A 121,896-nucleotide genomic window follows, 5' to 3' on the forward strand; every position below is an offset into this window, starting at 1 on the left:
AATAATTAGGCCAATACAATGTGTAAAAGTACTGTTGCAGGAGGTTTTTGTAATTTTTCACATGAATTACTCTCATCCACATACCCATAGCTCTCCCCTCAAAAGACTGGAGGTCAAAAGAGAGACCTATCACCTTGGTATGAAATCAAAATATGTTCTCCTAAGAAATTATAACATGACTAAGTTTTCATGAAAGAAAAAAAATCAATAAAGAACCGAACTCAGCACCCAGCACAAAATACTAAAGGTCACAGATTTTGTAGGTGAATTACCAGGCAAACATACCATTCTAATCTTGTGGTGACTTCCTAGTACTTTCTTCTTGCCCTCCTAGTAAAATGACAGTCTAAAAATTCATTTAAATGTTAGAATAATATCAATGAAATACTTAGCATGATGTCTGGGGTATCATTTTACCAAATGAACAAAATTGCACTTCTCCATATTTTTCCTCTGTGTCTGTTGGACAAAGAGAGTAGGTTGCCATAAATGCATGGGTTTGGTTTGAGCATTATGGATATGTGGGGAGAAAAAAATACTGGAAAGAGAATATCAAAATTGAGAGACATAGGATTAAAAACACATGCAACAGCAATACTTACAAAACTATATGGTGTAAACCAACTGTACAACTCATGGGGGGAGAGGGAAACAGAGAGGGGGGAAGTGGGGGAAAATGAGGGAGGAAGTAACAAGTTGGATAAGAAATGTATTCACTGCCTTACATATTAAACTGTAACCCCTCTGTACTTCACTTTGACAATAAAGAAAAAACTGGAAAAAATGTAGAGGCCTGAAACTCAAGATAAAGAGTTACTGTATGGATTAAAAGAAGCCAAAAAAAATTGAATAAGGAAGTGACCAAGTAGAAGTAGTATTTTAAGAATAGAAATTGACCCTCGTGTCACATTGAGTTATTGGAAGATAGGAACATACCAACAGAAAATTGGGTCATGATATTAGTAAAATTAAAGAATTGGAAAAAGGACTGAAAACTGAGTGCTAAGTATGAGAAAAACAACTTAAAAATAATATGCAATATTATATAATATCATATTATATATAGAAAGCTCTAATGAAAATTTGTGAATTGTTTCTAAGCTTATATTTCTTTCAAGTTTTGCATTTTAGATTAATACTAATCACGTCCTAAGACCTTACTATTTAAAAAATATCTAAAGTATTTTACCAATAGTAGTCACTCCAGATATTTGGAACTTTTTTTCCCCTTAAGTGATGGGTTAATATTTTTGGCATATTTCTTACAAGTAGAATGCATGTCATGTTTTCAGGACTTATTTTTTCCACTGCTTTTTACTAATGAGACTGTAGATTGTGGATTTTGATTGTTGATTTGATTGTGGTGTGTGGAGTTTGAATATAGTTAAATAGTACTTTCAGTTTTCTCATTACAGCCACACTTTCATGTAGTTTATGCAACTGCTTTTTTCAATCTATAAGAGAGCATTATGTTAATCTATCTTAAATATTTTACCTAATTGAAGGAGCTTCAATTTTCAAGTCAAATTTTGCTTCATGTTCCCACATTAATACTATTGAAAAGTAGCTACTTGATTTCTGGCATTTAAAAAAAATAAGTAATTAAATTGAATTAAAATAATGAATTTTTTGGTCTTCTTTTCTTGTTCCTGTTCTGAGGTTTTCTTTCTTATAGTTTTAAACTACAGTATAAATGTTGACATTATTTTTGAACTATGAGTAGAAAACAGTGAGCAAAAAGGCTGTGATCAATATTCTGAAGCTATTAATTTTGGTTAGTTTCACTATTTTTCACATCTTTTTCTATAGACATTCTATAGAAATTAGTAATCAAGAGCAGATCTGAAAATATTCAGGAAAGAAACTTTCTTCACATGTCTTTGAAATAGATTTTCTTTTCTTTTCTTTATTGTCAAAGTGTGATACAGAGGGGTTACAGATTTATATGAAAGTCAGTGAGCGCATTTCTTGGTCTACTTGTTACCTCCTTCCTCATTTCCCCCTTTCCCCCTCCTCCTTCCTCTTTCACTTCAAGAGTTGTGCAGTTGGTTTACACCAACTGGTTTCTAGGTGTTTGTTTGTCTTTTTGTTCTTTGTCTCTCGATTTTGGTACTCCCCCTCCCTTCTCCAGTTCTGTTACCCATATAAACAGTATCCAGGGTACGTAATACAGTGGTAGCGAGGGTACAGCCACAGGAAGGGAAACAAAACTAGACAAATCACTCAGTCAAACAAACAGACAAGGGAAAAGAGGAAAAAAAGTAGTACGAGTTCACATGGCATGTTGAGAATAATTACAACAGTGGTATAACTCTTGTTTCCATAACGTGGAGTTCATTTCACTTGGCATGGTCTTATGTGATCATATGGATGTAGCTATAGCGGTATTTTGGTCTTCTACCATGACTAGCTTATCCATGTACTAGCTATTCCCAATGAGGGACACCATAGGGTTTAGGTTTCATTGGGTCTGGGTCACTTCACTTACTATGTTTTTTTTTTTTTTTCCAAATTTTTATTATCAAACTGATGTACAGAGAGGTTACAGTTTCATATGTTAGGCATTGGATACATTTCTTGTACTGTTTGTTACCTTGTCCCTTGTACCCCCCTCCCTCCCCTCCTTTCCCTCCCTCCCCCCAGATGTTCAGTTCACTTACACCAAACAGTTTTGCAAGTATTGCTTTTGTAGTTGTTTCTCTTTTTTTACCCTGTGTCTCTCAAATTTGGTATTCCCTTTGAATTTCCTACTTCCAATACCAGTAAACACGGTTTCCAATATACTCAGATAAGATTACAGAGATAGTGTAGGTACAACCACAGGAAGGTGATACAAGAACATCATCAATAATAGAAGCTACAGATACACATAGGATGTTGAAAGTAGTTACAACTGTGATATAACAATTGTTTCCATAACATGGAGTTCATTCCACTTAGCATCATCTTATGTGTTCATAAGGGTATAGCTATTGGGCCTTGTGATGCTCTGCTATGACTTGCCTAAACCTGTACGAATTATTCCCAATAAGGGAGGCCATAGAGTCCATGTTTCTTTGGGTCTGGCTCACTTCACTTAGTATAACTTTTTCCAAGTCCTTCCATTTCCTTACAAATGGAACAATGTCATTCTTTCTGATTGAGGCATAAAATTCCATTGTGTATATGTACCACATTTTCCTGATCCATTCGTCTACGGAGGGGCATCTGGGTTGGTTCCAGATTCTCGCTATGACAAATTGTGCTGCGATGAACATTGTTGTGCTGGTGGCATTACTGTGATTTTGTTTGTGGTCTTTTGGAGAGATACCCAAAAGTGGGGCTGCTGGGTCATAGGGGAGTTCTATATTGAGCCTTCTGAGGAATCTCCATACTGCTTGCCAGAGTGGCTGAACCAGTTTACATTCACACCAACAATGAAGTAGGGTTCCCTTTTGGCCATATCCCCTCCAACAATTGTTATTATTAGTTTTCTTGACATATGACATTCTTGCTGGGGTGAGATGGAATCTCAATGTTGTTTTGATTTGCATTTCCTTTATGGCCAGTGATGTAGAGCATTTTTTCATATGTCTCTTGGCCATTCTCATTTCCTCATCAGAGAAGTTTCTTTGTAAGTCTTTAGCCCACTTGATGAGGGGGCTATTGGTTCTTTGCGGTTTTGTTTTGGAAGAAGGTTCTGCATATATTTTAGAGATGAGGCTTTTGTCTGTTGAATGTCCGGTAAAGATCTTCTCCCAGTCTGTGGGCTTTCTGTTTATCTTGTGAGCTATGTCCTTTGCCGTGCAGAAGCTCTGCAGTTTGATGCAGTCCCATTTGTCCAACATTTCTTTAATTTGTAGCCTTTCTGGGTCTTTGTTAAGGAAGTTCCGTCCTGCGACAAGGAGCCCAAGTGTTTCTCCTACTCCTTCCTTTAGTGTTTTCAGGGTGCCTGTTTTGATTTCAAGGTCTTTAATCCATTTGGAATTGATTTTGGTGCAGGGTGATATATAAGGATCTAGTTTTAGTTTGTTGCATGTGTTGAGCCAGTTTTGCCAGCACCACTGGTTAAAGAGGCTATCTTTCTTCCATACTATTGTTTTAGCTCCTTTATCAAAGATTAAGTAGGCGTAGTTCTGTGGGTTCAATTCTGGGTCTTCAATTCTGTTCCATTGGTCTTCAGGCCTGTTCCGGTGCCAATACCAAGCTGTTTTTATTATTATAGCTTTATAATACAGCTTGAAGTTGGGTATTGTAATTCCTCCAGCACTGTGCTTTCTGCTTAGGAGTGTTTTTGCTATTCTAGGTCTTTTATTGTTCCATATGAATTTCTGGATTGCTTCCTCTATTTCATTAAAGAATGGTGTTGGGATATTAATGGGTATTGCATTGAATTTGTAGATAGCCTTTGGCAATATTGCCATTTTGATTATATTAATCCTCCCAATCCAGGAGCATGGGAGGTTTTTCCATTTTCTTAGTTCTGACTTAATTTCATTTTTCAAGCTTTTAAAGTTCTCCTCAAAGAGGTCTTTCACTTCTTTGGTTAAGGTTATTCCTAGGTATTTTATGTTTTTGGGGGCTATTGCAAAAGGAGTTGCTTTCCTGATTTCAGCCTCGGTCTTCGGGTTGTTAGCATAGAGAAAGGCCATTGATTTTTGAAGGTTTATTTTATATCCTGCAACTTTGCCAAAGTTTTGGATCCGCTCTAGTAGCTTGGGGGTAGAGTCTATGGGATTCTTTAGGTATAGGATCATGTCATCTGCGAAGAGAGAAAGTTTAACTTCATCTTTTCCTATTTGGATCCCCTTTATATTTTCTTCTTGCCTAATTGCTCTGGCTAGGAATTCTAGTACTATGTTGAAGAGCAGGGGAGAGAGTGGTCATCCCTGCCTTGTTCCTGATTTTAAAGGGAATGGCTTTAGTTTTTCACCATTTAGAGTTATGCTTGCTGTTGGTTTGTCATAAACTGCCTTGATTATATTCAGGAATGTTCCCTGGAATAAAGCTGCATTCTTACAGTCAGCTGATATTCGACAAAGGAGCTAAAGACATACAATGGAAAAAAGGAAAACATAGCCTCTTCAACTACTGGTGCTGGGAAAACTGGGCAGCCATATGTAGAAAACTCAAAGTAGACCCTAGTCTATTACCATGCACCAAGATCAACTCAAAATGGATCAAGGACCTCAACATCATACCTGAATCCTTGAAACTACTGAAGGACAGAGTAGGAAAGACACTTGAACTTATAGGCACAGGAAGGAACTTCCTGAATAGAGTCCAGGGGCACAGCAGATAGGGGAGACTCGACAAATGGGACTACTACAAAATAAAGTTTCTGCACAGCTAAAGATAGAGCCACCAAACTGGAAAGACAGCCAACCATATGGGAAAGGATCTTTACCAGCACAGCAACAGACAAAGGCCTAATATCGGTCATCTACAGAGAACGCAAAGGAGCTAAAGAGAGACTTCACAAGAGAAGAGATAAAAATGGTGAAGAAACATATGAGGAAATGTTCAACATCCCTGGTAGTAAAGGAAATGTAAATAGAAACAACCCTGAGATACCACCTCACTCCAGTTAGATTGGCCTATACTGTGAACACAGGCAACAACAAATGCTGGAGGGGGTGCAGGGAAAGAGGAACCCTTCTCCAATGTTGGTGGGAGTGCAAATTAGTACAACCACTTTGGAGAACAGTATGGAGGTTCCTCAAAAAGCTCAACATAGACCTGCCCTATACCCAGCCATACCACTCCTAGGCATCTATCCTGAACAACAAGCCCCAAGATATCAAAAAGACATCTGCACTTCCATGTTTATCACTGTACAATTCACAATTGCCAAAATATGGAAACAACCCAGATGCCCCTCCACAGATGAATGAATCCAAAACATGTGGTACCTATACACAATGGAATACTACATAGCGATAAGAAGTAGTGAAATATTGGTATTTGCAGGGAAATGGTCAGAACTCGAACAAATAATGTTGAGCGAGACAAGCCTAGAACATAGAAAACAAAGGGGCATGATCTCCTTGATATATATGACTGTTAGGGTGGCGGGAGGGGAGACAGTAGAGACCAGGTCTGCAAAACCATAAACTTCTTGTCAAATGGTATTTCCCACAGGTTTGGGTCAGTGACCCTACATTATGTAACTAAAACCAAACAACTACTCAACATATAAAGGTCAATAATAGAACTATCAGTGGATCACAATAGCTCAAAAGCTATGTATGTATGTTCGTATAAGACCAAAATAAGCAAACTCTATTGTTGACATTACATTTAAAGTCCTAGGTGAATTTCCTTTGGCCATATACATGGCTACTGTATATGTTTTTGGTACACTGAGTAATGTATATATGTCTACCTGATCTAGGGAAGGGAAAGAAAAACAGGGTGTAAGATATCACAAGAAATGTACACACTGCCCTTTTATGTACCTGTACCCCTTTTGCACAGCACCTTGTCAAATTTTTTTTGAATTAATAAAAAAAAAAGTGGTCTTTCTCTCACCTAAAAGAGTGACCATTTGGGCTCATGAGGAGTGTGTATCATTGTTTCTTTGTTTTCTTCTTTTTAAAGCAATAGACTAAATAATGAAACTGAAACAGGTACAAAACAAAATAATTTTATCATATTCATATTTCAAAGCCCCACTAAATAAAGGAATGCAACAAAAACATAAGGAAAAGATGAAGCCCTCAGGGGCTGGAAATATGGCCTAGTGGCAAGAGCACTTGCCTCTTATACATGAAGCCCTGGGTTCAATTCCCCAGCACCACATATATAGAAAATGGCCAGAAGTGGCACTGTGGCTCAAGTGGCAGAGTGCTAGCCTTGAGCAAAAGGAAGCCAGGGACAGTGCTCAGGCCTTGAGCCCAAGCCCCAGGAAAGGCCAAAAACAAAAAAAAAAGATGAAGAGCTCATAACATGTGAATTCAGATGGAAAGGGAGATATACAATTAAGTAATACTTGAAATAATTTTTAAAATAATACTGTACATGTCATATGAGGTTCTAAAACACACATTATAAATTTTAAAATAAATGTTAGCACCAACTCCAGAAATTGACAAGTTACTATAAGAAAGACAAGGATGCTCTGGAAGTCCAGGAAAAATACATATGGTGGGAAAGAAAGGAAGGAAGGAAGGAAGGAAGGAAGGAAGGAAGGAAGGAAGGAAGGAAGGAAGGAAGGAAGGAAGGAAGGAAGGAAGGAAAGAAGAGAGAAAGAACGGAAAATAGATTTTCCTGCCCAGGCTGGCTTTGAACCATGATCCTCAATTCTCAGTCTCCTGAGTAACTAGGATTACAGGTGTGAGCCACCTACACCCAGCTAAAGGGATGCATCTAGTTTTACTGAAAACATTGATGCATTAAGACACAGTATTTGAAGAGCTGGTGATGAAACTCTCAGGTTAAATATTTAAATCCAAAGTATTAGAGCTATGTAAAATTTGAAGTTACTTTCTTTAAATGTTTTGTTTGTGGATAGTTAGAAACTATATATATATATATATATGCTAATAAATGAGTATTTTAAACATTTATAAATAGAAATCGTGTAGAGCACTAGTCTTGAGCAAAAGAGCTCAGAGACAGCACCCAAGCCAAGTTCAAGCCCCACAACTGACAGAACAAACAAACAAAAAAGAAATAATGAAATTTCAATTTAAAAAACACTGCTATATCTTCAATTATTAGCAATTCTAATATTATGAAAATGATGATGTTATTATATATGTCAGAAAAATAATTTATCACTTATGAAACGTTTTTAGTTGGAATCAAAACTTATTCTATTTGATTAGCTTAGATGGTTTAATGTAAGAATCATTCTTGGAGCTAATTATTATGAACATCCATTTATTTATCAATTCCTAATAGCTGAAATTCTGCTGTAAGAAATCAAGCCTAAATTCTTCATATGGCACCTTTGTATCAAGGTATGATTTCTATGTTTGATGATTTTTCCCTCCTCTCAATCCCAGTGAGATGTTACGCTTTTTTAAAAGAAGTTATTTGTAGTACTGGAATTACAGATGGTAGATTGATTTTTTCTGCTGTAGTTAGTAGATAGTTTAGAAAATCTATTCTAGAACTGATAAGAAGTGAAGGATGTTTATATTGAAGAATATGAAATTTTTGCCGACGGTCTGATATATGTATCTTTCTCCATGTCTATCTCTTTTATTGCCTCCAAGTAAAGTTCATCAGACATACTTTTCAAAAACATCACAACTGTTGTTGCTTGTTATTATCTACTTACTATTCAAAAGGTAAATCTTACTCTATGGGTTGTTTTGTTTTCTTGTTTCTTTAATACAACTAGTTTACTAGCACTAGTTGTTTATACACAGTTAATTCCTATCAGCTCTTCAACATTCTCCTGGAATTTGTGCTTAGTATCAAAGGGAGTTGGCTTTTGGAATCATCCCAGAACCTTTGGCCTATGATTGATAGCATTTACTTAATGGCAACCAAGATAACAAACAAGAGAACATTTTTGAGTAGCCCCCAGAGACTTTCCCCATTGCTGTCTAATTTTAGCTTGTTTCAGTTCCCTACCATTGGAAGTCTCAGAAGCAACAGCTCCCACAGCACTGTCACATTTACAGACAGCACTGCAAACATATGGGAGCAAAGTTCTTTCTTTCTTCCTTTTTTCTTTATTCAGCATTTTAACCTTTCCCCTAAAAAATTTAATCAGCATAAGAGGAAACAAACTGTTTTTGTCTCTATTGTACAATGGGAGTGATATCCTCCTCCACTTCCCCAGTGATATTCAGGTTCCAGATGGCTGCCTTTTACTACATAAGCTGAATCAGGACAACTCCCAAGGACAAGTTGATGAGGCTTTTTTGCTTTTGTTTTTCCAACTCAGTATAACTAATTCTTTCTAAGATGTTTTCTAATATGTTGGTGATGACAAAATGTTAAGACGATTCATGAGACCCATAAGTCAATTTTAGAGTAAAATATTCAAGAGTTATTTGATTATTTTTTACCTTCAAGATGACCCAAGAGAGACAGAATATGGAGAAAAAGCCTAGGAATTAAGTAACAATGTAGCTATTAAAACCTGGGATTCAACTTTTATGTCTTATTTTTTTTTTGCCAGTTGTGATCCTTGGACTCAGGGCCTGAGCACTGTCCCTGGCTTCTTTTTGCTCAAGGCTAGCACTCTGTCACTTGAGCCACAGCGCCACTTCTGGCCATTTTCTATATATGTGGTGCTCGGGAATCAAACCCAGGGCTTCATTTATACGAGGCAAGCACTCTTGCCACTAGGCCATATTCCCAGCCCGGGATTCAACTTTTAGATTGTTTTCTGCCCAACAAAGAAGATGTAAATTAGAAAAGAAAGTAACCACAAAGATTTTTTAAAAGCCTTGCTTTTTCTAAGGTTTTTCATGATTCATACATAAAAAAATTCTCAAAAGCATGCGCTGTGAAAAGATTTGAAAAAAAGTTTTTGTTTACTAAATGGAAAAAAATATCAAATATCAAATTTCTATCCTAATTACATATGAAATTGTATTGTCTGAATATTTTCTCTGTGTTCACACCTACTAATTCTGTATTTTATGAACAAAAGAAACAAAAATAGAAGATATACATCTTTAACTTTAGATGGAAAATTTATATTTCAATGACTCTAATCAGGTAAGTAATTGAGTATCTCTTTCTGGTCAAGCAAGATGACAAATTTATATAATATCTTTGTTCAATAAGAGTCCTCGGCAGATATTCCTACCAGCAGAATAGTACTATTCCCTTTTGACCACATCCCCGCCAGCATCGGTTATTATTTGTTTTCTTTGTAATGGTCATTCTAATTGGGTGGGAGGAACCTCAGTGTACTTTTGATTTGCATTTCTTTTATGGACAAAGATGTTGAAAATCTCTTCATGTGTCTGTTGGCTATTCTTTTTCCTTTCCAGAGAAGTCTCTTTTTAATTCTTTCATCCACATATTAATGAGGTTGTTGTTTCTTTGAGATTTTGCTATTGGGTGAGTTTAATTTTTTAAGCTGTAGGTTTACTTTTGATATGAGCCCCCTGTCTATTGTATGGCTAGTGAAGATCATCTTCCAATCTGTTGACTTTCTACTTATCTTACTAGCTATGCCCTTTGCCCTGCAAAAGCTCTGCAGTTTACACTAAAGCTACCAGCATAACTATGTTCTCTTCAGTACTGTTTATCATAGCTAAGATATGGAAACAACCTAGATGTATCTCAGTGAATGAATGGATCAAGAAAATGTAGTACACACAATGGAATCCTATGTTTCCATCAGAAAGAATGACATCACCCTATGTATAAGGAAATGAAAAGGTTTGGAGAAAAAAATCATACTAAATGAAGTAAGCCAGACTGAAAGAAACACAGGCTCCATGGTTCCCTCATTTGTAATAATTAGTATATGTGTAGTATAGACTTAGCAGAGGATCACAATAGCTCTATTGCTATATACACATGTCTACATAAAATGATGCTAATTGAAATGAACGCCAAGATATGGAAACAAGAAATATTTTTGTTTGCTTTGCGAACCATATGAAATTATTTCTTTTCTTCCAATCCCCCCCCCCCCCTTTGGTTTATCCTCTGTTGTGACTTTTTTTTTTTTTTTGGTATTCTGTGTCTTGTATATATGATTTGGCGAAAGGAAGAGAAGTACAAAATGGGGAGACAAAGGACAAAGGGTGAACCATTACAACAGAGAAACTTACAAGACACTATATTCCAAATGAACTTTACAACTTGGGTCAGGGAAGTTGAGAATAGGGAAAGTGGTAGAAAATGAGGGAGGGGTAGTTCTGTTGGACAAGAAATTTACTTTGCTTATATAATTTACCTTGCTTATATAACAGTAACCCCTCTGTACATCATCTTTACAACAAAATTAAATACAAAAGGCTTTAGGCAGATATAATCATTCTGTTCTTTATTTGTGGAAATGTTTTCATTTAATATAAATGTTTGTTATTGAGTAAAGGTTCCGCTAGATAGTTTTAGCAATTAGGCCATTATATAGATTAAGGAACAAGTTTGCTCATGATATAAATGTTAATTAGTAAATGGGATTTGTTATTTATCTCCACTTATGCATGGCTGCAGTGGGGTAGGATCTTCCCATGTTCTATTCTTCAACTTTAAAGTTTATTCCTGTATAAAGGGGGTAAATCTGATGGTTACCTCTCTGTTTTGTTGTGTGAAGGGAAGAGTTGGTGAGTGTAAGCACTCTAAACAGTACTGACCACAGTTGTCTTTACATGCATCAACTAATTGATATCACCTATTAAACTGCATAATAAAATTGCCCTTTTAATATTTAAAAGCAGAGTACTTTCAAGGAGTCTATAAATGGCTTTCTCAATTTCCAAAGTAATTAGAGGAGATAAAATCAGAATTGTTGTCAAATGAATTCCAAGTCCTCTTTAGTAACCTGCTCTCCTGGTAGCTCTGTTCTCCCTATGTAACCTATCATCTCTGGGTATATGGATATGAATACAAGAAGCATATACCTTGACATGTGCTCTGCTATGTACATGCTGCTTCTGGGAGAATCACCTGCTGGCACCTGGGTCTGCACATTCCATTTGCTGTGTACTAGATGCTCCATCTCTTTTCGGATATTGTTACTGTTTTAGCTTTCTTGCTTTCTGTTTTTCTTACCTTCTCCACCATTCTATCCTACCTTTAATCTCCAAACTCAGTATAGGAACTCACTCTAATTTGAAGTAGAGCCACATTATTTATTTTGGTGAACATGCCACAGATTTTCTCCCACTAATTCTCAGTAGTGAATAGGTCAGGTTCAGGGCTTACTTCTGGCTCATACACTTTTTCATTTTAGTTTGCATTAAGGACAGTTAGGATCATCTAAAATATTCTTAATTGATTAAGAATGGCTTCCTTAAGCCACCAGGTGAATTTACAAAAAAAAAAATTGAAGCAGTCATACGTTTTAGTGAACTTAATATTTGGCCCCTGATGGGGCCAAGTTGCTGTGGAGGGAAGGCTCTTCTTCTCTTTACTGAAAAGATAACCAGATAGATAGTTCATTTCTTTCCTTTATGCACTGCATGAGCTTGGGAACTTCGAACCCAGGCATGAAGAAGCAAGTTGTAGGAAAGAATTCACAAATTTTGAGAAAACTCCCTTTTGGAATTGATTGTTATATTACCATGGACACTCCTACTTACCTAGACCAAGAGATTTTCTGTCTCTTCAGTTAACAACTTGTAAACAAGTAATAACTGGGATACAAATCAAGAGGGAAAGTCACTCTGCTACTTCCTGCTTTTCAATTAGGAATATAGGCAGACCTTCCGGTCCTCTTCCTGTTCTTTCAGCATTTGCCTCTCTCCCACTGGCCCAGAGATAACCTTACCTGATAATGTTTCCCAAGCAAGAACAAATCAATAGTAATTCCTTCAGCAGAGTCCCAGTAGTTATGAAAATAGGAGCTACTTATGTTTTTTTTTTCCACAACTTACTGCTGTAAAATAACTGTTATGAATAGTTTGATAATTAAATGTGCTAAAAATGTACAGGGATATAGAATTTATATTTATAATATAAAACAACAATTATTAGTTCCATGATACAGAATAGTATTGCTTTTTCTTGCTTTTATGAGTACAAGTACACACTCATCATTGAGCTAACTTGGACTAATAGAGAGACAAATTACTTGTTTTTAATGACTGAATTCTTACCCTGAAGAATTTTATGTAGCTAGCTTAGACAGTCATGCACACTAAAATTCCATGAAGTGGGAGTCTAATTCAACTTTCAGTGTTTGTTGCTTAGTGATATTTTTGTTTATGGGACCAACCCTCAGCTTGCCTGAAAATGTTTTATTTTGCCTATATTTACCAGATTTTACAACTTTCAATTCATCTTATTTCTCACCTTTTTTATGATGTGCATATGATTAACATGTAATCTACTTGACAATAGTGTTTGGAGATAAACAGATGGTGACTTCACTTGGCTGGAAACTCAGATTCAAGTCTCAGTAGATACTTTTGGAGTGTTAAAAATGGAAAAGGAATTATTTGAGCCATCAAAATGTCTTTGATTCCCTAGCAAATTGTTAATAATTCATTGAAATTTTTCATTTTATTTTCCAATTTTTTTTACTACTTTCTAATCATGGAAAATACTTCCTTCTATTAGTTTGTTTTTGCCTTGCTGCTTTTATTAATGCTTTTCTTCATCTCCATTCATTCTTTATGATGCAAACTCTACACACAAAACAACATATGATGCTTATGTGGTTTTGATTAAATTAAATGTGTAAAGATATAGGGTACCTTAACCAAGGACCTTTTTTTCATGCCTGTTTTAACACATGAGTGAAGAATTCACTTATCCCAATGGTTCTCCACAATCTAATAAGAACCAATCAGGACACACACATTAGCTCCTACTTCTGTTTTGCAGCCTCAATGCATGCCATGTTTTTTAAAAACCATTTCCATGTGGAAAATTTAAAACGAAAACCACAGAGAGCAAAGTGGATTATTTCAGAGTGAAAAGACATTTTACCCGTCAGTAGTAAATTCAATTTTAAGAGTACTTCAAACTTTTTTTAATAAAAATTCCAAAGATTTAATAAATCAGTACTTGCAGTGAATCAATTATACCTTTCCCCTTCTCCTTAATTACTATTGCATTTTCAAATATTTCTTTCACAAACATGGCTTTGGTATAGAAAAATCTCTGGAATGTATATTCCAGTTAAAATTCATTATCTAAGGAAAGGCACCAGGATAAGGCCATTCAAGGATGTAAAGAATGAACACATTTGGAAGTATAGGGAATGAAAGAGAAAGCAAGGATGTGTTACTGATGGTGTCTGGAGCAAATGGACACAGGATTCAAGAATGTATATGCTTAAAAGGCTGAGAGACCTAACATATTAATTAGGTAAGAACTGTATTTTTCTGTAGGCAATATTATCAGATTTTTTTCTTTGAAAAGAATTTCTTGCATGTTGATTGTAATGACCTTACAGGAAGTAAGAGTCTAACAAACGTAGAAATCTATTGGAGCTCTTATAATGGCTACAGGAGTTTTAATGAAATAAATTTATGAACAGCATAATGAAAAAAGCAAGAGGCTCTTTATGATAATCTTCAAGAGACAACAAATGATTGCTGTGGCTCACAGTGCCAAAGGAATTGGCAAAATCAGAAAGATAATAATAATAAGCCAATATTTACTGGATACATACTGAGTGCTTAATGTAATACTAAATACTTAAATTATTTCATGTAATGTTCACAAACCTCAGCCTAAAATTATTGTCTGTCTTATTTCAAAACAAGAAACACTGAGTAAGATGTTAGATAATAATTAAGAAATCTAAAATGGAAGTAGGTACTATACTCATGCAAATTCAGTCTTATTTGATTTCATATTGATTTCTCATCTTCAATATTATTTTCTCAAATTCACTTGAAAGTAGACAACTGTGAATGTTATTGAATAAAAAGAAGATGCTGCTTTTATTAGTGATCATGGAAAAACTAGTAATGAAGGATTTCCAATTACCAACAAAAGCTTGTCTGGAGGCCTGGATCAAGTGGTAGAATGCTAGCCATGAACAGAGTTCAGATTGAATTTTGTCATTGAAACACTGCCCCTTAGTACCCATGCACCCCTTCTTCCATAGCAAGTTTCCTTCCATTTTAACTGTTATCTAGTTATCGAGAATAAAGAGAGAATTTGTCATTTTCTCTTACAGGCTAATGTAGATATATGACTACATTTTATCTAGTAGAATGTAGGTGAAATGTTAAATATATCCTGCCTAAGGAATGCCATTAAGGAGGAAACTTGTGACCTCTGTTTCCCAACAGACAGAAGGAAGGCAAAGGCCATGGCTGATGCTTTAGCTGGAATGCTGAGTTCTCAGAATAAAAGCCACAATTCAAGAGCAATACCAGAAAAGCATCCTTGATCTCTTGCTATGTATGTGAGAAAAGAATAAAATTATTTAAATGATTACACAGTAATGCCTGACATGTGAAACATAATAGCATCCTATCAGATACAAACACACTAGATTTTTTCAATGTTTCTGCTTTAACCATTTGATGTTTTTTGCCTCTTGTACAAAATAAAGGGACTAGTGGTGAGCTTCCACCATGACTCCTTACAGTCATGGCAATGTAGGAGTAGGAAGCAAGAGGTTCGTGGTGTGAGGCTGCTCGGAGAAAATCAAGACCATACCTAGAACACTGGAAGATAAATTAATGCAAAAACGGACAGTTTGTGGGGGTTATGGCTCAGAGGTAAATCACTTTATACTTAAAACAAAGGGGCATAGAGCCATTTTTGAAGGCAAGGGTAGAAAAACATGGTATACAGCTACAAGGTCTGACAGTAGAGTGAAAGTGTCAATCACAATTTTGTTTCAGGAAATTTCCCCAAATCATATATTTTATGTGAAATTTTTATGCGGCAATCTTTAACTTCTTTTGGCTTTTGGATATTGCTGAAAAAAACATGGTTAGGATAGATTCTTTCCTGAAGAACTACAGAATAGTTCAGATGGAAATAATATATCCTAAACAGGGGATACCCAATTAGGTCAATTGTTATTTTATATTTTAATTAATTAATTTATTGTCAAAGTGATATACAGAGGGGTTACGATTTCATACATAAAGCAGTGAATACATTTCTTGTCAAACTTACTTCCTCCCTCATTTTTCTCCCACTTTCCCCCCCTTCCCAACTTCCTCCCCCCAGTACAGTTGGTTTATAACATATAGTTTTGTAAGTATTGCTGTTGATTTGGTTCACTTTTTATCCTTTGTCTCTCCATTTTGATGTTCCCCTTCCCTTTCCTAGTTCCAATCAACATATATGCAATACCCAGGGTATCAAAATTAGTTACAGTGACATCAGAGGTAAAACCTTGGGGAAGAAAGACAAAAGAAAATGGCATAATTACACTTGGTACATTGAAAATAACAACAACAATGATAAACCAATTATTTCCACAACTTGGAGTTCATCATCTTATGAATTCAGGTATACATAGGTATTGAGCTATTATTTTTCTTCTACTAGGACCATCCTAGACATGTAGTAATTATTACCAATTTGGGAAGCCATAGAGTTTATGTTTCTTTGGGTCTGGCTGACTTCATGTAGTATGATTTTTTTCCATGTCTTTCTATTTCCTTATGAACGGGACAATGTTATTCTTTCTGATAGAGGCATATAATTCTATTGTGTATATGTATATTGTGTTTATGTACCACATTTTCTTTTTTTTTGGGGGGGGGGGGCAGTCCTGGGCCTTGGACTCAGGGCCGGAGCACCATCCCTGGCTTCTTCCCGCTCAAGGCTAGCACTCTGCCACTTGAGCCACAGCGCAGCTTCTGGCCGTTTTCTGTATATGTGGTGCTGGGGAATCGAACCTAGGGCCTCGTGTATCCGAGGCAGGCACTCTTGCCACTAGGCTATATCCCCAGCCCTATGTACCATATTTTCTTGATCCATTCATCTGCTAATGAGCATGTGTGTTGGTTCTATATTTTAGTGATGGTAAACAATGATGTGAGAACAGTTTTGCTGGTGACTTTAGTGTGGTCTTGTTTGTAATCCTTTGGGTAGATGCCACAAAGTGGGGCTGCTGGGTCATAGGGGAGCTTTTTTTTTAGCCTTTTAAGGAACCTCCACACAGCTTTCCAAAGTGGTTGAACAAGTTTACACTCCCACCAAAGGTGTAATAGGGTTCCCTTTTGCCCAGTGTTTATTTTAAATGTTTCCTTTTAAAACGCTTTAATGTTTTGTTTCCTATAGATGACTTTTTATTGTATCTGAGCAAAAACTTCTGTAGTCAGTGATTGTTCTTTTTAAGTCATCACTTTCAACTTTCTTATTATATTTTCCTGACTAATTAACACTTATAAAATTTCCATTGAATGGCCTGAAGTCTAAGAAAATAATGTAAATAAAATTAATTATTCTTTATATATTTTAATACTTTTCTAGGACTTTGTGATCTTAATAAAATAATAATTCCTGTGGTTTGAATTGCATTGATGCTTTGTGATTTTTAAATCTCTTCTTTTGGCTGAACTTTCCATCCTTTGCAGAATTAAATAATACAGATGGTTATCATAGAAATATGTGAAGTTTCAAAATATGAAGTCTTGTGATATGTAGCGAGTCCTTATAATTCTTCAAAATATTTTTGAGAAATTTACACAGTATCATAATTCTAGGAAAGGAGCTTTAAAAAGGAGGTAAAATGAGGGACAAGGTAACAAACAGTACAAGAAATGTATCCAATGCCTAACATATGAAACTGTAACCCCTCTGTACATCACTTTTATAATAAAAACTTAATAAAAAGGAGGTAAAATTCTCAATGTTAAATCAATACTAATTTCTTCACATTATTTACTATCATAAAATACTTTTAGAATCCTGTTTTGTTTCTTTTGCATTTGATTTCCTTAAGTAATTTTAAGTAAAATTTGTAAATATTTAAAAGGCAAGAATCCTAAACTAAATCCTAAACTAAATGAAGTTAATAAAAACCATGATACTTTAGAATCTCCAAATAGGATATAGTCTGTATCTCATTTGTCCCTACCTCAGTTCTATTTTGCTAATAAAATATTGAGTAATTGGTTTTAGTTTGTTTTTCTTTTCCCCTGTATAATTATACACACAGCTAGCTTTACGTGGTAACTAAGACATGGTATCTGGAACTAAGCTATTAGGTTCAAATTATGATTTCACATTTACCACTGTGGCTGCCTCTGTGATCTCTATTTTCTGTCCTATTAGACAAAGATAAAGATATAATGGTCAGCAATTATAACATACATGCTATTTTAGAACATTCTAAATATTTTCAAATAATATTTTAAATATAAGTACTTGCAAGTAATTTTAGTATTTGCTGTTCCTATAACTACATTCTATAATTACATCACTAGAAGTATATATTTTGATTTAGCATTATACTGTAACAATATTTTTAGAGTCATCAATTTAGAACTTTTTCTATTTATGAAGTTTATATATAACTCATAGTCATATTTGGCTGCTGAAAATGTTTCTTTTCACCCTTATTTTCATTTTTTACTTCATACTTCTTTAATGCCCTTGCCCTTAGGGTTTTCCAGAAATGCAATGGAATTTCCCATAAATTAGTTGCTTTCTTTTTTCTCCATGCATTTTGCTAGGTTTATTCTGAAGCTTATTGAAGCAACAATTTCTCTTCTCCAAGGCAAGTCATGGAAAAGTTAACCTTAATGTGATCTACCCTATATCCTCTGATGGTAGATAGTAACCATGCTCCTGTTTCAGAAACTGTCCTGATTCACACCCTTAAGAAAGGAATGCTGAAAATCTGACTGGACAGGACTTACTGTATTTTCCCACCTGGTCTAAAAGCATTAGATTATATCCTTTTAGTCAGTTTACTTTTTTACACAGTAGCCCATGATCTGGCATGCCTGAATGTGAAGTATGCATAAAAACCCAAAAGACAGAATTTGGAGAACTTTCAGCTATCTGAGCCCAGAAGTACAAGGTGAAAACCTGGCCAAGGTATGGAAGTTCTATACTTCTTTTCCTATTCCAATGTGTTCTTTCTTTTGTCTTATATATTTTTTTATCCTTTGTGATAAACAAGTAAATATAAATAAGTGTACAAAATAATCCCCACCATCTATGATCTCCTAGAGAAAAATAGGTGAATCAAAAAGTGGATGATGGCAGCTGTGATTTAGAGCTAGTTGGTGAAAATTACAAATACAACAAACTGGGCCTATAGTCAGAACTAAAATATGTTGGAGCAAGCTTAGGAAATGTCCCCTCATCCTGAGGGCTCTGTCTCCAACCTCAGGCACATAGAGTTAGTATTAAATTAACTGACATGCAGCTATTTTTTGGGGCAGCATTTCCTGTTTGTTGCTGTTTGAGATGTGAAAAATCCACATTTATCTAGTATTAAGAGTTGTTTGTCTGTGTATAGTATAAACAACCAATTCCACGTGGTTTTTTTTTGTTATTGTTGTTCTTCTTCTTCCTCTTCTTCTGTAGTATACTAACATGTTTCATATTATGTACTTTGTTGTTGGACATCAAGGGTTTGTTAAGCATTAAGGTTGATGATTGTTTTACTTTCAAAGTACACATTCAAATTATAAAAACCCATGCTAAATACATACCCTTATATTTGCCTTTAAATAAAATATAAATATCAGGTTGAGCTGATAGTAGACAGGAGACATTATGTATTATAATTATCGTTCTTTGTAGGTAGTAGACAAGATATGTGTAATCCTCAGAAGTTTCAACTTTAGGCTCTTAAGATAATAGAAGGGACAGAACATTGTAATAGAGGAAATAGAGGGCCAGAAAGGGACACAAAATAAAAGTCAGATCTTGAAAATATGAAGTTAAGACATTTTGCATCAATTATTTGTAATGGCTTTTATCAGCACCAGTGACACCATTTGAGAAGGACATTTTTACATCCTTAGAGGAAAGGGCGTGAGGTTGAAAGGATAAGGAAACAGAAAAGGGCTCTTCTTTTCTGAGTAATTATTGTACATATCATTGTTTTCTGACTCCTTCTTACCTAAGCACCTTAAGAGCTGACAGAAATAGAACTCAAGGTAAGAGCCTGCAACACTGTGGGATATGCTTGCTGTAGATATGTCTTGATAGCCACAAAATAAATTTAACTCACTTTTATGAAAATTTTATGTAAACCTGAATATGATTCTTAGACCCCATCTCTCTTATCATGGAGATTTTTCTTCTTCCAATCAAGGCCACAGAGAAGCTCTGTACTAACACCCCCAGAAGGTGCTATTGTGTCCTGTGTTCACGGATTATTGCTAAATTGTTCTATGACCACCTATTCATGAATAATTGAGTTGAAAACACCACTAGCAGGCTGGGAATGTGGCTTAGCTGTAGAGTACTTGCCTTGCATGAAGCCCTGGGCTCGATTCCTCAGTAACACATAACCAGAAAAGGCTGGAATTGGCATTGTGACTCAAATGGTAGAGTGCTAGCCTTGAGCAAAATAAGCCAAGGTCAGAGTTTGGGCCCTGAGTCCAAGCCCCAGGACTGTCCAAATAGAAAAGAAAAGAGAACGAAAACACCATTGGTATTATACATTCACAAGTCCTGCCTAAAACCATCTAGGTCCTAGGGTTTCCCCCAAGGTATGTAATAAAATGCAAAATTTTTCTTCGGGGCATTTGGAATATTTTACCTCTCCTATCCACCAGCCATGTCTTCCGCTTCCTTTTATGATTCTAGCGGTGAGATGGTTTTTTCATAAAAAATATTTTTGAATCACTTGCTTGTAGCTCATACTTGTAATTCTAGTGAGAAGATCAGTTTAAGGTCAGTGCAGACAGAAAAGTGGTCAAAAACTCCTTCTACACTCATAGCTGAGCTAAAGTGGCATGCAACTGTTGTCCTAAGGAACACGGATGGTTGAGATTTGTAGAATTGTGGTTGCCCCTTCAACCCCTGCAAAAAATCCCAGGAGACTACATCTCATTGGGAATTAACTGGATATGGCATATGTGCCTTTCAAGCTAGCAGTAATGGAATGCCTCAGATATTCAGGTCTTGATCCAGACGTATACCTGGGCAGCAAGCAGACCTTCTTTTTTTTTTTTTTGGCCAGTCCTGGGACCTGGACTCAGGGCCTGAGCACTTTCCCTGGCTTATTCTTGCTCAAGGCTAGCACTCTGCCACTTGAGCCACAGCGCCACTTCTGGCCATTTTCTGTATATGTGGTACTGGGGAATTGAACCCAAGGCCTCATGTATACGAGGCAAGCACTCTTGCCACTAGGCCATATCCCCAGCCAGCAAGCAGACCTTCTGTCATGGATAACTCACACACAAAAATACTAACTCAGCGGCAGAGCACCTACACAGTAAGCACAAGGCCTTGCATTCAAACCTGAGTACCAAACACAACAAAACTCAATGTAATACATACTAATGGGCTGGGAATGTGGCCTAGTGGTAGAGAGCTTGCCTAGCATGCATGAAGCCCTCGGTTTGATTCCTCAGCACTGCACATACAGTAAAAGCCAGAAGGGTCATGTGGCTCAAGTGGTAGAGTGCTAGCCTTGAGCAAAAAGAAATCAGGGACAGTGCTCAAGCCCTCAGTTCAAGCCCCAGGACTAGCAAAAGAAACAAAACACTTACTAATTACACATGTCTACGGGTGCATAACATATACATATGTTATATTAGATAGTGTAATTAGTGTACATATAAACAAAATGATTTATCATTCCTTTCTCTGTTGGGATTATTCAAAATTCTTTTTATTAGCTATTTTGAAATATGTGATTAATATGATTAATCATTGGTAGCTACAATTATATTACTGTATTTCAAATACAAGAAGTTGTTTCTTCTATCCAACTGTACCTTTATAACTGGTAACAATGTTCCCTTTTTCTCCTTCCAGGAGGGAGCCAGTGTAATTTCCCTCCTTGTTGTAATCATTGGTGTCTGGGTTCTTTTTATAATCCCCAGAACAACTCTCACAAGGACATCATGTAACAAATTCCATTATAGATGCATACCAAAAAATCACTTCATTAGACATACTGGGTAATTGAGCATATTCAGACTTAATTCTCTTGTGAAATCCTAGTTCAGAAAGGTTATAAGGGACCTGGTGTCATTATTCAAATCACACTGTCTGCATGCACATCTGGGACACCACACTAATAGCAGACCGAAGGCAGTGACTTTAGAGTTAAAATGATGTTCTGCAGTTTGGGCAGCATGCTCTGAAATCTTCCTTGTGCTCACTCATAAAATTACTCTTGATGGAAGAGAATGAGCAGGAGGAGTATAAGGGGAAAGAAGACTGTAGTAGGTGGTAAGAAGGTAGAAGTATATACACACATACTACACAGAAAGAGAAAGACAGAGAGAGGAGAGAGAGACAGAGAGAAATAGAGAGACAGAGACAGAGAGACAGAGATAAACAGAGAGAGAAAGAAACCCATTTATCAAACATAGTTTGAAGAGAGGGAAAGAGAGAAGAGTCAAGGTAATACAATAGAAGTGGTGAATTTGTTTGAAGTTCTCTGTAATCATCTGTGAAAATACAATGAATCTGCTTTGTACTATTAATGTACCAATCAAAAATGGACAGTCCATCTTAGAATCCATTTTTAGAATCATTAGTATTGATTCTAAAAGTAGCTGTGGCTTTTAATAAAAACAGTGAGAACAATTGTATTCAAGCCAAATTTGTTGTAATCATTCATATATTTATAACAAAGGAAACAAAATGTTTTAATATATATTTGGAAGAAGTATTAAAAGAGACATAAATACAAATAGATATTTATTTCTCAATATGTTCTTTTGCCACAAATATTGAAATTGTGTGTGGGCAAGAGAGGAGAGACTGCCTTCTGCTCTGACCTAGTGGGCAGCCAGATCAGAAATAGATGTAGTTTCTTCAGTGGATGGGGACAGCACAGAAAGTTCTAAGTGTTTTTGCTATCATCATGCTTGCTGTCAGAGGCAAATGTCAGCAAATAAGCCAAGGTGATTTACAAGGACAAGTCAGTATAGTGTGTCTGAGCCTAAGGTTAAGTCTAGTTCTCTAAAGAGGAGAATTTTAAGGAACTGAGCCAAGCGTATTATGGAATATGAATGGTATGAAATAGCTGTGTGGCTCAAGAGAATCTGGAGATATGGGGTAATGGTCAAATAAAGATTTATAGGCCCTTCCTGAATGCTTCATTGATACTGGTAAAGAGAACAATTGATTTTACCTTTTTGATTACAGAAAATGAAAACTGTTTATGGAACAGAATTTTTGGAACATCAATGCCTTGCTTTCATGGGATATAAAAGAACAAGTGAAATCCATTTAATTTTTTTAAATTTAATTTTATTGTCAAGGTGATAAACAGAGGGGTTACAGTTACATATGTAAGGTAATGAGTACATTTCTTGTTGAAAATTGTTGTCCCCTCCCCTGTTTTTCTCTCACTTTCCCTCCCCTCCTCTACCCCAACTCCAAGTTGTAAATTTATTTCCAATATACTGTCTTGTGAATATTAACTGTTGCATTGGTTTGCTCTTTCTTTGTTACACGGGTTTATCTTATGGTTGTCCTTTAAATACAAGAAAAGTCTGCCACTTTCATAAGCTTTTGGGTTATTTCAGATCCCATACTCCAGCATAGTGTGTAGGAACAGGAACTTGGAAATAAAATAGTAGATATTGTATAATTAGCTTTCTGTCCCTATAACCAAATGCCTGAGCTTGTAACAGGAAAGGTTTATTTTTCCTAATGATTTCATGCCATCCTCATTTGGTTCCACATTTTTGCCTTTAGGGAGCCAGAGTATCTTGGTAAAAGTTCATATGGGAGAGACCTGTTCACGTCATAGCAGCTAGAAAGCAAAAATGACAGAAAAATCATCTAAATTCTCATCAATCTTACAGAGCATACTTCTGGTAACCTATCATTTTGTACTAGGTCGCACTTCTCGCTATTGTTTCACAGAAGAGAATAAAGCCCTAACACATGGCCTTACTGTGACATTCAAGATCCTATACCATATCATGTATCTATCGCATAAGCATTCAACAGATACCAGACACTTCATAGTCCAGAGGGCTGAGCTAGTCCATTCCAGTGTCTTTGCAGAGGTTGAGCCTCTGAGGAGATAAATGTCAAATGCTAAGGAAACATATTGTCTGGCAAAAAATCTAGTCACAAATAGCTATTTTAAGATGTACAGTGACTTTGTAAAACTTAACCATATTGCTATACTCATTTAAATTTAAGTTTGCCTTATACCAAAAAGTATCTGGAGTACATAAGGAAAATTATCTACTTCAAATTAGAAACACTTGGTCACAAAGGGAAACACACTCAAACATACACTGTGTCAGCAAAAAGGTTTTCTGTGTGATTTAAATGGAAACTTGATAGCTTTCCACTTGGAAAGCAGAATTATTCATTTGCAGAGTTCACATTCAAAGAATTAGCAAGTAAAGCTTATATTTTTCTTTTTGTGGGAATTAGGATTTTGAGTTTCAAAATAGCTGCTCACTGGGCTGGGAATATGGCCTAGTGGCAAGAGTGCTTGCCTCCTATACATGAGGCCCTAGGTTCGATTCCCCAGCACCACATATACAGAAAATGGCCAGAAGGGGCGCTGTGGCTCAAGTGGCAGAGTGCTAACCTTGAGCAAAAAGAAGCCAGGGGCAGTGCTCAGGCCCTGAGTCCAAGGCCCAGGACTGGCAAAAAAAAAAAAAAAAAAAAAAAAAAAAGCTGCTCACTGTAATCCTGTGGAATCTATTTTATCTGTTACAATCTATTTGTTACTTTGTTCAAAAATATGTTATTGTAGGTAAATGTTATGACTATACAACTGATTTTAGATTATCGATTGTTGAGACATTTTGAAAGAGTAGGCTTTGCTTTTATTTTTCTTTCTAATTTAAGGAGTTAATAGACAAAACATACAATTTATTCTTAAGAATATTTTGCAACAGAATGTAAGTTATGTGAAAAGTTTGAATAATGAGACAATTGAATCAATAGATAAGAGATGATAAGCATTTGAAATCTGTTGGGGGAAAAAACCTAATTCTAAAGCCACTCTTCTGCCTGCCATTGTATAAACAGCTCCGTTTTAAGCAGATCTAGTGAGAGTCCCATGGTAATCTCTGACCTAAACATGTTGGCTGAGATACCAGGAAAGGATGATACATGCAAATCTACAACATACATGTCTCACACTGTGGCATGGGATAAAAGGAACAGGGGTATCCAAAGGAAGGAGATAGAGTGAAGCAGGATGCAGAGAGCCACAGAACAATGGCCACATTTAAACTAGCACCAGAACTGACTTCTAGGTTCTTTGACAACCACACTGTTATAGTTGAATGATAGGGGTTTAAATCAAATTTAGTCATTATGTGAAATATTGTGATGTCATTTGATCCATGTTGAAAGCAAGAAAAGGACATGCATTTGTGGCACAGCATATGCACTCTGAATGTAGGTTGTCTATAGAGCAGCAGGGTTACCTGAAGATGCAGCCAAGGGTAAGATTCAGTCATGAGTACTGTCTGTGTTCTACATTTCTCTAGTGTTCATTGCAGATTTTGCCTTAAACGATTGTAAGGGATTGGGAAAAAAATCATAGAATGGTCTTTCACTGAATCTCAGAAATTTTCAAATTTTCAGAAATTTCAAATTTTCAAAGGAAAGGGCTTTCCACTCTGTATTAGATTTTTTCCACCTTGGTTGACATTATGTTAACATTATGTTCACATTCATATCATTTCATTTTTGTATATTTCTTTAAAATGGGTAATTAGTACCCTCTCATTTTATATTTGGTGATGGTTAGAAAGTGATTATGGTAAGGATACTTAAATACCAATGTCTCTACCTGACCCTTATAAATGTGCCTCATGATTATGATAGTTAATAAAAATTATGTTGCTCAAGTTCTCTTGTCAGAAATCCTAATCCCATCAGTTATATGTTTCCAGGATTTAAGATTTTGTATGTAGTGTCAGTATTACAAATGAAATTCTTAGAGAGGTATATATCAAAGATAGATGGATGCTGGAAACAGAGGATATGACATCATTCTGTTTATTTAAGCTTGATTTCTCTAGAGAGGAAATATATTCCCTTCTCATTTACACAATCTCCCAGGTGTAAGACAATTGTTCTCAAGCCATTCTGTTTGCTCTTTCAATCAAATTCTTAACAAGCTTTCCTTCAAGGTTCTATAAGTCTTGGAGTTGGGAGGGTAGAAGTAAATAAAAAGGACAAAGTCTACGAAAGCAATAATATAAAATGTCATTTCAGTTGAATAATCAACTTACCTGAAGGAAAACTAATTTCAAACTGAATTATTTTTTATAAAGTAGTTATAAAAATAGAAAGGATGTTCGTTGTGTCAAAAATGTTCATTTCGGGGCTGGGGATATAGCCTAGTGGCAAGAGTGCCTGCCTCGGATACACGAGGCCCTAGGTTCGATTCCCTAGCACCACATATACAGAAAACGGCCAGAAGCGGCGCTGTGGCTCAAGTGGCAGAGTGCTAGCCTTGAACTGGAAGAAGCCAGGGACAGTGCTCAGGCCCTGAGTTCAAGGCCCAGGACTGGCCAAAAAAAAAAAAATGTTCATTTCATCTACCCAAGGCCTAACATATGAAACTGTAATCTCTCTGTACATCACTTTGACAATAAAAAAGAAAAAAATCATAGCAAAAAAATGTTCATTTTATTTCTCTTACCAATGTAAGTTAATAAACTTGTATTCCTACAGTTTATATAAACTAAGAACTGTAGTAATATATATAAATTATTCCTTGGAGAAATATTTAAAGTGTAACTTTCCAGGGACGAGGTAACAAACTGCACAAGAAATGTATCCAATGCCTAACATATGAAACTGTAACCTCTCTGTACATCAATTTGATAATTAAAATTTGAAAATAAAATAAAATAAAGTGTAACTTTCATTTTTCATAATAAAATTGCAATTTTCAAAATTAATATTTTGGATTTTTCTCTATGAGAGATGTGCATACTCACTAAACATAATTTACAGAAATATAAATATAAATATAAAAAATAAAATTTAGTTCCTAAAGTTGATGACTGAAAGTTTGTATGTACTTCCTTCTAATGTGAAGATTATTTCTAGTAGCTAGATAATGGTACAACCTGAAAATCTACTATTGCATGATACTGTTTTAAGAAGTTATAAATATGATCAGAGAAGAAATGTGGCTACTCATTAAATTAATCTTGACAAACTAATCCTCCTCTCTCATGCAGACCTTCTATTACAATCATACTCCTTGATTTTGGGTGAGGAATTCCTTTTCTTATGGTTTAAACACCTATTACTTTATTATATTTGGTCCACTATCCCTACATATGACATCAAAATGTTTAGTGTAAGCAAATTTTTATTGTGATTTTAGGACATTTATGAATCTCAATTGTAAATTAGTGTAATGATGAATTTCAAAGTCAAGTTTAGACTATTTAACTAAAGGCCTGTGAGTGTAGCTGTGTTCTTCCAGATAAGAAAACAGGGTGCTAGGTATCATCACAATGGTGACTTGGAAAGAGCTGAGTATTGGAGAGCCATCTGAGTGACACTCATAACTGGTTTCCATTCATAACTAAAGGTATAAAAACATAACTGCTATCTAATTTAAGGATTAAAAACAAGTAAATTTACCACTTGCATAAGGAGGGATAATAATTCAACCGAAGTTGATGTTTGGTGTTATTTGGTATAAGCAGTAAGAACAAAAAATAATGAGTCTTTGATAAATAATGTATCTTCGGTATCCAGTTGACAATTTTTCCTAAAATGATATCATGCTAGAGATTTATTGAGGCCTAAATGAAGTGAAATGATTAACTTCATAGAGCTCTTTTGCAAGAACAGTATAAGAAACTGTATCAATTGCACCTTGTGGGAACAGGCTACATCATAACAGAACACCCAGGAGAGGCAATCACTGTTCATAAGTAAATGTCTTAAATAGTCCTAGATTTTTCTTAGGTTTTCCTAACCTTTGTGCACTTTCTTTTCAAAAAGAATCACTTGGAATTTATCTAGAATTCTTTATTCAATTTTTTACATGAAATGATTTCTATTCAACATTACCATTATTTTATTTCCACTAATTATCTCCTCACATTTCCCATTTTATAGCATATTTGAGAGCAGCAACAGATATATAAATGAGTCTACATGGGTACATGGATGTATGTAATAATTTTCACTAATTCAGTTAAGTCATCCAAAGGAAAATTTCATAAAATGTAGGGGTGTGAACACCTTTTCTTGCTCTTATCAACAGTTTAGATGCTTTAGGTTCTAGACAATGCTTTAAGTGTTTGCTAGTGACTTAGGACAAATGAAATCATTGTTGAGACTACCTTCATGCCTTGCACAGCTCATTTTTCCCTATGTAAGTTACTTATTTAATTTTCTAGAGTTTATTCCTGCAGAGGTGGGAGTGCTATTTTCAACATAACCGTATTATGAAATCGTATTTAATTGCTCACTCCGTTCAGTTGTTCAAGCTATTCCGTTTTAAATTTGTAATATTAGGAAGTAAAATTAAGGTGAAAAGGAGGATGAAGAATCACTCACATGCATTTTTGGTGCTCTTTGGTATGTGGGAAGATTTGATATGTCTTAAATTAGCTGAACCCATTGTACCACAGTCCCAGAGCTCACAGGACTAAAAAATATCCATTGGGTTACTCCAACTTCTGAGTGGTCCTAACATTGGTAATACACTTATCTAGTTATTGTCTGTTTGAGTACCCAGAAACATGTTTCATCAAGTTGCTCATTGCAATAACTCATTTGATCAAATCTCAGGAACATCTTCAATGTTATAGTTTATATCATGAATGAAGATTTATCAAACTCAAACTGAGTAACGACCAACAAATTACTAGGCCAAAACTCTAAGTTAATTTATGTTTACTATAACAAAGCCCCGTACTTGGACATTTAGATAATGCTGTGGTGTTCTCATTTATGCTATTATCAAGAAAATAGTGGTGGCCTGTTTTTGACTCCATGGGTTTTATTATTTGATTTTTTGTTTGTTTGTCTCTTTTGGATCCATGGTTATCTTCAGCCTACTGGTATAGGATAGCTACTATACTACTATATGATAGCTAAATAAATCCAATCAATTGCATCTGGGTTATGGGCTGGGATACATGCTAAACAAACAGAAAATGTAGTGTCTCTTCTCCCAACTCTGTTCTTTGTAATTCTAACCTTAGCTCTGATTGAGCTTCCAACTTGCAGTATTCACATATCAGTTCATTATTTTATGTGAATTCGATGTTTCATTTGGGGTCTTTTGTACTGAGTATATGAAAATGTTTTGCTGTCTAAACAGAAAAATTGTTGATATACACCGAAACCATCAGACTTGTTATATGAGATAACTGTATGTTTACCTCACCTTAAAATAATGTCCTGAATACAAGGTCAAAAAAAATAAAATATAAAAGCAAAGAAAACTATATGGTGTAAACCAACTGTACAACTCATGGAAGGGGAGGGAAATGGGGAGGGGGGAAGGCAGAGGAAAAGTGAGGGAAGAGGTAACATGTTAGATAAGAAATGTACACACTTCCTTATGTATGAAACTGTAACTAACCCCTTTGTACTTCACTTTGACAATAAAAAAGACAGCAAAAAAGAAAATACTGTGCATTCCTAAACAAAAAGTACAATATTAATTTTTAAGTTCACAAGGTGGTATTTAGAGACATTTATAGAAAGACTGAAAGTCTAACTGTGACTTTTCTAGTAATATACACTTTTGTTTTGTTTCATGGATTTCAGAATCTAATCAGTATTTTGCATTTCAAGGTTTCCTAGAAAGAATACTGCCTGGTAAACTTGATTAAGAGTTAGACCTTGAAATTTCAATTCACTCATTTCTATCTTATAGTCACTATTTCCCTAAGTTTCAAATACCACAGATTTTTTTTTTTAGCACATCGCTCATGCTAAGGACCAGGTGTTTCCTTTAGAACTAGTTTAGGGTTTCAATTTGCTTCCTTTTTTCTCTTATATGATGTGTTTGCTAATATCTTCCTTGAGGGCTATTATAGTGAAGAAACCTTGGTTTTTTTTTTGTCTTTGGGAAAGGAAGGAAGCGCTAAGTAAGTACAGAAAAAAAACAACGCAGGGCCCCAGTGTATGGCTATATCAGATGAAGCTTAGGAAAAAACAGCATTCTTGAATATAAGTTGATTCCTAGGGTAAAAGAAAAAAGAGAGTGTCTTGTGGGAAAATAATCCAGTAAAGTCTGTAAATGTAAAATACTTCAGTATTTAAATAATTTTTAATTATGGCCCTTTAGAATGGTTGATGTTTCCCATGAGTTAAATACTTGTGTAATTACGGGTGTTGATTGTACATCATTCAAGAGAATTTTTTTTTTTAAAACTGCTCATGCTTTCCACTGTGCTTCTTCTAATGTAAACTTTGCTCAGTGTAATTAAACAGAGATTATATACAAACTAAACTAAAAATCAAGTCCTACTGTGTCATGTTCATGATCACTGTTGATAATCTGTAGTTAATAATAGGTACATCATTTGACATGGAGGTCCCTTATCTTCCTGTAATCACAATTGTTCCAAGCAATGCAAAGTATTAATTAAAATGAAAGCACTCAGACACTGACGTCATCATATTCCTTCCCTAATTATACCATATTTTAGTCAGTTTGTTTGTATGTAAATGCATTGTTATTATGCTCTTTGCATTCCAGTAGCCTGTAATCCTAGCTACTCAGAAGGCTGAGATCTGAGGATAGTGGTTCAGAGCCAGCCTAAGCAGGAAAATCATTGAGACTCTGAATTCCAATCAAACACCAAATACCTAGAAGTGGAGCTGTGGCTCAAGTGGTACAGTGCTGGCATGAGCAGAAAGAAAAAATTCCAGGGACAGACATAGGCCTGAGTTCAAGCCCAGAATGGGGATAAAAACTTAAAATAAAGTAAAAGTACTCCATAGAATGCTTACCTAGATGATAAAATGATGTGTCAAAAATATTCTCTTATTTGGGCTATAATTTCCAAGGTAATGTGCACAAATCTGGTATGGTGGTATCAACCTGTGAATCAGAAAATGGAAGATAATAGAGGGTGAGGGACTGAAAAGTTTAAAAGCTAATAATAATAAATGATATCAGGTATAAAGGCAACAGAGTTGCCTTGAGTAGGGTTCTAACATTCTTCAATAAAACCACAAACATATTTTTTGAAACTAACGAAAGAAAAGGAAATTGAAAAGACACCAAATTGTACCAGTCTTGCTAAACATGGAATGACGGGGATGCAATAAAAAAATTCAATGCATATCCTATATAATTAAGAAGAGTGAGTGAAGGGGTGAATTTGGAGGACTGGGGGGAGAAACATGTAAAGGATGACATTGATCATGATGCAGATGACAGGATGCATGGTTCAAAAAGAATTGTACCCATCATCTGACTAATGTAGCTATAACCCTCTGTATTTCAACTCTACAAGAACAATATATGTTTAAAGACACAGATGACATGGATTAAGATGCATTGTATTCATAAAGTGCTTCTTGAATGACAACTCCTTTGTACAACTACTTAAAGAAAAAAAATCAAACCTATTGTCTTGTAAGTATCACTGTTGTATTGATTCACCCTTTATACTTTGTCTAACCATTTTGATGTTGCCTTTCCCTTCCCTAATTTAGATAAACATATATACAATACCCAGGGTATCAAAATTGAATATAGTGACAACAGGGGATAAAGCATAGGAAAGAAAAATGAAAGAAAAACTAAATCATTTAACATAGTACATTTGAAAGAGTGAACCAATGCAACAGCAGTGCTCACAGACAATATGTTGGAGGTTAACTGTACAACTTGGGTGGGAGAGGGGCTGGAGGGGAGGGAAGGTGGGAGAAAAATGAGGGGGAGGGGTTAACAAGTGTGACAAGAAATGTAGTCACTACCTTATGCATGTAACTGTAACCCCCCTCCCTATACATCACCTTGGCAATAAGATTAAATTTTAAAAAATGAAAATAAAAGCATATTTAAAAAATGATTGTCCTAAGGGCCTTCCCAGTCCCTCATTAATGACTAACTTGGCTAAGCATTCCACTGACATGATGTTTCCTTTGTTCCCTTGCCCACCTTTTCAAATTATTTCCAATTTCTTGATTCAGCAGAACTTTGATAAATTGATCTCTTTCCTATTTCTGTACATGGTTATATATTTATGGGCCTCTAATGTGTCTCTAATCTTCTTAGAAGACTTTCTTGTGTAAAAGCTCAGTTTTGCCCCTTCAAATCCTAGTGATTATTTACAGCTTTATTTCATATTCTGATAATATTATATTTCCTAGTCTGTCTCAATTATTGCAAAGCAAATTATTTCTATATATCTTATAGTTTTTAATTAGCTGAGCTCTATGGTAATGTGATTTTTTTTTTGTAAAACCACTTGTAAGCATTGAAGTATTTATGTACAACTATAAACATGGGCCACAAACAAGAAAAATGCTTGGCAATGTTGAAAAATAAAACAACTAAAATTGACATAATAGTGCTTTATACTTGTTTAGAAACTTCATGCTTAGGTAAATAAACAGATGATAAGACATATGGGATGGAAAGAGAACTGGATAATCAAATTTACAGGAGGAGTCGACTGTAAAGACAGACAGATCTCGAGGAGGAATTCCAATCCATCAGTCAGGAAGGAACCAGGAGTTTTACAAGTGCAAGGTACTCCACTCCACTAAACCAATGGTTCTGCAAACTTAAAAGAGGAGCCCAAGCACTCCGTGACAAACTAGCTCAGCCAAAACTGTGATCTCATCCTGATTACATACTGAGAGGAGACTCTAGGCAATCAGTTCTTGGACTTACACACATAGAATCATCAAGTAATGGGCATGTGTAGTTTTAAACTAAAAAGTCAGTGGCAATTCGTTATGTAGGAACAGAAAACTAACACATTAGGAATGTTATTTTCCTTTTGTAATTCCTGTCACTTCCTGTATCAAAGAACTGGCACAAAAGCTATGTCTTGAAGTATAGGTTTTTTTTTTTTATTATCTATAGCTATTCATTCATGGAATTAAGGTTCAATATTAACTTCTAAATATTTTTTGTTGAAGGCAATATAATTAGAGAAATACAAATAACACTGCTTTTTAAACTAGATAGAACATATATTTGATATATGTCTCAATTTCTTTTTTTATTTCTTTATTGTCAAAGTGATGTACAGAAGGGTTACAGTTTCATACAAAGGCAGTAAGTACATTTCTTATCCAACTTGTTGCCTCCTCTCATTTTTCCTACTTCCCCCCTCCCCATTCCCCTCTCCCTCCATGAGTTGTACAGTTGGTTTATACCATATAGTTTTATAAACATTGCTGGTGCATTGGTTTGTCTTTTTATCCTTTGTCTCTCAATTTTGATATTCCCTTTCCCTTTCTTAGTTCCAATACACACAAATACAATATCCATGGTACTAAAATTAGTTTAGCAGTACAGGGGACTTAATCTGAGGCCTCTACTATATGAGCCATGTTCCTCATTCTTTTTCCTTTTTCTTTTTCAAATAGAGTATCACATGTTTTTCCTGGAATGGTCTTGGATCATGACCTTCTTATGTCCCTCCCCCCCCCTCTCTCTCTCTCATCAAAATGATGTAGGGGTTACAGTTTCATACCAAAGGCAGCCAGTACATTTCTTATCCAACTTGTTACCTCCTCCCTCATTTTCCCCTGACTTCCTTGTCCCCATTTCCCTCTCCCCTCCCCCCCCCCGCCCGCCACACCCTAAGTTGTACATTTGGTTTACACCTTATAGTTTTGTAAGTATTGCTTTTGTGTTGGTTTGTCTTTTTATCCTTTGTCTCTCAATTTTGGTATTCCCTTACCCTTCCCTAGTTCCAATACATGGATATGTCCATCTCCTGAATAGCTGGAGTTACAAAAGTGTTTCACCATTCTTGGTTATACTTAGTACTCTCTAAGCAGTGGAGTCACTGTAATCAAAGGGACAATGAAATTCTTCTGGTCTCAAGGAGCTTACATTTCCATATGAAGATAAATACCAAAGTTTTCTAAAATTCAAAACAAATGCTATGTGAAACACAGGTGGAATAATAAATGTAATGAGTAGAATTAGAAGAGATCATGTGAAGGAATATCATTATAGTGAATAGCACCTCCTTGAAAAGCTTTGAGCAGAGATACTGAATGAAGAGTAGGAGCAGAACTAGCACAGGAGTCACTTGCAGGAAGCAAAAGGAAGAAGTTTGTGGGTAGAAAGGACAACCATGGAGAGGCCCAGGCAGGAGAGGTTGATAGTTTAGCATATTCCAGGAAGCCAGTGTAGTTTGGCTGAGTGCATGAAATGAATGGAGTAAAAGGTGAGGATGAAGAAATGATCAAGGAACAACCATGTGAGTTCTTGTAGATTGTAAAACTTTGAAGGTAATCTCTACTACTCAGCTGTTTCTCCTTATGCTTCGACAATGCTGATTATCATTTAAATGTGTGCTGTTTGCTAAAGATGTAGTCCATACAGTTAGAATTTCATGCATGCAGAAATGTGATGTCACTAGATAGCCTGCCAAATTTCTTTTATCTAATGTGAGGCTGGAAGCATAGTTCTATGATCTGTGTTCCTGGAGACACTGAGCTTGAGGTTCTGTTAAAAAACCTTTAGGTAAGAAATTGAAACAAATCTATCTCCTTTCCTTGTTAACTATTTTTCTTTGACATATGTAACATATCTTCATTATTTTTCTGTTGTTTACTATTTTTTAAAGTACTTTTTAGAGACTGGGAATGTGGTTAGTGGCAATGTTTGCCTAGCATGCATGAGGCTTTGGTTTGATTCCCCAGTACCACATAAACAACCAACAACAACAAAATACCTTTTTATTATAGAGATAACACATAAACAAAAACAAATCTCCAGTTCTCATTTTAAGGCTATAGTTTGTATTAAATGTATTCATTAAGAAATATGACAATACTCAATTTTACAGTGAGGTTAAATGTGTATGCTAAATATAAATATAAAATATAAAATAAGATTTAAATGGACAGAGGGGAGGAAAAGGAGGGAAGGGAAGATAAGGATTATATCACTGAGAAAGGGAAAATGTAGAAAGAAAAAGGAAAATATAAGTCTAGACAGTGATAGCTATATTTATAATGCAGATTGAGCAGATGGAATCACAGAAATTAAACAGAGCAAGAACAGCAAAAAAGTAGGTACCTTATTGTTACATGAAAAAGTTATGTAAAATACAGAAACAATATGTGGAGTTCGATATAATAGCTAGATATCTCAATTTCTGGAGTTGTGATCAACCTTAAAATTGTTCTGCATAATTTTCCCACGTTTCTCTAGAAGAAAAAAAGGCTGGAGCTACAGTTTCAGTAGGTTGCTTTGTACAATTGCTGAGCACCAAAGTACAAAACGATTGTTTGATTATCAGTTAAAATTACTAGATAGCATCAACTTGTTTTATAAGCAGAGTTGTGCAGTGTGGCAGTAGTAATTATAACAAAACCCAGGCTCTACGTTTGATTTAGAAACCAGTGAGACATCTGCTTGGCTGCTACCATAATTGGCTGCCAGCCTGTTGTTTTGTTATGCTGGAAAAGGGACTGTATGTCCTGTGGATATTATTTGCTCTTGGTCCAGAGGGACCTAAGTTTCCATTAGATTACATATGAGCTCTACACACATAGCCAGATGTGTATAAAACTCCTGTGTAAGTTCTCTAAATTATGCTTTTTGTTTGTGTGTGTTGCCTGTTGGTCTTTGCTCTGTGTGAATTAAGCAACTAATTATTCTTAGTCTATGAGGTGCATTTTACTATTCTGTGGCTCTCCATACCACAGCCTCATAAAACTTTCCTATTCTAACACTAAGCAGGAGACACACAATCCTCACTAGCCTCAGGAGATTTGTTCCTGACCCTGAGGAGGCCAAAATATGTACTTATTCAAAAGCCTTCATGAAAGTCCTAGTATTTAGTATATAACTTATACATATCCTCATATATATTTCAAATAATACCTAGAATATCTAATGCAATATAAATATTATATAAATGATTATTTATAGCACAACAACAGGGAAAAGAGTCCTGATCAATACTGTTGAATAGTTTCTAAAAAATTTTCCATCCATCATTAGAGTACATAGAACTTGAGTCTGAAGGTATTGTTACAATATCATCATTCATTTATGTTCTTATTAAATTTAATTGCACTCACTTCTTTGTTTAATCCCTCACTAAGAAAGGGTGTTTTCAGCATCTGCTATTGGACACTCACCATAGCTAGCTGTGGACCCATGTTCTCAGTTGTTTTTTTTTTAAACAAAGAGTGTGTATATTGAGGTACACCATGGTTTGTTCAATAACTTCAGTTTAAAAAGTTCTTCAATCACATTTTTCCCTCACTCAGCACCACTACTCCCAAAACCTATTCATTTTAACAGTAAAATGTTTCATATACCCATGTTTATCTCCACTGTTCCTGCATTTATTTGAGGCCACATTGGCCTTATGTATTTAGCAATAGTTTCCTTCCACGCTTCCATATCCTTATTCTTACCACTTTGCAATCTATTAACATGCCCACCAGGCACTTCAGTTTGTGTAATGCAATTTAGACGTAGCCATGTATCTCTCTAGATTAAAGTATTTCAAAAGCTTCTCAATAATATATCTATATGACATCTGAACTATTTCAAAACCTTATCACTCCTCCCTATCATATACCCAACCATATTGGCTTTCTGCCTTTTGCTTTTGGGCACTCAAAGCTACTATTCTTCTGTCTATGCTTGGCTCATCTCACATACTTACTCCTTATCTGGGAACACTTTACTAAACTTTTGACAGATAAAGCCTACTTAATCTTAAAAAATGAACTCATCTAGTTCCTGTGCACACAAACACAGTGTCTCTATATCAATACATACACTTATAGATACAATATATCCATTCATACACTCACCTAGTCAGTATATATGATAGATATCTTCACTTTCTTCATGACACAGTAAAATAACAGGGAATACAAACTTTCACATTCATCATTTTTACCAAAGTAGTTCGTAATGTGTAATATGAACACAATCTTAACTTACTTTATTCTCAGTGAGTAAATAACAAAACTATTACCCATCAGAAGAAGGAAAAAAAGTTGCTTTAGAACTAGACTATTTTAATTCCACTCATATCCTCAAATCCATGATGTCTTGCACACTAAAGGATGAGGTCAGTGTAGACATTATTGATGAATACACTGGAGGAACTTGGATGAATTGAGGAAGGGACATTTGAAGGAGGAAAGACATCTAGAGGCAGAAGAGAAACTGGATTTGGAATTGATGACTGCTGCCACAGATCTTTTATTGATGTGACTTTGCATATATGCAGATGGATTGTTTCAAGAGATCATTTTTCACACGGAAATGGGAAATTCCACAATCGTGTTTTGTGAAGAATGCTCTGGACACAGCAGGCAACAGCTGCTATTAGTAACATGAGTTATAGTTCAAGTTTACTGGCTGAAGTTGTGTCACTCACTATACAGCAAAGGCCTACCCCAAGGTCTTGATAGTGCTTGGTTTATATGAAGTTTGGGTTAATATGTCCTAGCAAGGCAATCAGTGGGGGTGGGAGTCAGGTGTAGGCTTAATTCATATTCTGTAATAAATGCCCTTTTTTTTTTGGCCAATCCTGGGGCTTGAACTCAGGGCCTGAGCACTGTCCTGGCTTCTTTTTTTTGCTCAAGGATAGCACTCTGCCACTTGAGCCACAGCGCCACTTCTGGTCATTTTTTGTTTATGTGGTGCTGGGGAACTGAACCCAGGGCATCATGTACATGAGGCCAGCAATCTTGCCACTAGGCCATATCCCCAGCCCAATGACCAATTTTTTTAGTCAAAATCAATGCAGTTTATTTCATCATATTAGTTTTTAATTTTTTTTAATATTTACTTATTTCTTGTCAAAGTGATGTATACATAAGGCAGTGAGTAAATTTCTTTCTTTTTTTATTATTAATTGAACATAAATTTTTTTACAAGGTGTTGTGCAAAGAGGGTGCAGTTACATAGTAGGGCAGTGTGTACATTTCTTGTGATATCTTACAACCTGTTTTTCCATCCCTTGTCTAGGTCAGGTAGACACATATGCAATATACAATGTATCAAGCACATATACAGTGTTCACAGACTTGGTCTCTACTGTCTCTCCATCTCCCTTTGTTAACAGTCATATATCAGGGAGATCATGCCCCTTTGTTTTCTGTGTTCTAGGCTTGTCTCACTCAACATTATTTGTTCGAGTTCTGACCATTTCCCTGCGAATACAATATTTCACCATTCCTAATCGCTATGTAGTATTCCATTGTGTATAAGTACCATATTTTTTGGATCCATTCGTCTGTGTAGGGGCATCTGGGTCGTTTCCATATTTGGGCTATTGTGAATTGTGCCAAGATAAACATGGAAGTACAAATGTCTTTTTTTTTTGGCCAGTCCTGGGCCTTGGACTCAGGGCCTAAGCACTGTCCCTGGCTTCTTCCCGCTCAAGGCTAGCACTCTGCCACTTGAGCCACAGCGCCGCTTCTGGCCGTTTTCTGTATATGTGGTGCTGGGGAATCGAACCTAGGGCCTCGGGTATCCGAGGCAGGCACTCTTGCCACTAGGCTATATCCCCAGCCCCTACACAGGTCTTTTTGATATCTTGGGTTTTGCTGTTTAGGATAGATGCCTAGGAGTGGTATGGCTGGGTCATAGGGTAGGTCTATATGGAGCTTTTTGAGAAACCTCCATACTGTTCTCCAAAGTGGTTGTACTAATTTGCACTCCCACCAACAATGGAGAAGGGTTCCTCTTTCCCCACAGCCCCTCCAGCATTTGTTGTTGCCTGAGTTCAGAGTATAGGCCATTCTAACTGGGGTGAGCTGGTATCTCAGGGTTGTTTTTATTTGCATTTCCTTTACTAGCAGGGATGTTGAACATTTCCTCATGTGTTTCTTTGCCATTTTTATCTCTTCTCTTCTGAAGTCTCTCTTTAGCTCTTTTGCCCATTTCCTAATAGGTTTATTGGGCTTGGAGGGGCTTAGTTTTTTGAGTTCTCTGTAGATGACAGATATCAGGCCTTTGTCTGTTGCTGTGCTGGTAAATATCCTTTCCCATATCGTTGGCTGTCTTTCTATTTTGGTGGCTATGACCTTAGCTGTGCAGAAACTTTTTAATTTGTAGTAGTCCCATTTGTTGAGTCTTTCCCCTATTTGTTGTGCCCCTGGGACTCTATTCAGGAAGTTCCTTCCTGTGCCTATAAGTTCTAGTGTCTTTCCTACTCTGTCCTTCAGTAGTTTCAAGGATTCAGGTCTGATGTTGAGGTCCTTGATCCATTTTGAGTTGATCTTGGTGCATGGTGATAGGCTTGGGTCTACTTTGAGTTTTCTGCATATGGCTGCCCAGTTCTCCCAGCACCAGTAGTTGAAGAGGCTATGTTTATTCCATTGTATGTCTTTAGCTCCTTTGTCGAATATCAGTTGGCTGTAAGAGTGCGGTTTTATTTCTGGGTCTTCAATTCTAATCCACTGGTCTTCCGATCTGTTTTTATACCAATACCATGCTGTTTTTGTTATGATGGCCTTGTAGTAGAGCTTGAAGTCTGGTATTGTGATACCTCCTGCACTATTTTTTTTGCCTAGAATTGCTTTGGCTATTCTAGGTTTTTTGCTGTTCCATATGAATTTATGGATTGGTTACTCTCTTTCAGTGAAGAATGTGGCTGGGATTTTGATAGGTATTGCATTGCATTTGTATAACAATTTGGGCAATATGGCCATTTTCACTATATTGGTTCTGCCTACCCATGAGCATGGGAGGTCTTTCCATCTCCTTGTGTCTTCTTTGATTTCCCTTATTAGATTTTTGTAGTTTTCATTGAATAGGTCCGTCACGTCCTTGGTTAAGTTGATCCCTGGGTACTTTATTCTTTTTTTGGCTACTGTAAATGGAATTGTTTCCATAATTTCCTTTTCTTTTTGTCTATTGCTGGTATACAGAAAAGCTGCTGACTTTTGTGGGTTGATTTTGTATCCTGCTACTTTGCCAAATTGGTTTATTAGGTGTAGGAGTTTGGGTACTGAGTTTTTTGGGTCCATCAGATATAAGATCATGTCGTCTGTGAATAGGGATAACTTGATTTCTTCCTTGCCGATGTGGATCCCTTTGATGTCCTCCTCTTGCCTTATTGCTATGGCTAGGGATTCCAGCACTATGTTGAACAGAAGTGGGGAGAGTGGGCATCCTTGTCTTGTTCCTGAGTTTAGGGGGAATGATTTAAGTTTCTTTCCATTTAATATGATATTAGCAGTTGGTCTGTTGTATATGGCTTTTATTGTTTTGAGGAATGTTCCATCTATTCCTGTTCTCTCCAAAGCTTTTAATAGGTATGGATGTTGTATTTTGTCAAAGGCTTTTTGGGCATCAACTGAGATAACAATGTAATTCTTAATTTTATATCTGTTTATGTGGTGAATTATGTTGATTGATTTACGGATGTTGAACCATCCTTGTGACTGTGGGATGAAGCCTACTTGGGCATGATGTATGATTTTCTTGATCAGTTTCTGGATCCTGTTAGCTAATATTTTATTGAGGAGCTTTGCGTCTGTGTTCATTAGTGATATTGGTCTGTAGTTCTCTTTATTTTTGGGTCTTTGCCTGGTTTGGGAATGAGTATGATATTAGCTTCGTAGAATGAGTTTGGGATTTCTCCCTCTGTTTCTATTTCACGGAAGAGTTTGAGGAGTATTGGTATTAGCTCCTCACTAAAGGTTTTGTAGAATTCGTTGGTGAATCCATCTGGGCCTGGGCATTTCTTAGTAGGGAGGTTCTTGATTACCTCCTGCATCTCACCGTAAGTTATTGGTTTATTTAGTTGATTTATTTCTTCTTGGTTCAGTTTGGGCAGTTTGTACTTCTCTAAGAATTGATCCATTTCTGTAAAATTATTGTTTTTTGCTGAGTAGAGGTTTTGGAAATAGCTCCTTATGATTCTTTGAATATCGTGTGTACTTGTAATTTTTCCAGTGGAGTCCCTGATTTTACGTATATGAGTCTCTTCTTTTTTTTGTAAGTCTTGCAATGGGTATGTCAATTTTGTTTATTTTCTCAAAGAACCAGCTTTTAGTCTTATTTATTTGTTGAATTGTCTTTCTATTTTCAATCAGATTTATCTCTTCTTTAATCTTTGTGATCTCTCCCCTCCTAGTCGTTTTAGATTCTGTCATTTCTTGTTTCTCCAGTTGTTTTAGTTTCATCGTGAGGGTATTCACCTGCGCTGCTTCCATTCTTTTAATGTGGGTGCTGAGTGCAATGATCTTGCCCCTCAGTACTGCCTTAGCTGTGTCCCATAGGTTTCTTTGTGATGTGTTTTCTTTGTCATTGTGGCTTATGAATTCGTTGATTTCATCTTTAATTTGGTCTGTGGCCCAAGTGTTGGATAGCAGCGTGGGGTTTAGCCTCCAAGAGTGTGTATAGTGTCTGTGGTTTCCTTTGTTGTTGAGGGTTACCTTTAATCCACTGTGATCAGATATAATACATGGGATGACGTCAATACTTTTGTATTTGCTGAGGTTCTTTGTGTGGGCTATGACGTGGTCTATTTTGGAATATGATCCATGGGCTGCTGAAAAGAAGGTGTATTGGGTCTCTGTAGGGTGAAAGGTTCTATATAGGTCTGTTAGATCCATTTGGGAAATGGTGTTATTTAGGTCCTCAGCTCCCTTACTAATCCTCTGGGTGTTGGATCTGTCTCTTGGAGAGAGAGGAGTATTAAAGTCACCCACTATGATTGTGTTTGCGTCTATCTTGCTCTGTAATTCTGTGAGAATTTGCTTGACATATGTAGGTCCTCTTTTGTTCGGTGAGTATACATTTATCACCGTGATGTCTTGATTCTGGATTTTTCCTTGTATTAATATGTAGTGTCCTTCTTTGTCTTTTTGAGTGGACTTTAAAGAGAAGTCCAGCTTGTCTGAGATCAGAATGGCTACACCTGCCGTTTTGGTGGGTGCATTTGCTTGGTAGATCTTGCTCCATCCTTTCATTCGAAGCCTGTTTTTGTCCCTTGCTGTAAGGTGGGTCTCTTGTAGATAGCAGATGTCAACTTTTTGTTTGCGAATCCATTCTGCCAGTCTGCTCCTCTTAATCGGGGAGTTTAAGCCATTTATATTTAAAGAGATCAAGGATAAGGGTGTTTTTTCTCCTTCCATTTTCTTGTTGGGCTGTTTTTTCCTCTTTTTTTTTCTTCTTCTTGTCTTTAGTGAGCTGGTCTTTCTGCTGGACTTTGGCTATTGAAGTTTCTTTCTGATTCTGTCTGTGTGTCTTTTACGATCTCTGTTGGGTGGGGTTCCTCTCTTAATATTCGCTGTAGGGCTGTTTTTTTTATTCACATACTCCTTTAGCTCCTCTTTGGTGTGGAAAGATCTGGTTCTCCCTTCGAATGAGAACTCCAATTTCGCTGGATATTTGATCCGAGGTTGTAAATTGTTATTCTGAAGTACTTGGATGGTGTTCTTCCACTCACTTTGAGCTTGGTAAGTTTGTGTGGATAAGTCGGATGTTATTCGAATCCTCTTCCCATTGAAAAAAGTTTCCTTCTTCGCTTTGGCTGAATTCAGAATTTGCTCTTTAATCTTGAGGTCTGTAGTCTTGAATATTATGTGCCTTGGGGTGGTTTTCCTGGGGTCTGGCCTGCCAGGTGTCCTATAGGCTTCGGTTACCTGGATGGGGTCCCCTGTGAGATTGGGGAAGTTTTCTGCAATAACTTTATTGAGAACATGATTAAGCCCTCTGTTCTGATATTTGGCTCCTTCTTCTATTCCAATTATGCGCAGATTATATCTCTTGTCTTTGTCCATTAGTTCCTGGATTAATCTTCCCTGAAGCTTCACCTTTTCTTGGAGTGTGGTCATTTTCTGGTTGTTGTCAGCTGCTTCATCGTCCAGGCGAGAGATTCTGGATTCTATATGGTCCACTCTTTGTGTTATGGTTTCAATTGCGGAGTTTATGGATGTCAGAGAGCTATTCATGGTTGTCATATCAGCTCTGATCGTGGAAATTTCTTCCTTTAAAGTGTTGTATTTTAAATCTATTTTTTCATGCATTTCAATTCTCAGGATGTGGAGATTTTCTTTACAGGAGGCTTGCATTGTATCCATTTTTGCTTCCATTTCTTTAAACGAGGCTTGCATTGTATCCATTTTTGCTTCCATTTCTTTCTTGGCTTCCTGGGTGTCCTTCCAGATTTCCGCTCTAAATTCCTGGAATTGTTTTCTGATTTCATTTCTGACTCTTTCGATCATTCCTGTTAACATGGCCTCATTTGCTTTTTTAGTCTCCATCTCCTCTTCAGTCGTGCTGCTTTTTGGAGCTGGCGAGTTGGCTTGTCCTTTCATGAACTGCGTTATGTTTCTTTGTGATTTGCGCATCTGGAAATCTGGGTGGCTTCTCAGGTTTGGTTTGTAGCTCTTTCCTCCCTCCTGTGTAGGCATATCTACGGCAGCAGGTGCTGCCGCTGTGGCCCCGCCCACCAGTTCAGGGTACGCCTACCAGAGTGGGCGCTGTCGCCGGGGGCCCCGCCCTCCTGTGCGCTGTTGTCCACTACAACATGCACTTTAGCGGGATATGCCTCCCAGAGCGAGTCCTGGGTTGTTGGGTTGTGCTTGCGCCCTCCTGCGAGTCTGTTGGGGGAGCTGGTATATGTGGGGCCCAGTGGGATTGACTGTCTGGGTGTGGCTTGGCACCCTCATACCTCGCCTTCGCTGCGAGTGGGGGGGACGTGATCAGGCTCAGGTGACCCTGCTGGGCTGGTATTGCCCACTAGCGCCTGTGATTTTACTTGTAAGAGTCTGCGAGGTCCAGGCACCTCGGGTGGAGCTTGCCCTGCCGGCCGTCCCCCGGCCCCTGTTGGGAAGGGGGCGGGGCAGGTTCTGCCAGTTCAGGAACCTGTGGGGGCTTGGGGCTGTTCCGCCCTTCCCCTGCTAAACTGGCTTCCCAGCGCCTGATGGGAGCTTCCCGCCTGATTTGGGGGTTCTTTGTTCCCTCGGGAATGGGGAGGGGGAGGGAGGGAGATCTAGCTTCTTTGTCGGGCTTAGGTCTCTGATAGCTGGTCTCCTGTTGGGGGGAGGGTATAATGGGGGACTCACTTTTGCTGCTTTGTGTGTGTGTCCCGCGCAGCCGTTGGCCCTTCAGGGGTTGGTGAAGTGTCGTGGTGGCTTCCCCCGTTCCCTCTTTCTGCCGCGCTGGGTTCCCTTGTCCGAACCCGGTGTGGACCCGAACTTCTCGTCGCTGCCGGTGTGTCTTGGTCCGCACCCTGCCTTGTGTCCGTGGGGTCTCCCGCTATATGAATTCTGAGCTCCTGGCAGCCTGTCTGCCGATCGCCGGGTTTCCCTTTCCCAGCCTGACCCTGTTTGGGCCAGGGTCGGCTGGTGGGGGGAGGGTGCCCCGGAGAATCTCCAGCTCCGTGTAGGTTTTTGGTTCTTCTTTTTTGCTCCTTTTTGTTTTCCTGTGTTTCTCCACTGCTTCTGGATGCTGGTTTTGCTGGGTTCTTGATGGGGTGTTGGGTGTTGGAGTTCCCAGCTCGCTATTCAGTTGGTGCGAGTCGGGGTGCCTCTCTATTCTTTCGGCGCTATCTTTCTCTCCCTTTCTTTCTTTTTTATTAAACTTTTTTCTTTATTGTCAAAGTGTGTTACAGAAGGTTTACAGATTCATATGTAAGGCAATGAGTACATTTCTTGTTCAACTTGTTACCTCTTCCCTCATTCCCCACCCCCACCCCTTTTCCCCTTTCCCTCTTCCCACAAGAGTTGTGCGGTTGATTTAGACCAAATGGTTTTCCAAGGATTGCTTTTGGAATGGTTTGTCTTTTCATCCTTTGTCTACCAATTTTGATATTCCCTTTCCCTTCCCCAGTTCTAATATCACTTTGAAGATAGTTAGTGAAGGGAATTTCTGATGATCCTTTGGTTGTAGGGATCAATTAACACAGAGTCACAACCCTATCCTCATTCCTCTATCACCCTGTCCTCCCTCCATAAATCTATGCCTATCTAGGAGTGAACAATTTGATAAGAAAGCATACATCACTTATGGAAAGTGCATTCAGGATTTCTTGTTCTTCCATATAGCAGCCTGGAAGCCATATTCAGAGATGACTGACTGGCTTAGCGTATCAGAGGCACTCTGTGATTTTCAGTTTCAAGTATAACTGGGTTCACTGAATTTTTTACGTTTGCATGTTCTTTGATAATAAAACAATATTGAACAGGTTTTTAGTCCAAATAATAGAAACAGCTTACACATGAAGAACATTTCATTCTATAATAAAAATGGTCACATTCTATGTTATTGGGAATATGTAACTCTGCTTTTACAGAAAACTTCTGGCATTGTGCACCAGATCTGAGTTACTAACACCTGTCATTTGCTTATTCCTGCCTTATTTATTGATCAGACCCCTGGCATCTTCAGAAGAGTTATATTAGGACTGGCCCTCTAGGTTCTAGATTATATGCCATTCCTATGAATTGGCAAAAAGAGCCTGACAAAAGATACTAGATACAAAACATAGAGTTATTGTAGCCTAGAACAGTACCTTATAGAGTTTCTGTATTTGTGCTGGAGGATATCCTGATGTCATAGCAATACTCTCTGGAGACCATATTTATGCTTGATTAACTTCATTTAAACAAAATAAATTGGAATTGCATAGACTCCGATACATGTAAAAATCAGATGAGAATCATTTTGACCTGTAACTATAATGTACATTAAGGAAGAAAACTTGCTTTCAATTCAAAATGCTGTGGTCTAGACTCTGGTCAGCCCTTTATTAACCATTTGTCCCTTGTCAATATTGATCCAGGGAAGTTTTGTTTCTGGAAAATGAGTGTCAAATATTGAGTTGATCGGGAATGTCTTTGGGGGATTAGGAGGAAAAAAAGGAGTGAAATGAAAGAATCTATGCATAGCAAAGAGCCAGACTCATGAACAGTGAGTGTGCATGAGATCTATTTCAAAAAATATGAAAATATGGATTTTGGTCATTTGACAAAAATGGCACCTTTTTCTGATACAGTAGATACAAGTTACCTTTAATTTAAAGTTGCAGAAAACTTTAATTTAAATAAAATGCTTTATCATCTCAAGTCTGTCACGTCCCTTAATTCCATTTAAAGAAAGATATCAATTGGAAATATTTAGCATATAAAAATACCAATGCAAAGTGACTTTATTGTAGTTTCTCTTTTTAGTTTGCTTTAGTGTAGAATAAGAGAATCTTACTCTCAGAAAGTGATTCATTCATAGAAATCTTGCCATTCTGTCTTCAGAGTAATAACTTTAATCAGAACTTGCAGGTTGACTTTTATTGATGGGATAACTGGTAAAATTAAACAAAATTAATTCTACATCAATTGTGCCTTGCACAAATATTGTGAAATCTTAAAAATAACCATTTTATTTGATGAATACTAGCAAATTCTGCTTTAATAATTGATGTAGACAAATAATGACAAAATTATTCCCAAAAACGTACATGAGAAAATATACTAAAAATTGACAAAAAAGATAAGCATATTTTAGGCTCATCTATAAAAATGAGTGTAGAAAGTATCTAGCTGTGGACTAAGACTCAACATTTACTCTTTTGTCGCTTTTATATTTTATCAGGAAAGAGAATCCCAAAGGAGTCTTTATTACCAGAGCAAATGGTATTCATAATGATTGATCATTTGAATTTCTGTGTTTCTTAAGCATGCCATATCTTAAGGAGAATAACAGGTTTTAACAGGAAAAGGATTAAAGGTTTTGATTTCCTCAATTGAAGCACAAACTTGATTAAGATCTTTTTTTCAAATTAACTTTCATTTCATTTAGCTAAGGTGTCAGGAATCTATATTTATCTGTGCTAGGCATGAGCCTGAAGTGTTGGAATGTTCAGGAGGTCAATGACTCTCAGGATAACCTTGAAGATAAATGAATGGTTGAGACCTGTGCCTCCTCTCTGAGTTCTCAGCTGCAGTGCTGTAGAAATCATGTGTTTACTTTCTGTGTTTCCTACAGCAGTCCCTCTGAAGCCTGCCTTGAAGTCCCACGTCTGAACAAGCAAGCTCTTCTAGAAGGTGGTGAGCAGAATTTGTTTTGCTTAAGAATGTGGCTATTGATATCGGTGCAACTATTGTACTATTATTGACTAAATAGTACTTATTAAATTTGAACTCTCTAGGCAATAAATGCTTCCTGGCATACTCATGCTTTCTTAATGTAGTTATAAATGAGCAACAAGAGAGATTTTAAAAAATGACTTTGAACTCTTAAATTTTACTTTTTCATGTATTCCTAAACTCACCATATGAAATTTTTCATTTGTCTGTCCCAAGCCTTTGTCCAGACAATACTAAGAAAAGGAAAGTTCTTATGAAATTTTGGTTGGAATTTTTTTCTTCATTTATATTTTTTTCTTAATTGATCTGGCAGATCCTAATTTCATTTCATATTTTCTTTAAATTTACATTTACTTTATATTAGGATATTAATCTTTTGTAAAGGATAGTTTAAAAATTTGATCAATTACATTTTTATCTTTCATTCTTATCTTTCCAGGTTGGAAAAACTAATTTTAAAGCCAGACTAGACGTTGAATGACTTTTGTTTCTGGGATTCTGAAAACAGTTTTTGGCTTATTGTCGATATTAACAAATATATTAAAGAAATAATCAAAAGACAAAATCCTGTTGGTAATTTAACTCTTAGAAATAAAAAATTGGCTTTTATGCACATAAAATTGATTTAGTGTGAATATAGCAAATTTATTGTGAGCAATAGATAATTTGTGAGGTAGTGGGAGAATTTTTTATGTAGCAGAATTTTTAATGGTTATATTTCATAAATGTCTCTGTAAGACCAGTGACGACTGCATAAAAGTCTAGAGTAGTCACTTCCCCATCAGGTGAACTTGCAGGTATGCTTCTTTAGGGGAAAAAAAATTGAGGACACAGACCCAGCAACTTCCTGTCTTTCCATGGTATTTTGAAAAAGCGTGGGAATCACAGGGATGGGTGTCTTTACCATTAGAAGGTTGCCTGCTTTTGTCTCTGGAGAATGGTTGCTTAGTGCTTGACTATTTTCTGGGGAAAGCATTCCAGTTGATTCTTGTAAGAGTACAAACAGTATGTTGATACCCTGTGAGTATTTAATTCAGATAGAATCACTGTTAAATAAAGTCAAACAGACAACCATTCTTGTCAGTTATGTTTGTTTGAGTCATAGAAGTGGATTTGATGGCTGTACTATGAAAGTCCTATAATCCTGAGAGAAGGAAAAAGAGAAATATTTTTAAACTATGTTCAACACAACTGCTACTTATTTGAAATTGGATCCTTTTGTAAAGGACACTGTGTTTGTAATGAACTGTTCTGAGAGTTTAAGAAATAAAGTTAACTCTTGAGGATAATAAAAAGAATGAATGTCTCCTGGGAGTAAAAGATAAGTTCTTTAACCCAGAAGAATGCTGTCAGAAAAATAAATAGGTAAAACAATAGAAATCACACATGTAAAACCTTGGAAATGCAAAAAGACAGGCACAGGCTTTTTAAGGCTGCAGAATATGAAATTCAGTGAAATAAACTGCTTCCCTTGAAGCAAAGAAATGCATAATAATCTTATGCTATTGATATTACTGGAGCTCATTTTGCTTTGAGTGAAAGGTAAGTAGTTTATTCTGGTACACCTAGTATTTATGACATTCAAATATTCAAAATATTTTATATATATTTTTATTATCAATCTGAATTACAGGGAGGTTACAATTTCATACATTAGGCATTGGATACATTTCTTGTACTGTTACCTCGTCCCTTATTCCCCCCTACCCCCCTTTCCTTCCTCCTCCCCCCCCCCCGAGTTGTTCAGTTCATTTTCTTTAAGCAGTTTGTAAGTATTGCTTTTGTAGTTGTTTGTCTTTTTTTACCCTGTGTCTCTCGATTTTGGTATTCCCTTCTGTCAGGGTTGAATTGCCAGGCTTAGCTCTATCGCTCCCCAGCACATGGGGAAGGGTCCTGGGCTTATCTATCTATTCTGCGGTGGATCCATACCTACTCTCTCACTCCTCCCTCTGGCTGGTAGGGTATCGGACGCGGGAGTGGGGTCCCGGATTTAGCCTTGGGTCGCGTGTGAGTGCGAGACCTCCATGCTCGCCAGCCCAAGGAAGACACAAGCGCATGAGATCTTGAGAAAACCTCTAGGGCTTCTGTTTATTCAAATGAGGAGCCCCCCAGATATACCCCCAAGGGCGGGCACAAGAGAGGGTTTGCAGATTGGTCACAAAGGGCTGTCCATCAAGTGATGTCAGGGGACCTCCTTTGGGGGCGTAGGCCCAGCCCCCTAAGGCTTGGGCTTCTGGGGTGTCCTCCATTACACACGTGCTGCCCCAGGAACAGGGCCTACTCTTCCTGCCAAAGGAGGAAGGGGAGGGACAGGCCAAGGTCAGCAGTGGCCCCTTAAAGGCACAGCTGACCCCAACACCTTCCAATTTCATGGTTCTAATACCAGTATACACGGTTTTCAATATAGTCAGATAAGATACAGAGATAGTGTAGGTACAACCACAGGAAGGTGATACAGGAATATCATCAATGATAGAGGCTACAGTTACATATGGCACATTTAGAGTATTTACAACTGTGATATAACAATCGTTTCCATAACATGGAGTTCATTTCACTTAGGATTATCTTATGTGTTCATAAGAGTATAGCTACTGGGCTCCTGTGATCCTCTGTAGTCCCATTTGTCCAACCTTTCTTTGATTTCTAGCCTTTTTGGTCTTTGTTGAGGAAGTTCCATCCAGTGCCAAGGAGCCCAGTGTTTCTCCTATTCCTTCCTTTAGTGTTTTCAGGGTGTCTGTTTTTGATTTCGAGATCTTTGATTCATTTGAAATTGATTTTGGTGCAGGGTGATATATAAGGATCTAGTTTTAGTTTGTTGCACGTGTTGAACCAGTTTTGCCAGCACCATTTGTTAAAGAGGCTATCTTTCTTCCAGACTATCATTTTAGCTCCTTTATCAAAGATTAAGTAGGCATAGTTCTGTGGCTTCATTTCTGGGTCTTCAATTCTGTTCCATTGGTCTTCAGGCCTGTTCCGCTTGGATTCCAGGGAACATTCCTGAATGTAATCAAGGCAGTTTATGACAAACCAACAGCAAGCATAACTCTAAATGGTGAAAGACTAAAGCCATTCCCTTTAAAATCAGGAACAAGATAGGGATGTCTACTCTCTCCCCTTCTCTTCAACATAGTACTAGAATTCCTAGCCAGAGCAATTAGGCAAGAAGAAAATATAAAGGGGATCCAAATAGGAAAAGATGAAGTTAAACTTTCTCTCTTCGCAGATGACATGATCCTATACCTAAAGAACCCCATAGACTCTACTCCCAAGCTACTAGAGCTCATCCAAAACTTTGGCAAATTTGCAGGATATAAAATAAACCCTCAAAAATCAACAGCCCTTCTCTATGCTAACGACCCAAAGACTGAGGCTGAAATCAGGAAAGCAACTTCTTTTGCAATAGCTTCAGAAAACATAAAATACCTAGGAATAAACCTTAACCAAAAAGTGAAAGACCTCTACGATGAGAACTTTAAAAACATGAAAAATGAAATTAAGGCAGAACTAAGGAAATGGAAAAACCTCCCATGCTCCTGGATGGGGAGGATTAATATAATCAAAATGGCAATATTCCCAAAGGCTATCTACAAATTCAATGCAATACCCTTCAATATCCCAACATCATTTCTTTATGAAATAGAGGAAGCAATCCAGAAATTCATATGGAACAATAAAAGACCTAGAATAGCAAAAAACAATCCTAAGCATAAAGAACGGTGCTGGAGGAATTACAATACCCAATTCAAGCTGTATTATAAAGCTATAGTAATAAAAACAGCTTGGTATTGGCATCAAAATATTTTTTTAATTCACCAAAATTTGACAAAAGGGAATGGTGGAAATACAGTCAGAATATTTAATGACTTATGTGATAAAGGAACTAGAAAAATGTGACAAGTCTGGGAGGGAGGAAGAAGAGGGAATAAGGAGAGGGATGGGAAGGTGACCCTGAGAAGCACTGAACACGTAAATGGACATGTGAAATTGCAGCCTTCTTGTATAACCATTTGAAACTGGGAGAAAAAACAACTGTGGAACCTCTGTACTGTTTGCCAGAGTGATTGAACCATTTTACATTCCCACAAACAGGGTAGTACTATTCCCTTTTGGCCACATTCCCACCAGAATCTGTTATTATTTGTCTTCTTGATAATGGCCATTCTTACTGTAATGAGGTAGAATCTCAATGTAGTTTGGTTTGTATTTCTTTTAGGGCCAGAGATTGAGCACTTCTTCATGTGTCTATTGACTATTTTTTTCAAAGTTAGTGAAAATGTATTTTTAATTCTTCAAATTTTCATTACTTTCAAGTAGCTGTACAAAGGAGTTGGCATTTAACAACGTAGTTTATGAATACAATGCACCTTGAGCAACATCACCCCTTTCAATTTTCTTACCATGCCTCTCCTTCTCATCCAGTTCATCATTCTTCTTATACATTGAATTTTTTTTACTGCATTCTCCCCATTTTTTCCTTTTCATTTGTTCACCAATCTCCCCTTAATCCCACCTCACTCCTTTTAATACTCAATCGTGTTTATTTGGCTTAAGGTCAAATTTGCCTTTCTAGTGAATATCAGTATTGGAGTTCTCTTGTGAGCATACTGTATTTTAGTTAATACATTTGTTTACACTTGAATATCACCCAATGTATTTCCTCTCCAAAGAAGTCTCTTAACTTTTTAGCTCACTTACTAAGGGGGTGTTTCTTTCTTTGAGAATTTGTTATGGGGGAGTTAGTGTTTCGAGCTCTAAGCATATTTTTAATATGAGACATCTGTCCTTAAAATACCTAGTGAAGAGCTTCTCCTAGTCTGTGGCTTTCTATTTATCTTGCTAGCTATGTCCTTTGCCATGCAGAAGCTCTGCAGTTTAATGCACTCTTATTACTCCAGCCTTTCTTTGATTTGTTCTGTTTCTGGAACTTTATTTAGGAAGTTTTGACATGTGCTAAGGAGGGTTAGTGTATCCCTTATCCCTTCTTGTAGTATTTTCAGAGTATCTGCTTCTACCTCGAGGTCTTTGATCCATTTGGAGTTTACTCTATGCAGGGTGATATGTATTTTTCTATGTGTGTCTAGCCTGTTGAAGAGTCTACATTTCTTCCATCTGATAATTTTGGCTCCATTGCCAAAGATTACATGGCCATAGGTCTGTGGAGTCATTTCTGAGTCTTCAATTCTATCCCATTGGTCTTCAAGCCTGTTCATGTGTCGGAAACAATCTGTTTCTATAACCACAGTTTATAATAGAGTTTGAAATTTGGTATTGATATTCCTCCAACACTATCAGCTCTACAATAAAATAAAGTTAAATGAAAACCAAAGAAATAAAAAGAAATACTGCAACATGAATGAAAAGGAGAAAATGGTGGGTTGATTGTTCATTTTTTTTTTCCTTAAAGGCTGTAGTGTATGTCACCTCTTCCTCACATTCAAAATGGAGTAGTTCAGAATGTGGGCCACAGGGGCTCCAGGCAAAGCAGGGGGATGCCAGGAGAAATTTCCATGCCAGGTGTCTGTCTGGGATCCTGAGTAAGATCTCATCAAAAGTGTTTTTTCAAATCACGAACATTAAGCTATTCAACAGGCAGAGGAAATGGTCTAAAGCTGTAAGCACGTAGGGAGTATAAAAGCAATATAGTAAGTAACTACTTTTATTGTGTGTTGTATGTAGAAATACAAAAATTGGCTAAGTCACTGGAAACTTTAACAAAAGGTTATTATTATGCCACGAGATTCACAATAAGCTTTCCAAATTATTCTTTGTGGAGAGAGATAAGGTAGGTTTACTGTGTCTTCTGACACTTGAAGCCATGTGGAGAATAAGTAACAATTCTAGTTAAATGCTTACAAGTGTCCTAGTAAATAGTTGGAGATGATTTCAGTATACACAGAGACCTTTACCACACAAACATTATCATGAAAGGGGAAGTGACAGAAAATTGGCGAGTATTATAGAGAGGACACAGGCATATTGGCTGCACTCACCAAGGACTTCAGAGTGTACTATGCTAGGGAAAGATTGTTTGCCCCTCAGTGCTCCACAAACTTACAAGGGGAATAAGGACAGTTTTTTAAGATTATTGTCATTATTTCTCTCATCTCTTATTTAGTGTTTCTTCTCATCAAGTTCTACAAATCGTATACTTCTCCTGTTGTAAGTTTTGGAAAATAAAATAGAATATTATTCCAGGTGTTGTGCTTCACATCTGTAATCTCAGTTTAAGATCAGTCTGTCTGACCAGGTTTTACATAGCAATTGCCAATCTGGAAAAAAATACAAGCAGCATGTTGTAAGACATGATTTAATTAAGAACATTTCAATCTGCTTAAAGTTTACTTGGAAGATTGTTTGGTGTCTTCTGGAACTTCATGATTACTTTATTTTAAATATAGCAGAAGCCCTTGTAAAATTTACTTGTATGTTTCTCTGGGAAGTTTAGAAACAAAGTCATAAAAATAAGTTTATTTGGGACAGTGTTTTCATTGCATTGAACCCGGAGTATAGTTTCATTGTAGAGAACATACAAATGGCTAAGAAGCAAAGTACTCTTTACAGTTGGATGCTAAAACATTAGTTAGTATCTGGTGCAGTTGCTGTCTTTAAAATTCATGTACTATTGACACACTACTCAAACCTTTAATTAGGAACTATTTTGTATCACTGGTGCAGGTTACAGAGAACACTAATAGGAACAAATGTCATGCCAAACATTTATAAGGACCCATTATCTTTATACAAGTTGTTGTTCTCAATATTGTTCATGTACCATAAAAGCTTTTGATAAAAATAGAAAAACAAAAATCAAACTTGTGGCTGAGAATGTGTTTTAGTGATAGGTACTGTCCTCGCCTAGCATGCATGAAGCCTTGGGTTCGATTCCTCAGCACCATATAAACAGAAAAGGCCAGAAGTACTGCTGTGGCTTAAATGGTGGCATGCTAGCCTTGAGCAAAAGAACCTCAGGGATAGTGCTTAAGCCCTAAGTTCAAGCCTCAGGACTGGCAAAACAAAAAACAACAGACAAAAATAAAACAATACATCAAAATCTTTCCCAATCCCAGATGTTCACTTTCTAACAAGGATTATAACCACAATTTTAAAGAAAAGTTTTCATTTTTTAAAATAATTTTTAAATCTCCTCCTCCTCCTCCTCCTCCTCCTCCTCCTCCTCCTCCTCCTCCTCCTCCTCCTCCTCCTCCTCCTCCTCCTCCTCCTCCTCCTCCTCCTCCTCCTCCTCCTCCTCCTCCTCCTCCTCCTCCTCCTCCTCCTCCTCCTCCTCCTCCTCCTCCTCCTCCTCCTCCTCCTCCTCCTCCTCCTCCTCCTCCTCCTCCTCCTCCTCCTCCTCCTCCTCCTCCTCCTCCTCCTCCTCCTCCTCCTCCTCCTCCTCCTCCTCCTCCTCCTCCTCCTCCTCCTCCTCCTCCTCCTCCTCCTCCTCCTCCTCCTCCTCCTCCTCCTCCTCCTCCTCCTCCTCCTCCTCCTCCTCCTCCTCCTCCTCCTCCTCCTCCTCCTCCTCCTCCTCCTCCTCCTCCTCCTCCTCCTCCTCCTCCTCCTCCTCCTCCTCCTCGTCGCCTGGGTGGAGACAAGGACCTCATGAACTTTTTTGCCTGGATTGGCTATGAATTTCCATCCTCAGATATCAGCCTCCTGAATAGATAGATTTAGGCTGAGCTGCTAGCTCCTGGCATTATTGTTCTTTTAATAATAACCCCAAGGTAAAAGACCTCTACATTAAAATGTATAGATCCACAACATTTTTTGGTGTAGAAAATCCTGAAACAGAGACTTAGGGAGTGTTTATCATGTTATCATCCCTGCTTTTCCCATGTTTGGTTTTTGTTTGTTTGTTTTGTTTTAAATGATTGGTATTTTTGTTTTTCTGTTTCATGATGTAATACAGATAATCTGCTTACAAAACTAGCTATAAACTTAGTTTCAAAGAACTATTTGACCATTTACATTATTCTAATTATGACTCTTCAGAAACTGAGAATTTCTTAGCATCTCATTCTGTAAAACTACTTTACTTCACCCAAGATCTCATTGATAGCTTAGTCCTTTTCCTTAATGACATGAAAACTTTGATGATCTTCCTTCAGTATCTCTTCTGCTAGATTTCATTAATGCATCTTCTGTGTTCTGGATTAAATAAGAGAGAAATGTTCAGTCGGTTCCACTCTTGGTCCATTGCTCGTGTTGAGGATTTGCAATTCCTCCATTTATGGGTTGTGGTTTATCTCCTTTTTACTTTGTGAGCCTTCCCAGTGTATACACTAGCTGTCCTCTCCAGAATACTCACATTCTCTTCTCCTTTTCTGGGACTGGGAGGTGGTAGCTAACTGGTGGTATAGGTACAACCATCATCTGTTTTTGGTTTTCTATCTCATTCTTCCTTGTGATCACATTAAGAACCCAGGAATGTTGGTTTTTTTTTCCTCTGCACTTTTCTAAAGCATCTCCTTGTTGCACACTTGTATTGTATCCTACTCTAATATAATTTAAACATCTATTTCTAACATTTATAGTAAGGAAATTCAGTATTAAGCAAGGGGCAGAGCAAATGCTACCTTAAGAGGCAAACAGAAGTTTTACTATGATAATCCCAATATCATCTCTATCCATTAACATTCCTCTTGAGTACCCAAGATGCTATTTTTCTTTCCCCTTAGCTCCCATGCAGAACTTCTGTACATAGTAACAGGGATAGAATTCCAGAAACTGAAATCCTGTAAGAATAAATAAAAGCAAGCAATTGAAACTATCTGAATGGGCTTTTGTGGGAAAAGAAAATTGCTTAATAATTGTTTACCATGGCAAAGCATCAGCTATGAAGCTAGACTTCTTTCCTGGTGTTTAGAGATGGAAATCTCCTTTCAGCTACTCTCACAACATCTACATTCTCTTTTGCAGCAAAATATGCAAGTAGTAGAAGTAATATTATCATAGTCAAACTGAAGTCCACAGACTTTTACACAGAGAGTACTCTGGAACTCATAGAAGTTATGTGAGCTTATATTCCCTTGCCTCAATTAAATTGCCATTCTTCAGTTTCCATTCCTGCAGCTTCACTAGGCCCCCCTTTCACTTCCTATGGGATCTTATCTATTTTTATGCTTTAAACTATAATATGTATGTTAAAGAAACTAAAATATTCATTTCATGGCTCCCATGTATATCTCTGCCTACTGTTCAAGTTCTAGAAGTTGACATTATAACTTGACTTGAAAATATCCAAACTTTTTCAACATGCCCTTTTATTTTGTTCTTTGATGTACATTTTATGCTCAAATGGGGAGCTTATTATAGCATTTAATTGATTCTACATTTAATCTCACTTAAATTAATTTATGGAATTTTAATCCTAGTTAAAATCTCTGAATAAGGTCACTTAGAGAATTATTTTATTTCCTTGAAAGGTTTATAGATAAAATAAATAAATAAAAATAAATATTTGCCAATGTCACTAGGGGAGTAAAAGCATAAATAAGTGAAAAACTGAGCTAATGGTTTAAGTTATTATAGGAAATGAATTCAAAAGAGAATCAAATTTGGCACTAACATTTCAAATTTCAACAACTAGAAAGAGTTTTACTAGGGGAAGTAATAGTTCTAAAACTAGAACATAAAAACAAGAGCAAACATATTTGAGGTAGAATTTGCCTGTGTGCAAGTGTTAATCTTACAGTGAAGGGAGACAGATTGGAATGTGGCTCAGGTTGCTGTCATGACTGTCCAGATGGTGCTTGCTATGTAGGCAAAGGGTTGAGGTCAAGGTAAGATTAGGGAAGGGCATGTACCATGAGGAGAGAACAAAGCTCAGAGTTGAATTTAGTTTTAAAAGCTTCCATCTCTTGGGAAACAAGGTCTGACTGGCAAATAAATTGTGGAAATGATATCAAGAATGTTATCTCAAAGCACACAGCACAGTATGACAGCTGATTAAATAAGACTAGGCTGAGAATGGTAGTACTGAAAACAAAAATCAGCGAACATAACAACCCCAAAGGCTATGCTCACTCTTGCTACCTGGCAAAACTCCTCTATGACTTCGCTCAAAGCAGAACTTTCACCTGCTGTTGGATGCTTCGTGACCATTCAGCCAATGACATTTTCCCCTGATGTGATTTACCTTTCATCTCACCCTGTTCTTTTCCTCCATACTGATGGACAAAGAACCTGGGGATGACATGATAATAAGATGTGTCAACACTGTCTCTGTGATAAAACACATACAAAAATGAACTTAAAGCAGAAAATATTTCATCTGACTCGTGGTTTCCCATGTTTTAGTTCATGGTCACTTGGTTCTATTGGTTCTGGTTCCATTGGGTTCTAAGATGCAGTAGAACATCATGGTAGAGAGTACATTGGGAAGCACAGCTGCTGATGTTATGGTAGCCAGGAAGAACGAAGAGAGACAGAAAGACAGAAACCCAGACAAAATAACCCCTTTAAGGCAGGGCCCCAAATCACCTACTTCTTCCAACTAGACTTTGCCCCCTAAAGTTTCCACTACTTTCCAGTAACCAACTAGATTTTGAACACTTCAATGAGATTATCCATTCAAAAGATTAGAGCTCTAAAGGTCCAAACACATTTCAAAAGCCTCACCTTGAACAAGACTGCATTGGAGGATTAACTCTGTACATGTTTTGGAATTCACTTATGATTCAAAACTGTATTATAATGCTTTATAGCATCTGGGCTTTAAAATTGGGGATATAGAGTTGAAGAAAGCAGAGGCAGAAGGCAAAATCCAATTCTGTAAATGTCATAATCTTTTCCAAGAGGAGGGAAGGCCAGACTGAGGCTAACACTGTAATTGGTAAAGAAGGGATATGGGCTCTCTTGGACTTTTCTGCCTGGATTGGCTTTGATATGAGTTACTATGATTACAGGCAAGAGCCACCTCTGCCTAGCTATTTCTAGCTATAGTTAATATCATATTCTAAAAAGAGTTAACTTCTCAATAATATGATCAATTTCTCACTGTAGGGAAATTAATTCATGCCACAGAAGTTAGTATTTTATGTGATCTGAATTTGGTAAGAGCCCAATCGCAAACAAACCAGAAAGTTCAAAACCACATCTGAAGTGGTTGACCTCAATTCTTTCTTTAAGAAAAGGATATCAATGTGGTTGGTTGAGGGGGGGGCAGTAGATATCGTGTCTGTAAAATAACAAACTTCTTTTTAAGTGGTATTTCCACATTCTTTGGTCAGCGACTTTATGTTATTTTCCTAAAACCAAACAATTACTAAATAAAAATATAAAGGTCTAGGATAGATCTATCAGAGGATCACAATAGCTCAACAGCTTCATACATATGATTATATAAGATGAGGCTAGGCAAAATAAACTTGAAGAGATAAAAACAGGAGGATTTTATGTTGTCATTTTGTTTAATGTACTAGGTGAATTTCCCTAGGCGTACCCCCTGTGGTCCACTGTGTATGATTTTGGTACACTGGATATTGTATATATGCTTATCTGAACTAAGGAAGGGAAAGAAAAATGAGGGAGGGTGTAAAAATATGACAAGAAATGTACTCACTACCTTATTATGTAACTAGAACCCCTCTGTACATCACCTTGTCAATAAAATTTAATAAAAAATTAAAAAATATTCAAGGCATTAAAAAAAGAAAACAATATCAAAAAGAAAGGGAGATCTGACTTGCAAGGAGATTGTTGTAGAGAGGTTTGAAGTAAATAGCATGAAGACTCAATATTTTCAATTAAGTAGAAAGTAGAGCTGGCTCCTAAGAAGACAAGTTTGCAGAAAAATTTTGTAAGAAACTAGAGGTGACAAAGAAGAGTCACTAGCATGGAGGCTAGATTATAGTACGGGAAAATAAAGGTTTGGTAAGTTTTCCACTACAGCTCATTCCAACATAATCTTATTTAAAGGTATATTTGGTTATCAGGAAATGTTAATATCCTTTTTTTTATAAAGAAAATTGTTTTAATTTCCACACCTTCCCATTCCTCTTATCTATTTGAAGGACAAAATACTTTAAACTCTTTCTAGAAACAATTATGTTAGAACTCTTTGACTTTTCAAATTCACTTTCACTATTATTCTTTTATATTTTCAAATGGAAGAGAAGAATTTAGCTTGTCTGCTGCTACATTCAATGCTATCCCATTTCCACAATCACTTCACATTTACTTCTATGGCTTTAACCTAATGAACAGATTGAACAGATATTTGTACTACTGATTATTTATATTATTCCAAAAATTCTGTTTTCTTGGTGGGCTCCTCCTCCTCCTCCTCCTCCTTCCTCCTCCTCCTCCTCCTCCTTCCTCCTCCTTCTCCTCCCTCCTCCTCCTCCTCCTCCTTCCTCCTCCTCCTCCTTCCTCCTCCTCCTCCTCCTCCTCCTCCTCCTCCTCCTCCTCCCCCCCTCCCCCTCCCCCTCCCCTCCCCTCCCCCTCCCCTCCCCTCCCCCTCTCCCTCCCCTCCCCCTCCCCCTCCCCCTTTCTTGTCAGTTGTGAGGGTTGAACTCAGTGCCCTGAGACTCTTTGTGCTCAAGGCTAGCATCCTACCACCTGAGCCACAATGCTTCTTCCGATATTTGAGTGGTTAATTTTAGATAAGAATCTCACATGGACTTTTCTTCTCAGGCTGGCTTTGAACCAAGACACTCAGGTCTCAGCCTTCTGAGTAGTTAGGATTACAGGCCTGAGCTATAGGCACCTGGATTTTTTCTTACTCTCTTACATGATTTTTACCCCGAAACTTCCTTTCAACCTCCTTTTGGAAATTCCCTTTTGGCTCCCAGTTGTCAGATAAGCTATGTCTTTTGTCCTCTGTCTCCTGATTCATTAGTTCACATCCTTATTTTGGTGGCATTTATATTCTGGGAACTTTATTACTTAATACTCTTGAAAGTTTGGTTGTATTCTTGAAGATTTGAGTGTATAAAGAATAAAAGACGGAAATTACATATTACCTCAAACTTTTGAAGTGATTGCTTGATTCACTTCTAAATTCTCAGTAGTGCTTGGAAGTGTTTTGATTTTTAACATATGAAACATTTCTTTGAGCGTGGCATTAATCTTGAGCAGTCTTTTGAGATCTACTTATTTTTTCTTCAATTTTCCTTTTCCCCTCTCTTGTCTCTTCTTCTATCTTCTCTCCTTTCATTACCCTTTCCCCTTTTCCTTTCCTCCATACCCTTCCCTTCCACGTTTCTTCTCTTTGTTGTCTCTTGCTCTTCTTGTCCTCTCCTCCCTTTTCTTACTATCACCTTCCTTCCTTCCTTCCTTCCTTCCTTCCTTCCTTCCTTCCTTCCTTCCTTCCTTCCTTCCTTCCTTCCTTCCCTCCCTCCCTCCCTCCCTCCCCCCTCCCTCCCTCCCTCCCTTTCCGTTCCTTTCCGTTCCATTCCGTTCTGTTCCTTTCCATTCCTTTCCTTTCTTCTATCTTTCCTACCTTCTTTCCTTCCTTCCAATATTTCTGCCTTTCTTCTTTCCTACATTTCTTCCTTCCTTAGTTAATTTTTTTTTTTAATGAGACTGAGTCTTGCTATGCTGTCTAGGTTGGTCTCAGCCTCGTGAGTGCTGGGATTATAATGTGCCTTACTTCTTCTTATTTGTCAGCCCCTACAATTTTCTGAAGATGCAAATTTGACCACAGTGTGTGGCCTTTTAGTCCTTTGAGTAAATGATAGGTAGCTCCATGTACTCTAATAGCTTATATCTCTGCTAGTTTTAGACAATATTATATATTCTATCCTTATTTCATCATTGTGGTTTGAGTTTTATTTCCTTTTCTTTGGAAATCCCTTCATACGTAAGTTGGTTGTACGCGATTATTTCTACAATCATTGTTTAAATTTTTTGTATTGCTGCCTTTCAACTTTGGTTACTATGGTTTCATAGTTGTACAATGGGTTTACAATTCAACATGTCATTCTATGCCCACAAGACATGTTGATCAATGTCACCCCTTTTATCATTTGTCTACATCTCTCCCAGCCCCACCCATGCACTCAAGTTTCTTAATTCCATTTTCACATATATGCATTGAATATTACAATTTCCTTTTCTCACCCTTACTCACTTCATCTGTCTATCTTAGGCCGGTCTTGTTGTTATAATCCTCCCTGTCTTATTCTCTTCATTAATTACCAGTGTTGGTTACAGGAGGAAGCATAAATATTAGTTTTTAAAACACTGCTTTTTTTCTGCTCATTTTCACTAATTGTTTGCTTGTTTTTAAATTTTGTCTTACAAGTCCTCAAATGACTGACAGTTTTCCATTTGTATTTAAAACTATAGATAGTAAATGTAGACTTACACAAAAATGTATCACCTCATCAATAGTCAGAGAAAATTGAAATGCAGCTACTCTGAGCTCATAAATGGTGGAAAAGCAGAATTCCATATTTCCAAAACTTTATACCAAAACTGTAAATTATCTTTTAATTTTTATATTCACCATATATTAAAATGATACTACTAATATGAGGCTAGCTATTATTATTTTCATTTCTTTTTGTTTTTTTTTTTTTGGCCAGTCCTAGGCCTTGGACTCAGGGCCTGAGCACTGTCCCTGGCTTCTTCCCGCTCAAGGCTAGCACTCTGCCACTTGAGCCACAGCGCCGCTTCTGGCCGTTTTCTGTATATGTGGTGCTGGGGAATCGAACCTAGGGCCTCGTGTATCCGAGGCAGGCACTCTTGCCACTAGGCTATATCCCCAGCCCCTATTTTCATTTCTTAAATATGTTAAACCTCCAAAACAATTTAAAAGTATATACTGGACATATTTTTTTTATTCTTACAGGATTGTGTTTCTGTAACATGATCAATGTCCAGGGTGTTTTCCCCTTTTACCTACATTAAAAAATACTATGAATTGCTGTTTCCTCTTGCACTCTCTCTTTGACCACAGTTAGATTCTACAATCACTTGCTTGCCAGAATTTTGGAAATGGAATGGAGAAGCATATAGTATGTAGAGTTTAATTTGTTTCAACAATTATGTCTTCCATACACCTAGCTGAATCTCTTATTATTATGTCCAGAGTTTTTAGTTTGGATAGTATGTAGAAGGAGACTGGGTAGAAATAATGAAGAAAATCTAGAGCTTAGATCTTTTCTTTAAGATACAAATCAAGTGAGACTCTGATTTTCCTGGCTTCATATAAAATATTTCTAATCTATTTTCCATTTGCTTTCTAAAATTAACTTGTTTTTACTTAATATTATCTATATTTTTGAGCCAAATGTCTGTTCATTTTTGTAAATTATTTTAAATTTCATTTTAAGGAGATTTGAATACAAATGAATAATCCCTGGGTTCTCTCATGTTCACCAGAAGTCTTGGTCATGATTTTAAATACCAGAATCACCTTGTTAACTCCTTGTTCAGTACTTTGTACCTGCTGGCTTTAAGAATTTAAGTGTTCTATTTCAGGATCTTAATGTTTCCCCTCTATCTATAGACATGAGGTTTCAAGTATGGGCTTGGGAGGCTAATCTGTCCCTTTTCATACCATATTGCTGCAGTGCTAATGTGATCACCTAAGTGTTTTATATAATTCCTTCATTTTATTTGCTTAGAATTTCACTTCCTTCTACTTAGATTTAACTAATCTTCTCGAGAAGATTAAGGATATAAAAGTTTGTGAACATACTCTTAGGATTTCAGTCTCCACATTCTCTCTCTTCCAGCTGAAGGTCTGCCACATGTTTTGTGTTTTTTTTTCTATAATGTAATATAAGATGATGTTGTGAAGTATTGAGGCACAGAGAGCTTTGTTTCCTCCCATTTTCTTCTTTCTCTTTTTGGCCTAAATGACATAAATCTGAAAGTTGAAGAAATGCATTCAGTGGAGTTACAAAACTGTTCTGACGATACTGTGCTTAATAAGCATTTGAAAGATAGTTAAAATTCACTCAACAGCACATTGCTTCTTCCTTTTCACTCAACAGATCAATGGGAGATTCTTAGATCAGAAGTGTTTCTCAGAACAAATCTAAAAAATACATGAGGCCCACCATGGTATTGAGTCTTTGAGTATCATTGGCTGTATGTAGAGATTAGGCATCAGCATTTAAAAGGACTTCATGGAAATGATTGGAACTCAGAACGGTGTTCACTGTACTGAGACTAATGTGTCAGACCAGAGGAAAGAGAGCTATTTAACACAAAGTATTCCTGCCATGACCAGGGAATGCTTTTTCTGTATTTTCTTCTATCAATGTGAATTATGAGAAAATCATTACTTTATTTTTTATTTTTGCGGGGGAGGTGGTAACCTTGGGGCTTGAACTCTGGGCCTGGGCACTGTGTGAGCCTCTTTGTGCTCAAGGTTAGTGCTCTACCATTTGAACTATGGCACCACTTCTGACTTTTTCTGAGTAGTTTATTGGAGATGAGTCTCACAGGGACTTCTTTGCGCAGGCTGGCTTCAAACCTTGATCCTCAGGTCTCAGCCTTCTGAGTAGCTAAGATTATAGAGATGAGCCATCAGCACCTGGACATAACTTGATTTTTAACCAGAAATAATGGAGAAAGATCAACATATTGAGATGTCTTGGTGTTAAATATATACAGTATCTTTTCATTAGAAAAAATTAGGTTTGAGGTAAAACTGAAATTTATAAAAACAGAATTGCATTTTGCTTACTTAAATCTTTTATGATCATGACACTAAATTCCATTTAAATAATGTAAAATGATTTCTTGCGATAGTTTTATCATGACAAATGAAACACTTTGCCCAGTCTAGGATAACTTCTTTGACTTGAGTAAATTTACTATTTCACAATTCCATTTTCCAGGATAGACAGTTGTTTCCCTAAGTGATAGAACTACGGACTTGATTCATATATTGAATTCTGATTCAATAAAGAAATATAGTATTTTACTTAAACAAATATGCCACTTATATAAAGTCAACTGACATGTCTTTGGTCTTCAAACTCTGTTACTCTAAATACCTACAGTCCACACATATCCAGTGTGAGCAAATAGTTGTGATATTATGGTGGCATGACAGCCTAATGCTTTACAATGGTTACACTAGGGAAAAACTAGCATTTTGACAGCAAGAAATTATTTATAATATTTATTTTAAACATTTAATATTTGATAAACACCATGAGAGTAAATGTTAGCAAATATTTTCTAAAATCTGAAGAATCATTTATGTTTATTTGAAAAGTCAGTCACAACACCACAAAACACTCTCATCTATCTGAAATTTGGTTTGTGAAGATAAGCAGACAGACTTTTTAAATACCCACTAATCTTAAAAGTCCCAAAGAGGAAGTGCTACATGGTACCACTATGGTGAAGTTTGTAATTTGATGTAAATACATATTTCCCTAGTTGTCTTATTTTAGGAGATTACTCTTACATCTGAACTTCTCTCTCCATTTACAACTTCAGTTCAGTTCAGGGGAAATGACATCCAAGTCCTGTCTTGGGCTGACATGACATTGAAATACTTATTTGATGGCATTGAGCAAGATTTTGCTTCTTCTTACCCAATCCAATTGAGCAACAGAAGGAGAGACTCCAGGAAAAACTGTGGGCTGGAGGCCAGGGAGGGAGTTACATGTGGAGGACAGAGGCTGTCCTCAAACTGGCCTTTGCTTCTGGGAAGATCAGCAGAGCTTCAAGTGCCTATAACCAGGAAAGCTCTTTGTGTGATATCTACAGAGTATATTTTAAAAGAGTGGCCTTGAAATGCTCAAAACTCTTTTAAAGGGAAAAGAATAAAGATTAAAAAGGAATGTCAGTCCTTTTTAAAAACTAACTTCCATGACATATTGTAACTCAATAGGCTATCTCCCCATGTTAGAAGATGCATAGTGTGAACAAGAGAAGAAAAAAATAGAACTTTATTTAAAATACTTTTTAAACTATGCTTGCAATTTTTTTCTTATTTATTTTAATTTTTTTTCAAATTTTTATTATCAAACTGATGTACAGAGAGGTTACAGTTTCATACGTTATGCATTGGATACATTACTTGTACTGTTTGTTACCTTGTCCCTCATACCCCCTCCCTCCTCCCCCTTCCCCTTTCCCCCCTGAGGTGTTCAGTTCACTTACACCAAACAGTTTTGCAAGTATTGCTTTTGTAGTTGTTTGTCTTTTTTTACCCTGTGTCTCTCAAATTTGGTATTCCCTTTCAATTTCCTAGTTCTAATACCAGTATACACGGTTAAATCAGAAAATATCACTTAACTCTAACTTACTATGAATAATTGTTTACATATTCAGGTTTCCTGTGTCCTTAGGCATGAATAGAACTGTTTTTTTTAATCACTCCTAAGATTCATAGTAAGATGATATGCTTTCATTTATAGTAAGAGACAGAGAGACATGCTAAGACCTTTTGAACTATGCTATATGTAATTAACAACACAAAGAAATCTGTAACTAACATAAACTTCAGGTATTTATATTTTAGGGTAAATAATTTCAGGTTGAGAAACATTACAGTGTTTCCAAGGTTATATATAGATATTTTTAATTCTTTATTCATTATTTTCAAGCTCCATTTGGTATGGATTCTGTAACAAGTCAAATATACTTAAGTGCATTTGTCTTTAGATCAAATGCTACCAAATTACAATGCTTATAAAAATGCAACTAATAGTTTTTCTCTACTCAGCATAAAGTATAATTTTGAAACAAATTTTTATTCTCTACTTATGCATCTTTCTGCTAGTAAAGTTGATACATTTAATAGACTTAAAGATGAATTAACTTTAAGTAAATTGACTACAGCATTTTAAGACTAATTGCTCTTTAATTCTAAGGTGAATATTCATTTCTTTTCTAATAGTGCCTGAATTAGGAATATGAATGATATTAAACTACTAGCTTATTTTGAGGTTACTACAACAGCATTTTGCATTCCCCCCCCCCTGAGTTTTTTACTTGGAATAAAGATTGCTACATTTTCTAAGGATGAGGAAATGAACTCTGCCTTTCTTCCTCCTCTGCATTGGCCAATAATGCCTAGTAGTTTCTCTCTGACTCATATGTGAGAAAAGAGCTGGAGTGTCATTTTCTCTGTGGAGCTTGCCATTTCTTTATCTTTCCAAATTTTCCCCACTGGAAAATTTCCTCATTTTCTAGACTGTACTGTAACCTTCAGCCTTGTTTGTGCTACTTGATGATTTTCCTGTATGTTTGTTGATGAGTTGGCATTTAGGTATAGATTTATTTTATCTATCTTTGTGTGTTTGTATGTATGTGAATATGTGTTGATACTGGACCTTGAACTCAGGTCCTTGCTCCCTTGCTTGACTTTTTGTTAAAGGCTGGTGTGCCACCACTTGAGCCACATCTCCACTTCCAGCTTTTTGCTGGTTAATAGAAGTTAAAAATCTCATGGATTTTTCTGCTTTGACTGGTTTTGAACCATACTCAAATCTCAGCTCCTTGAGTATCTAGATATGAGTAGAGATATGAGCTAACAGGGTCTAGCTATATCTTTTAAATTATCTCAACCCAGAATTAGATATCACCAAGATTTATTAACATTATAATTTAATGATTGTATATAAATTTGCTATTATTGGGAAATCTATATAAAATAATTCTAAAACATGAAAGTAGCATAGACAAATATCTTTGCTGAGAGATTTCTTCTGACAAAAAGAAAGTATTTAGATGTGAGCAATCAAAGGCTTACTTATACTTTAATAAGAATTCTTAAACTAAAAGTTTAATTTTAAACATTACTTGCCATCTAGGTGTATAAATTCAAAGTTACTTGTTTTGTGCTAATCTGGAATGTTTGCATTTATGTAACCTTTCCTTGTGTGAGTTATTTCCTCTATAAATCTATAGCTGAGAATATTTAATTTCTATTTTTTTCTAGAGTCATGTGAATATTCATTAAGACATCTGACCTAGAGGAATATATGAGCAATTATTGACCCCTTTCTTATCTTTTACACTACTACTTCCACCATCACTCCTACTACTATGAGTACTACTACAACTATTAATAATATTAGGGTTTGAGCCAAGGAAATCCAGTTTTCTAGGCAGGTATTCTAATACTTGAGCCATTTCACTGGTTACTTTTGTAATAAGGTCTCAGTTTCTCAACCACGTGGAGACCTGAACAATTCTCCTACATTGGACTTCCCATTACTGCTTGCCATAGCTTCCAGCTTCCCTTTGTGATGATGAATCTTATGACTTTTTCTATTGAGTCTGGCCTGAAATCATGGTCTTCCTGATATCATCCCTCCACATACTTAGGATAACAAATGCATGCAACTACAGCCAGTTATTGATTAAGTAAGGATCTTGTAAGCTTTTCTGCCTGGGTTGGCTTTGAGGCATGATCTTCTCCATCTCAACTTTCCAAGTAGCCAGGATTACAAGGCGTGAGCCTGGTAATAAGGAAATTTTATTATATTATTCCATCATTAAAATTAAAAATAAAAATATTTTAAATAAAATACAATTTAGAACAATCATATTGCAGTGTGACTTGAAAGTTTTAAAATCTTAACTTCATGCTAGCAATATAATATAAATAACATTATATGCAAATCACTAGATGTAAATTACTAAAATTACCCAGGAAGCTACTATTAAGTTGAGTAGCATCACTGAAGAACAAAGAAAAATGACATTCATTTTTTAAAAAATAACAAAGATTCCTTATATCAGGTAAGAATCTGGGGGAAAAGGAGTTTAAATAAAGGTTAAAATTGCAGGAAATAGAATCATAGTGAGAACAAGTAAGTGATATTTTGCTTGATGCTTTTTAATATAACTGTTAAGATAATTTAGAACAAGTGTTTCTAACTCCCTGGGTTTCTAAAGCATCTTTTGTTAAAATAACCAGAATTAGGTAATTCCTAAGGTGCTCTAACAATATGAAAGGCATCACACACAGTGGAAATGCAACACACACTGAAGTAGCACCCACCCCCCCAAATCCTTGGTTTGTGAGTCAGTGCTATTTATAGCTGAGCAAATGTGAACTTCCCTGTGAGTCAAGAAGCTTTGTGATCTTCTCTCCATGAGTCTTTATTGGACTTGTTCTCTGTGTTTAAGCTGTGTCTCTAGAAAAGGAGTGCCTTCAAACTATTTCTAAAGGACAGTTTCAAAAGATACAGCTATGGGTTGGCTTATTTGTACAAATAGTTTCAATAAATGCCAGTGCATCTGAGATATACTTCAAGTGCTAACTGCAGTTCACCAACCCTCAGACTGCTGAAAACCCAACAGGTGTTCAGCAAACCATTTCCAACTGTGTTTTGGGAAACTGCACTTGGCACATTTTTTAAATCACACAAATATTTCTGCCCAACTCATACTACTTTGAAATCACAAACTTTATGACTGAAAACTTAAAGATTCATACTCATTGTGCCAATCTCTAGAGGAGATAAATATAACTACATTGTGGTCTTTTTTTAAATGTTAGGTAAGCAGCTTTAGAATGCAGGCATGCTCTGGACCAGGGTCACTGCCTTTCAAGAAATCACTTTGAAAGAGAACAGTGCGGTTTTTGTAGAAATAATTAAGGAGCATTATAGAAAAAAATCACACAGTAGCAGTCACATTTTCTTCTTTGTGGCAGAGTTTAGTGTGTAGAGTAATTGCAGGACAAATATACACTTAATATATTGTTTGAAAATTTGAGTATTCGTGCCATTGATTTTTCACCCGGGAGAGATACTGCATTAAATTATGTGGAAAAATCCTCCTTTAGCATCTTCAGTGATCTTATTTTTCTAGAATATATTTTCTTTATTTTAATTTGTTTGTTATACCATAATAGTGAGAATACTGTTCTCAGACAACATGGCCATCTTCTTTTCTATGGCAACGGAGTACTGCTGCTATTGTAGTTTACAGGGCCCTTTCCAATCTGTTTTCATCAGGGGCTTTCCCAAAACCCTAATATCCATCAGTGTATAATTTCTCATCCCAAGGAAGAATGTATGTGCAGTGATGTGATTAATGAGACTAGAGTCCTAGCATGAGACATAGAATGAAGACAGCCAAGGGAATTGTGATGAGAAAGCAAGCAGGGACGTCCCAAGAGAGAGACTGCTGCTGTGTTCTTTTAAACGTCATGGAGTAATTGTTTCTTTTTTTTTTTTTTAAGGAAAGAAGTAGGATAAAGAGCAGCTCATTTTCAAACTGGACAGGTTAGCGAACAGAATAAAGAGTTGACTTTGGTTTAGGAGCTCACTTGCCACACTGGACTGTCAATCAAAATTCCAAAACCATTCTTGGATACTTGGAGGTGGAGCTGTGAGCATAGAGCAGTAGTTTGACCTAGCACTTAGGGCAAACATACCGGAGTCATTAGTGCTACCCTGTGATCTTCCAACCAGCTTTTTCATCGGCCATCAAACTGGTAATTATGTCTGTGTCATATCTGAAAGTTATTTAACCTAAACGAGTAGCAGACAAGACTAGTACCTGCAATACTAAAAGTCCTTACTGTGATCTAAGTTTTGCTTTGTTCTTGCAGATTTCAGGGTATACTTGGGTTTCTTTCCTCTCTCAAAGAGTAAACTAGAAAGTGTATTAGAGGCATTCAGGTATTCCTTCCCTCTCTAACTTTGAAATAAGAGTTTTGATGGAAAATAAAGAGAATGCCTGGTCAGATGTAGCAATTTTACTGTGGTCTTGCCAGTAATGTCCATATTACTGTGATAAGAGGAAAAGCACAAAAATAATTGAAATAATTTAAATCCCCCAACATACTGATGTCTATGTATATGCGACAATCGAGGGATAAGTTAATAGGGAAAAACATATGAAAAAGGGAATATTCATATGTAGTAATAGTTTACTCTTAAGGATATGTATGTTCCAGGAAGAACGTTAAATTGCATAGCCACATTCTACCTAAACATGACTATGGATTCGCTTGTGTTAAGACTTTAAGATAGAGTTGTTATCTTCCCAATGTTACAGAGAGAATCTGTCCTCCTCTGCTTTTGGATGACAACATTAAATAATAGAGGCTACAGAGGCAGTCTCCATTGCTGGCATTCCTGTCATGGTGCTAGTCCACAGGTGACTTCTGTGGCTTGTTTAATAGAGGATCTTGCTATTTTACTTCAAGCTGAAGTTGGAGAATGTTGTTATCATACTGCAGTGCTGACTTGTGTTCCCAGTTCTTTCATGTAATAGCCAATAAAGAATGTAAAATAACACTAAACATTAACCATTCAGTAAACACCAGTTTTCAGTTTGTAAATTGTCCCCTAGGTAGTTTCCATGGTAATGATACTTTTTGATAAAAGGCACTCACTGAAACTAGATCCACTTTTACAGTGTATAAGATTGCTTTCAATAAAGCAATTGAACAGTATCTAAATTTGTGTATATATGCATATATATACATACATATCATATAACATTCCTCTTACTGGTCTTTTATTTGAGACTTGTATTTTTGACGCAATCTTTTGTAAGAATAAATAGTATTTGTAACCCTTAACTTTGTTGTGATTATCATAAATAATGATGAGATGTAGCCCAGAGAAGGAAATTGTTTGCTTGAGTGAGCACAGTGAAGGAAAATGGGGTACTGAAAAATATACTTATGGATTGGAATAGTTGAGGCTACCACATGTTCATTCAAAAAGTTATAGCTTTGGTTTGGAACAAAGACTTTTGCAATTCTAATTGTGGGTTGAGTGATTAATGTTTTTACTCAGTAGTCTAGAGAATCTGTAATGCCATAGTAATTCCATTTAATCAAATATTCCAGCATAAAATATCAGGTAATTACTACTTTACCATAGAGTACCAAAAAAGGAGAATTACTTGATACAGAATAAAATGACCTAGTAGATAATAATGCTATAGAAAGTATATTTTATATATTTTAAAAAGTTTTGTTAGTACTAGTATTATGCAGATGACTATTTCTGGAGAGTTACATTATATATTGCATCTTATTTACTACTTCAACAAATATCTATTGTCCAACATAAATATTAACAATTTTCTGGACTCAGTTTTATTCACTTAGAATTCTGAGTTTTCAAATGAATTCTCAGTACAGGTATTAGCATCATTTAATAGAAGGAATGGGTGTCTGTAGGAGGTCAATGACCTCTTCCTCTTGTTCAAGAAATCCTCAATTAAGTTTGTTACCTTAGTGTGTTTATATTTATTCTTTAGAGATGATGAAAGATCTGTGGAGTTCTAAGTATCTTCAGTCTGTGGAGTCTTGGGTTGCTTAGAAACCACTGACTATAGGCTTGCTATGGCAACCCAATTTATCAGTGAATGCAGAGCTAACCTAGCTGGCCTTGTGCTCACCCTCTGTAGTTTGCTGGTAAGAATATTCAGATAATCCTTTCTATCAATATTTTTATTCTTTATGCAATCAGACTGAATAACATCATAATAATACCATTTAGAACACTTAGAAAATAATTTCTAGTAGATTTTAACTACATGAAAGCTAAGCTTAATTTCTGCATGTATGTTTATTTAAAATTATACTGTGGGCTGGCTTCTATCACATGTACACATAAATATGTGTATGTATAGATAAATATAGATGTTTTTGCATTATATCAAAATCATAAGAAAACAAAACTATTACAGTATATTTTTATTAGTAAATGTGTGCTAAATAAAGGGATTATAAATATGACTCATATTAATAGTTCTGTGTAAATATTCTATGTATCTTTGTACTATAATTTAATGTTTTATTTTTATTACTAAGTCCTTATCTGTAGACAATATAAATTTGTCTTCTATAATCTGATGTTTAAAGTATTATGTCATGTAATATGATGATAAATACTTTTAGAACAATTTTGATCTGGATTGCAAGTTTTGGAATCATTAATGAGATATCAAAGGAATTGCTCTTCTCCATAGTTTAAGTAGCTTCTAGCTTTTGTTCATTTACATTGATTTTGCTCAGTTTAATGGTATGTATGCTTTTAGATTTTAAAAACAACTTTTAATGATTTACATGTTGGTGCTGTATGTGAGCTACAATCTTCCCTGTACTCTATGTAAGTGCTGTATTTGTTATCTTCCTATTAATTCCAACTTGGTGTTTATCACAGTTAATAGCAGCACTAGAGCTGGCAGCCTCTCTGGAGACAAGAATAATACCAGGTTCTATTTACTGTCCTTCTCTCTAGGGTTTTGGCATTTATGCATTTTGTTTTGATATTTAAGAGTTCACCATACTCAAGATTCTCTTGAGAATCAATGAGGCAGTTTAGCTATATTTTTCACAGGACAATATTAATCTGTGTGTTCATGTGTGTCCATAGGAAATTGGCTTATAGAGGATAAAAATTCAGAGGTTGGAGATGTATCTCAGTTGGTAGAGTGATACCCAATGAGCAAAAGTGGCAGGTACTGAATTTGAGGCCTGGTCTGTATGTTAAAAAAAGAAAATAAATATTCATTAGAATGGAAAGGAATTACAATAGGCCAATGGAAACAAAAATGGTATGGCTACTTATTAGTGATCTATGTATGCTGATCACTCATAATTTAGAATAGGAGTGAATGCTTTTAATAAATAAATAAAGAGCCTTTTAATCAGGACATCTATACCTTAGTGATAGTGGACACAACACAAGTGGTGCTTGGATCATTGAAAATGTTTCTGAAAAGCTCATTGAGCAGGAGCATTTTATTTGTGGACTGCAACAAGATAAGAAATACCAAAGTCCTTCATAAGAATATTTTCTAATGTAGGATAACTAAATTATATATCTGTTTAATACATTTCAAATTTTGTTCAGAGAAATTTCATCAGTTCTTTGCTGCATTTCATTTGTCACACTTGCTCCAGAGCTGGAAAATCACCAGCCCTTTAAACTTGATATCAAGTAACTTGCAAAGGTAAAGATACCTCTTATGTCTCTTTTTAATCTGTCATGTGTTGCTTATACTTTAATTTATAATAATTCAATAAGTATTTAAACAACAATTGTATGTCAGGTTCTTTTATAAAACGTAGAATGTGATAAGTCCTACCAATATACATCCAGGTAAAAACATTCTAGAAATACATTATAGAGAATTTTAAGGTGATATAAGCTTCTCTGTGTTACTCAGAAAAGAAAAATATAGCGTAAAATGAAATGTTGAAGACCATCTTTTGTGGACAGAATGCTAAGATATACAGATATGTATGTAAGCTAAGATTACAGATGAATAAAATAGTTATGTGGTGTCTTATGTGCTTTGTATTAATTTTAAGTTTTGCTGCATATAGAATAGAAAACATTAGGGCTGGGAATATGGCTTAGTGGTAAGAGTGCTTGCCTTGTGTACATCAAGCCCTGGGTTCGATTCCCCAGCACCACATATATAGAAAACAGCCAGAAGTGGTGCTGTGGCTCAAGTGGTAGAGTGCTAGCCTTGAACAAAAATAAGCCAGGGACAGTGCTCAGGCCCTGAGTTTAAGGCCCAGGACTGTCAAAAAAAAAAAAAGAAAAGAATAGAAAACATTACCACATGAATATTAGTTTTTTTTCAAAATGATTAAAAAAGATTCACTTTAGGGGCTGGGGATATAGCCTAGCGGCAAGAGTGCTTGCCTCGTATACATGAGGCCCTGGGTTCAATTCCCCAGCACCACATATACAGAAAAAAATGGCCAGAAGTGGCGCTGTGGCTCAAGTGGCAGAGTGCTAGCCTTGAGCAAAAAGAAGCCAGGGACAGTGCTCAGGCCCTGAGTCCAAGACCCAGGACTGGCCAAAAAAAAAAAAAAAAGATTCACTTTGATGTCACATTTCTTGTCTACTATAAGAGAAAACTGGTTACATATTTAATATTTTTAATAGATGTGATCTAAAGTCTTTGTGTTTACATAGAATCTCAGAATAACTTCATAATTTTGGCCTAAATTACATGAGTAAATACAAAAGGTTTTCCTGGTCCTCCTTGTACTTGGGTACTCTGAATGACCCAAACTGGCTTTCTTTGAGTACCTAGCAGCTTAATAATATACATCTTTATTCTTAACCATAGTGACAGGAACTGGATAGACGAGAGGAGACAAAAAATAACTTGTCAACAATGGTGACACAGAAGCATTGTTTTCTTGACTTTTTGAAAGACAATGTGTGTTATGACACTCTCTGTTTTACTAACCAAAAGAAGTTATTAAATAAAACACTAGCATTTGTAGAAGCATGACCATGTTGAAAATTGCATATCAGAATATGGTGACAAGTTTTGATAGTTTGCTTCCACACTGAGGGCAAAAAAGCAGCTTTGGAAAGCACCATGTGCTCTATGGCTTTTGGAATACAAGATTTGATTCTTGCTATTTCACACAGAATCTAGATGCCAAAGATGGAGGAAATACTATCATCTTTTTCTTAATGAAACTTACGCATACAGAAACATCCCTTAGAGAATGACATTTATTCTACCACGATGGGTAAACTTATTCAAATATCGATATATATATCATCTTTACACATGAAAACAAATTCTTGAAACATGTCTCTAATATTTCTTACACCAAATTAATCTAAGCAAGTCATTGTCGATTTTTTATTGTAAATTTTAATTGTATGCAATTGAATGAATATTAAGAGTTTTCAATGGTGTTCACTATAGAATGGAATTCTTCAATGGTAGTCATTATAGAATGGAAAGAAAAAGGTATTCTAAGTGATTGCTTTGCATCAAAATACTTTAAAGAAATAAGCAACATAGGATTTTCCCCTAGTTCCAAACAGTATGACAGATAAGCCAGAGAATTTTCAGTAAATAACATAAATCAAATTTAGTTTGCATTTATTCAGTTTTAATCAATTCAAGAACTTCAATCCTGGGAGGAAGTAGCAAGTTGGATAAGTAATGTACTTGCCTTACATATGGAACTGTAACCACTCTGTACTTCACTTTAACAATAAAGAAAAAAAAGTCAATTATTTTCTCCTACAGAGTAGTAAGTACAAATCTAAGAGAATAAGTGATAAAAGGTTAAGTTTTGTGTAAAATATTTTGTATAGTATACAGAGATTCAATATTGTGCATTGAACTACCATAAGAGGTCAGGTTACTTAGCTGAAACAAGTATATCACAAATCATTTGAAGTCTTGGTTTCTTCTAATTCAGGCAAGAATTTGTGGGTTTTGTGTGTGGAATATTATGTTAATTTTGATGAAGTTCCAAATATGTATAACTAAATACATATAACTATATACATAATGACATAACTACATACATAATAACTAAATACATATAACTATATAATATGTAAATATGAATAAGTGATAACGTATAAATACATATAACTAAAATGGAAGTAGGATATAAAATGGTAAAAAAAAAAAACCAAAAATCAAAAAGAACTAATAAATATAGTAGAGCTAAGGAAGAAAAAAAAGGGAATCTGATAAGGCTGTAAAAATGATGCTATTTTCCAATGTCTCATGAAATAGAAATGTTTAAAGCTTTTAATTTGGGTTTTCATAAAATATGGTTTGCATGTTTTATAAATTTGTTTCACTTCAAATTTTTATTTACTGTCATCATCTTTTCTCCAACCTACTGTGATTAACCAAATTTCCCCTAGGAGTTACTGAAAATGAGGGGGGGAAAAACCCTAAACCTAACAATAATAATCTTGGGTCATAGCCAGAAGATACTTTTAGTCCTTGGAATATGTAAAGGACACTGTTTCAAGTCTTATAAATGCAGCTTGAGAGATTAATAATGTGCTCACCAGAGTCATTCTGAATGTTACTGTATTGTTGTTGACTAGAAGGGTAACACGGTGTATGATAAAACATATTCAGATAGTTTCAGCATCTTGCTTCACATTTGTATCTATACCTTCTAACAGGAGACATCATAGAGTAGGAGAGTTTGTTAACCACAACAATGAGCCACAGGCAGAGAGAGAACCTGTGTGTGTGTGTGTGTGTGTGTGTGTGTGTGTGTGTTTGTGTGTATAAAAAGTAGATGGACTAGAAGAGTCATTTGAGGATGACATTCCATAACAATGAAGGCTCCATAACCAGAACAAATGAGCAAAGTTATATTCATGAATCTGAAAGAGAACAACCACAACAAACATATGGAGTCCTCAGTTGCTTAATGGAGAGCAAGGAGGTTGACAGACACTGGCATAAAGAAAAGATTTCAAGACACTTCAAACGAGCAGTTGTAGAAGAGTTCTATGTAGTTCATAAGATAAAACACGTCGACCATTGCCATGCCTCCATATTTTGAAGCAGACTTTAATGGTGCTCCTGAAGTATCAGAGCTAAAATGAAGTTTAATAGGTAAGTTAAACTTCTCTATTATTGCAAACATTGTGTGGAGACTCTGAAGTGAGTGTTGTATTTTCATCTTGCCCTCCCCCTCTCTTTGTCTCTGTCTCCTCTCTCTCCTCCATCTACCTCTCTGCTATACACTTGTGATTTATTTTTTCCAAGACAATAATTTGTTTTCATAAAGATACACACAAGACAACTGAAGGTTTTCAGTATTTTTGAATTATTCTGAATTTATAAGGTATCTATCACATATATTATATAAAATAGTCTGCTACTCTTTCTTAAGGCTAGGTTCTAATATTACCTAAAAGCAAGTTATGCAAATCTAATTTAAATAAAATAATGTAAACATTTTATAAAATATCTATAAAAAGGTTTTGATTTTGAAAGTTTTATCATATATGATACATCTGTGTATATACAGTATGTGTTAATATACTAGTGGCACATAGAACACATATTTACATGTTATGTTTTGCAAAGGATTTTATGATCCCCTATTAAAATGTAAAGATACATTTATTGAAAACTGCTATCAATTTAAATGCTATGGATTCATTAGAACTAGGAAACTGAAAGGAAATACCAAAATTGAGAGACACAGGGTAAAAAGACAAACGACTACAAAAGCAATACTTGCAAAACTGTTTGGTGTAAATCAATTGAACAACTCATGGGAGGAAAAGGAAAGGGGGGGAATGAGGGAGGAGGTAACAAACAGTATAAGAAATGTATCCAATGCCTAGCATATGAAACTGTAACCTCTCTGTACATTAGTTTGACAATAAATTTTTTAAAAAAGTGTTAAGTGTATGTTTCAGAATATCCCTAGAATTGGTTCGTGAAACACTTCAAGCCACCCTGCTGGTCTCTTGGAAGACAGAAACTCAGGCTTCACTATGAAGATTTCCTTTCCTTATGGCTATTCACAAAACAATTGGGAAGTGAGGTTCTGATTTCACTATGGAGTTTGACAGGTTTCTTTATAACCACTAGTAAGAGCTGCTGTGTCATGCAAATATAGAGCTTGTGCCAAATGTTTCTTTGAACTGTTATACTACCAGGCAGGAGGATCATACTGCCCATTTCAAAAAAAAAAAAAAAAAGAAAATGAAAGAAGAAGGGGTGTATTATTTTCTTTGTGGACAGTTTTTGAAATAAGCTTTTGTTATATTGCATACTTCTTAGAAACAATCTCCCTCATTTACAAATGAATCTGATTAGGTGTAGTTCTTGAATCTGATTAGGTGTAATTCTTCATCCCTGGAAATGCTATGAGAGAGAGAGACAAATAGAGAGAGAGAGAGAGAGAGAGAGAGAGACAGAGACAGAGACAGAGAGACAGAGACAGAGAGACAGAGAGAGACAGAGACAGAGAGACAGAGGAGAGAGAGCAAATGAATGAATGTGTATGTGTGTTTGTGTCTGTGTGTGATTTTTAACTCTCTCCGAAAGCTAAGGCTCCTGTTATGTGTCTTTAAACATTAGATTTCTTTAGAATTCATTGGGAGAAAAAAAAATATCCAGGTAATAGAATAACCAGGCACCAAAGTATGATATGTTGTAACAGGAGGAAAAGTCAATAATTAGTCATTCAATCTGGCAGGCACTCATAAAATACTAAACTTTATTAAAAGACTGCAAAAAATATTCTGTTAATTAATTTGCACAATTATTGAGTAGAGAGACATTTTATTTTAACTGTAGGTAGAACATATTTTAATGCTGAGAAATGTAACAGACACAGATCACAATAAATTTAAGTAATGGGTTAGAAAAATTGGTTTACATTTCCTGGCTCTTAGTTTGGACAAATATTATGTCATAAACATTTTTTATTGTTTAAACAGTAACAGATTTTAAGATTAGGTATAACAAATGTATTCAAACAAAGGTACATAATTTTTATGAGAGAGATGTGAGTTCATGATTTCATTTCACTTAAAAATAAATATCTTAAATGTTTCTCACAATGTCTATCTTTAAAATCCTTATTGATATCTTCCCATTTGAAATCTAATGACTTTTCCTCCTGTTACAACATATCATACTTTGGTGCCTGGTTATTCTATTACCTGGATAATTTTGGGGTTTTTTCTCCTATTAATGAATTTCTACCTTCTGTGTGAAGACAATTTCTTTGACAAATTGTGCTGATGGTAACATTTCCTTGAGTTTCATAGCATACTTTCAACATTGAACTTATCTTTTTCTTCCAGAGACTTATCATGTTAGCAAACTTTTGACATTAAAATTTTTTTTTTCAGTTCTGGGTCTTGAACTCAGGGCCTGAGAACTGTCTCTGGCTTCTTTTTGCTCAAGGCTAGCACTCTGCCACCTGAGCCACAGCTCCACTTCTGGCCATTTTCCATATATGTGGTGCTGAGGAATCGAACCCAGGGCTTCATGCATATGTGGCAAGCACTCTTTGCCACTAGACCATATTCCCAGCCCAATTGTTGACATAAGAATTTGATCTGCCAGCTTTTTTTTTCTTTTTGGTGCTGTATGAGTTTACATATTGATCTCACCATGCCCAAATAAGAACTGTCCACAAACACTCAGAATTCCCTGTTTAATCTTTCCTTAGCACACTGGTCCTCCATGGCTTCTTTAAACATATGGGTAAGATCATTTTTGATTTCCAAGGCAATATGTTTCTGTCACCCTGTATCTTGATTCATTGAACCATGGTGGTTTGTGTCTAAACTTTACCTTAATCATCTGCACTTTTACGAGTGTCCTCAAAACATTTCTTTAAAAAGATGTTAGCAATCTCCATTTTAATCTTTTGACATTATATCGGTATTCTATCATACTCTTGTACTATTTAATATTTTCTTTCAAATTTTGCATGTACATATTTATATTTATTTCCACATGTAAACTCCTTCCTTACTATATAAAGGAAGTTGAATAACTTACTAGTTTAGTGTCTCTAAAATAAAAATTACTAGGTTTATGTTCTTATCTGATATATACACATGGACATATATGTGACAAAATATGTATGAATAAATATCCATTGTTATTTACCAACAATTAAGTAGATAATTTTTTTCTTAGGTTTATACTGGCAACTAATGCTTTGAGACAATTTCTGGCTCAGTAGAATGGAGTTTGACTTTTTGTGTGTGTGCCAGAATTGAGGCGTGGCCTTAGGCCTCCTGCTCTGACTTGGCTTTTTGCTCAAAAATATGGCACATCTACCAATTGAGTAATACTTCAGTTTCCATCTTGCTGCTGGATAATTGGAGATAAGTCTCAGAATTATTTCTCTGTAGGTTAGCTTCAAACTAAGATTATCAGATCTCAGCCTGCTGAGTAGTATAAGCCACTAGCAAGAAGATTGGAATCTTTCAATCAATTTCAAAGTGATTGTGTTAATTGGTGTCTCCAGGACATGCCCACTCTTGTTTTCATGTATACATATGTTTTTCCATGAAATACTATGTAACTTAAAATATTTACTTATTGTATACAAGCATCTTGAAAAGAATATGTGAAATTAGCTATCATTTGATTACATATTCATCTTAATTTTTCCAGAACAAAATATGGGTTCCACAGTCAATCTGAGTTTTAACCCTGTTTGGGAAATTACCTGTTGTGTTACTTTAGATAATTAGCCAAAAAGCCTAGTAGGAGGGTACAATTGCTTAATAAAGGAATTCATTAAACTAATTCAATATTTGACAACTAGAAAGCATCTAAGGTCTCTTAACTTTGTTATCATTATCTTCATCAATTGAAAAATCTTTGCTTACTACACAATCTAGAGTTAAAATACTGAAATATTTTACTTGCTGAACTATATACACAGGAAATAATTGCTCATATTCTCAAAAAAGTTCTACTTTTTATTATGCATACTATAACTACAAGTTTAAGTATGTCTACCATGTGACTTGATCTTCATAGATAGACTATATAAATTTCCTTTTTCATAAGACATCATAAATAAGTTACTATATCTTTTTTAGTTTCAAAACTTTTGAATATGGATGAGATTAGAACTTGAGGAACACGTCACACTTCTAGAACTTTTGTAATACATCTGCTGTTCATCTATCAAATATGCCTCTATATTTGTATTTCTCAACTTATATTCAACTTGTATTCTTGTAGTTAGCTTATCTGAAAGAATATGATGAAGATTTTTCTAAGCCATAAAATTTCTAGGAGAAAGTGTATTATTTCCCATATCCTCAAAGAGAAGAAAATACTTCAAAACATGCCATGACCCTTAAAAGGAAGTGACTAAAAGTCAATGAAATAAAGTATTTTTCTGAATTTCAACATACATTAAGCAATAAAAATGGTCAAATTTCATAAGGTCTGTGGTCAGGGGTCTAGCTATTTCCTTAAAAACTAACCTCTAAAAAATGGTGAATTAGGATGTTATAAATACTTTAATGGAAAATGGCTAATATATTTCAGAAAATAGATTAAGCACCCCACTCAACTACTTATAGTAAAAGTGAAAAATCAGCATGACTTTTAAACTCAATGTTCAGTATAAACCAATGTGAATAATTTATGAAGACAGACATTCTCACACATTGTTGTCTACATGTAGGACTTAAAATTTATTAAAATATTCTCTAACCTGAAAAAAAATTACACACTTAATCCTGGAAGACTCACTCAGTAACTAAAGCTATATGTATGAGAATGTTTTGCATAAAAAGTGAATTTAAGGATTTATTTTGTATCCTGCTACTTTGCCAAAGTTTCCGATCAGCTCTAGTAACTTGGGAGTAGAGTCTATGGGGTTCTTTAGGATCATGTCATCTGCAAAGAGAGAAAGCTGAACTTCATCTTTTCTTTTTTGGATCGCCTTTATGTCTTCCTCATAACTAATTGTTCTGGCTAGGAATTCTAGTCCTATGTTGAAGAAGAGAGGAGAGAGCGGACAACCTTGTCTTGCTCCTGATTTTAAAGGAAATGGCTTTAGCTTTTCACCGTTCAGTATAACGCTCACTGTGGGTTTGTCATAGATAATCTTCATTGTATTCAGGAATGTTCCCTGGAATCCTAGTTTCTCCAAGGCTTTTATCATAAATGAGTGCTGGATTTTATCAAAAGCTTTTTCCACATCTAGGGAAGTAACCATGTGATTCTTGACTTTGCGCTTGTTCATGTGGTGGATTACATTAATTGACTTGTGTATATTGAACCAGCTTTGCATCCCTGGAATGAATCCAGTTTGGTCATAGTGTATAATTTTTTTGATGACTTGTTGAAGTCGGTTGACCAGAATTTTGTTGAGAAGTTTTGCGTCAATGTTCACCAAGGAAATGGGTCTAAAGTTATCTTTCCTTGACTTGTCCCTGTCTGGTTTTGGGATAAGTGTTATACTAGCATCATAAAATGTGTTTGGTAGTGAACATTTACTCTCAACTTCATTGAAGAGTTTGAAGAGTGTTGGTGTGAGATTTGTTCTGAAGGCCTTATAGAATTATGCTGTGAATCCATCTGGACCTGGGCTTTTCTTGGATGGGAGATCTCTTATTGCTGTTTCTATTTTATTGCTGGATATGGATCTGTTTAGTAGGTTTAAATCTTGTTGGTTAAGTTTGGATAGAGATAGCAGAATTGCACAACAGCTCAATAGCAATGCCCAGGTGATCACAGAAGATAATGTTAAGTGAAATGAACTCCATGATATGGAAATAAGTGGTATATCATTGCTGTAGTTAATTTCAACATACTTAGTGAAACTGTAGCTTTTGCTCTCTCAAATTCCCCTCCTGTGATTTTATTCCTACTATTAACTGATCTTAGTACCCTGGATAATGTATGGACATGTATTAGAAGAGGGTAAGGAAAGGGAATACCAAAAATGAGAAACAAAGGATAAAAAGACAAACCACGGAAGAAGTGATACTTACAAAAACCAACTGGTGTAAACTAACTGTACAACTCATGGAGGGGGATGGGACAGGGGAGGGGGAGGATAGGGAATACATGAGGGAGGAGGTAACAAGTTGGGTAAGTAATGTACTTGCCTTACATGTGAAACTGTAACCTCTCTGTACTTCACTTTGACAATAAAGAAGAAGAGGGGAAAAAAGTGAATAAAAAAATAATGATCTTCATAATATAAGACTAGTGATTTAAGACAATATATCATATATTATGTAAGATTTTGCCACAGGAAAATACTTCACTCATAATCTGGAAATATTCCCAAGACATATAATATGAAAAGAGGTAATTTACAGAAAGCTTGACTAGAATATATTTTATCCCATATAGATACATGCATTACATTACGTTGCTGTGGTGGTTAGAATTATCTAATTAGATATCTAATTCAATTTCTCATTAACTTCCAGGAAGAGAATTTCATATTAATTTCAAGGAGTAGAATTAGGACAATTTCATTTTCCTGTAATTTCTCATCTTTCTTGATTTATTTTATACATTTTCTAAAATAAAATATTTCTCACTGTATTAGTGGTAACTGTAAGCTACTAAGTAAGCAAAATCGATTCTGAATGCCAAGCCCATAGTATCACTCTTATTGATCTTTACAACAGTATTGTGAAGGACATCATGCCACTGTGGCTAAAAGGCTAATTAATGTAGATGGCTATGAGTCCTACATTTAGGAAGTAGTGAATGCCTAATTCAGACTTGGGTCAATTCACAAAAATAGTAAACTATTGTATACCCCTGATATGAATAAGCAGCACAACAGCCTATTATTGCAATTCATACTCCTTCATATCATTAAGATTATAATAGGCATTGTGAATTCTTTTGATTGATTAGCCATTAAGAGCCTGTGCTGTGCTGTGGAGACTCTGAAGTGAGCTAAGCACAAATGTTTCTTTCTGCATGGACACATATTCTAGCAGGTACAGAGAAGGGACCAAAATCTCAATTGTGGAGTTTGGCAAACAGAAATAGGTGATCTATTAGAAACAACGCAGATGGGAAAGAGAAAGGAGGTGTCCAGGAAAGGGTGTTAGGGACAGAGAAATGCTGCTTGAGTGGCCAGAAGGTCAAACTCCTGTTCACTGTTGTATACTACTAGTCTTATTTAGCTCTTTTTATTGCTCTTGATTTTTTTGTGTATATTTTATTAAGAAAATAGGAGCAATGGGTATGTCAGCTTGATTGTGATAATCATTTAGGTATACATAAATTGAACCATCACCTACACCTCAAAATATTTGCCCATTTCGCCTGAGAAAGACAGAAAATGTGAGTAGTTATTTCACTTCAACAAAAATAGTATTCAGCAACATAGGTTCAAACATAGGTCTCTGTGACTTGCAAGCTGATGTGTTGTCTCATTAAAAAAAGCTGGGCTGGGAACATGGCCTAGTGGTAGAGTGCTTGCCTCATATATATATATGAAGCCCTGGGTTCAATTCCTCAACATCACATTTTTGGAAAAACCAGAAATGGCCTTGTGGCTCAAGTGGTAGAGTGTTAACCTTGAGCATAAAGGAAGCCAAGGATGGTGCTTAGGCCCTGGGTACAAGCCCAAGGACTGGCAAAAAAAAAAAAAAAAAAAACACACACAAAAAGATATCCCATCGAACCTTGGCAAAGCTGATGTCAATATATTGAAGTTTTTTTTTTTCAGTTAAATAAGTATATATAGTGCTGAAGTAGATTAACAAAATGCAAGTTGTACCCTCACATAAAACATATCCCTTAAAGGGAAAGGGAAGGGGGGAGGGGGAATGAGGGACGAGGGTAACAAACAGTACAAGAAATGTATCCAATGCCTAATATATGAAACTGTAACCTCTGTAATTCAGTTTGATAATAAAAACTTAAAATAAAAAAAACATATCCCCTAACAATACAGTAGATTTGCCCTTTTACAATGCAAAAACAATGTTATTTACTCTCAAGTGGCAACACATTTTGCAGTTTTGTTGTTCAAGGTATAAGCTAAGCATTCATCAAGAACCATGGTTGTACACACTTGATTGGGCTGGGTGGTTTCTGAGTCTTGTATGCTAAGCTCTCCAGGAACCCTTGTCTATGGGGTTGAACACTTGACAATTGCCTCTGGGAAAGCAAATTTGATCCTCTTGACTGTGCAAAGGAATGTGTGACATTTTCCTTTCCAGAGACAGTGAGAGCAGTTGGATGGCATTAAGCTCCTGAATAAATAATGATCCAAGTAAGGTCAGTGTCCATTTCAGAATCTATTTTTTCCTAAAATACATTTCTCTAATCATATTTATATTTTCATTAGAGTTTAAGTGTCACATCACTTGCTTAAAATTGGTCTTTTAACTGCTCTTGTATTGCTGTACTATTTCTAAATTATCATTTTGGGGTGTGTGTGTGTATCTGTGTGTGTGTGTGTGTGTGTGTTCATTTAAATTAGTGTTGCAAAGAAAATATCAAAAGACACGACATGCAGGATATATCTACAAAAAAATCTTAAAATATATACTACATTAAATATCTTCTTAATATCACACAGACAAAAATTAAAGTCGCCATCAAAAAGAAATTGCCTTAAGTGTCCTGAAATTTCTAATTCTTTTAAAATAAAAAGAACAGACCATATTGAGATGGTACTGATTTCTTCCACTTTATGCTAAGTAGTCTAAAATTTTAAAATAAAACCCTAATATGCCTAAAGTGTTCTCATGACTTCCTTTTAATTTTTAAATAAATGTGTTATTAAAGTCATCCTAGGAAAACAGTAATGATTGAGGGGAAAAAAAATGCTTGCTTTTTTTTCCCCAACTACAAATGGGTGAGTGTCTAACACCCCCAGAAGGGAGAGATGAGCAACAGTGACAAGAACTGCTACAACGATGGTCTCATGAGATAAATATGTTTCTGCCCATTGTTGCTTTATTTCTAGAGGAACCTGGAGGCATTTCTCCAGCCAGACTATCAGATACAAGCCATGTAGTCTTCTGAAGATTTGTGTCAGTCTGGTTCTGAGAATTTCTTTGTGAGAGTAGAGTCCTCACATTGAGGGTCTTACCAACAAATAAAAGCCCTTCTCTTTTGATTAGATATAAACGTAATTACTTTTAAGAAGTGATTGATGTTTATGGTTTTCACTACAAATCCTTAGTCCTAATTTATTTGAATGTTATTTCACAGTAATATTTTGACTAAAACAGTTTAAGTGGCTACATTTTTTGTAGAATGATTTCTCTGTGCTCATGAAACTTTTTTGTTAGAAACGAGTAAATGAGAAATGTTTAAGAATTCCCATCTAGAACAATTGGATATTTCTCTTATGCAACTTGGTTTGTCATTCTTCTTGAGTGATAGAATTTCCAATAGTTTACAAAAGTAAGGTTTTACATCTATGCTGTGTAGTGTGTAGCACCCTTTAACCCATTCTGAGATGGGTTTTGCAATCTTATTCATGATCGTGTGCCACTGCATCCCCCAGATTTACCCAGTCTGTTCCTGTTTCAGTTCAACATCTGGAATAATTACTGCATACTAAAACAGCATATATTAAGGGTGGTCCAGTAATCAGTTGCTTTTGTTTCTCTCACCTCTGACTTACTTGGGTGGGTAAAGGGCCAAAAGGAAACACACACACACACACACACACACACACACACACACACACACACACACACACACACACACACTGACTGCGTATCTCAGATATAGGTAATGGGTCATCAACAAAAATAGACCATTAGGACCCATTCCAGAAGTCAGATGTGTGTGGGGTTTTTTTTTATTTCCTTTTTTTTTTTTTCAATTCCTCTGGCAGCAAACCACACTTTTGGATCTGACATTGTATTTTTTTTAAGTGTATTTAAACTCTCACACACATGTGTACTGAAGTGTAGATTTCAGGACAGGATTTTTCTGCAGAATAACATTTGGTCCTGTTGTGTGTTCAGAAGCTTGGAGCATATAAATGAAATTTTCTTCTTAATCTTTTTCAAGGTAAGTCATATGATTCTCCATTAAATTAAAAAAAATAAGATCAGGAAATTTTCCATCTCCTAAATGATGACAGATGACTGTTTTATAAATAGTCCTAAGGAGATATACAACAAAGAAATAAAGAAATAATAGACACTTTTTTGAAACTTCTAGCTTTATTTTATAAGAGGCTTGCCAAATTTTGGTCTAGTTTGCTACACTTTGCATTTAAGTTATGTAAAAACTGTATTAAATTGCAAATGTCATTTCACTTCTTGATGCTTAGTATCATGCTTCTCTATAAATACATTGGCTAAATTGAAAATGTTTTATAACCCAGTTTGGCTCATAATAGAATTTTCCTTTGATACATATACTATTCAGATAGGTTTATATTAGTAGAAAACATTTGCAAATAAAGATCAATTTAATGAGATTAGGTTTTATAAATGATTCATAATGCTTATGTCAATGTTTTATTTAGTGTACAATTGTTGGATATTTATTACCTTATAGAGTTACTAGTTGATTTAATTTTCAATTTCTAATGCACAAATTTTGGCAATGTTGTCTTCATCATTAGATGCAATATGTGTTATAGATATGTACTTACCTAAATACTTTTCTTTATCATGTTGCAATTGAAATTGTTGTTGTATATTAAATAGGAATGGTTATAATGTAGGGATCTGAAGCAATTATTTAAAACTTAATTTGTGTAAAATTGTGTAGAAAAATAAAAATGAGCCAAAATTAATTTCCTTGGCAATTCAGAAAGATTCTAGTAATTTTTCTCTTCATTCACCCTGGAGAGACAAGCTATAAGGCTCAATAAATCTTACTGAATAACGATAAATAGTATAAATGGCATAAACATTCTATATGAAATTTAAACACTTTATGGAAGTGTCAAATATTAAGTCTTAAAATAATTATTAAAACATTTTTATATTTTCAGAACTTTTTACTCTTTTCTTGTATGGCTTTATATTTGTGAAGTCTTGGAGTAAAAAAGAAACATTGCTTTAATACCAGTTTGCATGGAAATTAAAAATCAGTCTTCAATTTTTTTCTTATATAGATAATCTAATGGCTCTTTGATGTTTCTTGGAGGAAATAATGTACAGATATTTTCATTTTTCAAAATTACTATTAAGTCATAACAACAAATCAAAGACAAAACCATCAGATAACAAGTTAAGTAACCAGTGAGAAATAATCATACTACAATGGGAACTAGGTGCTCTCCTTGAGCCTTTTCCTTCAAGTCTAGTGCTTGCATAGAATGTATTAAAATTCATTTTTTTCTCAGAACTCATAGTTGCTGCTTTTATTGCTGATGAAAATTTTAGCCATATTCACACACATTTATTTGTTTATTGCTTCCTATTTTCTAAGGAAATTGTGTATCTATTTTCTGATTTAATCACATGTTTTAGTTCGTTGGCATGAAATGAATCTAACCTTTTAAGTAGTGTTATCTTATAGTAGATACTTTTACATTTGTGTGATGTTTTCTTGCTTTGCAGATAATCCATTCTATTTTTGTATGATATACACATTTGTGAGATTTTAAAAAAAAATAACGCTTTATACCTGTGAACCAATGGCTCACACCTGTAATCCTACCTCCTGTAAAGCCTGAAATCTAAGGATCATAGTTCAAAGCCAGCTCTGGCAGAAAATTCCATGAGACACTAATCTCCAGTTCACCACCAGAAAACAAGAAGGAGTACTGTGGTTCAAAGTAATAGAGCACTAGACTCGAATGAAAAAGCTCAAGGACAGCACCTAGTTCCTGAGTTCAAGTCTCACTACCAATAATATAAAAATAAATAATATTTTTATCAGGAAAAATGAAAACACAGCTTACTGTTATGTCATAGATATCTTTATTTGATATTATCACCAAAATATGTTTTACACTACATTATTTGACAAAGTATAATTTAGTGAAGTTACATTACAGATACCTGTACATTATCTACTAAATATTTTAACTTAACTGTGTTTTGCTAAGATGCAAGTGTACATATAAGTAAGTCAAAGAAAAGGAGTTGTCCTATGCTGCCTTAGATGAACATAACTAATTGTATTTTTATTAGCATAAGGATAAATTATGATTATAGCAGCAACTTTTTATGAAGTATGGTGCTCAGGCAGTGGAGGATAATAAATGAACTCAAGAAATGTCAAGTCTTCTTCCTTTTTCTTGTGGAGGATGTAGGGGCACCAGAAATATACCAATATAATCACTGGATCAGCTGAAATTTGCACTAGTAGACAAACTGTATTTCCTTTCCACACAAATTATACATGGTTGAAGTAATGTAGATCAGTATGTATGTCTTTGCTTGCATGTCAGTATAGATGGATAGTAAACTGTTTTTGTTGTTGTTGTTATTAATCATGGAGCTTGAACTCAGGGTATGACACCTGTCCATATGCCTCTTTTGCTCAAGGCTGATGCCCTACCACTCTGAGTCACTGTGTCCCTTTCAGATTGTTTTTGTGTGTGTGTGTGTGTGCGTGTGTGGTCATTTTCAGATAAGAGCCTCAGGGACCTTCCTTCCTTGCCTGGCTTTGAGCCATGATCCTCAGATCTCAGCCTCCCATGTAACTAGGATTACAGGTGTGAGCTATCATCACTGGGCTAATACTAAACACTTCAAACCATATGCTTCAACAGAATATATTACTTGATGCTTTTGTTTTCTAAGGAACTTGACTAAATAGCAGTAGAATTGTGTGCACTACTATCTCACTTCAGGGTGTTTTGTGTGTATGTGTGTGTGTGTGAGTGAGTGTGTGTGTGTGTGTTCTTCTGGCTTGTGGGCTTGGATTCTGAGCCTGAGTGCAGTTTCTGAGTTTCTTTTCCTCAAGGCTAGAGCTCTACCACTAGGGCCAAAGCTCCACTTCAGGCTTTTTCTGTGATTAATTGGAGATAATGACTCTCATGGACTTTCCTGTCCAAGATGGCTTTGAATGGCAATCCTCAGATGTAAGCCTTTCGAGTAGCTAGAATGATAGGCCTGAGCTATCAGCATCTGGCTTACTTCAGTTTAAAAGTAAAAGCAGACAAATCCCACAGTATCCAGTCTTATACTTTGCTCAAATATATCTGGTCTCAGAGTCCACAGGAGTCCTAAGGGAAATAGGTGCTGCTCTTTGGATCCTCCCATAGATGCTCTAGGAATTTTTCTCACAAATACTATAGGAACGTTTGCCTTTTGAACTTACCCAGGCAGAGTACATGGGGACAGGAACTTGGATAAATAAAATGATGTTGATCATCACATAGAATCTTAAAAATGGCAAATGTTTATTATGAGTCTTGCAGCAAATAGGACTGAAATTTTTGTATAATTTTATACTCTAACACATTTGGAAATTAGATTAACATGAAATGAAGACTCTTTGAGTTCAGTTAATGTAGGACATGAAAGGACTTTCCAAAAAAAAAAAACTCAGTTTCAGAATTTTCTGTATGAGCACAAAATTTTCTGACCTGTTTATCTTTGCTTATTTTTTTTGTAGGATCCCCAAACCATAGAACCTACAAAGTTTTTCTAAAGCTCCCTAAAGTGAGAGAGAAGAGTGTCAGCAGTAGAGACCAAGTAATGAGTGAGGGTTTCTAGATTATCATCATTGCTATGTAATCCATTATTGTGGTTGTGGCTGATATTCTGTGTAAGAATGCAATGAAAATCTGGTGTAGGTACTTAAACTAAAAACTGCCGATCTCATCTTACATCTCATTTTATTCAGAAAGAACTTAGAATATAGAGAGATATAAAGTGGTTTGCCCATTGTTGCTTGGCAAGAGAGTGATAGTCGAACTCTGCTTCAGTTATTAATCTCTGAATCACAGTCATTCCAGACTAACAATCACTAACAATAGCCTTAGATATGATTATTGTTTCATAGCACATGTAATACCAGGGTGATATATTTGATTCAGCAATTACTGTGGTTGTTTAAAAGACTATGTTTTAAGACAAGTTCAAGGTTCTTTATCACTACACTTTATAAAGGAAATATATTTGACAACATTCAGTCTTTCTCCATTTTAAATAACTGGCTTTTCTATGTTATGACAATACCAGTTAAAGGCACTCGAGGTAGAATGAGATACTTCATCCCCAAGCAATTAGTAAAAAGTTAGCCCCACTTGCTCCATAATAAATAAAATCCCCAAATAAAAATTAATCGCTTGCTTTGGTTTGTGGGATGTTCTTTGTTGATTTTTTTTGGGGGTGGTGGTGGTGGTGGTAAACTTCAGTTGCTAGGGAACTAATCAGGATGCTATTCTGAAGGAAGTATCATTATTCCTATTAGGGACTATCTTAGATAGGATAATATATATAGATAGAAGGAATCCCAGGACATATGAAAAGTCAAATAATAGTCACAAAAAAGCAATATTTATGTTCCTTCATTTTGGTTGATGCTTTTTATTCTTCATACAATTCTTTTCTTACTTATTCAAGTAATATATTTTTAATAAAATCAAATGGTTCTTTAGGTAGAGAGAAATATGAATCAATCCATAGGAGTGATACATTGACTAAAACTTTGGAGACAAAACCTGAGGCCTTGGCTAAACATAGCTTTTATTTTCATATGTAGCAAGTGGACATGAATGTTCTCTGTGCACTACATTTTTTTGGTCTATAGTCTGTTGGCATCTATGTATTCCTTCGCCATGTGCAATGGAAAGAAAAGAATATATATTTCTAAGTGCAAAGCTTGTTCTTGAGTGTCTCCCAGCAACAAATCAACTTCACCCCAAATGATGTCATTATACTCAAATCTGTTTTCAAATTTTACTCAGTAATGATATATTTTGTTGATTTTATTTCAATAAGATATAATATACCCATATATTCCTTCCTTCCAATTCTTCTGTGATTGCTATATAGCCTGTCATGATGCCACAGATAATAAAATCTAAGTGAAATGCAGACAGAAATTAGTTGACTTTTAGTAGAGCTCTCATAAATCAGTACACTGGGAAATAAAGGATATTGTAGGTAGATCCATAAAAAATTCTTTAAGACCAATAAAAAGGCGATGCCTATCATTAAAATAAGATACCTTCCATGAGACATATTTTCTGTAAAATCTTATATCTAAAATTATTACTAACAAGAAAGTTTGTTGGTTTTTTTTTTGGCCAGTCCTGGGGTTTGGACTCTGGGTCTGAGCACTGTCCCTGGCTTCTTTTTGCTTAAGGCTAGCACTCTGCCACTTGAGCCACAGTGCCACTTCTGGCCATTTTCTGTATATGTGGTGCTGGGGAATCAAACCCAGGGCCTCATGTATATGAGGCAGGCACTCTTGCCACTAGGCCATATCCCCAGCCCCAACAAGAAAGTTTTCAACATTACTCTTCATTAAATATGTACAACATGAACTCCTGACTCATAAAAACAGACTTTTAAGAGTTACTATAAATATGATGATATTAAAGTATATCCTAGGATTTATTTTGTATATTATTATTATTATTACCACTATTATTATGTAGTTATACATAGAGGTTTCAATTCCGTACCTCAGGTTATGAGTGTAATTTATCTTGATCAGTGTAAACCCTTCCACCATTCTCCCCAACTTCCCCCCTCATCCTTAACCTTAAGTTAAATAGTTCAAATTTTACATAATGTAGCTTGAATATAATGACTGCATTTCTTCATCCTTCCTCTTTCTATTCATCTTTTAATAATATGTTTAGTTGGGTATTTTTTATCTTAACAGGTAGCTGAAAAATGATTGGAAGAATTGATTCTCTCTGAGACACATCAGATTGTTTCCTATAAAACCTTTATCTTGCTGTTGGTTGTGAATAAGGTACAGTGAGAACACCATCTGTTGCCATAATTTCTTAGAATTTAGAGACAATATCAGACCCCACTTTCAGATATCTTGACCTTGTAGTGGTTGTTATTTGTTAGAGAAGGTAGATAGGAGGTGAGAGTACAATGAAGCATCGCAGGATGTGGGGAAAGAGAAAAAAGATAAGTATGTAAACATGGTTTCCCTTAGATAGGATTTCAGTAACTTAATCATCCATAGGAGGAAAATTATAAATAAAACTTAGAACCAAGAATCTCTGAGATTATTTCTTCCTCTTTGAGATACTTAGGAGCAAGAGAAGAAGAAGAACCTAGAAAACCAGTTTGGTAAAACAACAAAAAAGGAAAATGTCTGATAATTTAGAACTGTCATATTGCTAACTGTCTCAGTGGTGTGTTTTCTTTGTACTTTGATCTTTGTGTACTGATATTTAAGCTCCAGTTTTATTATCTCTTTCTAATGGTAGAACCAGAGCACACAGAAAACAACTTCACCATACCTGGGAGTTTGAAGAAAGCAGGTGCTTACTTGTGATTTGACTCCTGCACAAGAATAATGGGCTGTGATCGGAACTGTGGCCTCATTGCTGGGGCTGTCATTGGGGCAGTGCTGGCTGTGTTTGGAGGTATTCTAATGCCTGTTGGAGACATGCTTATTGAGAAGACAATTAAAAAGGTACAAGTACTTAAGCAATCATAACACTTTGATTTCTTATTTTCTCTTTTTTTCCTTTAAAATATCTTACCACTCCAATTTATTCCACCTTCTCTCCTTATTTCCTTTGAATACTTGTTTTAGATAGCTGAATAGACAGACAGACAGACATATACCATAGTAATGGTAATTTTATGCATAAAACAAGAGGTTGATTTTGAATCACCAAACTCCATATGACAAAATGACCTTTTAGGAAATGCTGCATCATTATGTGTATTTAACATGAGTAAATTATGCACAAACATCAAATTCTGATAAAACTATACCTATGTACATTTGTATAAATATTGATTTATATCCTAAGTATATCGAGGATACTTTTGAATGAGAAATACATTTTTGAGACTGCATGGAAAGAAGTAACAGCATTTTGATTTATGCAGAGAAAAATAGAATATATGTATATATGTATAAATATATACACTTATGTGCATAACTTCTAGGGGAATATATATGAATATATGTATATAAAAACATATACATTTATGTGCATATATATTTTGTCAGAATATATATTCTAATGGGATATATATGCATATATTCCGACAGATTATATTTCATATAAATCTATATCATTTTATATGACATGTTAGTCGAATATATATATTCTATATATGCATACATATTCTAGTAGAATATAGGCATATATAAAGTATATATACAATATTTCTAAAAATATATCATATAATTATATATACATAATATATACAATATATGTTCTCTCTGTATATGCACATGTATTTTCTAGTAGAATATAAATATATATAAATATATGTATATATTTGTTGTGTTTACTACTGAAACACAACTTTCAGTTGAACTTTTCCTAATATGCACATTAATATGATTATCTCATAAGTATTTCCTAATTACAAATGTTTATATCTGGCTCTTAAAAATCCCTCAAGGAAAAATTCCAGGAATGTGTTATGTAGGGTATATATAAGTATATGTTAATAAATGAACTGTAGTTTAATCTAAATTAGAGTAATCTGATTAACAAGATTTGCATAAAAGTTATCTCATCCTATTTCATACTAATAGCTTCACACTCACCAGAGTGTTACCAGCTAGAAGATAGGGTAGGGAGAAGAAACACACTGATGTTCTAAATTAATAAGGTGAGAAAACTCAAATGAATTCAGTAGTTCAGAGGTTTGGCTTGAAAAAGAAATTACACTGCCCAGGACGAGGTGAAATAAGGAATAAAGGTCATTGTGAAATAGCCTTTAAACTAACACTTAATAGCCTTTAAAACTAGCAATAATAAATGTTGGAGAGGATGTGGCGAAAAGGGAACCCTACTTCATTGTTGGTGGGAATGTAAACTGGTCCAGCCACTCTGGAAAGCAGTATGGAGATTCCTCAGAAGGCTAAACATAGAACTTCCCTATGACCCAGCAGCCCCACTTTTGGGCATCCGCCCAAAAGATCACAAACAAGAACACACTAAAGTCACCAGCACAACAATGTTCATCGCAGCACAACCAACCCAGATGCCCCTCAGTAGACGAATGGATCAGGAAAATGTGGAATTTTATGCCTCTATCAGAAAGAATGGCATTGTCTATTACGTAAGGAAATGGAAGCACTTGGAAAAAATATACTAAGTGAAGTGAGCCACACCCAAAGAAACATGGTTTCTATGGTCTCCCTCATAGGGAATAATTAGCACAGGTTTAGGCTAGTCACAACAGAGGATCACAAGAGCCTAATAGCTATGCCCCTATGAATGCATAAGATAATGCAAAGTGAAATGAACTCCATGTTATGGAAACGAGTGATATATCACTATTGTAATTACTTTCAACATTCCATGTGAAACCTTAGCTTCTATTGTTAATGATCTTCTTGTATCTCCCTCCTGTGGTTATACCTGCACTATCACTGTATCTTATCTGAGTACATTGGAAACTGTATATACTGGTATTAGAATTAGGAAAGTTAAAGGGAATACCAAAATCAAGAGACACAGGATAAAAAGACAAATGACTACAAAAGCAATACTTGCAAAACCGTTTGGTGTAAACGAACTGAACAACTCATGGGGGAAGAAGGAAAGGGGGAGGGGGAGGGGGAATGAGGGAGAAGGTAACAAACAGTACATGAAATGTATCCAATTCCTAACATATGAAACTGTAACCTCTCTGTACATCACTTTGACAATAAATAAGAAAAAAAAAACACAAAAAACAGAAGGCATTCTGTTCTAAATGTGTGGAGATACATGAGAGAAAAAAAAGATGGATAATGAGATGCAATGAAATTTTGTATACTGAGATTAAATGAAGCAACAGTGAGGTAAATCAATAGCCACAGGATGACCAATTTAATTTACGGTAGAAAAATATGTCTGAGAAAAATGAAAGAAGGGTCTCATAAATGGCTTGATAGGAACTGCAGGCTTTATTTCAAAGTTCAGAGTTCAGAAAGATTGGAACGTTTTGAGAGATTACAAAGCAATGAAACAGCATTTCTTGTTTAAGCAGAGTTTAAACATACAGAGAAATCAATAGAATTATTACTATAAGGATTTTTATATTATCAGAGACAGGAAGAATTTCTGAGGGTTAATAGAAAAGGATATAAAATACTTCCAGGATGATGAAAATTAAGGATATAATGGTTAGAACATTGTCAGAAGTACATAGAAAATAACAAGAGAAAAAATACAGTATTTTTCATTCATGTTTTCGACACATGTAGTATCTGTGTAATCTTTTACAAGACAAAGGGCACATTATGAATCCTGAATAACAAAAGGTCGGTACGAGGCTGAAATTGGAGTTCGAAAGAACTGTTAGACAATATCTTATGTTGCTGGCCCACTGCATAGACATATGAAAATCATCACCAAAAACCCAAAGGAATACATATCTGTGGTACAACCAAGGCTAAGCTTGATTTTACTCTCAGGTTTCCTTATTATCATGTTGTCAATGTGAATTTTACTCACAGGAGTAACTCAGAAGTCTTGGTGTACAGTTTAGTAGATGAGTACATGGTTGGTATGCTTGAGTGAGGCTCTTAGTTCTACCCATAATCTACCCTGTTTTGAAAAACAAAGACTCTTTCACTTTGTTTACATAAAACACCAAGCCCGGAGCCTGTGGCTCATGTCTGTAATCCTAGCTACTCAGGAGGCTGAGATCTGAGGATCACAGTTCAAAACTAGCCTAGGCAGGAAAGTCTGTGAGACTCTTATCTCCAATTAGCCACCAGAAAACCAGAAGTGGTGCTGTGGATCAAGTGGTAGAGTGCTAGCCTTGAGCTGAAGGGTTCAGGGACAGAAGCGCCCAGGAATAGAGTTCAGGCCCCATGACAACCCCCCACCCCCACCACACACACACGTCACTGACATGATCTGTCAAAGATGTACAATGACCAATATACTCTAAAGAGTCAAAATTCTGACTCCACTTGAAAAAGACAATTTTACACCTTGATAAAAGTTTAATGAATGCTTTATAATGTAGGTTATCTTATGTTTTAATTTAAATTCCCCTATAATATTTACTATGCAAATAAAATAGAATTTAAGGTTTTCTTTTGCCTTTGAAAATATTAATGTTCAAATTTCCATTATACTAGTCATTTAATGGTACTATTTTTTCTAGCCTTAGTCTTTTTTTGTTTTGTTTTTCTTATTTATTGTCAAAGTGATGTACAGAGAGGTTACAGTTTCATATGTTAGGCCTTGGGTACATTTCTTGTTCTGTTTGTTACCCCCTCTTTCTTCCCCTTCCCCTCTCCCCCCATGAGTTGTTCAGTTGGTTTACACCAAATGGTTTTGCAAGTATTACTTTTGGAGTCGCTTGTCTTTTTATCCTTTGTCTCTCGATTTTGACTTTCACTTCCCTAGTTCTAATACCAGTATATACAGTATCCCGTGTCCTCAGATGAGATACAGTGATAGTGCGGGTACAACCACAGGAAGGGGATACAAAAGAATCATCAACAATAGAAACTACAGTTTCACATGGCATTTTGAAAGTGATTACAACAGTGATATAACACTGTTTTCATAACATGGAGTAAAAGGAGTGATCTTCTAGCAGCTTGTTAAAAGCATCTTCAGAATCAATATTAATTTTAAAATACATGACTGTAGCATTTCTAAACTTGTTAAAAACAATTGTTATTTTTTGCATAGTGTATACAGAATGCCTGCAAATACACATCTGAAGTATTAACTTAAATGTAATGATATTGTATATTAAATGTCATAAGATCAGAGCAAGAAAGATATTTTTAGATTTAAATAACAATGGAGCTATGTTTGCCCTTGTAATTCCAGCAATGAGAGGCCGAGGCTAGAGGAACTGTAGTTCTGGACCGATATGGGCTATATAATAAAATTGTTTGAAATAAAAACAATTACCTTAATACAAAAATGGGTTTTACATTCTATGCAGATTAGAGTTTAGAGTCTAATTCCAGCCCAGCCATAAAAGTTCACACGATGACATTTCATCCAAACCCTGTTGTAAGTTAAGTGCAGGGGCATTTGACAGCATTCCCCACTAACTTGTGGTTATTGAGGTGAAAGTACTGCAGCAAAGACTAGCCAGGGCATAAAAGGAGACTCTACTTTAAAATAATAATGGCTAAAATGAGCTGGAGCATGACTTAAAACCTGGAATACCTGCTTTGCAAATGCCAAGTTCTGAATAAAAGTAAACAAAGAAACAGCACACATATATGTTTTGCTTCCATATTACTACAAAAACATCATAAGAAAACAGTTTTGGAAAAAGTAGCATAAAGTATGCATAATTTTCTTCCTGCAGCTCAATGCACTATCACCATAGTTTGTTTTTCATGTCATGTACAAAATGCCTCATTTCAGATTTGTGCAGAACTTTTAGACATCACTGGGAAAGTCTGGACATTTCTGGGCATCTGAATTGCATTAAAGTGTTAATCTTTTAAAGTTTAAAATTTTAAATTTTTATATTTAAATCTTATTCCACTACATTTCACCATTTTATAGATTAATTGAAGATAATCTATGACAAAACATTTTCAATTCTCAGCATAACTATTAGCAAACTTCTAATCTGCCTTCTTCTAGTGCACAAACATTATTTTTTTAAACATGGGAAAACTTTTCTGTAACTGAGAGCTACAGTTATGAGCAAATCATAATATCAGATGAGAAAGACAGTACTGTCCATAGTCATCCGCTTTTGAAGGAAGTGCTTCTTTGAACAGTGATGAGACAAATTATAAAAATAACTAAAACAGCAGAAAACAGTGTCATGAGACATTGCACAAATTATTAGCACATGACTGGGTTTGGTAGCAAATTCAATGAACCACACAGTGAAACAATGTGGGAAGTAAATGAAGTTCGAGTTCAGACTCTCAACAATGGGACTTTCTTGAATGTTTGCTATGGGCTAATATTATTCTTTGTAGCCACACTTACCAGTTGTCCTGATATGTTTTCACATATTTTAACCATATGCCAATGTTATTAAGTTGTTTTGACTCATACAAATACAAAGTTCATATGCTTCATATTATTATCATTATTATTGCTGTTGTTGTTATCTTGTAGTAAGGGAATTGAGGTCTCAGGAGATTAAAAATCTGTCCCAATTTAAATGCTGACTGAGTGACTGAACCCTTTGAACATAGTTTTAGTGTTGAACACGTCACCCAATGCTTCGAAGACAGAAACTACTCCAACACTTTCTTAGGGTAAAGATCAAGATAAGCTAATTCACACATTTCAATCTGCTATCCAAGACTTTGTTCTTACTACTTTCTAAAGTCCTTGAAAAAATGAAATCTTTCTTACATTTGCATTCTATCTACTGCATACAGAAAGGGTATTTTGATAGTTGCATTAAATATGACAGGTGCATACATAACAGTTTCTTAGTAACAGCAACAAGCCAATATGTAATTAAATAAAAGGCACAAATGAATTAAACATCTTCTTCAAATGCACATAGAAGAATAGGAATTTCATGGTCACTTCCATCCTTGCTGTATGATGTGCGAGTCACCAGAAGTAATGCAGTCATTCCTGAGGCTAGATAGTATGTGTACTTTATGTCTTGATTGAATACTATCTTATGTATTAGGAGTGTGAAAGGATCTTAAATTTTATTTGCTTTGCTGTGTACATAATCATCATATTTAATTCAAATTTAATGGAAGATTTGCATAATAGGCTAGATAACACAACTAATTTAAAATCCAAGTCTTTTAAATTCATAAGGGACATACAATGATGTCTAATTTTACAATTCAAGAAACAATTCTCTAATATAGAAACACTGGCATCAGAGTAATTACATTTATATTCTGCCTACTTCAACAGTCTTTTAAACAATGTATGTATTTATTTTAGTTATCTTTTGTTGTGTTTTGTTTTTTGGTTGTGGGGCTTGAACTCAGTGCCTAGATACTGTACCTGAACTTTTTTTGCTCAAGGCTAGTGCTCTACCACTTGAGCCACAGCCCTACTTCCTATTTTAGTTATCTTTAAGTTAGTTGTGCAAAGGAGTTGCAATTTAACAAGGAAGTTTATGAATACAATGCATCTTAATCAGTGTCAGCCTTTTCAGTAGGCTTACCCTTTCCTTCCCTTCCCACTCCTTCCCTCACTCTTCTTAATTTAAAGAGTGTGTGAAGTTATATCAGACAAACAATACTGGAGTGAAAAAATTTACACCTTCATTATGTGTTACAAATAGTTATGTGACATTGAATAGTTGCTTATATCTCAGTGCCTTCATTTCACTTTCTCCATTTAAACAGTTAAATGTGGTAACAAATAAGGCAAAGTTATTTCTAGTCTTAAAAGAAAGACAATACTTTCATTTTGTCCTCTCAGGAACCTTGTGTATAAACCCCTTTTCAATTCTTTAAGAATTTAATGAGTCTTTTCAGTAAGGACTGAAACAAAACATGTACCTTGAGACACAAAATAAATAGTAGATATTATATTAGATAGACTGTAAGATTCTTTCAGTGTATGGAAACTGGGTGTGTCTCTTGAAGTTGGATAGTATGTGGAAACTGGCTAGCTACTTGAAGTAGGGTAGATTAAATAGGCTTCACCTTCAGCATTCATAAACTTGTCTACCCTTAGAACAATCATAGTTTGCACAATTTTGTTTTAATATTGATCTTCTTACTTTAGACAACAGCTTTTTGGAGAGCAAATTAGAGAGCTTTCAAGGGCAATTTATCATAAAAAGCCACTTTATCAGCTCTTGTTCCCATTTTAAGTGGATTACAACAGCCCAGGGTTTTGTAATTATATTTTCACCAAATGCCCAATTCTTCTCTAAGGAATTCCTTTCTAACTACATTAAGCAATAACACATCCTTAAGCTATGAAACTTAATTTGACATCTACCAACTAAGTGCAGAGGGTGACATTAAGAAAATAATTTCTAATAGATTGATGTAAAAGAGGATAAGAATAAAGGTCAGGGAACAATATTGTCTTCATGACTATGCTGTTTGCCTAGATGACTATAATGTGGGTCAGTGACCTGGCTTCTTAGAGCCTTAATGTGCTCTGCTAGAAACTCAGTGATAAGGCTCATTGCCCCTACTTGAACCATCATGAACTGGTGCTTCTTGGTAGAGGAAACAAAAATTTGTTAGAGTATTTCTGTATTCATGGTTCTCTAGACTCATTTTCCTTGAAATTGCTTTCTTCCTCTTCCTCTTGCTTACTAGGGCAAATAGGAGCTATGGAACCTGGGCCTTCTATCCAAAGGACTTATTTAAACTACAGGCTCTAAAATCTTCATTTGATCTCTTTACTACAGCTTCATAGAATTCCTTCCTTCATAGACTTCCTGTTCAGAAGAAGGAAACTGAGAGGGCATCAATGGCCACTCCTGAATCCTGAAGGTCGAAAACGAACCATCAGGTGTTTAGTGTTTTTCCACTTTGTCCCTATGTTCCTTGATGAGAACTAGATTTCTAATGTAGGATGATTCAATTCCAACATTGGTTTTCCATGTGAATGTTTTCAGTACAAAGAGCATCCATGATTAATAATGAATAATATAAACATATATTCATACAATATCTTGTCCTTTAGTTATAAGATGTAGGACTCAATTATAGACAAGTAATAATTTCTGGGGATATGGATATTTCTGCAAATATGTTAAGAATTAGGTAGACCATTATAGTGAGAAAGATTCTGAAGGAGAATCAGCATTCATAGCTTTCCTATTACACACTGATTATTTCAGGAAAACATTAATTAAAAGAGGCTTCTGCAAATAATGTTGAGCGAGACAAGCCTAGAACACAGAGGACAGATCATGTCTGTAAAATAACAAACTTCTTTTCAAGTGGTATTTCTACATGTTTTGGTCAGCAACTTTACATCATGTCTCTAAAACCAAACAATTACTAAATAAACATAAAAAGGTCTAGCATAGACCTTCCAGGAGCACAATAGCTCAACAGCTACATACATATGATTATATAAGATGAGGCTAAGAAAAATGAACTCCAAGAGATGGAAACAGGAGGATTTTACTGTTGTCATTATGTTTAATGTTTAATGTAGGTGCATTTCCTTTGACATACCCCCTGTGGTCACTGTATATGATTCTGGTACACTGGATATTGTATATATGCTTATCTGAACTAGGGAAGGGCAAGAAAAATGCAGGAGAGTATAACAAATATGACAAGAAATGTACTCACTACCTTATTATGTAACTGTACCCTCTCTGTACATCATCTTATCAATGAAATATAACTAAAAAAAAGAGGTTTCTGTACTCTGCTGAATCTTCCCCACTTCAAATGTCTGACAATGATGACAAGGTTGTCATGAGCAAGATACTTTGGCATGGCCCTTTAATCCTGGCTTACTAAGTCTTATAAACTCTTTGAAGTGCCCGTATTTACTACAAAGAAATCACTCACATTCATGTTCTTTTTCACAGGAAGTCGTCCTTGAAGAAGGTACAATTGCTTTTAAAAACTGGGTAAAAACAGGCACAGAAGTGTACAGACAGTTTTGGATTTTTGATGTGCAAAATCCTCAAGAAGTGGTAGTAAACAGCAGCAACATTAAAGTTAAACAAAGAGGTCCTTATACATACAGGTGAGTGCATTCCCAGGGATGGGCCACCTCTTCCATGAGCATTGTGGATGTTTCTCAAAAGGCTTCTTCCTGACAAATTGAATTAGCGTGCATTTATTTTCTTGCCAATAATGTAATATGAGATTTTTTTGAAATCTAGAATTTTTTAAATCAAAAGATTAAATAACCATACCCATTTTGAGTAAATAAAAAATTTACTCAAAAATTGTGTACATATGATATATAAACACATCTATCTCTATATATCCATATTTCTAGGCACTTTGTAGAAAAGTAAAGGGGATATAATTAATTTATTTTTATACTTCCCTGGCTTTCAGAACTTAGATGTGTTTGGTACATGTGGCATAAAATCTCAACAGTTTTGAAATACGCATGTTAATCAGGAAAACTCTGTGTGTGTGTGTGTGTGTGTGTGTGTGTGTGTGTGTGCAAATTATTTATTTATTTAACAAGATCAATATAAATGTTGACTTACATCAGTATTTATCCAAGCCTAGCTACATGGCATGCAGCTAGCAGCACATGGGCATGAACAGTAGATTTGGTAGATGGGCAAATTCTGACACCATATTTTTTTATAGGTTAGAAATCAGGGAAGCCACATTTGGAATGATCAACTCTTAGAGTCTTTTATATTAAAAGGCTGGTGACTGCATAGTGAACTCCTGTCTCAAAGACCAGCAGCCAGCAAATATATTTAACACAATTAGGAAAATGTATCAGAGAGGAAAGAAAGAACAAAAACAATACCAATAATCCAATTCAGCTCCAATGGAGAGCTGAATTGGGATGCTATGGTGATCACAGAAAAGCCAGGACAGGAGACAAGGAAGCTGAACTGGGATAACATGGTGACTGGAGAAGAGACAGGAGACAGGAGACAGGACATAAACACGGAGACACATGGCATGGCATAATGGTGCCTGAACTGATCCACCGGTATAGGGTCAGGCCAGGGGGCAGAGGTCACAGGGAGCTCCCAGACCCAAACCCTGGTCTGACAGGTTTAGTAATCTATTAGCCAGAGGTGTGCCCCTGCCTCCAGAGATTCAGTCATGCCCATCACCAGGGAGGCAGGGCTTCACCTTCTTCCAACATGAAGACAAGATACTAGATCCTACCATTCACCATGTGGCCAATATGGCTGCAGCCAGACCTCATCTCCCTACTTCAATACCATAACAAATGGATCAGAGAATCTGTAGTTGGAAACGAGCGATGAGTTTTGAAACCATTCAGGTGATTCATATCCACACTTGGTTTTGGGAACCAAAGGTCTAATTTGATTGTATGTACTGCTAAGAATTGATCATCCAGTTAATTCCCATGTAATGCAGATATTTAGGTGTATCCAGCAATTTCATTTTAATATTTTTCGTATACTGAGATAATAAATGTTATACCTCTATTCTACATTCTCTGATAGTTTAACATGTTTCTGAATAAAATATTTGACTGTTAGAACTAAAGCAAAAAATTAGTTAGAAACTGTCATTCCTGTAAATAAGTAATCTGACAGCAGTGGGTGTAAAACATCATGTTCCTGGTAATACTGAAGTAGAGAGAGGTAACTCAGACTTCACTGTGCATTTTATTCAATTTAAATTGTAATCTGTATCTTTTTTTCCCAACTATCAAGTAAGTAAAAGAAGGTTAATGTGCTAAAACTACTACCCTAACCAAAGATGATAGATAGACAGACAGATAGATAGATAGATAGATAGATAAATAGATAGATAGATAGATAGATCAACAGATAGATCGATCAATTAACAGATCTATCAATCAATAGAGAGATAGATGATAAAGATTATAACTAGGTCTTCTATATCATTTCATACACAAAATGTGGTTTGTCTCTCAAGGGTAATTTGAGTTCCTGACCAAATTATTATCACAGAATATTATATTTGTAATTATTTTATGATTCAAAGTTGTAGTTTTTAGCTGTTTTCTAAATTCTATAATTGTATCACATTCTTTGCTCTCTAAATGATTACTATGTTTCTAGAGCAAAAACAAACACTGAAACCATAATGAAATACTGGTTGTTGCTAGGTATAACATGATTTAACATTGCAGAGAGTGTGGGTGATGATCTTGTTTTAGCAGTGTCCCCTCATTTGCTTTCTCTGTGTCTACATATCTATGAGAATTACAATTTTATTTAAAGATTTCTGTTCTTACAAGCAAAATTCTAACCTTGGTAACTCTTGTAGTCTTATAGTTCTCACTGAGTATCTTTATTACAAACAAGTGATAGCTATGATGAGTACTGATTAAAATATAGAATTTATAGTAGATTCAATAAAAGTTTGGGCATGATTGTATAAGAAATGTAATTGCAGTACCATAAATAAGTGTGGATAAAACAAAATATTGTAAGAATTTGAGAACTCATCTCCAATACTTTTAGGGGAATTGCAAATTTCTATTTTTGATGGTTTTAGGAGAATTGCCGTCACTTTGAAAGATATTGTCTGGGATATGAGGGAATATATCATAGAACTTTTTCTAACAAGTTGACTAATTATGTTCTCTAAATTTCTGTTTTCTAAAGTCAGGGAAGGCACAGATTTAAGGATTTTCTCTTAGTGAGTGCCATCTACTGGTATTGTGCTGTAAGCAGTATGGTGTAAGCAAATTCATTTTTGCTGTTTGTAGAATTGTCATCTCTATATAAATGTTCCTAAAAAAATCACAGTGGCTTGATTTTTAAATATCAATTATATATACTCCAATTTTATTAGTTATTTTAGAGAAAAGACGTTGTTAATAGTTTTCTGTCTTGGGTGCAATTCTAAACCTCTACATTGTATATAAGAATAGACAATAAAGCTACAGTAAGTATGTTAGAAATAAAGTATCATTTTAGATTTTTGTAAATCCTTCCAAAATAATGTGCACCATTATTTTAGAAAATCTATTATGTCTTAGATCTATTATGTCTTGGTAACTCATAAGCTCTACTTAAGAGAAAAAAATATGTTTATGATAGCATAAAATATTTTCTTTTACAGAAATTTTTGTCTCATAATTTTTTGCATTCTTTACCTGTTATCTGTTCAGCTCAAACACTGATCATTCACATATATGTTAGTGTGATGAATGAACTATATGCCTTGTTTTGTTTTCATAGATATCTTGTTTTACCTAAGAATTTTTCTGTGACAGTCACTTTTTTACTCCATCCCTAAAAAAATCTTACATACTTTGCATCTTGAGAAGTTAAAAACCAGGATCTTCTATTTAATAACTCTTTCATATGTAGTGGGAATGAGGATTATTAGTCTATAACCCTTAAAAAGGGAATTGAGATTCTGTTATGTTTAGTCATCATGAAAGTACTAAAAAGATGGAAAAATCAGTACTGGAAAATACTGTACTTGGAGATTTCTCCTTAGGAAAGAAAACTGTACCCAGCATTCCCTTACCTGTCTCTCTCCCTGTCTCCCTTTTACCATTAGAAGAAATAATCAGGGGGTGGAGTCTGTAGCCCTATTTTGCCTGAGATCTGGTTAAGTTCAGTGAGTTCCCCTGACTTTGTTGCTCTCACTGTTCAATCCAACTACACACGGGTATTTGCCTTTCTGCAAATGTATCATGTTCTATCTTCTTATTTTGTGCATGCAATTTCCTGTCTTATTTTATGGCCTTTAGACCGCTTGTGTGGAATTGCTACCCAAATAATTCTGACCCTCATCTCACCCACTATCTAGGGTCAATCCTGGGTTTCTATTGGCTCTGTGATTTTCTGGTGGATTCTGTGTACAAACATTGTAACACATTGTTCCCCTCCTGGTCTAATGCCCCAGTTGCAAGTTTTAAGTGCCTTTGAATAAATTTCCTACAAACTAGAACTGCCTAGTTCATCATTTTAAATCCTCTTGCATAACTTCTGATGTATTCTATGGTGTCAAATAGTATATTTTTTCAATAGGTTAATGACATTTATACCTAAAGTTCATGTAAGACACACTAGTTTTTAAATATACATTTCTTCTGGTTTTATTTCCTTTCTTTCAGAGTTCGTTATCTAGCCAAGGAGAATGTAACTCAGAACCCCGAGGATCACACAGTCTCTTTTGTGCAGCCCAATGGCGCCATCTTTGTGCCTTCCCTCTCAGTTGGAACTGAAAATGATACTTTCACAGTTCTCAATCTAGCTGTAGCAGTAAGTGGACAATTCATCATTCTAAAATGCTCCTATCATATAGCTAACTTCATCGGAATTATGATTGGATCTTCCTTCTTTTGGAAATTCTATAAAAATATGATCCTATGTTATTTACTCCTGTAGAAAGATGACAAAATCATAATAACTGAATTATAGGATCAAAGTACACTGTTCAAAATGAAGCTTAACTCGGGTTGTCTTCTTGTGGCTCAAAATAAGCAGACAAATGTGATTATCTCGAGATGAGACTGATTCTACTGCTCATGAAGGGAGGGTTTGGCAACAGTTTTCAAAGGACCAAAATTTCTTATTAAATTCCATTCTTGTATTTAGTACATTTATTTGTTACAATAAGATTAAGTACTTGTGTATTCATGGTGATTTGTTTTATAGGCTGCACCTCATATCTATCCGAATGCATTTGTTCAAGTGGTACTCAATTCACTCATTAAAAAATCAAAATCTTCTATGTTCCAAACCCGAACACTGAAGGAATTATTGTGGGGCTATAAGGATCCATTCTTGAGTTTGGTCCCATACCCTATTCCTACCACTGTTGGTGTATTTTATCCAGTAAGTACAAAATATGAAACCATATTGTAACACTTAACCATGTATGTGCAATGTCCTTGGTTAATATAAGTCTAGAATCTACTGTATTAGCCTACTGCTGACCTGGGAATGAATATATACTTATGGATACATATATATGTATATATATATATATATATATATATATATAATTTTGCTGAGGATGTAGGAGAATTATTATTGCTATCCTTTTTAATTACTTTTCAATATATCTAAATGCTTAATCACATACACATACGCATACACACATATGCACATATATGTGTATATAAAATAGTCTTTAAAACACCATGTTAATATATATGTTTGTGTATGTATATACATGGGTATGTGTGTGTATATATGGGTATATGTGTATAAATGTTTTAAAGATTCAATTTCGCAATTTTTTTATGGCTTTGGCTTTCTTTTTTTTGGCCAGTCCTGGATTTGAACTCAGGGCCTGAGCACTGTCCCTGGCTTCTTTTTGCTCAAGGCTAGCATTCTAGCCTTGAGCCACAGTACCACTTCTGGCCTTTTCTATATATATGGTGCTGAGGAATCAAACCTAGGGCTTCATGTATATGAGGCAAGCACTCTTGCCAGTAGGCCATATTCCCAGTCCCAGGTTAGTTTTCCTAATAGGAAATTTTGTTTCAAAATTATTTTCTAAATTTTAAATAAAAATATGATTTTCCTCATCTAAATATACAATTTGCCCAAAATTAGCCTGCCAATCTATAAATCTTGGAATTCTATTTTTAGTGATTTTTTTTTCTTCCCACAAAAGCAAGTTCAGTGTTGTATTGTTTGTTTAAAATGTTTTTATGTTACTATCCTTCTTTCTCTAGTTCTTTATAAATTTGTTTTACTTTTCACTATGAATTTAGATTGAATTCCAATAAGAACTTGTCACTGAGCTTCATTTTAATGAGGTGTATAATGAGTAGCTTAATGTAAATGGTCCACATATATTATGTTTGACAATGGAGATATAAGAGGTTAGGTACTTTAGGATCTACTTGATTGTAGCTTAGTGTTTTAATGAGCTGGATTTACTGGAGTGGCACCTTATGATTTCAGTGAACACTAAATGTGGAATTTTATATACATTTTCCTGATCTTGTTTTTACTTCCACTTGTGTTTAGGACTGGAAAGCAACTTGTCAATTATGTGCTAATATAGAAAGCATTAAGGGATCAGAGATTCAATTATTATTTTAAATACACGACAATTGTTTCTTGGCTAATTCAGGCTTTCATTTTATATACTTAGTCATTGTAAGAAAATATTAAAGATCATAATGTTTGGTGTGCTCCTAGAAACACATTGTAGTTCTCATAGGTTGCATTCATTCTGTCCTTGCCTCAGTGTGAATGGTGATCAGCATGGCAACAGTGAGGGCTTAATGATACAGAATGCTGAGTTTGGTTCTGTCAGTTTCTGTCATGTCTTTCCTACATTGTCTCAGCATCAAGACAGATTTTATACCTTATCCTTTCATAAGTTTAAGTCCCAGATCTATAAAACCTTATTATATTATATTTTGAACTATAGAAAAGAACTCTGAACAATTGTTATATGTAAAAGGTTATTGATTGTATTCATAATTTAGAGAATATGTTCAGTAAATTTTTTTCTTGTACATATTTTTTTCAGTACAACAATACTGTCGATGGAGTTTATAAAGTTTTCAATGGAAAGGATGACATAAGCAAAGTTGCTATAATAGACACTTACAAAGGGAGAAAGTAAGTATCTTAGACAAGTGTGATTTTTGTGAGTATTTTGTATGCTAAGCTACTTTGAAACAGGAGTGATATGTTTTAACTAGCACTGGTACCAACTTTTGCAACACTTCAGTCTATATATCATCCCTGGGAATTACTTTTATGTCAGACTCCCCTTTCCTTAGTGTTTCAGTGGCCTTTTTGCACCAGTGCAAAGTTCATACTGATTATTTCAGTGCTGCTTGAGGCTTGGTTAGACTTCATGCATGAGGTCACTTACAGTTTTAAAGAAATATAAAGATACTATTTTCATATCTCCAGCTTATCCAGAAATATAGTGTACCAATACAGTTGAAAACCACAAGTTAAATAAATGAAAAATAAATTCACCTAATAGGTAGAAATACATTTTATTTATTTACTGCTTTTGTTAATATTGAATATCTTTTATATATTCAAGTGACCATTTCTATCTTCATCAATAAAAGCATTGGCTTAGTCGCCCCTGTAAACTGCCTTCAAATAGTTTCCATATTGATGATTCAACTTTGTAATCTTTGTAAATGCAAAATTGAAATTAGTATATTCAAATACAATTCTAGGCATACTAAATGCAAAATATGTCAGTTCTGGAAAAGGCAAAGAACATAGCAGTTTCATTTCTGACCTGTCTGAAAGATGTATAGATTTTCTTAATTTGTAAAAAAGAATGAACCACCATATATAATAGGGAGAAAGCCGTGTTTCCTTCTCCAGAAGTAAAAATAAATTCAACAAAACAGGAAGAGGTTAAATGATTTCATGAGAGTTTTTATCTAGTAACAGCAACCGCAGTTAAACATTTACTCGTATAGTGCTTATGAGGAGTTCCTATTCATAGGGAAGTTGAGTGGAGGAAAAAAACAACACTTCTAAGTATTTGAATGAAATCCACATAAAAGTTCTATCTGAACAATAAGTATTTCAATTATTTCAGTATTATGTAGAGAGGTGTAGAGAAATACTTAGTACTCTAATTAAAGCAAGAATTACACAATACATTGAGATCAGAATAAAGATGATTTAACTCTTCTTGACAAGACTGAGCATGATTAATAGCTTATTATTTTAAAAAGTAAGCAACAGATTGTATTCATATTTCATTACATACTATGTCAGGAGTAGGAAAATCTAACTTTTCCATTAGCAAATGGTTGAGGAAGCAGGTGAATTATTACAGCTACCATATTTTAATCAGTTTTTATATATGTAAAGTTTTAAACTTACACAGGTATTAATGCAGAAGCTAATAAACTCCATCTAATTTTAAAATTTCCCAAGGGAAAAGTTAAAACAGATACAGTAGGTGTTTTACATGTTTCGAATTGTAGGGATCTAAACATTCGCTTCTCATTCTTTTCTTCTCTCTATTTTTAGCTCATATTGTCTCGCAAATAACCCACTTAATAATTGTCTACTATTCACTGTGAACACTTAAAATTCTTCTAAATAATTTCTCTCATTGGAAGAGAAAATCTCTAGGTAGAGGTCTATACTTTAAATAAATGTTTCATAATTTTGTTCTCTGAAAATTCTCTCTTTGCTATGTATTTTCAGGCTACCTTACCATTTGGTAGATATTATTCACTGATCTGTCCATATAATGACATCATATATTTAATTTATGGCCATAAGATTAATATTCCAAACAAATGGACATTAGAACATTTCTTAAACTTAGCATTTGTCGCATGTAACCTTTATTTGGTTAGAAGAAGTATATTGAATCAAAACAGAAAAAATAATGTAAAGTATTCTTGAAATGAGAATATTTATACATCTGTCTTTTATTCCTAAGGAATCTCACCTATTGGCCAAGTTATTGTGACATGATTAATGGCACAGGTAAGAACATTTTTTGTAATCCTCACCATCATAATTTACCTTCTCCCAACACTACTACAACATTCTGAAGGCTCAGTGGGTGTGTTTTCCTGTCTTTATAGCTTCACACATAATTCATTCACTGTGTGATGGGATTTCTGAGGTTAACCATAGAGGATAAACCTCACTTCATTACTTAATGGATTGCTATGCTACTAACAGAAAGGTGTTTTGTTTTTTTAAGTTAACCAGATGTAGTGGCTTATACTTATAAGTGCAGCTATTTAGAGGAGGTGTTAGGCAGATCAAAATTTGAGGTCAGTTCCTGAAAAAAAAATCAAGACTCTATCCAAAAAATAAGGAAGATAAAAAGGGCTGAGACATGGCTAAAGAAGTAGGAAATTTACCTCGCAAAAATGAGGCTCTGACTAAAAACTTTAGTGTGGAGAAAATAAAAAGCAAACTAACTAAAACAGTGACTGTTCATTCCTTTCTTACATACTATAAGATAAAATTGAATAGAAACCACTGCATAAGTGAAAACTTACTTCCCAGTGAGATTAAAAACTGAGTAAAGTGGAAGAAAAAAATTCACACACCCCCACACACATATACATGCATATGCACATATGCATATTGTACACATATGTATACATATATGTATGTATATATGCATACATACATATATACATGTTTTTGTACATACACATATATGTATGAATGTGCTTATATATTTATATATGTATATTGACATATATGTACACACATACATAGAACAATATATTATCTTGATCCATATGTCTGTTGAGGAGCATCTAGGTTGTTTCTATGCCTTGATTATGGTGAATAGTGCTGCAATAAACATGGTTGAGTTAGTGAATTTCCTGTATCCGGGTTTGTAATCTTTTTGAGTACATGTCCAGGAGTGGAATTGCCAAAATATGGGGTAGTCCTATGTTGAATTTCAGTAGAATTTTACTCATCTATTAGAAAGAATGACATTATATCATTTGTAAATAAATGGAAAGACTAGGAAAAATATTATGTTAATTGTAGTAAGTCAGGCCCAGAGAGACAATGGATCCATGTTTCCCCTCATATGTGGAAGCTAGATGCAACTTACAAACTTATAACTAGATACATTGGGTGGTATGCAAGTGTATAGAAACGTATGTGCTAAAATATGGCAGATTCAAGGAAGAGGTCAAATAGATAGGCAAAATCAAATTTTAGCAAAATAAAACACCAGGAAGTGGGTATTCAAGAGAGGTGGGGTGGGATCAAGGGGAAGGGGGATGATGAATGAAGAGCAAGAGAATGCAGCCTAGAGTCCAAAATATATTGTCCAAAATTAAGAAGAATAAGGAAAGTTCTGTGCAGGTCATGGATGGGTGAGAATGTTGAAAGGAATGACATTGATCCAGGTTCATTGTATCATAAATTGCTTTGCTAACTTGCTACTCTTTGTATATGTACTTAAAGACAAAAATAAAAAGAATTAAAAAATTCATATATTTTAAAATAAAGCAGTTACCATCACAGAGTGCAGGAAAAAAAATAATAAGCTTACATTGTTAAGTTTCTACGAACCATGAATACTATTTATGAGTGTGGGAATTCTGCATTAGAGAACATTACATTGGAGAACAAAATAACTGAAAGTTCTGATTTAATGTATGGCTAAATCTGGCTTATAGTTGTCCTTGAAGAAAAGTACATATTTATTAGCAAAAGAACCAAGATTTTTTTTTTTTTTTTTTTTTTTTGGCCAGTCCTGGGCCTTGGACTCAGGGCCTGAGCACTGTCCCTGGCTTCTTCCCGCTCAAGGCTAGCACTCTGCCACTTGAGCCACAGCGCCACTTCTGGCCGTTTTCTGTATATGTGGTGCTGGGGAATCGAACCTAGGGCCTCGTGTATCTGAGGCAGGCACTCTTGCCACTAGGCTATATCCCCAGCCCTAGAACCAAGATTTTTTAAATCAATGGCAATCAAATATTATAAAGTAATTAAAAATCAAAGGTAAACATTCAAGGACTAGGAAGCACAAACATAATATTTACAAAAAGGGAAAATACCCCACAGGAAAGTGTTATGATCAAAATGAGAAAAACTAAATGAAAAGAAAAAATAGGGTGTTTAGTTTTCCATTTTTTTAATTGAGTCTTGCCTATTATTTCATTGAGTTGCTTTTTTGGGACATTGAGCAACATTTGTATGTATTTTTCATTTTTTATTTGATTTATTGTTATTATAAAGATTATATAAAAAGGGATTACAATTACAAAAGTCCCGTAATGAATACATTTCCTTTCATACAATGTCTTCTTTGCCCTCACTCTCTCCCAGGCCCATCATCCTGTATTGTTTTTATAGAGCAAAAAATGAGTGGATTTGCTTTGTAAGATTTTGAGCCATAGGAATGATGCTTTTCTACACATAAATTTTGAAGTGCTTCATACTTCTTTTAGGGGGCTGGGGATATGGCCTAGTGGCAAGAGTGCTTGCCTTGTATACATGAGGCCCTGGGTTCAATTCCCCAGCACCACATATACAGAAAACGGCCAGAAGTGGCCCTGTGGCTCAAGTGGCAGAGTGCTAGTCTTGAGCAAAAAGAAGCCAGGGACAGTGCTCAGGCCCTGAGTCCAAGCCCCAGGACTGGCCAAGAAAACAAAAACAAAAAAACAAAAAAACAAACATACTTCTTTTAGTAGTTACATAAGCATCATCCTTAATCCTTACCGGCAGGTAGAAGTATAACCTGCTGTTCCTAAGTATTAAATAATTCATTGTATTTAAGAGAAAAATAACTATACAATCTGTTTGAAATCAGTAGATAGGTTTAGCCAGAGGAGCTACAGGATGAAGGATTCATTAATAAAAATAATATAAAAGCGTAAACATCAGGCATGAATTTAAAACGGTGAGTATGTTACTAATAACATGGAAAAATTGAGCTACATAACTTAAGGGTAGGAATGGGGGAGTGAGTTGAATCATGAGGGAGAACAATGTGTGATGTAAATCAAAATATCCTGTACTTGTAGCTTGAGTTATAGGATTAAAAACTCTTTGCACAACTATGTTATAATCTTTTTTTTTTTTTTTTTGGCCAGTCCTGGGCCTTGGACTCAGGGCCTGAGCACTGTCCCTGGCTTCTTTTTGCTCAAGGTTAGCACTCTGCCACTTGAGCCACAGTGCCACTTCTGGCCATTTTCTATACATGTGGTGCTGGGGAATCGAACCTAGGGCTTCATGTATACAAGGCAAGCACTCTTGCCACTAGGCCATATTCCCAGCCCCGTTATAAGCATTTTTAAAAATGTCTTTAAGTGATTTTGTAATGGAGTTGCCACTTGGCAAAGCAGTTTTTAATAATAATTTCTAAGGTATAAACCTAGAAATACAGAGAAAGATGAGAAGTGGGTTGAATAGGGCAGAATATAACTCTAAGAAATATTCTTGGTCATGGTACTAGAAAGATAATTGGTACAGATATTGAAAGGGAATATTGGCATAATGTAGAATCATTTCTCTGAGAAAAAAGTGTCTTTGATAATATAATTTCTCTTTGTTATTGCTCATATAAACTTCTGGGTATAATTCTGACATTCATTCTATGAAAGTTCAGATGTTAATGACTAACAATGTATTTTCTTTAGTTGGTAAGGGTCTGGGAAGGCAATTGCAGGAAATTTCCAGACTGGCCCAATATGGTGGATCCCAGATAAACTTTACTATTCAGTCATCTAACTGCTAGGCTCACACAATGAATACAAAGTCCCTCTAATCTTGTTATACACATACATCATGAGTGTAACTATGATATAACTACCATGAATGTATGCTTGTCAGAAGACACTGGCCTATATCACTGAGGGCTGTGTCTTACTATTTTAAACAAATATTTCCAGTGGAGGCTCATTTTGGTTATATTCATTAGAGAAGCCAATGGAAGAGTTTATAATAATTTCTTCATTTTAATGTGTGCAGTGGAGCATATCTATATTAGAAATTCAATCAACTCAAAAAAAATGCCTCTTGAAATTGATTGGATATTTTTCCAAAGCATTGGGAGAAAATTCTATTTAGTAAAAGATATTTAACAAATGGTTCTGAAAATACTAATCAGCAATGAGTACAAATGAATTAATCACAAATAAGACCAAAGTCAATATAATCCATGTTCTGAAAGACCTTATGGTAAGAGATATTTCCCTTTGTTGATGGAGCAAGTCATTTAAAAAATATAGAATCACAGCTTTTACAGAATCTGATTTAACTGTTTACTTGTTGAACCTGGTATCCTTATAGCCATATATAGTTGTCAGGTTTTCTGAATGTGTCTGGGATGATTGATTTGTGCTGTAGATAGAGAATGCAGACTGGTTTAGACAATGTAAAATTCATTGTTTTTATTGAGTCTGCATTGAAATAGTACTTATATTAGGTTGAATAAAATAAAATTAATAGATACTTTATAATTAGGTAAGTGATTTGTATTATATTTCTCTAAACATATTTCTAGATTTCTGGTAGAGAAGGCATATTATATCTAATCAATTACCACTGCCTTGATTTTTAAATAGATGCAGCCTCATTTCCACCTTTTGTTGAGAAGTCTCGAGTATTGCGATTCTTTTCTTCTGACATTTGCAGGTAAGACAGAGATACTGATCTATGTGTAAATCAGACCTTCTCTTCCTCAAGCAATAAAGTGACATGTAAGAGCTAATGGCTTTATAAATATCTTATTAAATAAAAAGAATAAATACTAAGGATATTTTTTATTTTGTAAGAATAAATGAAAAAATATGTCCTTAATACATATTTTCTAAGTAGCCTTCTGTATATGCTAACATTTTATAGTGCAAAACATTTTCTATACTATTACTAACAACTACTTCTTTATATGCTTATTAACTCTATGCAAAGTAGCATTGGTATGCTTCAACTTTTAGTAATGCAAATCATTTCCTTTGCTCTTTTAAGAACATTTTTCATGCATTTTAATAAACTATTACTATATTTAATTCCACCAGTGTAGCCTAGAAAAGATACCTCATTTTTCTAATGATAGGCAAAGATGACCCATAATTATATCCATTATTGTTTTCTACAGTATCTTTCAAAGTGATGGGACCCAAGAAATATACCACGAGTCCTGGTGTTCTCATCACACCATACTTGTTGAATTGGGCTTTGTCCCTAAACTCTGAGATCGTAGGCAAGCATTGGATATTTGTAAATCTTTTCCTTACCCATAAATTTACTGAGAACTATGTTTGTTCCCATAGGATTTTCTGAGAATTAGCAGGATACTGAGCTCTAGCCTAGTGCCTATAACATTGTAAATACTTTAGAAATGATATTTCATAGGCTCACACCCAACAACTGAGTATTTCATTTTTCCAAGATTAAGCTGACAGATAGAGACTTTGAATTGGGTGCAAACAAATACTTACCACTTTAAACTCTTTAATATACAAGGGAAATTACCTCTTACTAAATGTCTCACACATACACACACACATACCACACACACTCACATACACACACACACACATACACTATGGTAATTTACATGCAAAATTTGTAATAGAATAGTCTTTTAGAATAAATATAAATGTATTTCATACTCTGGTATTGAGTTCTAGTATGTCTTCATATCTTTTTTCCTAGGAATTAACAAGTCTAAAATTCTATCATGAGTATCTGATATTTCTAAGTTAAAGCAAAATTAGAAAGAGATAATGGATCTCCTGAGTGTGGTTCTTTTTTTTTTTTTTGGAATTAAGCTTGTTTTTATCCCTGTGTAGATCAATCTATGCTGTATTTGGATCTGAGGTTGACCTGAAAGGAATCCCTGTGTATAGATTTGTCCTTCCATCCAAGGCCTTTGCATCTCCATTTCAAAACCCAGACAATCATTGCTTCTGCACGGAAACAGTTGTCTCCAAAAATTGTACCTCATATGGTGTGTTAGACATTGGCAAATGCAAAGAAGGTATATATGTGTTCTCAGTATGATCCATGACACCATTGTAGTATTCTACTAAAATGTAATCCTTACCCAGAATTGCTTTCTACTGAAAATGAAATTAAGGCTTTTATAGGAAAAAGTAAAGAAGGGTTGATGGTAGGAATCTTGGGGTTGATTTTCTTTGTCCTTTGAGGTCTCTATTGTGAAATCAATGTTGCATTATGAAGAAAAATCATACCAACATTATGTTTGTTTATACTTATTCTCTGAGATTCCTGAGTTATCTTTGACTTTTTCTACCTTTTTCTCTCCTAGAAAATGGCAAATGAAAATAAATGTTTTAGCATATATCTAAGACAAGAAGAGGCAAACAATATTTGGACTCCATCTTGTTTGTAGTCTTCAGACTGTTGTTGGTATGAATGAAGAAAGGAAGAAAAAAATTCATGAATGAATTTTCAAGTCATAGATATAGTATGCTCAGAGCAATATATGTATCTATATATGCTTAGACCATAGTATTGGGCATATAGTTGAAAATTTGTTTAGCAGCTGAACTTTGCAAACTGAAAGTTAGCATCAAAGGAGAGGACAGACAACTACTCACTCCTCAGGAGGCAAATGGAGAATTTTACATTTTTCCTCTACACAACAGAAACTTGATAAAATTCTGTCCTACTCTAAGATCTAGTCAATGTTCAAAGCCAACTATTTCACTTAACCTTAAATTTTTTTCCTATAAGAAAGTAATTTCTGAGTATTATGCTCCATGAGACTAATGATTGTTTACAATTGACTCTGATTTTCTGTTTTCAGGAAAACCTGTGTACATTTCACTTCCTCATTTTCTACACGCCAGTCCTGATGTCTCAGAACCCATTGAAGGCCTACATCCAAATGAAGAGGAACATAAGACGTACTTGGATGTTGAGCCTGTGAGAAAATAGATTATTTATTTGTCTCAGTTAAAACTGCCCTTTAAAAACCCAGGAAAATCTTTCAGTCACATTTTGAATTACTTTATTAATAAATCTCTGAAACTTTGTCAGTGCAAGTAGCACCATTTTCTTCCTTTTGTAGCATACAAATGACAGGAAAATTCGATTTTCTATCATATGGAATCTGATAAGATTTGTAGTGATCTGTCAATCAGGAATACAAATGAATAAAATGAATAATTAGCTTACTTTTTAGTATTTTACACTGAAATTACACTTAACTGTAGGTATTGCTTCCATGAGGAGTAACCACCATATACTAGCAGGAATTTAAAAAAAATGAGAATATATAAGTTTCAAGTAAAATCTACTACATTAAGTCTCAAAAGGAATATAAAATACAGTAGTTTTAACATTTCAATTAATTGAATAATCTACTTTTCAAATGTTAAAGATGAGTTGGAGAAGGAGCTTAATTGCACAGTTGCTTGCTTGCCTGGAAAATAAGGTTCTAGGTTAGATTCTCTTCGCCAAAAACACACAAATTAAATTCTAGAGTCTTAGTAGTTAGGTTTCTGTGGAAAAATAACAGAGGAAGGTAGTGGTATAATTACACTAACACATGAAATCCAAATAAATGTATATTTGATAACACAGTTCAGGAATCAAATGAGTGCTCACATTTTGTCACTGCTGCTGTTCATTTCATGCATATTATCACAAATTGAAATAAATAAAGCTTGATGGTCTGCTGTGTTAGGCAAAGCAATTGCATGTATATACACACATCTATGTGTATAAACATATATACATAGAATCTCATTTATATATACTTATTTAGGTAATAGTTACTTGGCCCAAGGAATTTTTTTAAGCCTTAAGTAGTCGCTTTTTTGGATTAAGTTCTTAATAACTTTCCTGTTGTCACGGCAAAAGTGAATTTTACATTTTAAAAAATGTCTTTTAAAAGAAGTTGGTAGTTAAGCTGGGCACCAATGGTTCATCCCTGTAATCCTAGCTACTTAAAAGGCTGAGATCTGAAGATCACAGTTCAAAGCCAGCCCAAGCAGGAAAGACTGTGAGACTCTTATCTCCAATTAACCAGCAGAAAACCAGAAGTGGCACTTAAGTGGTAGAGTACTAGTGTTGAACTGAAGAGCTCAAGGACAGCTCCTGGGCCCACAGTTTAAGTGCCACAACCAGAAAAAGAAATTGGTAATTATGTCAGTTTATTTTTCTTTCAGATAACTGGATTCACCCTACAGTTTGCAAAACGACTGCAGGTGAACATATTGGTCAAACCAGCCAAAAAAATTGAGTGAGTCCCTTTATTATATTTAAAAAATAGATTGTAAAGGTGATGTACAGAGGTGTTAGGTACATAAGTCAGTTAATGAGTTCATTTCTTTTTAAACAATGTCAGTACAGAAATGGTGGGACAAAGGTTGAACCAATTCAGCAGTGATACTCACTAGACACTATATTGGAAATAAACTATACAACTTAGGGAATGGGGGTTCTAGAGGGGAAAAACTGGGAGTGAGCTACTTTAAACAATATTATTTTCATTAATATGCTTGTAAGAATGTAAGAACTAAGCTCATAAAAGACTTGTCAGTTTCTCTCTAGTTTATTATTATTTTATAAAAATTAACTTAGTGATTTTTCTCTCAGAATAATTATCACATACAGTTTAAAATCACATCTAGTGTTTATTGAAATTAATTAACATATTTTGCTTTCCCAAAAAGAATTTGTTGGAAAAACATGCTAGAAAAAAGTTAATTTAATTAGATTCTTGTATTAAATATGTGGCTGAATAATCTCAGAAACTGCTGCATTAAATTTGAGTAATTTGTCGCAGAGAACAAAAATCTAGAAGCTTAAATAAGCATGAGCAATTGATTTCTGAACATTTACAGTTGTAATCACAAAAATGTCTATTATATATACATTTAAATAAATGTTTTCACACTTATTTTCAATATATATTACAGAGCATTAAAGGGCTTGAAGAAGAATTATATTGTGCCTATACTTTGGCTAAATGAGGTTAGTATTTTAATTCATTTAGACAAATCAACAAAATAAACTTTGGATGTTTCTAAATTATATATGAACAAAGTATTGGGGATTTTATATGTTTTCATTTTTCATATGGATAATCCAGTTTAACACATTGTTAATTATGTCTATTTAATAGAAACAAATTGCATAAAATGACAGTTTTGTGGGTTTTTTCTTTTAGAAAGACAAACCACTTTGAAAAAAATATTCAAAATGTACCTATTCCATATTTTTTGGTCATTATATGATTCCCTTAGGAAACCAAGACTCATTTAAAATATTGATACTTTAGAAATACTGGATTAAATATATTTAAGATATTATAAAAGCCAACTATGCTTGTAAAGGGCAGATTAGACTAGGTGTGGGCAACATATCTGACTGCCTGAAAATAGTGTAAATGACAGAATGTTGTGTGTCAGTGCTAAAAAATGTGTTGAATAAACCTTCAGGAGTGGAATTATGGGACTTTGTAAATTTTCTTTGCTGGGTAATAACTTTTAGAAAATAGTCAAATTTTTCAGACACAATTTTGAGGCGCAAATGAGTCTTCTACACTGGAGATTATGTGTCATATTTAAAGAAAAGGAGTTATTATTTTATGTATTGTCTTATTTGACAGGAAAAGGGAATCCTACCGCCTCACCCCTCAGATGTAAATAACATCTAAATCGGGAATTTTCAGAGAAAAAGATAGAGCATTTGTGTATTTTGTTTCATAGTTGTACATGAGTAATATTAATTACTATCTTGATTACAGACTGGCACCATTGGTGATGAGAAAGCACAAATGTTCAGAAAGCAAGTAACTGGAAAAATAAAACTTCTTGGCCTGGTTGAGATGGTCTTGTTGGGTATTGGAGTGGTGATGTTTGTTGCTTTTATGATTTCGTACTGTGTATGCAGAACAAAGAAAGTAAAATAAGTAAGTATATACCAAGTATATACATTGCTCAGGATTTTACACAAATCATTTCATCGAATCCCCACTAAAATTCTCTGAGATTCTAAAAGCCAGCAGCCATCATCTGCATCTATTGTATTCTTAGGTTACAGTCCAGCAAATTCTAAACTGTAATCAGTGCAAATTGTGTATTATCAAAGTATAAATCAATCTAATTAATGATTCAAAAATTAGAATTGAATTTAAGAACTTGTTTTTCCTTTTCAAATTTATTATCTTGAAGTAGATGTACAAAGAGATTTCAATACTACCAATTAGTTTATAAGTAAAATACATCTGGATCTTGATCAATGCCACCTCTACCATCAGTTTTCCTCAACTTTCCCGACTCCACCCATATCCCCAAATTTCTTTTCTTGAGAGAGTTGGAGTTTTGTCTTGAAAAAACAAGTCAAATTTTTTGTTCTGGATTAGTCCTAAAACTCTTCATTTACTAAAAGAAAAAAGAAAAGAAAATGGAACAAGTTTGCATAAAATCTATTGGATAGGATATATTCCAAATTCTATTTTAATATATTCATTTCATAATAAACATTTTCTCACCTTTACTATATCCAATAAGAAGTTTTGGAGAATCCAAAATATTCATATGCCACTTATATAATAGATGGCAAAGATAATCGGTTGAACATCTAATCTAATAGTAAAGTATGATTTTTCAAAACCAGAAACTTGCCTTTTGTTACCATGCGTTAACTGTATGGGCATGGGGGAGGGGTGGATTGTACTGTCCCTGAGCTTTCTTGCTGAAAGATAGCATTCTACTCCTTGAGCCACAGCTCCACTTCCTGCTTTTTGGTGGCTAATTCAACATAACAGTCTTACAGACGGTCCTGCTTGGGCTAGTTTTCAACTGCAGCCCTCAGATTTTAGCCTTTTGGTAACTAGGATTACAGGTGTCAGCCACAAGCATCCAGTGACTGTTACATTTATATGATAATTTTTGTCACTGCTTAATGATCTGTGAATATCCATAAATGGAATCACCAAGTTATGTTAGATTTGTTTACATCTTTAGCTCTTTTTTTTTTTGCCTTACCCATTGATTTTTTTTTCCTTGACAGTTTGTTGATACACTAGAAATAGAAGAGTGATGGGAAATGGAGATTGCCTCAAACAAACCTGTTTTTAATATTCTAAATATTATGTTCCTAGGGAAAAAATAAATTGAAAATATGAGGAAATAAATACTTAAGTGTGATATAGTATAAGAAAATGTTTAATTCATGGATCATGAAGTCCTTTTGAAAATAGTGATATATGACCTTCTGAATGGAGAGTGGGGTTTGGAAATGTATGGCAGAGCTAATTAGTTACCTTTCCTTACCTGGTGATACGCTGATATGGAAAGCTGGGACATGCAAAAACCTTTACATAAGATACTAAACTGCAAAATGGAAAGTATTTTAGATTTACATAACTTATTTTTATTATTCTACTGCTTTTTACTAAGTACTAAAATAAAATTTCTTCTACTTCACAGGTAGAAAATGAGCATATATATATATATATATATATATATATATATATATATATATATCAGCTACATGAAGACCTTCCATAATTTGATCTACAAAAAGCAAGTTTATTATGCTATATTTTTACAAAACACATCTTTTAGTTGAAGAAATGGTGGCACTCTCTATATTTTTGGCATTAAATTGCACCACAGTTCAAAAGAATTAAGAATTGTATTTTGAACAAAACCCGGCAGGTTAAAACAACAATAACATCATCATTTATACAATTGAAATGATTGCAGTTTCTACGATTTGACCAGGAATTAATGGTTCCTGCTTAGCTTTGGATTGGTTCTACATAGCAAATTCAGCAGAAAGAGTGGACATTTGAAATAATCTTGTCTTGCTCATCAAAGAA

The 121,896-nt window shown here is 35.3% G+C and overlaps 1 protein-coding gene across 3 annotated transcripts; it reads left to right on the forward strand.

Moving 5' to 3' along the window:
- The first annotated feature begins 46,737 nt into the window (after nt 1–46,737).
- On the forward strand, nt 46,738–121,518 carry Cd36 (CD36 molecule). Of its 3 annotated transcripts, none has more exons than XM_048339909.1 (15): nt 46,738–46,860; nt 91,807–91,899; nt 92,372–92,580; nt 101,565–101,725; nt 105,755–105,902; nt 106,299–106,478; nt 108,136–108,227; nt 110,044–110,090; nt 114,656–114,725; nt 115,886–116,073; nt 116,866–116,984; nt 118,232–118,305; nt 118,985–119,039; nt 119,815–119,979; nt 121,502–121,518. In XM_048339909.1, the coding sequence occupies exons 3-14, from the start codon at nt 92,461–92,463 to the stop codon at nt 119,977–119,979; spliced, it is 1,419 nt and encodes a 472-aa protein (XP_048195866.1). In that variant the 5' UTR covers nt 46,738–46,860; nt 91,807–91,899; nt 92,372–92,460; the 3' UTR covers nt 121,502–121,518. The 3 variants fall into 3 exon arrangements, with proteins under 3 accessions (XP_048195866.1, XP_048195865.1, XP_048195864.1); XM_048339908.1 differs by lacking the exon at nt 46,738–46,860 and adding an exon at nt 69,080–69,268; XM_048339907.1 differs by lacking the exon at nt 46,738–46,860 and adding an exon at nt 85,933–86,067.
- The last annotated feature ends 378 nt before the right edge of the window (nt 121,519–121,896 follow it).

Source organism: Perognathus longimembris, chromosome 2, assembly GCF_023159225.1.
Source record: "Perognathus longimembris pacificus isolate PPM17 chromosome 2, ASM2315922v1, whole genome shotgun sequence".
Taxonomy (NCBI): domain Eukaryota; kingdom Metazoa; phylum Chordata; class Mammalia; order Rodentia; family Heteromyidae; genus Perognathus; species Perognathus longimembris.

Bases quoted from the DNA above. Each gene is read 5' to 3' on its own strand.
- Cd36 (XM_048339909.1), top strand. From the start codon at position 92,461: ATGGGCTGTGATCGGAACTGTGGCCTCATTGCTGGGGCTGTCATTGGG. The intron at 110,091-114,655 runs GTAAGAACATTT...ATTTTTAAATAG, and splicing joins TGACATGATTAATGGCACAG to ATGCAGCCTCATTTCCACCT. The intron at 114,726-115,885 runs GTAAGACAGAGA...ATCCCTGTGTAG, and splicing joins TTTTCTTCTGACATTTGCAG to ATCAATCTATGCTGTATTTG.